Below are 144,179 nucleotides of genomic sequence, written 5' to 3' on the forward strand. Positions count from 1 at the left end.
ATCAAATTGAAAGCACAAGCAGCTTTTGCTGATGAAAAGAATATGAAGCTTGCCTATAATCTGTGAGCCAGTTCAGGTGTTTCTGCATGTTTTATGTTACGTTACACTATTAGCGACTATAACACTTTAACATAGTGGTTTTCTTGAAGATACACCTGTACTGGATCTAAGAACATAGGCATGCTGCATATCATTTTAATCAGCAGAAGCAAATTGTTCTAATAAGATACATTTTAGGGTGAAAAGATGCATTAAAAGATGCACAATACTACCATGTCATACAGCACTCCTTTGACCTTAGACTCAAAAACAATTCTCTCAACATCCTATCACTTGAAATTTTTGCTATACAGTAGACATTGTATTGTACTTATAACAGGGGGCAAGTTTCACATAATGAGAGATCATGTTAGATTCAATACTTTTAAAATACACTACTTTGTTCTTCCCTTCTCCCTTCCTCTCTGTGTATGGCCACCCAAGTTCCTAGACCACCTCCCCCCACTATCACACAATTACTATTCATCTGCATTGAGCTCATTATATGGCTCACCAACACCCCACCTTCTTTTGCTTCTATTCAATGCTGCCGCATGCTGAGCCTGCTATTGACATTGTACACATTGTCTGCTTTAATTGCACTCTTCACATCACATACACAACAGGTGATGTTCTCAACATGGATAGACTGTTTAGGCTAGTGGGTTCCTTCTGCGCTTTGCACTTTGAGGTCTGGGGTTCAAATCATGGAAAGGGAGTTTTTTTTTCTTTTTCTTTTGAATCTTTATTTTTAGATTAAAAATAAATCACTTGGTGGTTTCCCTGAATTCTGTTATGGCATGGTGTGACTCGGTAGCGCGAGCATCTTTAATGTAACTTTTTACCTTGCATCTGAATCATACAGCGAATCAAATTGAAAGCACAAGCAGCTTTTGCTGATGAAAAGAATATGAAGCATGCCTATAATCTGTGAGCCAGTTCAGGTGTTTCTGCATGTTTTATGTTACGATACACTAATAGCGACTATAACACTTTAACATAGTGGTTTTCTTGAAGATACACCTGTACTGGATCAAAGAACATAGGCATGCTGCATATCATTTTAATCAGCAGAAGCAGATTGTTCTAATAAGATACATTTTAGGGTGAAAAGATGCATTAAAAGATGCACAATACTACCATGTCAAGCAGCACTCCTGTGACCTTAGACTCAAAAACAATTCTCTCAACATGCTATCACTTGAAATTTCTGCTATACAGTAGACATTGTATTGTACTCATAACAGGGGGCAAGTTTCACATAATGAGAGATCATGTTAGATTCAATACTTTTAAAATACACTACTTTGTTCTTCCCTTCTCCCTTCCTCTCTGAGTATGGCCACCCAAGTTCCTAGACCACCTCCCCCCACTATCACACAATTACTATTCATCTGCATTGAGCTCATTATATGGCTCACCAACAACCCACCTTCTTTTGCTTCTATTCAATGCTGCCGCATGCTGAGCCTGCTATTGACAATATACACATTGTCTGCTTTAATTGCACACTTCACATCACATATATAACAGGTGATGTTCTCAACATGTATAGACTGTTTAGGCTAGTGGGTTCCTTCTGCGCTTTGCACTTTGAGGTCTGGGGTTCAAATCATGGAAGGGGAGTTTTTTTTTCTTTTTCTTTTGATTCTTTATTTTTAGATTAAAAATAATTCACTTGGTGGTGTCCGTGAATTCTGTTATGGCATTGTGTGACACGGTAGCGCGAGCATCTTTAATGCAACTTTTTACCTTCAATTGCATCTGAATCATACAGCTAATCAAATTGAAAGCACAAGCAGCTTTTGCTGATGAAAACAATATGAAGCATGCCTATAATCTGTGAGCCAGTTCAGGTGTTTCTGCATGTTTTATGTTTTGTTACACTAATAGCGACTATAACACTTTAACGTAATGGTTTTCTTGAAGATACACCTGTAGTGGATCTCAGAACATAAGCATGCTGCATATCATTTTAATCAGCAGAAGCAGATTGTTCTAATAAGATACATTTAGGGTGAAAAGATGCATTAAAAGATGCACGATACTACCATGTCATACAGCACTCCTATGACCTTAGACTCAAAACAATTCTCTCCACATCCTATCACTTGAAATTTCTGTTATACAGTAGACATTGTATTGTACTCATAACAGGGGGCAAGTTTCACATAATGGGAGATCATGTTAGATTCAATACTTTTAAAATACACTACTTTGTTCTTCCCTTCTCTCTTCCTCTCTGTGTATGGCCACCCAAGTTCCTAGATCACCTCCCCCCACTATCACACAATTACTATTCATCTGCATTGAGCTCATTATATGGCTCACCAACACCCCACCTTCTTTTGCTTCTATTCAATGCTGCTGCATGCTGAGCCTGCTATTGACATGGTACACATTCTCTGCTTTAATTGCACTCTTCACATCACATACACAACAGGTGATGTTCTAAACATGGATAGACTGTTTAGGCTAGTGGGTACCTTTGCGCTTTGCACTTTGAGGTCTGGGTTTCAAATCATGGAAAGGGAGTTTTTTTTTCTTTTTCTTTTGAATCTTTATTTTTAGATTAAAAATAAATCACTTGGTGGTGTCCCTGAATTCTGTTATGGCATGGTGTGACTCGGTAGCGCGAGCATCTTTAATGTAACTTTTTACCTTCAATTGCATCTGAATCATACAGCGAATCAAATTGAAAGCACAAGCAGCTTTTGCTGATGAAAAGAATATGAAGCATGCCTATAATCTTTGAGCCAGTTCAGGTGTTTCTGCATGTTTTATGTTATGTTACAATAATAGCGACTATAACACTTTAACGTAATGGTTTTCTTGAAGATACACCTGTAGTGGATCTCAGAACATAAGCATGCTGCATATCATTTTAATCAGCAGAAGCAGATTGTTCTAATAAGATACATTTAGGGTGAAAAGATGCATTAAAAGATGCACGATACTACCATGTCATACAGCACTCCTATGACCTTAGACTCAAAACAATTCTCTCCACATCCTATCACTTGAAATTTCTGTTATACAGTAGACATTGTATTGTACTCATAACAGGGAGCAAGTTTCACATAATGAGAGATCATGTTAGATTCAATACTTTTAAAATACACTACTTTGTTCTTCCCTTCTCCCTTCCTCTCTGAGTATGGCCACCCAAGTTCCTAGACCACCTCCCCCCACTATCACACAATTACTATTCATCTGCATTGAGCTCATTATATGGCTCACCAACAACCCACCTTCTTTTGCTTCTATTCAATGCTGCCGCATGCTGAGCCTGCTATTGACAATGTACACTTGGTCTGCTTTAATTGCACACTTCACATCACATATATAACAGGTGATGTTCTCAACATGGATAGACTGTTTAGGCTAGTGGGTTCCTTCTGCGCTTTGCACTTTGAGGTCTGGGGTTCAAATCATGGAAGGGGAGGTTTTTTTCCTTTTATTTTGAATCTTTATCTTTAGATTAAAATTAAATCACTTGTTGGTGTCTGTGAATTCTGTTATGGCATGGTGTGACTCGATAGCGCGAGCATCTTTAATGCATCTTTTAACCTTCAATTGCATCTGAATCATACAGCGAATCAAATTGAAAGCACAAGCAGCTTTTGCTGATGAAAAGAATATGAAGCATGCCTATAATCTGTGAGCCAGTTCAGGTGTTTCTGCATGTTTTATGTTACGTTACACTAATAGCGACTATAACACTTTAACGTAATGGTTTTCTTGAAGATACACCTGTAGTGGATCTCAGAACATAAGCATGCTGCATATCATTTTAATCAGCAGAAGCAGATTGTTCTAATAAGATACATTTAGGGTGAAAAGATGCATTAAAAGATGCACGATACTACCATGTCATACAGCACTCCTATGACCTTAGACTCAAAACAATTCTCTCCACATCCTATCACTTGAAATTTCTGTTATACAGTAGACATTGTATTGTACTCATAACAGGGGGCAAGTTTCACATAATGGGAGATCATGTTAGATTCAATACTTTTAAAATACACTACTTTGTTCTTCCCTTCTCTCTTCCTCTCTGTGTATGGCCACCCAAGTTCCTAGACCACCTCCCCCCACTATCACACAATTACTATTCATCTGCATTGAGCTCATTATATGGCTCACCAACACCCCACCTTCTTTTGCTTCTATTCAATGCTGCCGCATGCTGAGCCTGCTATTGACAATGTACACATTGTCTGCTTTAATTGCACTCTTCACATCACATACACAACAGGTGATGTTCTCAACATGGATAGGCTGTTTAGGCTAGTGGGTTCCTTTGCGCTTTGCACTTTGAGGTCTGGGGTTCAAATCATGGAAGGGGAGGTTTTTTTCCTTTTATTTTGAATCTTTATCTTTAGATTAAAATTAAATCACTTGTTGGTGTCTGTGAATTCTGTTATGGCATGGTGTGACTCGATAGCGCGAGCATCTTTAATGCATCTTTTTACCTTCAATTGCATCTGAATCATACAGCGAATCAAATTGAAAGCACAAGCAGCTTTTGCTGATGAAAAGAATATGAAGCATGCCTATAATCTGTGAGCCAGTTCAGGTGTTTCTGCATGTTTTATGTTACGTTACACTAATAGCGACTATAACACTTTAACATAATGGTTTTCTTGAAGATACACCTGTACTGGATCACAGAACATATGCATGCTGCATATCATTTTAATAAGCAGAAGGAGATTGTTCTAATAAGATACATTTTAGGGTGAAAAGATGCATTAAAAGATGCACGATACTAACATGTCATACAGCACTCCTATGACCTTAGACTCAAAAAAATTCTCTCCACATCCTTTCACTTGAAATTTCTGTTATACAGTAGACATTGTATTGTACTCATAACAGGGGGCAAGTTTCACATAATGAGAGATCATGTTAGATTCAATACTTTTAAAATACACTACTTTGTTCTTCCCTTCTCCCTTCCTCTATGTGTATATCCACCCAAGTTCCTAGACCACCTCCCCCCACTATCACACAATTACTATTCATCTGCATTGAGCTCATTATATGGCTCACCAACACCCCACCTTCTTTTGCTTCTATTCAATGCTGCTGCATGCTGAGCCTGCTATTGACAATGTACACATTCTCTGCTTTAATTGCACTCTTCACATCACATACACAACAGGTGATGTTCTCAACATGGATAGACTGTTTAGGCTAGTGGGTACCTTTGCGCTTTGCACTTTGAGGTCTGGGTTTCAAATCATGGAAAGGGAGTTTTTTTTTCTTTTTCTTTTGAATCTTTATTTTTAGATTAAAAATAAATCACTTGGTGGTGTCCCTGAATTCTGTTATGGCATGGTGTGACTCGGTAGCGCGAGCATCTTTAATGCAACTTTTTACCTTCAATTGCATCTGAATCATACAGCGAATCAAATTGAAAGCACAAGCAGCTTTTGCTGATGAAAAGAATATGAAGCATGCCTATAATCTTTGAGCCAGTTCAGGTGTTTCTGCATGTTTTATGTTATGTTACACTAATAGCGACTATAACACTTTAACGTAATGGTTTTCTTGAAGATACACCTGTAGTGGATCTCAGAACATAAGCATGCTGCATATCATTTTAATCAGCAGAAGCAGATTGTTCTAATAAGATACATTTAGGGTGAAAAGATGCATTAAAAGATGCACGATACTACCATGTCATACAGCACTCCTATGACCTTAGACTCAAAACAATTCTCTCCACATCCTATCACTTGAAATTTCTGTTATACAGTAGACATTGTATTGTACTCATAACAGGGAGCAAGTTTCACATAATGAGAGATCATGTTAGATTCAATACTTTTAAAATACACTACTTTGTTCTTCCCTTCTCCCTTCCTCTCTGAGTATGGCCACCCAAGTTCCTAGACCACCTCCCCCCACTATCACACAATTACTATTCATCTGCATTGAGCTCATTATATGGCTCACCAACAACCCACCTTCTTTTGCTTCTATTCAATGCTGCCGCATGCTGAGCCTGCTATTGACAATGTACACATTGTCTGCTTTAATTGCACACTTCACATCACATATATAACAGGTGATGTTCTCAACATGGATAGACTGTTTAGGCTAGTGGGTTCCTTCTGCGCTTTGCACTTTGAGGTCTGTGGTTCAAATCATGGAAGGGGAGTTTTTTTTTCTTTTTCTTTTGATTCTTTATTTTTAGATTAAAAATAATTCACTTGGTGGTGTCCGTGAATTCTGTTATGGCATGGTGTGACACGGTAGCGCGAGCATCTTTAATGCAACTTTTTACCTTCAATTGCATCTGAATCATACAGCTAATCAAATTGAAAGCACAAGCAGCTTTTGCTGATGAAAACAATATGAAGCATGCCAATAATCTGTGAGCCAGTTCAGGTGTTTCTGCATGTTTTATGTTATGTTACACTAATAGCGACTATAACACTTTAACGTAATGGTTTTCTTGAAGATACACCTATACTGGATCACAGAACATATGCATGCTGCATATCATTTTAATAAGCAGAAGGAGATTGTTCTAATAAGATACATTTTAGGGTGAAAAGATGCATTAAAAGATGCACGATACTAACATGTCATACAGCACTCCTATGACCTTAGACTCAATAAAATTCTCTCCACATCCTTTCACTTGAAATTTCTGTTATACAGTAGACATTGTATTGTACTCATAACAGGGGGCAAGTTTCACATAATGAGAGATCATGTTAGATTCAATACTTTTAAAATACACTACTTTGTTCTTCCCTTCTCCCTTCCTCTATGTGTATATCCACCCAAGTTCCTAGACCACCTCCCCCCACTATCACACAATTACTATTCATCTGCATTGAGCTCATTATATGGCTCACCAACACCCCACCTTCTTTTGCTTCTATTCAATGCTGCTGCATGCTGAGCCTGCTATTGACAATGTACACATTCTCTGCTTTAATTGCACTCTTCACATCACATACACAACAGGTGATGTTCTCAACATGGATAGACTGTTTAGGCTAGTGGGTACCTTTGCGCTTTGCACTTTGAGGTCTGGGGTTCAAATCATGGAAGGGGAGGTATTTTTCCTTTTCTTTTGAATCTTTATCTTTAGATTAAAATTAAATCACTTGTTGGTGTCCGTGAATTTTGTTATGGCATGGTGTGACTCGATAACGCGAGCATCTTTAATGCAACTTTTTACCTTCAATTGCATCTGAATCATACAGCGAATCAAATTGAAAGCACAAGCAGCTTTTGCTGATGAAAAGAATATGAAGCATGCCAATAATCTTTGAGCCAGTTCAGGTGTTTCTGCATGTTTTATGTTACGTTACACTAATAGCGACTATAACACTTTAACATAATGGTTTTCTTGAAGATACACCTGTACTGGATCACAGAACATATGCATGCTGCATATCATTTTAATAAGCAGAAGGAGATTGTTCTAATAAGATACATTTAGGGTGAAAAGATGCATTAAAAGATGCACGATACTAACATGTCATACAGCACTCCTATGACCTTAGACTCAAAACAATTCTCTCCACATCCTTTCACTTGAAATTTCTGTTATACAGTAGACATTGTATTGTACTCATAACAGGGGGCAAGTTTCACATAATGAGAGATCATGTTAGATTCAATACTTTTAAAATACACTACTTTGTTCTTCCCTTCTCCCTTCCTCTATGTGTATATCCACCCAAGTTCCTAGACCACCTCCCCCCACTATCACACAATTACTATTCATCTGCATTGAGCTCATTATATGGCTCACCAACACCCCACCTTCTTTTGCTTCTATTCAATGCTGCTGCATGCTGAGCCTGCTATTGACATGGTACACATTCTCTGCTTTAATTGCACTCTTCACATCACATACACAACAGGTGATGTTCTAAACATGGATAGACTGTTTAGGCTAGTGGGTACCTTTGCGCTTTGCACTTTGAGGTCTGGGTTTCAAATCATGGAAAGGGAGTTTTTTTTTCTTTTTCTTTTGAATCTTTATTTTTAGATTAAAAATAAATCACTTGGTGGTATCCCTGAATTCTGTTATGGCATGGTGTGACTCGGTAGCACGAGCATCTTTAATGTAACTTTTTACCTTCAATTGCATCTGAATCATACAGCGAATCAAATTGAAAGCACAAGCAGCTTTTGCTGATGAAAACAATATGAAGCATGCCAATAATCTTTGAGCCAGTTCAGGTGTTTCTGCATGTTTTATGTTATGTTACACTAATAGCGACTATAACACTTTAACGTAATGGTTTTCTTGAAGATACACCTGTAGTGGATCTCAGAACATAAGCATGCTGCATATCATTTTAATCAGCAGAAGCAGATTGTTCTAATAAGATACATTTAGGGTGAAAAGATGCATTAAAAGATGCACGATACTACCATGTCATACAGCACTCCTATGACCTTAGACTCAAAACAATTCTCTCCACATCCTATCACTTGAAATTTCTGTTATACAGTAGACATTGTATTGTACTCATAACAGGGGGCAAGTTTCACATAATGAGAGATCATGTTAGATTCAATACTTTTAAAATACACTACTTTGTTCTTCCCTTCTCCCTTCCTCTCTGAGTATGGCCACCCAAGTTCCTAGACCACCTCCCCCCACTATCACACAATTACTATTCATCTGCATTGAGCTCATTATATGGCTCACCAACAACCCACCTTCTTTTGCTTCTATTCAATGCTGCCGCATGCTGAGCCTGCTATTGACAATGTACACATTGTCTGCTTTAATTGCACACTTCACATCACATATATAACAGGTGATGTTCTCAACATGGATAGACTGTTTAGGCTAGTGGGTTCCTTCTGCGCTTTGCACTTTGAGGTCTGGGGTTCAAATCATGGAAGGGGAGTTTTTTTTTCTTTTTCTTTTGATTCTTTATTTTTAGATTAAAAATAATTCACTTGGTGGTGTCCGTGAATTCTGTTATGGCATGGTGTGACACGGTAGCACGAGCATCTTTAATGCAACTTTTTACCTTCAATTGCATCTGAATCATACAGCTAATCAAATTGAAAGCACAAGCAGCTTTTGCTGATGAAAACAATATGAAGCATGCCAATAATCTGTGAGCCAGTTCAGGTGTTTCTGCATGTTTTATGTTATGTTACACTAATAGCGACTATAACACTTTAACGTAATGGTTTTCTTGAAGATACACCTGTAGTGGATCTCAGAACATAAGCATGCTGCATATCATTTTAATCAGCAGAAGCAGATTGTTCTAATAAGATACATTTAGGGTGAAAAGATGCATTAAAAGATGCACGATACTACCATGTCATACAGCACTCCTATGACCTTAGACTCAAAACAATTCTCTCCACATCCTATCACTTGAAATTTCTGTTATACAGTAGACATTGTATTGTACTCATAACAGGGGGCAAGTTTCACATAATGGGAGATCATGTTAGATTCAATACTTTTAAAATACACTACTTTGTTCTTCCCTTCTCTCTTCCTCTCTGTGTATGGCCACCCAAGTTCCTAGATCACCTCCCCCCACTATCACACAATTACTATTCATCTGCATTGAGCTCATTATATGGCTCACCAACACCCCACCTTCTTTTGCTTCTATTCAATGCTGCTGCATGCTGAGCCTGCTATTGACATGGTACACATTCTCTGCTTTAATTGCACTCTTCACATCACATACACAACAGGTGATGTTCTCAACATGGATAGGCTGTTTAGGCTAGTGGGTACCTTTGAGCTTTGCACTTTGAGGTCTGGGGTTCAAATCATGGAAGGGGAGGTTTTTTTCCTTTTATTTTGAATCTTTATCTTTAGATTAAAATTAAATCACTTGTTGGTGTCTGTGAATTCTGTTATGGCATGGTGTGACTCGATAGCGTGAGCATCTTTAATGCAACTTTTTACCTTCAATTGCATCTGAATCATACAGCGAATCAAATTGAAAGCACAAGCAGCTTTTGCTGATGAAAAGAATATGAAGCATGCCTATAATCTGTGAGCCAGTTCAGGTGTTTCTGCATGTTTTATGTTACGTTACACTAATAGCGACTATAACACTTTAACATAATGGTTTTCTTGAAGATACACCTGTACTGGATCACAGAACATTTGCATGCTGCATATCATTTTAATAAGCAGAAGGAGATTGTTCTAATAAGATACATTTTAGGGTGAAAAGATGCATTAAAAGATGCACGATACTAACATGTCATACAGCACTCCTATGACCTTAGACTCAAAACAATTCTCTCCACATCCTTTCACTTGAAATTTCTGTTATACAGTAGACATTGTATTGTACTCATAACAGGGGGCAAGTTTCACATAATGAGAGATCATGTTAGATTCAATACTTTTAAAATACACTACTTTGTTCTTCCCTTCTCCCTTCCTCTATGTGTATATCCACCCAAGTTCCTAGACCACCTCCCCCCACTATCACACAATTACTATTCATCTGCATTGAGCTCATTATATGGCTCACCAACACCCCACCTTATTTTGCTTCTATTCAATGCTGCTGCATGCTGAGCCTGCTATTGACAATGTACACATTCTCTGCTTTAATTGCACTCTTCACATCACATACACAACAGGTGATGTTCTCAACATGGATAGACTGTTTAGGCTAGTGGGTACCTTTGCGCTTTGCACTTTGAGATCTGGGGTTCAAATCATGGAAGGGGAGGTTTTTTTCCTTTTCTTTTGAATCTTTATCTTTAGATTAAAATTAAATCACTTGTTGGTGTCCGTGAATTCTGTTATGGCATGGTGTGACTCGATAACGCGAGCATCTTTAATGCAACTTTTTACCTTCAATTGCATCTGAATCATACAGCGAATCAAATTGAAAGCACAAGCAGCTTTTGCTGATGAAAAGAATATGAAGCATGCCAATAATCTTTGAGCCAGTTCAGGTGTTTCTGCATGTTTTATGTTACGTTACACTAATAGCGACTATAACACTTTAACATAATGGTTTTCTTGAAGATACACCTGTACTGGATCACAGAACATATGCATGCTGCATATCATTTTAATAAGCAGAAGGAGATTGTTCTAATAAGATACATTTTAGGGTGAAAAGATGCATTAAAAGATGCACAATACTAACATGTCATACAGCACTCCTATGACCTTAGACTCAAAACAATTCTCTCCACATCCTTTCACTTGAAATTTCTGTTATACAGTAGACATTGTATTGTACTCAAAACAGGGGGCAAGTTTCACATAATGAGAGATCATGTTAGATTCAATACTTTTAAAATACACTACTTTGTTCTTCCCTTCTCCCTTCCTCTATGTGTATATCCACCGAAGTTCCTAGACCACCTCCCCAAACTATCACACAATTATTATTCATCTGCATTGAGCTCATTATATGGCTCACCAACACCCCACCTTCTTTTGCTTCTATTCAATGCTGCCGCATGCTGAGCCTGCTATTGACAATGTACACAATGTCTGCTTTTATTGCACACTTCACATCACATACACAACAGGTGATGTTCTCAACATGGATAGACTGTTTAGGCTTGTGGGTACCTTTGCGCTTTGCACTTTGAGGTCTGGGGTTCAAATCATGAAAGGGGAGTTTTTTTTCCTTTTCTTTTGAATCTTTATCTTTAGATTAAAATTAAATCACTTGTTGGTGTCCGTGAATTCTGTTATGGCATGGTGTGACCCGGTAGCGCGAGCATCTTTAATGCAACTTTTTACCTTCAATTGCATCTGAATCATACAGCGAATCAAATTGAAAGCACAAGCAGCTTTTGCTGATGAAAAGAATATGAAGCATGCCTATAATCTGTAAGCCAGTTCAGGTGTTTCTGCATGTTTTATGTTACGATACACTAATAGCGACTAAAACACTTTAACATAGTGGTTTTCTTGAAGATACACCTGTACTGGATCTCAGAACATAGGCATGCTGCATATCATTTTAATCAGCAGAAGCAGATTGTTCAAATAAGATACATTTTAGGGTGAAAAGATGCATTAAAAGATGCACGATACTACTATGTCAAGCAGCACTCCTGTGACCTTAGACTCAAAAACAATTCTCTCAACATGCTATCACTTGAAATTTCTGCTAAACAGTAGACATTGTATTGTACTCATAACAGGGGGCAAGTTTCACATAATGAGAGATCATGTTAGATTCAATACTTTTAAAATACACTACTTTATTCTTCCCTTCTCCCTTCCTCTCTGTGTATGGCCACCCAAGTTCCTAGACATCCTCCCCCCACTATCACACAATTACTATTCATCTGCATTGAGCTCATTATATGGCTCACCAACACCCCACCTTCTTTTGTTTCTATTCAATGCTGCCGCATGCTGAGCCTGCTATTGACATTGTATACAGTGTCTGCTTTAATTGCACTCTTCACATCACATACACAACAGGTGATGTTCTCAACATGGATAGACTGTTTAGGCTAGTGGGTTCCTTCTGCGCTTTGCACTTTGAGATTTGGGGTTCAAATCATGGAAAGGGAGTTTTTTTTTCTTTTTCTTTTGAATCTTTATTTTTAGATTAAAAATAAATCACTTGGTGGTGTCCCTGAATTCTGTTATGGCATGGTGTGACTCGGTAGCGCGAGCATCTTTAATGTAATTTTTTACCTTCAATTGCATCTGAATCATACAGCGAATCAAATTGAAAGCACAAGCAGCTTTTGCTGATGAAAAGAATATGAAGCATGCCTATAATCTGTGAGCCAGTTCAGGTGTTTCTCCATGTTTTATGTTACGATACACTAATAGCGACTATAACACTTTAGCATAGTGGTTTTCTTGAAGATACACCTGTACTGGATCACAGAACATAGGCATGCTGCATATCATTTTAATCAGCAGAAGCAGATTATTCTAATAAGATACATGTTAGGGTGAAAAGATGCATTAAAAGATGCACAATACTACCATGTCAAGCAGCACTCCTGTGACCTTAGACTCAAAAACAATTCTCTCAACATGCTATCACTTGAAATTTCTGCTATACAGTAGACATTGTATTGTACTCATAACAGGTGGCAAGTTTCACATAATGAGAGATCATGTTAGATTCAATACTTTTAAAATACACTACTTTGTTCTTCCCTTCTCCCTTCCTCTCTGAGTATGGCCACCCAAGTTCCTAGACCACCTCCCCCCACTATCACACAATTACTATTCATCTGCATTGAGCTCATTATATTGCTCACCAACACCCCACCTTCTTTTGCTTCTATTCAATGCTGCCGCATGCTGAGCCTGCTATTGACAATGTACACATTGTCTGCTTTAATTGCACACTTCACATCACATACACAACAGGTGATGTTCTCAACATGGATAGGCTGTTTAGGCTAGTGGGTTCCTTCTGCGCTTTGCACTTTGAGGTCTGGGGTTCAAATCATGGAAGGGGAGTTTTTTTTCCTTTTCTTTTGAATCTTTATTTTTAGATTAAAAATAAATCACTTGGTGGTGTCCGTGAATTTTGTTATGGCATGGTGTGACTCGGTAGCGCGAGCATCTTTAATGCAACTTTTTACCTTCAGTTGCATCTGAATCATACAGCGAATCAAATTGAAAGCACAAGCAGCTTTTGCTGATGAAAAAAATATGAAGCTTGCCTATAATCTGTGAGCCAGTTCAGGTGTCTCTGCATGTTTTATGTTACGTTACACTATTAGCGACTATAACACTTTAACATAGTGGTTTTCTTGAAGATACACCTGTACTGTATCACAGAACATAAGCATGCTGCATATCATTTTAATCAGCAGAAGCAGATTATTCTAATAAGATACATTTTAGGGTGAAAAGATGCATTAAAAGATGCACGATACTACCATGTCACACAGCACTCCTATGACCTTAGACTCAAAACAATTCTCTCCACATCCTTTCACTTGAAATTTCTGCTATACAGTAGACATTGTATTGTACTCATAACAGGGGGCAAGTTTCACATAATGAGAGATCATGTTAGATACAATACTTTTAAAATACACTATTTTGTTTTTCCCTTCTCCCTTCCTCTCTGTGTATGGCCACCCAAGTTCGTAGACCACCTCCCCCCACTACCACACAATTACTATTCATCTGCATTGAGCTCATTATATGGCTCACCAACACCCCACCTTCTTTTGCTTCTATTCAATGCTGCCGCATGCTGAGCCTGCTATTGACAATGTACACATTGTCTGCTTTAATTGCACACTTCACAACACATACACAACAGGTGATGTTCTCAATATGGATAGACTGTTTAGGCTAGTGGGTACCTTCACGCTTTGCACTTTTAGGTCTGGGGTTCAAATCATGGAATGGGAGTTTTTTTTCCTTTTCTTTTGAATCTTTATTTTTAGATTAAAAATAAATCACTTGGTGGTGTCCATGAATTTTGTTATGGCATGGTGTGACTCGGTAGCACGAGCATCTTTAATGCAACTTTTTACCTTCAGTTGCATCTGAATCATACAGCGAATCAAATTGAAAGCACAAGTAGCTTTTGCTGATGAAAAGAATATGAAGCATGCCTATAATCTGTGAGCCAGTTCAGGTGTTTCTGCATGTTTTATGTTACGATACACTAATAGCGACTATAACACTTTAACATAGTGGTTTTCTTGAAGATACACCTGTACTAGATCTCAGAACATAGGCATGCTGCATATCATTTTAATCAACAGAAGCAGATTGTTCTAATAAGATACATTTTAGGGTGAAAAGATGCATTAAAAGATGCACGATACTACCATGTCATACAGCACTCCTATGACCTTAGACTCAAAACAATTCTCTCCACATCCTATCACTTGAAATTTTTGTTATACAGTAGACATTGTATTGTACTCATAACAGGGGGCAAGTTTCACATAAGTAGAGATCATGTTAGATTCAATTCTTTTAAAATACACTACTTTGTTCTTCCCTTCTCCCTTCCTCTCTGAGTATGGCCACCCAAGTTCCTAGACCACCTCCCCCCACTATCACACAATTACTATTCATCTGCATTGAGCTCATTATATTGCTCACCAACACCCCACCTTCTTTTGCTTCTATTCAATGCTGCCGCATGCTGAGCCTGCTATTGACAATGTACACATTGTCTGCTTTAATTGCACACTTCACATCACATACACAACAGGTGATGTTCTCAACATGGATAGGCTGTTTAGGCTAGTGGGTTCCTTCTGCGCTTTGCACTTTGAGGTCTGGGGTTCAAATCATGGAAGGGGAGTTTTTTTTCCTTTTCTTTTGAATCTTTATTTTTAGATTAAAAATAAATCACTTGGTGGTGTCCGTGAATTTTGTTATGGCATGGTGTGACTCGGTAGCGCGAGCATATTTAATGCAACTTTTTACCTTCAGTTGCATCTGAATCATACAGCGAATCAAATTGAAAGCACAAGCAGCTTTTGCTGATGAAAAGAATATGAAGCTTGCCTATAATCTGTGAGCCAGTTCAGGTGTTTCTGCATGTTTTATGTTACGTTACACTATTAGCGACTATAACACTTTAACATAGTGGTTTTCTTGAAGATACACCTGTACTGGATCTCAGAACATAGGCATGCTGCATATCATTTTAATCAGCAGAAGCAGATTGTTCTAATAAGATACATTTTAGGGTGAAAAGATGCATTAAAAGATGCACGGTACTACCATGTCAAGCAGCACTCCTGTGACCTTAGACTCAAAAACAATTCTCTCAACATGCTATCACTTGAAATTTCTGCTATACAGTAGACATTGTATTGTACTCATAACAGGGGGCAAGTTTCACATAATGAGAGATCATGTTAGATTCAATACTTTTAAAATACACTACTTTGTTCTTCCCTTCTCTCTTCCTCTCTGTGTATGGCCACCCAAGTTCCTAGACCACCTCCCACCACTATCACACAATTACTATTCATCTGCATTGAGCTCATTATATGGCTCACCAACAACCCACCTTCTTTTGCTTCTATTCAATGCTGCCACATGCTGAGCCTGCTATTGACAATGTACACATTGTCTGCTTTAATTGCACACTTCACATCACATATACAACAGGTGATGTTCTCAACATGGATAGACTGTTTAGGCTAGTGGGTTCCTTCTGCGCTTTGCACTTTGAGGTCTGGGGTTCAAATCATGGAAGGGGAGTTTTTTTTTCTTTTTCTTTTAAATCTTTATTTTTAGATTAAAAATAATTCACTTGGTGGTGTCCGTGAATTCTGTTATGGCATGGTGTGACACGGTAGCGCGAGCATCTTTAATGCAACTTTTTACCTTCAATTGCATCTGAATCATACAGCTAATCAAATTGGAAGCACAAGCAGCTTTTGCTGATGAAAACAATATGAAGCATGCCTATAATCTGTGAGCCAGTTCAGGTGTTTCTGCATGTTTTATGTTACGTTACACTAATAGCGACTATAACACTTTAACGTAATGGTTTTCTTGAAGATACACCTGTAGTGGATCTCAGAACATAAGCATGCTGCATATCATTTTAATCAGCAGAAGCAGATTGTTCTAATAAGATACATTTAGGGTAAAAAGATGCATTAAAAGATGCACGATACTACCATGTCATACAGCACTCCTGTGACCTTAGACTCAAAAACAATTCTCTCAACATGCTATCACTTGAAATTTCTGCTAAACAGTAGACATTGTATTGTACTCATAACAGGGGCAAGTTTCACATAATGAGAGATCATGTTAGATTCAATACTTTTAAAATACACTACTTTGTTCTTCCCTTCTCCCTTCCTCTCTGAGTATGGCCACCCAAGTTCCTAGACCACTTCCCCCCACTATCACACAATTATTATTCATCTGCATTGAGCTCATTATATTGCTCACCAACACCCCACCTTCTTTTGCTTCTATTCAATGCTGCCGCATGCTGAGCCTGCTATTGACAATGTACACATTGTCTGCTTTAATTGCACACTTCACATCACATACACAACAGGTGATGTTCTCAACATGGATAGGCTGTTTAGGCTAGTGGGTTCCTTCTGCGCTTTGCACTTTGAGGTCTGGGGTTCAAATCATGGAAGGGGAGTTTTTTTTCCTTTTCTTTTGAATCTTAATTTTTAGATTAAAAATTAATCACTTGGTGGTGTCCGTGAATTTTGTTATGGCATGGTGTGACTCGGTAGCGCGAGCATCTTTAATGCAACTTTTTACCTTCAGTTGCATCTGAATCATACAGCGAATCAAATTGAAAGCACAAGCAGCTTTTGCTGATGAAAAAAATATGAAGCTTGCCTATAATCTGTGAGCCAGTTCAGGTGTTTATGCATGTTTTATGTTACGTTACACTATTAGCACCTATAACACTTTAACATAGTGGTTTTCTTGAAGATACACCTGTACTGGATCACAGAACATAAGCATGCTGCATATCATTTTAATCAGCAGAAGCAGATTGTTCTAATAAGATACATTTTAGGGTGAAAAGATGCATTAAAAGATGCACGATACTACCATGTCACACAGCACTCCTATGACCTTAGACTCAAAACAATTCTCTCCACATCCTTTCACTTGAAATTTCTGCTATACAGTAGACATTGTATTGAACTCATAACAGGGGGCAAGTTTCACATAATGAGAGATCATGTTAGATACAATACTTTTAAAATACACTATTTTGTTCTTCCCTTCTCCCTTCCTCTCTGTGTATGGCCACCCAAGTTCGTAGACCACCTCCCCCCACTACCACACAATTACTATTCATCTGCATTGAGCTCATTATATGGCTCACCAACACCCCATCTTCTTTTGCTTCTATTCAATGCTGCGGCATGCTGAGCCTGCTATTGACAATGTACACATTGTCTGCTTTAATTGCACTCTTCACATCACATACACAACAGGTGATGTTCTCAAGATGGATAGACTGTTTAGGCTAGTGGGTACCTTCACGCTTTGCACTTTTAGGTCTGGGGTTCAAATCATGGAAGGGGAGTTTTTTTTCTTTTCTTTTGAATCTTTATTTTTAGATTAAAAATAAATCACTTGGTGGTGTCCATGAATTTTGTTATGGCATGGTGTGACTCGGTAGCACGAGCATCTTTAATGCAACTTTTTACCTTCAGTTGCATCTGAATCATACAGCGAATCAAATTGAAAGCACAAGCAGCTTTTGCTGATGAAAAAAATATGAAGCTTGCCTATAATCTGTGAGCCAGTTCAGGTGTTTCTGCATGTTTTATGTTACGTTACACTATTAGCGACTATAACACTTTAACATAGTGGTTTTCTTGAAGATACACCTGTACTGTATCACAGAACATAAGCATGCTGCATATCATTTTAATCAGCAGAAGCAGATTATTCTAATAAGATACATTTTAGGGTGAAAAGATGCATTAAAAGATGCACGATACTACCATGTCACACAGCACTCCTATGACCTTAGACTCAAAACAATTCTCTCCACATCCTTTCACTTGAAATTTCTGCTATACAGTAGACATTGTATTGTACTCATAACAGGGGGCAAGTTTCACATAATGAGAGATCATGTTAGATACAATACTTTTAAAATACACTATTTTGTTCTTCCCTTCTCCCTTCCTCTCTGTGTATGGCCACCCAAGTTCGTAGACCACCTCCCCCCACTACCACACAATTACTATTCATCTGCATTGAGCTCATTATATGGCTCACCAACACCCCACCTTCTTTTGCTTCTATTCAATGCTGCCGCATGCTGAGCCTGCTATTGACAATGTACACATTGTCTGCTTTAATTGCACACTTCACAACACATACACAACAGGTGATGTTCTCAATATGGATAGACTGTTTAGGCTAGTGGGTACCTTCACGCTTTGCACTTTTAGGTCTGGGGTTCAAATCATGGAATGGGAGTTTTTTTTCCTTTTCTTTTGAATCTTTATTTTTAGATTAAAAATAAATCACTTGGTGGTGTCCATGAATTTTGTTATGGCATGGTGTGACTCGGTAGCACGAGCATCTTTAATGCAACTTTTTACCTTCAGTTGCATCTGAATCATACAGCGAATCAAATTGAAAGCACAAGTAGCTTTTGCTGATGAAAAGAATATGAAGCATGCCTATAATCTGTGAGCCAGTTCAGGTGTTTCTGCATGTTTTATGTTACGATACACTAATAGCGACTATAACACTTTAACATAGTGGTTTTCTTGAAGATACACCTGTACTAGATCTCAGAACATAGGCATGCTGCATATCATTTTAATCAACAGAAGCAGATTGTTCTAATAAGATACATTTTAGGGTGAAAAGATGCATTAAAAGATGCACGATACTACCATGTCATACAGCACTCCTATGACCTTAGACTCAAAACAATTCTCTCCACATCCTATCACTTGAAATTTTTGTTATACAGTAGACATTGTATTGTACTCAAAACAGGGGGCAAGTTTCACATAAGTAGAGATCATGTTAGATTCAATTCTTTTAAAATACACTACTTTGTTCTTCCCTTCTCCCTTCCTCTCTGAGTATGGCCACCCAAGTTCCTAGACCACCTCCCCCCACTATCACACAATTACTATTCATCTGCATTGAGCTCATTATATTGCTCACCAACACCCCACCTTCTTTTGCTTCTATTCAATGCTGCCGCATGCTGAGCCTGCTATTGACAATGTACACATTGTCTGCTTTAATTGCACACTTCACATCACATACACAACAGGTGATGTTCTCAACATGGATAGGCTGTTTAGGCTAGTGGGTTCCTTCTGCGCTTTGCAGTTTGAGGTCTGGGGTTCAAATCATGGAAGGGGAGTTTTTTTTCCTTTTCTTTTGAATCTTTATTTTTAGATTAAAAATAAATCACTTGGTGGTGTCCGTGAATTTTGTTATGGCATGGTGTGACTCGGTAGCGTGAGCATCTTTAATGCAACTTTTTACCTTCAGTTGCATCTGAATCATACAGCGAATCAAATTGAAAGCACAAGCAGCTTTTGCTGATGAAAAGAATATGAAGCTTGCCTATAATCTGTGTGCCAGTTCAGGTGTTTCTGCATGTTTTATGTTACGTTACACTATTAGCGACTATAACACTTTAACATAGTGGTTTTCTTGAAGATACACCTGTACTGGATCTCAGAACATAGGCATGCTGCATATCATTTTAATCAGCAGAAGCAGATTGTTCTAATAAGATACATTTTAGGGTGAAAAGATGCATTAAAAGATGCATGGTACTACCATGTCAAGCAGCACTCCTGTGACCTTAGACTCAAAAACAATTCTCTCAACATGCTATCACTTGAAAATTCTGCTATACAGTAGACATTGTATTGTACTCATAACAGGGGGCAAGTTTCACATAATGAGAGATCATGTTAGATTCAATACTTTTAAAATACACTACTTTGTTCTTCCCTTCTCTCTTCCTCTCTGTGTATGGCCACCCAAGTTCCTAGACCACCTCCCCCCACTTTCACACAATTACTATTCATCTGCATTGAGCTCATTATATGGCTCACCAACAACCCACCTTCTTTTGCTTCTATTCAATGCTGCCGCATGCTGAGCCTGCTATTGACAATGTACACATTGTCTGCTTTAATTGCACACTTCACATCACATATACAACAGGTGATGTTCTCAACATGGATAGACTGTTTAGGCTAGTGGGTTCCTTCTGCGCTTTGCACTTTGAGGTCTGGGGTTCAAATCATGGAAGGGGAGTTTTTTTTTCTTTTTCTTTTAAATCTTTATTTTTAGATTAAAAATAATTCACTTGGTGGTGTCCGTGAATTCTGTTATGGCATGGTGTGACACGGTAGCGCGAGCATCTTTAATGCAACTTTTTACCTTCAATTGCATCTGAATCATACAGCGAATCAAATTGGAAGCACAAGCAGCTTTTGCTGATGAAAACAATATGAAGCATGCCTATAATCTGTGAGCCAGTTCAGGTATTTCTGCATGTTTTATGTTACGTTACACTAATAGCGACTATAACACTTTAACGTAATGGTTTTCTTGAAGATACACCTGTAGTGGATCTCAGAACATAAGCATGCTGCATATCATTTTAATCAGCAGAAGCAGATTGTTCTAATAAGATACATTTAGGGTGAAAAGATGCATTAAAAGATGCACGATACTACCATGTCATACAGCACTCCTGTGACCTTAGACTCAAAAACAATTCTCTCAACATGCTATCACTTGAAATTTCTGCTAAACAGTAGACATTGTATTGTACTCATAACAGGGGCAAGTTTCACATAATGAGAGATCATGTTAGACTCAATACTTTTAAAATACACTACTTTGTTCTTCCCTTCTCCCTTCCTCTCTGAGTATGGCCACCCAAGTTCCTAGACCACTTCCCCCCACTATCACACAATTATTATTCATCTGCATTGAGCTCATTATATTGCTCACCAACACCCCACCTTCTTTTGCTTCTATTCAATGCTGCCGCATGCTGAGCCTGCTATTGACAATGTACACATTGTCTGCTTTAATTGCACACTTCACATCACATACACAACAGGTGATGTTCTCAACATGGATAGGCTGTTTAGGCTAGTGGGTTCCTTCTGCGCTTTGCACTTTGAGGTCTGGGGTTCAAATCATGGAAGGGGAGTTTTTTTTCCTTTTCTTTTGAATCTTAATTTTTAGATTAAAAATTAATCACTTGGTGGTGTCCGTGAATTTTGTTATGGCATGGTGTGACTCGGTAGCGCGAGCATCTTTAATGCAACTTTTTACCTTCAGTTGCATCTGAATCATACAGCGAATCAAATTGAAAGCACAAGCAGCTTTTGCTGATGAAAAAAATATGAAGCTTGCCTATAATCTGTGATCCAGTTCAGGTGTTTATGCATGTTTTATGTTACGTTACACTATTAGCACCTATAACACTTTAACATAGTGGTTTTCTTGAAGATACACCTGTACTGGATCACAGAACATAAGCATGCTGCATATCATTTTAATCAGCAGAAGCAGACTGTTCTAATAAGATACATTTTAGGGTGAAAAGATGCATTAAAAGATGCACGATACTACCATGTCACACAGCACTCCTATGACCTTAGACTCAAAACAATTCTCTCCACATCCTTTCACTTGAAATTTCTGCTATACAGTAGACATTGTATTGAACTCATAACAGGGGGCAAGTTTCACATAATGAGAGATCATGTTAGATACAATACTTTTAAAATACACTATTTTGTTCTTCCCTTCTCCCTTCCTCTCTGTGTATGGCCACCCAAGTTCGTAGACCACCTCCCCCCACTACCACACAATTACTATTCATCTGCATTGAGCTCATTATATGGCTCACCAACACCCCACCTTCTTTTGCTTCTATTCAATGCTGCGGCATGCTGAGCCTGCTATTGACAATGTACACATTGTCTGCTTTAATTGCACACTTCACATCACATACACAACAGGTGATGTTCTCAAGATGGATAGACTGTTTAGGCTAGTGGGTACCTTCACGCTTTGCACTTTTAGGTCTGGGGTTCAAATCATGGAAGGGGAGTTTTTTTTCTTTTCTTTTGAATCTTTATTTTTAGATTAAAAATAAATCACTTGGTGGTGTCCATGAATTTTGTTATGGCATGGTGTGACTCGGTAGCACGAGCATCTTTAATGCAACTTTTTACCTTCAGTTGCATCTGAATCATACAGCGAATCAAATTGAAAGCACAAGCAGCTTTTGCTGATGAAAAGAATATGAAGCTTGCCTATAATCTGTGAGCCAGTTCAGGTGTTTCTGCATGTTTTATGTTACGTTACACTATTAGCGACTATAACACTTTAACATAGTGGTTTTCTTGAAGATACACCTGTACTGGATCTCAGAACATAGGCATGCTGCATATCATTTTAATCAGCAGAAGCAGATTGTTCTAATAAGATACATTTTAGGGTGAAAAGATGCATTAAAAGATGCACGGTACTACCATGTCAAGCAGCACTCCTGTGACCTTAGACTCAAAAACAATTCTCTCAACATGCTATCACTTGAAATTTCTGCTATACAGTAGACATTGTATTGTACTCATAACAGGGGGCAAGTTTCACATAATGAGAGATCATGTTAGATTCAATACTTTTAAAATACACTACTTTGTTCTTCCCTTCTCTCTTCCTCTCTGTGTATGGCCACCCAAGTTCCTAGACCACCTCCCACCACTATCACACAATTACTATTCATCTGCATTGAGCTCATTATATGGCTCACCAACAACCCACCTTCTTTTGCTTCTATTCAATGCTGCCACATGCTGAGCCTGCTATTGACAATGTACACATTGTCTGCTTTAATTGCACACTTCACATCACATATACAACAGGTGATGTTCTCAACATGGATAGACTGTTTAGGCTAGTGGGTTCCTTCTGCGCTTTGCACTTTGAGGTCTGGGGTTCAAATCATGGAAGGGGAGTTTTTTTTTCTTTTTCTTTTAAATCTTTATTTTTAGATTAAAAATAATTCACTTGGTGGTGTCCGTGAATTCTGTTATGGCATGGTGTGACACGGTAGCGCGAGCATCTTTAATGCAACTTTTTACCTTCAATTGCATCTGAATCATACAGCTAATCAAATTGGAAGCACAAGCAGCTTTTGCTGATGAAAACAATATGAAGCATGCCTATAATCTGTGAGCCAGTTCAGGTGTTTCTGCATGTTTTATGTTACGTTACACTAATAGCGACTATAACACTTTAACGTAATGGTTTTCTTGAAGATACACCTGTAGTGGATCTCAGAACATAAGCATGCTGCATATCATTTTAATCAGCAGAAGCAGATTGTTCTAATAAGATACATTTAGGGTGAAAAGATGCATTAAAAGATGCACGATACTACCATGTCATACAGCACTCCTGTGACCTTAGACTCAAAAACAATTCTCTCAACATGCTATCACTTGAAATTTCTGCTAAACAGTAGACATTGTATTGTACTCATAACAGGGGCAAGTTTCACATAATGAGAGATCATGTTAGATTCAATACTTTTAAAATACACTACTTTGTTCTTCCCTTCTCCCTTCCTCTCTGAGTATGGCCACCCAAGTTCCTAGACCACTTCCCCCCACTATCACACAATTATTATTCATCTGCATTGAGCTCATTATATTGCTCACCAACACCCCACCTTCTTTTGCTTCTATTCAATGCTGCCGCATGCTGAGCCTGCTATTGACAATGTACACATTGTCTGCTTTAATTGCACACTTCACATCACATACACAACAGGTGATGTTCTCAACATGGATAGGCTGTTTAGGCTAGTGGGTTCCTTCTGCGCTTTGCACTTTGAGGTCTGGGGTTCAAATCATGGAAGGGGAGTTTTTTTTCCTTTTCTTTTGAATCTTAATTTTTAGATTAAAAATTAATCACTTGGTGGTGTCCGTGAATTTTGTTATGGCATGGTGTGACTCGGTAGCGCGAGCATCTTTAATGCAACTTTTTACCTTCAGTTGCATCTGAATCATACAGCGAATCAAATTGAAAGCACAAGCAGCTTTTGCTGATGAAAAAAATATGAAGCTTGCCTATAATCTGTGAGCCAGTTCAGGTGTTTATGCATGTTTTATGTTACGTTACACTATTAGCACCTATAACACTTTAACATAGTGGTTTTCTTGAAGATACACCTGTACTGGATCACAGAACATAAGCATGCTGCATATCATTTTAATCAGCAGAAGCAGATTGTTCTAATAAGATACATTTTAGGGTGAAAAGATGCATTAAAAGATGCACGATACTACCATGTCACACAGCACTCCTATGACCTTAGACTCAAAACAATTCTCTCCACATCCTTTCACTTGAAATTTCTGCTATACAGTAGACATTGTATTGAACTCATAACAGGGGGCAAGTTTCACATAATGAGAGATCATGTTAGATACAATACTTTTAAAATACACTATTTTGTTCTTCCCTTCTCCCTTCCTCTCTGTGTATGGCCACCCAAGTTCGTAGACCACCTCCCCCCACTACCACACAATTACTATTCATCTGCATTGAGCTCATTATATGGCTCACCAACACCCCATCTTCTTTTGCTTCTATTCAATGCTGCGGCATGCTGAGCCTGCTATTGACAATGTACACATTGTCTGCTTTAATTGCACACTTCACATCACATACACAACAGGTGATGTTCTCAAGATGGATAGACTGTTTAGGCTAGTGGGTACCTTCACGCTTTGCACTTTTAGGTCTGGGGTTCAAATCATGGAAGGGGAGTTTTTTTTCTTTTCTTTTGAATCTTTATTTTTAGATTAAAAATAAATCACTTGGTGGTGTCCATGAATTTTGTTATGGCATGGTGTGACTCGGTAGCACGAGCATCTTTAATGCAACTTTTTACCTTCAGTTGCATCTGAATCATACAGCGAATCAAATTGAAAGCACAAGCAGCTTTTGCTGATGAAAAAAATATGAAGCTTGCCTATAATCTGTGAGCCAGTTCAGGTGTTTCTGCATGTTTTATGTTACGTTACACTATTAGCGACTATAACACTTTAACATAGTGGTTTTCTTGAAGATACACCTGTACTGTATCACAGAACATAAGCATGCTGCATATCATTTTAATCAGCAGAAGCAGATTATTCTAATAAGATACATTTTAGGGTGAAAAGATGCATTAAAAGATGCACGATACTACCATGTCACACAGCACTCCTATGACCTTAGACTCAAAACAATTCTCTCCACATCCTTTCACTTGAAATTTCTGCTATACAGTAGACATTGTATTGTACTCATAACAGGGGGCAAGTTTCACATAATGAGAGATCATGTTAGATACAATACTTTTAAAATACACTATTTTGTTCTTCCCTTCTCCCTTCCTCTCTGTGTATGGCCACCCAAGTTCGTAGACCACCTCCCCCCACTACCACACAATTACTATTCATCTGCATTGAGCTCATTATATGGCTCACCAACACCCCACCTTCTTTTGCTTCTATTCAATGCTGCCGCATGCTGAGCCTGCTATTGACAATGTACACATTGTCTGCTTTAATTGCACACTTCACAACACATACACAACAGGTGATGTTCTCAATATGGATAGACTGTTTAGGCTAGTGGGTACCTTCACGCTTTGCACTTTTAGGTCTGGGGTTCAAATCATGGAATGGGAGTTTTTTTTCCTTTTCTTTTGAATCTTTATTTTTAGATTAAAAATAAATCACTTGGTGGTGTCCATGAATTTTGTTATGGCATGGTGTGACTCGGTAGCACGAGCATCTTTAATGCAACTTTTTACCTTCAGTTGCATCTGAATCATACAGCGAATCAAATTGAAAGCACAAGTAGCTTTTGCTGATGAAAAGAATATGAAGCATGCCTATAATCTGTGAGCCAGTTCAGGTGTTTCTGCATGTTTTATGTTACGATACACTAATAGCGACTATAACACTTTAACATAGTGGTTTTCTTGAAGATACACCTGTACTAGATCTCAGAACATAGGCATGCTGCATATCATTTTAATCAACAGAAGCAGATTGTTCTAATAAGATACATTTTAGGGTGAAAAGATGCATTAAAAGATGCACGATACTACCATGTCATACAGCACTCCTATGACCTTAGACTCAAAACAATTCTCTCCACATCCTATCACTTGAAATTTTTGTTATACAGTAGACATTGTATTGTACTCAAAACAGGGGGCAAGTTTCACATAAGTAGAGATCATGTTAGATTCAATTCTTTTAAAATACACTACTTTGTTCTTCCCTTCTCCCTTCCTCTCTGAGTATGGCCACCCAAGTTCCTAGACCACCTCCCCCCACTATCACACAATTACTATTCATCTGCATTGAGCTCATTATATTGCTCACCAACACCCCACCTTCTTTTGCTTCTATTCAATGCTGCCGCATGCTGAGCCTGCTATTGACAATGTACACATTGTCTGCTTTAATTGCACACTTCACATCACATACACAACAGGTGATGTTCTCAACATGGATAGGCTGTTTAGGCTAGTGGGTTCCTTCTGCGCTTTGCAGTTTGAGGTCAGGGGTTCAAATCATGGAAGGGGAGTTTTTTTTCTTTTCTTTTGAATCTTTATTTTTAGATTAAAAATAAATCACTTGGTGGTGTCCATGAATTTTGTTATGGCATGGTGTGACTCGGTAGCACGAGCATCTTTAATGCAACTTTTTACCTTCAGTTGCATCTGAATCATACAGCGAATCAAATTGAAAGCACAAGCAGCTTTTGCTGATGAAAAAAATATGAAGCTTGCCTATAATCTGTGAGCCAGTTCAGGTGTTTCTGCATGTTTTATGTTACGTTACACTATTAGCGACTATAACACTTTAACATAGTGGTTTTCTTGAAGATACACCTGTACTGTATCACAGAACATAAGCATGCTGCATATCATTTTAATCAACAGAAGCAGATTATTCTAATAAGATACATTTTAGGGTGAAAAGATGCATTAAAAGATGCACGATACTACCATGTCACACAGCACTCCTATGACTTTAGACTCAAAACAATTCTCTCCACATCCTTTCACTTGAAATTTCTGCTATACAGTAGACATTGTATTGTACTCATAACAGGGGGCAAGTTTCACATAATGAGAGATCATGTTAGATACAATACTTTTAAAATACACTATTTTGTTCTTCCCTTCTCCCTTCCTCTCTGTGTATGGCCACCCAAGTTCGTAGACCACCTCCCCCCACTACCACACAATTACTATTCATCTGCATTGAGCTCATTATATGGCTCACCAACACCCCACCTTCTTTTGCTTCTATTCAATGCTGCCGCATGCTGAGCCTGCTATTGACAATGTACACATTGTCTGCTTTAATTGCACACTTCACAACACATACACAACAGGTGATGTTCTCAATATGGATAGACTGTTTAGGCTAGTGGGTACCTTCACGCTTTGCACTTTTAGGTCTGGGGTTCAAATCATGGAATGGGAGTTTTTTTTCCTTTTCTTTTGAATCTTTATTTTTAGATTAAAAATAAATCACTTGGTGGTGTCCATGAATTTTGTTATGGCATGGTGTGACTCGGTAGCACGAGCATCTTTAATGCAACTTTTTACCTTCAGTTGCATCTGAATCATACAGCGAATCAAATTGAAAGCACAAGTAGCTTTTGCTGATGAAAAGAATATGAAGCATGCCTATAATCTGTGAGCCAGTTCAGGTGTTTCTGCATGTTTTATGTTACGATACACTAATAGCGACTATAACACTTTAACATAGTGGTTTTCTTGAAGATACACCTGTACTAGATCTCAGAACATAGGCATGCTGCATATCATTTTAATCAACAGAAGCAGATTGTTCTAATAAGATACATTTTAGGGTGAAAAGATGCATTAAAAGATGCACGATACTACCATGTCATACAGCACTCCTATGACCTTAGACTCAAAACAATTCTCTCCACATCCTATCACTTGAAATTTTTGTTATACAGTAGACATTGTATTGTACTCAAAACAGGGGGCAAGTTTCACATAAGTAGAGATCATGTTAGATTCAATTCTTTTAAAATACACTACTTTGTTCTTCCCTTCTCCCTTCCTCTCTGAGTATGGCCACCCAAGTTCCTAGACCACCTCCCCCCACTATCACACAATTACTATTCATCTGCATTGAGCTCATTATATTGCTCACCAACACCCCACCTTCTTTTGCTTCTATTCAATGCTGCCGCATGCTGAGCCTGCTATTGACAATGTACACATTGTCTGCTTTAATTGCACACTTCACATCACATACACAACAGGTGATGTTCTCAACATGGATAGGCTGTTTAGGCTAGTGGGTTCCTTCTGCGCTTTGCAGTTTGAGGTCAGGGGTTCAAATCATGGAAGGGGAGTTTTTTTTCCTTTTCTTTTGAATCTTTATTTTTAGATTAAAAATAAATCACTTGGTGGTGTCCGTGAATTTTGTTATGGCATGGTGTGACTCGGTAGCGCGAGCATCTTTAATGCAACTTTTTACCTTCAGTTGCATCTGAATCATACAGCGAATCAAATTGAAAGCACAAGCAGCTTTTGCTGATGAAAAGAATATGAAGCTTGCCTATAATCTGTGAGCCAGTTCAGGTGTTTATGCATGTTTTATGTTACGTTACACTATTAGCACCTATAACACTTTAACATAGTGGTTTTCTTGAAGATACACCTGTACTGGATCACAGAACATAAGCATGCTGCATATCATTTTAATCAGCAGAAGCAGACTGTTCTAATAAGATACATTTTAGGGTGAAAAGATGCATTAAAAGATGCACGATACTACCATGTCACACAGCACTCCTATGACCTTAGACTCAAAACAATTCTCTCCACATCCTTTCACTTGAAATTTCTGCTATACAGTAGACATTGTATTGAACTCATAACAGGGGGCAAGTTTCACATAATGAGAGATCATGTTAGATACAATACTTTTAAAATACACTATTTTGTTCTTCCCTTCTCCCTTCCTCTCTGTGTATGGCCACCCAAGTTCGTAGACCACCTCCCCCCACTACCACACAATTACTATTCATCTGCATTGAGCTCATTATATGGCTCACCAACACCCCACCTTCTTTTGCTTCTATTCAATGCTGCGGCATGCTGAGCCTGCTATTGACAATGTACACATTGTCTGCTTTAATTGCACACTTCACATCACATACACAACAGGTGATGTTCTCAAGATGGATAGGCTGTTTAGGCTAGTGGGTTCCTTCTGCGCTTTGCACTTTGAGGTCTGGGGTTCAAATCATGGAAGGGGAGTTTTTTTTTCTTTTTCTTTTAAATCTTTATTTTTAGATTAAAAATAATTCACTTGGTGGTGTCCGTGAATTCTGTTATGGCATGGTGTGACACGGTAGCGCGAGCATCTTTAATGCAACTTTTTACCTTCAATTGCATCTGAATCATACAGCTAATCAAATTGGAAGCACAAGCAGCTTTTGCTGATGAAAACAATATGAAGCATGCCTATAATCTGTGAGCCAGTTCAGGTGTTTCTGCATGTTTTATGTTACGTTACACTAATAGCGACTATAACACTTTAACGTAATGGTTTTCTTGAAGATACACCTGTAGTGGATCTCAGAACATAAGCATGCTGCATATCATTTTAATCAGCAGAAGCAGATTGTTCTAATAAGATACATTTAGGGTGAAAAGATGCATTAAAAGATGCACGATACTACCATGTCATACAGCACTCCTGTGACCTTAGACTCAAAAACAATTCTCTCAACATGCTATCACTTGAAATTTCTGCTAAACAGTAGACATTGTATTGTACTCATAACAGGGGCAAGTTTCACATAATGAGAGATCATGTTAGATTCAATACTTTTAAAATACACTACTTTGTTCTTCCCTTCTCCCTTCCTCTCTGAGTATGGCCACCCAAGTTCCTAGACCACTTCCCCCCACTATCACACAATTATTATTCATCTGCATTGAGCTCATTATATTGCTCACCAACACCCCACCTTCTTTTGCTTCTATTCAATGCTGCCACATGCTGAGCCTGCTATTGACAATGTACACATTGTCTGCTTTAATTGCACACTTCACATCACATACACAACAGGTGATGTTCTCAACATGGATAGGCTGTTTAGGCTAGTGGGTTCCTTCTGCGCTTTGCACTTTGAGGTCTGGGGTTCAAATCATGGAAGGGGAGTTTTTTTTCCTTTTCTTTTGAATCTTAATTTTTAGATTAAAAATTAATCACTTGGTGGTGTCCGTGAATTTTGTTATGGCATGGTGTGACTCGGTAGCGCGAGCATCTTTAATGCAACTTTTTACCTTCAGTTGCATCTGAATCATACAGCGAATCAAATTGAAAGCACAAGCAGCTTTTGCTGATGAAAAAAATATGAAGCTTGCCTATAATCTGTGAGCCAGTTCAGGTGTTTATGCATGTTTTATGTTACGTTACACTATTAGCACCTATAACACTTTAACATAGTGGTTTTCTTGAAGATACACCTGTACTGGATCACAGAACATAAGCATGCTGCATATCATTTTAATCAGCAGAAGCAGATTGTTCTAATAAGATACATTTTAGGGTGAAAAAATGCATTAAAAGATGCACGATACTACCATGTCACACAGCACTCCTATGACCTTAGACTCAAAACAATTCTCTCCACATCCTTTCACTTGAAATTTCTGCTATACAGTAGACATTGTATTGAACTCATAACAGGGGGCAAGTTTCACATAATGAGAGATCATGTTAGATACAATACTTTTAAAATACACTATTTTGTTCTTCCCTTCTCCCTTCCTCTCTGTGTATGGCCACCCAAGTTCGTAGACCACCTCCCCCCACTACCACACAATTACTATTCATCTGCATTGAGCTCATTATATGGCTCACCAACACCCCATCTTCTTTTGCTTCTATTCAATGCTGCGGCATGCTGAGCCTGCTATTGACAATGTACACATTGTCTGCTTTAATTGCACACTTCACATCACATACACAACAGGTGATGTTCTCAAGATGGATAGACTGTTTAGGCTAGTGGGTACCTTCACGCTTTGCACTTTTAGGTCTGGGGTTCAAATCATGGAAGGGGAGTTTTTTTTCTTTTCTTTTGAATCTTTATTTTTAGATTAAAAATAAATCACTTGGTGGTGTCCATGAATTTTGTTATGGCATGGTGTGACTCGGTAGCACGAGCATCTTTAATGCAACTTTTTACCTTCAGTTGCATCTGAATCATACAGCGAATCAAATTGAAAGCACAAGCAGCTTTTGCTGATGAAAAAAATATGAAGCTTGCCTATAATCTGTGAGCCAGTTCAGGTGTTTCTGCATGTTTTATGTTACGTTACACTATTAGCGACTATAACACTTTAACATAGTGGTTTTCTTGAAGATACACCTGTACTGTATCACAGAACATAAGCATGCTGCATATCATTTTAATCAGCAGAAGCAGATTATTCTAATAAGATACATTTTAGGGTGAAAAGATGCATTAAAAGATGCACGATACTACCATGTCACACAGCACTCCTATGACCTTAGACTCAAAACAATTCTCTCCACATCCTTTCACTTGAAATTTCTGCTATACAGTAGACATTGTATTGTACTCATAACAGGGGGCAAGTTTCACATAATGAGAGATCATGTTAGATACAATACTTTTAAAATACACTATTTTGTTCTTCCCTTCTCCCTTCCTCTCTGTGTATGGCCACCCAAGTTCGTAGACCACCTCCCCCCACTACCACACAATTACTATTCATCTGCATTGAGCTCATTATATGGCTCACCAACACCCCACCTTCTTTTGCTTCTATTCAATGCTGCCGCATGCTGAGCCTGCTATTGACAATGTACACATTGTCTGCTTTAATTGCACACTTCACAACACATACACAACAGGTGATGTTCTCAATATGGATAGACTGTTTAGGCTAGTGGGTACCTTCACGCTTTGCACTTTTAGGTCTGGGGTTCAAATCATGGAATGGGAGTTTTTTTTCCTTTTCTTTTGAATCTTTATTTTTAGATTAAAAATAAATCACTTGGTGGTGTCCATGAATTTTGTTATGGCATGGTGTGACTCGGTAGCACGAGCATCTTTAATGCAACTTTTTACCTTCAGTTGCATCTGAATCATACAGTGAATCAAATTGAAAGCACAAGTAGCTTTTGCTGATGAAAAGAATATGAAGCATGCCTATAATCTGTGAGCCAGTTCAGGTGTTTCTGCATGTTTTATGTTACGATACACTAATAGCGACTATAACACTTTAACATAGTGGTTTTCTTGAAGATACACCTGTACTAGATCTCAGAACATAGGCATGCTGCATATCATTTTAATCAACAGAAGCAGATTGTTCTAATAAGATACATTTTAGGGTGAAAAGATGCATTAAAAGATGCACGATACTACCATGTCATACAGCACTCCTATGACCTTAGACTCAAAACAATTCTCTCCACATCCTATCACTTGAAATTTTTGTTATACAGTAGACATTGTATTGTACTCAAAACAGGGGGCAAGTTTCACATAAGTAGAGATCATGTTAGATTCAATTCTTTTAAAATACACTACTTTGTTCTTCCCTTCTCCCTTCCTCTCTGAGTATGGCCACCCAAGTTCCTAGACCACCTCCCCCCACTATCACACAATTACTATTCATCTGCATTGAGCTCATTATATTGCTCACCAACACCCCACCTTCTTTTGCTTCTATTCAATGCTGCCGCATGCTGAGCCTGCTATTGACAATGTACACATTGTCTGCTTTAATTGCACACTTCACATCACATACACAACAGGTGATGTTCTCAACATGGATAGGCTGTTTAGGCTAGTGGGTTCCTTCTGCGCTTTGCAGTTTGAGGTCAGGGGTTCAAATCATGGAAGGGGAGTTTTTTTTCCTTTTCTTTTGAATCTTTATTTTTAGATTAAAAATAAATCACTTGGTGGTGTCCGTGAATTTTGTTATGGCATGGTGTGACTCGGTAGCGCGAGCATCTTTAATGCAACTTTTTACCTTCAGTTGCATCTGAATCATACAGCGAATCAAATTGAAAGCACAAGCAGCTTTTGCTGATGAAAAGAATATGAAGCTTGCCTATAATCTGTGAGCCAGTTCAGGTGTTTATGCATGTTTTATGTTACGTTACACTATTAGCACCTATAACACTTTAACATAGTGGTTTTCTTGAAGATACACCTGTACTGGATCACAGAACATAAGCATGCTGCATATCATTTTAATCAGCAGAAGCAGACTGTTCTAATAAGATACATTTTAGGGTGAAAAGATGCATTAAAAGATGCACGATACTACCATGTCACACAGCACTCCTATGACCTTAGACTCAAAACAATTCTCTCCACATCCTTTCACTTGAAATTTCTGCTATACAGTAGACATTGTATTGAACTCATAACAGGGGGCAAGTTTCACATAATGAGAGATCATGTTAGATACAATACTTTTAAAATACACTATTTTGTTCTTCCCTTCTCCCTTCCTCTCTGTGTATGGCCACCCAAGTTCGTAGACCACCTCCCCCCACTACCACACAATTACTATTCATCTGCATTGAGCTCATTATATGGCTCACCAACACCCCACCTTCTTTTGCTTCTATTCAATGCTGCGGCATGCTGAGCCTGCTATTGACAATGTACACATTGTCTGCTTTAATTGCACACTTCACATCACATACACAACAGGTGATGTTCTCAAGATGGATAGACTGTTTAGGCTAGTGGGTACCTTCACGCTTTGCACTTTTAGGTCTGGGGTTCAAATCATGGAAGGGGAGTTTTTTTTCTTTTCTTTTGAATCTTTATTTTTAGATTAAAAATAAATCACTTGGTGGTGTCCATGAATTTTGTTATGGCATGGTGTGACTCGGTAGCACGAGCATCTTTAATGCAACTTTTTACCTTCAGTTGCATCTGAATCATACAGCGAATCAAATTGAAAGCACAAGCAGCTTTTGCTGATGAAAAGAATATGAAGCTTGCCTATAATCTGTGAGCCAGTTCAGGTGTTTCTGCATGTTTTATGTTACGTTACACTATTAGCGACTATAACACTTTAACATAGTGGTTTTCTTGAAGATACACCTGTACTGGATCTCAGAACATAGGCATGCTGCATATCATTTTAATCAGCAGAAGCAGATTGTTCTAATAAGATACATTTTAGGGTGAAAAGATGCATTAAAAGATGCACGGTACTACCATGTCAAGCAGCACTCCTGTGACCTTAGACTCAAAAACAATTCTCTCAACATGCTATCACTTGAAATTTCTGCTATACAGTAGACATTGTATTGTACTCATAACAGGGGGCAAGTTTCACATAATGAGAGATCATGTTAGATTCAATACTTTTAAAATACACTACTTTGTTCTTCCCTTCTCTCTTCCTCTCTGTGTATGGCCACCCAAGTTCCTAGACCACCTCCCACCACTATCACACAATTACTATTCATCTGCATTGAGCTCATTATATGGCTCACCAACAACCCACCTTCTTTTGCTTCTATTCAATGCTGCCACATGCTGAGCCTGCTATTGACAATGTACACATTGTCTGCTTTAATTGCACACTTCACATCACATATACAACAGGTGATGTTCTCAACATGGATAGACTGTTTAGGCTAGTGGGTTCCTTCTGCGCTTTGCACTTTGAGGTCTGGGGTTCAAATCATGGAAGGGGAGTTTTTTTTTCTTTTTCTTTTAAATCTTTATTTTTAGATTAAAAATAATTCACTTGGTGGTGTCCGTGAATTCTGTTATGGCATGGTGTGACACGGTAGCGCGAGCATCTTTAATGCAACTTTTTACCTTCAATTGCATCTGAATCATACAGCTAATCAAATTGGAAGCACAAGCAGCTTTTGCTGATGAAAACAATATGAAGCATGCCTATAATCTGTGAGCCAGTTCAGGTGTTTCTGCATGTTTTATGTTACGTTACACTAATAGCGACTATAACACTTTAACGTAATGGTTTTCTTGAAGATACACCTGTAGTGGATCTCAGAACATAAGCATGCTGCATATCATTTTAATCAGCAGAAGCAGATTGTTCTAATAAGATACATTTAGGGTGAAAAGATGCATTAAAAGATGCACGATACTACCATGTCATACAGCACTCCTGTGACCTTAGACTCAAAAACAATTCTCTCAACATGCTATCACTTGAAATTTCTGCTAAACAGTAGACATTGTATTGTACTCATAACAGGGGCAAGTTTCACATAATGAGAGATCATGTTAGATTCAATACTTTTAAAATACACTACTTTGTTCTTCCCTTCTCCCTTCCTCTCTGAGTATGGCCACCCAAGTTCCTAGACCACTTCCCCCCACTATCACACAATTATTATTCATCTGCATTGAGCTCATTATATTGCTCACCAACACCCCACCTTCTTTTGCTTCTATTCAATGCTGCCGCATGCTGAGCCTGCTATTGACAATGTACACATTGTCTGCTTTAATTGCACACTTCACATCACATACACAACAGGTGATGTTCTCAACATGGATAGGCTGTTTAGGCTAGTGGGTTCCTTCTGCGCTTTGCACTTTGAGGTCTGGGGTTCAAATCATGGAAGGGGAGTTTTTTTTCCTTTTCTTTTGAATCTTAATTTTTAGATTAAAAATTAATCACTTGGTGGTGTCCGTGAATTTTGTTATGGCATGGTGTGACTCGGTAGCGCGAGCATCTTTAATGCAACTTTTTACCTTCAGTTGCATCTGAATCATACAGCGAATCAAATTGAAAGCACAAGCAGCTTTTGCTGATGAAAAAAATATGAAGCTTGCCTATAATCTGTGAGCCAGTTCAGGTGTTTATGCATGTTTTATGTTACGTTACACTATTAGCACCTATAACACTTTAACATAGTGGTTTTCTTGAAGATACACCTGTACTGGATCACAGAACATAAGCATGCTGCATATCATTTTAATCAGCAGAAGCAGATTGTTCTAATAAGATACATTTTAGGGTGAAAAGATGCATTAAAAGATGCACGATACTACCATGTCACACAGCACTCCTATGACCTTAGACTCAAAACAATTCTCTCCACATCCTTTCACTTGAAATTTCTGCTATACAGTAGACATTGTATTGAACTCATAACAGGGGGCAAGTTTCACATAATGAGAGATCATGTTAGATACAATACTTTTAAAATACACTATTTTGTTCTTCCCTTCTCCCTTCCTCTCTGTGTATGGCCACCCAAGTTCGTAGACCACCTCCCCCCACTACCACACAATTACTATTCATCTGCATTGAGCTCATTATATGGCTCACCAACACCCCATCTTCTTTTGCTTCTATTCAATGCTGCGGCATGCTGAGCCTGCTATTGACAATGTACACATTGTCTGCTTTAATTGCACACTTCACATCACATACACAACAGGTGATGTTCTCAAGATGGATAGACTGTTTAGGCTAGTGGGTACCTTCACGCTTTGCACTTTTAGGTCTGGGGTTCAAATCATGGAAGGGGAGTTTTTTTTCTTTTCTTTTGAATCTTTATTTTTAGATTAAAAATAAATCACTTGGTGGTGTCCATGAATTTTGTTATGGCATGGTGTGACTCGGTAGCACGAGCATCTTTAATGCAACTTTTTACCTTCAGTTGCATCTGAATCATACAGCGAATCAAATTGAAAGCACAAGCAGCTTTTGCTGATGAAAAAAATATGAAGCTTGCCTATAATCTGTGAGCCAGTTCAGGTGTTTCTGCATGTTTTATGTTACGTTACACTATTAGCGACTATAACACTTTAACATAGTGGTTTTCTTGAAGATACACCTGTACTGTATCACAGAACATAAGCATGCTGCATATCATTTTAATCAGCAGAAGCAGATTATTCTAATAAGATACATTTTAGGGTGAAAAGATGCATTAAAAGATGCACGATACTACCATGTCACACAGCACTCCTATGACCTTAGACTCAAAACAATTCTCTCCACATCCTTTCACTTGAAATTTCTGCTATACAGTAGACATTGTATTGTACTCATAACAGGGGGCAAGTTTCACATAATGAGAGATCATGTTAGATACAATACTTTTAAAATACACTATTTTGTTCTTCCCTTCTCCCTTCCTCTCTGTGTATGGCCACCCAAGTTCGTAGACCACCTCCCCCCACTACCACACAATTACTATTCATCTGCATTGAGCTCATTATATGGCTCACCAACACCCCACCTTCTTTTGCTTCTATTCAATGCTGCCGCATGCTGAGCCTGCTATTGACAATGTACACATTGTCTGCTTTAATTGCACACTTCACAACACATACACAACAGGTGATGTTCTCAATATGGATAGACTGTTTAGGCTAGTGGGTACCTTCACGCTTTGCACTTTTAGGTCTGGGGTTCAAATCATGGAATGGGAGTTTTTTTTCCTTTTCTTTTGAATCTTTATTTTTAGATTAAAAATAAATCACTTGGTGGTGTCCATGAATTTTGTTATGGCATGGTGTGACTCGGTAGCACGAGCATCTTTAATGCAACTTTTTACCTTCAGTTGCATCTGAATCATACAGCGAATCAAATTGAAAGCACAAGTAGCTTTTGCTGATGAAAAGAATATGAAGCATGCCTATAATCTGTGAGCCAGTTCAGGTGTTTCTGCATGTTTTATGTTACGATACACTAATAGCGACTATAACACTTTAACATAGTGGTTTTCTTGAAGATACACCTGTACTAGATCTCAGAACATAGGCATGCTGCATATCATTTTAATCAACAGAAGCAGATTGTTCTAATAAGATACATTTTAGGGTGAAAAGATGCATTAAAAGATGCACGATACTACCATGTCATACAGCACTCCTATGACCTTAGACTCAAAACAATTCTCTCCACATCCTATCACTTGAAATTTTTGTTATACAGTAGACATTGTATTGTACTCAAAACAGGGGGCAAGTTTCACATAAGTAGAGATCATGTTAGATTCAATTCTTTTAAAATACACTACTTTGTTCTTCCCTTCTCCCTTCCTCTCTGAGTATGGCCACCCAAGTTCCTAGACCACCTCCCCCCACTATCACACAATTACTATTCATCTGCATTGAGCTCATTATATTGCTCACCAACACCCCACCTTCTTTTGCTTCTATTCAATGCTGCCGCATGCTGAGCCTGCTATTGACAATGTACACATTGTCTGCTTTAATTGCACACTTCACATCACATACACAACAGGTGATGTTCTCAACATGGATAGGCTGTTTAGGCTAGTGGGTTCCTTCTGCGCTTTGCAGTTTGAGGTCAGGGGTTCAAATCATGGAAGGGGAGTTTTTTTTCCTTTTCTTTTGAATCTTTATTTTTAGATTAAAAATAAATCACTTGGTGGTGTCCGTGAATTTTGTTATGGCATGGTGTGACTCGGTAGCGCGAGCATCTTTAATGCAACTTTTTACCTTCAGTTGCATCTGAATCATACAGCGAATCAAATTGAAAGCACAAGCAGCTTTTGCTGATGAAAAGAATATGAAGCTTGCCTATAATCTGTGAGCCAGTTCAGGTGTTTCTGCATGTTTTATGTTACGTTACACTATTAGCGACTATAACACTTTAACATAGTGGTTTTCTTGAAGATACACCTGTACTGGATCTCAGAACATAGGCATGCTGCATATCATTTTAATCAGCAGAAGCAGATTGTTCTAATAAGATACATTTTAGGGTGAAAAGATGCATTAAAAGATGCACGGTACTACCATGTCAAGCAGCACTCCTGTGACCTTAGACTCAAAAACAATTCTCTCAACATGCTATCACTTGAAAATTCTGCTATACAGTAGACATTGTATTGTACTCATAACATCGGGCAAGTTTCACATAATGAGAGATCATGTTAGATTCAATACTTTTAAAATACACTACTTTGTTCTTCCCTTCTCTCTTCCTCTCTGTGTATGGCCACCCAAGTTCCTAGACCACCTCCCCCCACTATCACACAATTACTATTCATCTGCATTGAGCTCATTATATGGCTCACCAACAACCCACCTTCTTTTGCTTCCATTCAATGCTGCCGCATGCTGAGCCTGCTATTGACAATGTACACATTGTCTGCTTTAATTGCACACTTCACATCACATATACAACAGGTGATGTTCTCAACATGGATAGGCTGTTTAGGCTAGTGGGTTCCTTCTGCGCTTTGCACTTTGAGGTCTGGGGTTCAAATCATGGAAGGGGAGTTTTTTTTCCTTTTCTTTTGAATCTTAATTTTTAGATTAAAAATTAATCACTTGGTGGTGTCCGTGAATTTTGTTATGGCATGGTGTGACTCGGTAGCGCGAGCATCTTTAATGCAACTTTTTACCTTCAGTTGCATCTGAATCATACAGCGAATCAAATTGAAAGCACAAGCAGCTTTTGCTGATGAAAAAAATATGAAGCTTGCCTATAATCTGTGATCCAGTTCAGGTGTTTATGCATGTTTTATGTTACGTTACACTATTAGCACCTATAACACTTTAACATAGTGGTTTTCTTGAAGATACACCTGTACTGGATCACAGAACATAAGCATGCTGCATATCATTTTAATCAGCAGAAGCAGACTGTTCTAATAAGATACATTTTAGGGTGAAAAGATGCATTAAAAGATGCACGATACTACCATGTCACACAGCACTCCTATGACCTTAGACTCAAAACAATTCTCTCCACATCCTTTCACTTGAAATTTCTGCTATACAGTAGACATTGTATTGAACTCATAACAGGGGGCAAGTTTCACATAATGAGAGATCATGTTAGATACAATACTTTTAAAATACACTATTTTGTTCTTCCCTTCTCCCTTCCTCTCTGTGTATGGCCACCCAAGTTCGTAGACCACCTCCCCCCACTACCACACAATTACTATTCATCTGCATTGAGCTCATTATATGGCTCACCAACACCCCACCTTCTTTTGCTTCTATTCAATGCTGCCGCATGCTGAGCATGCTATTGACAATGTACACATTGTCTGCTTTTATTGCACACTTCACATCACATACACAACAGGTGATGTTCTCAACATGGATAGACTGTTTAGGCTAGTGGGTACCTTTGCGCTTTGCACTTTGAGATCTGGGGTTCAAATCATGGAAGGTGAGTTTTTTTCCTTTTCTTTTGAATCTTTATCTTTAGATTAAAATTAAATCACTTGTTGGTGTCCGTGAATTCTGTTATGGCATGGTGTGACTCGGTAGCGCGAGCATCTTTAATGCAACTTTTTACCTTCAATTGCATCTGAATCATACAGCGAATCAAATTGAAAGCACAAGCAGCTTTTGCTGATGAAAAGAATATGAAGCATGCCTATAATCTGTGAGCCAGTTCAGGTGTTTCTGCATGTTTTATGTTACGATACACTAATAGCGACTATAACACTTTAACATAGTGGTTTTCTTGAAAATACACCTGTACTGGATCACAGAACATAGGCATGCTGCATATCATTTTAATCAGCAAAAGCAGATTGTTCTAAAAAGATACATTTTAGAGTGAAAAGATGCATTAAAAGATGCACGATACTACCATGTCAAGCAGCACTCCTATGACCTTAGACTCAAAAACAATTCTCTCAACATGCTATCACTTGAAATTTCTGCTATACAGTAGACAATGTATTGTACTCATAACAGGGGGCAAGTTTCACATAATGAGGTGTTTCTGCATGTTTTATGTTACGATACACTAATAGCGACTATAACACTTTAACATAGTGGTTTTCTTGAAGATACATCTGTACTGGATCACAGAACATAAGCATGCTGCATATCATTTTAATCAGCATAAGCAGATTGTTCTAATAAGATACATTTTAGGGAGAAAAGATGCATTAAAAGATGCACGATACTACCATGTCACACAGCACTCCTATGACCTTAGACTCAAAACAATTCTCTCCACATTCTTTCACTTCAAATTTCTGCTATACAGTAGACATTGTATTGTACTCATAACAGGGGGCAAGTTTCACATAATGAGAGATCATGTTAGATTCAATACTTTTAAAATACACTATTTTGTTCTTCCCTTCTCCCGTCCTCTCTGTGTATGGCCACCCAAGTTCATAGACCACCTCCCCCCACTATCACACAATTACTATTCATCTGCATTGAGCTCATTATATGGCTCACCAACACCCCACCTTCTTTTGCTTCTATTCAATGCTGCCGCATGCTGAGCCTGATATTGACAATGTACACATTGTCTGCTTTAATTGCACTCTTCACATCACATACACAACAGGTGATGTTCTCAACATGGATAGACTGTTTAGGTTAGTGGGTTCCTTCTGTGCTTTGCACTTTGAGGTCTGGGGTTCAAATCATGGAAGGGGAGTTTTTTTTTCTTTTTCTTTTGAATCTTTATTTTTAGATTAAAAATAAATCACTTGGTGGTGTCCGTGAATTCAGTTATGGCATGGTGTGACTCGGTAGCGCGAGCATCTTTAATGCAACTTTTTACCTTCAATTGCATCTGAATCATACAGCGAATTAAATTGAAAGTACAAGCAGCTTTTGCTGATGAAAAGAATATGAAGCATGCCAATAATCTGTGAGCCAGTTCAGGTGTTTCTGCATGTTTTATGTTACGTTACACTAATAGCGACTATAACACTTTAACATAATGGTTTTCTTGAAGATACACCTGTACTGGATCACAGAACATAAGCATGCTGCATATCATTTTAATCAGCAGAAGCAGATTGTTCTAATAAGATACATTTAGGGTGAAAATATGCATTAAAAGATGCACGATACTACCATGTCATACAGCACTCCTATGACCTTAGACTCAAAACAATTCTCTCCACATCCTTTCACTTGAAATTTCTGTTATACAGTAGACATTGTATTGTACTCATAACAGGGGGCAAGTTTCACATAATGAGAGAACATGTTAGTTTCAATACTTTAAAAATACACTACTTTGTTCTTCCCATCTCCCTTACTCTATGTGTATGGCCACCCAAGTTCCTAGACCACCTCCCCCCACTATCACACAATTACTATTCATCTGCATTGAGCTCATTATATGGCTCACCAACACCCCACCTTCTTTTGCTTCTATTCAATGCTGCCGCATGCTGAGCCTGCTATTGACAACGTACACATTGTCTGCTTTTATTGCACACTTCACATCACATACACAACAGGTGATGTTCTCAACATGGATAGACTGTTTAGGCTAGTGGGTACCTTTGCGCTTTGCACTTTGAGATCTGGGGTTCAAATCATAGAAGGGGAGTTTTTTTTCCTTTTCTTTTGATTCTATATCTTTAGATTAAAATTAAATTACTTGTTGGTGTCCGTGAATTCTGTTATGGCATGGTGTGACTCGGTAGCGCGAGCATCTTTAATGCAACTTTTTACCTTCAATTGCATCTGAATCATACAGCGAATCAAATTGAAAGCACAAGCAGCTTTTGCTGATGAAAAGAATATGAAGCATGCCTATAATCTGTGAGCCAGTTCAGGTGTTTCTGCATGTTTTATGTTACGATACACTAATAGCGACTATAACACTTTAACATAGTGGTTTTCTTGAAGATACACCTGTACTGGATCACAGAACATAGGCATGCTGCATATCATTTTAATCAGCAAAAGCAGATTGTTCTAAAAAGATACATTTTAGAGTGAAAAGATGCATTAAAAGATGCACGATACTACCATGTCAAGCAGCACTCCTATGACCTTAGACTCAAAAACAATTCTCTCAACATGCTATCACTTGAAATTTCTGCTATACAGTAGACAATGTATTGTACTCATAACAGGGGGCAAGTTTCACATAATGAGGTGTTTCTGCATGTTTTATGTTACGATACACTAATAGCGACTATAACACTTTAACATAGTGGTTTTCTTGAAGATACATCTGTACTGGATCACAGAACATAAGCATGCTGCATATCATTTTAATCAGCAGAAGCAGATTGTTCTAATAAGATACATTTTAGGGAGAAAAGATGCATTAAAAGATGCACGATACTACCATGTCACACAGCACTCCTATGACCTTAGACTCAAAACAATTCTCTCCACATTCTTTCACTTCAAATTTCTGCTATACAGTAGACATTGTATTGTACTCATAACAGGGGGCAAGTTTCACATAATGAGAGATCATGTTAGATTCAAAACTTTTAAAATACACTATTTTGTTCTTCCCTTCTCCCGTCCTCTCTGTGTATGGCCACCCAAGTTCCTAGACCACCTCCCCCCACTATCACACAATTACTATTCATCTGCATTGAGCTCATTATATGGCTCACCAACACCCCACCTTCTTTTGCTTCTATTCAATGCTGCCGCATGCTGAGCCTGCTATTGACAATGTACACATTGTCTGCTTTAATTGCACACTTCACATCACATACACAACAGGTGAAGTTCTCAACATGGATAGACTGTTTAGGCTAGTGGGTACCTTCACGCTTTGCACTTTGAGGTCTGGGGTTCAAATCATGGAAGGGGAGGTTTTTTTCCTTTTCTTTTGAATCTTTATTTTTAGATTAAAAATAAATAACTTGGTGGTGTCCATGAATTTTGTTATGGCATGGTGTGACTCGGTAGCGCGAGCATCTTTAATGCAACTTTTTACCTTCAGTTACATCTGAGTCATACAGCGAATCAAATTGAAAGCACAAGCAGCTTTTGCTGATGAAAAGAATATGAAGCATGCCTATAATCTGTGAGCCAGTTCAGGTGTTTCTGCATGTTTTATGTTACGATACACTAATAGCGACTATAACACTTTAACATAATGGTTTTCTTGAAGATACATCTGTACTGGATCACAGAACATAGGCATGCTGCATATCATTTTAATCAGCAGAAGCAGATTGTTCTAATAAGATACATTTTAGGGTGAAAAGATGCATTAAAAGATGCACGATACTATCATGTCACACAGCACTCCTATGACCTTAGACTCAAAACAATTCTCTCCACATTCTTTCACTTCAAATTTCTGCTATACAGTAGACATTGTATTGTACTCATAACAGGGGGCAAGTTTCACATAATGAGAGATCATGTTAGATTCAATACTTTTAAAATACACTATTTTGTTCTTCCCTTCTCCCGTCCTCTCTGTGTATGGCCACCCAAGTTCCTAGACCACCTCCCCCCACTATCACACAATTACTATTCATCTGCATTGAGCTCATTATATGGCTCACCAACACCCCACCTTCTTTTGCTTCTATTCAATGCTGCCGCATGCTGAGCCTGCTATTGACAATGTACACATTGTCTGCTTTAATTGCACTCTTCACATCACATACACAACAGGTGATGTTCTCAACATGGATAGACTGTTTAGGCTAGTGGGTTCCTTCTGTGCTTTGCACTTTGAGGTCTGGTGTTCAAATCATGGAAGGGGAGTTTTTTTTTCTTTTTCTTTTGAATCTTTATTTTTAGATTAAAAATAAATCACTTGGTGGTGTCCTTGAATTCAGTTATGGCATGGTGTGACTCGATAGCGCGAGCATCTTTAATGCAACTTTTTACCTTCAATTGCATCTGAATCATACAGCGAATCAAATTGAAAGCACAAGCAGCTTTTGCTGATGAAAAGAATATGAAGCATGCCAATAATCTGTGAGCCAGTTCAGGTGTTTCTGCATGTTTTATGTTATGTTACACTAATAGCGACTATAACACTTTAACATAATGGTTTTCTTGAAGATACACCTGTACTGGATCACAGAACATAAGCATGCTGCATATCATTTTAATCAGCAGAAGCAGATTGTTCTAATAAGATACATTTAGGGTGAAAAGATGCATTAAAAGATGCACGATACTACCATGTCATACAGCACTCCTATGAACTTAGACTCAAAACAATTCTCTCCACATCCTTTCACTTGAAATTTCTGTTATACAGTAGACATTGTATTGTACTCATAACAGGGGGCAAGTTTCACATAATGAGAGATCATGTTAGTTTCAATACTTTAAAAATACACTACTTTGTTCTTCCCATCTCCCTTACTCTATGTGTATGGCCACCCAAGTTCCTAGACCACCTCCTCCCACTATCACACAATTACTATTCATCTGCATTGAGCTCATTATATGGCTCACCAACACCCCACCTTCTTTTGCTTCTATTCAATGCTGCCGCATGCTGAGCCTGCTATTGACAATGTACACATTGTCTGCTTTTATTGCACACTTCACATCACATACACAACAGGTTATGTTCTCAACATGGATAGACTGTTTAGGCTAGTGGGTACCTTTGCACTTTGCACTTTGAGATCTGGGGTTCAAATCATGGAAGGGGAGTTTTTTTCCTTTTCTTTTGAATCTTTATCTTTAGATTAAAATTAAATCACTTGTTGGTGTCCGTGAATTCTGTTGTGGCATGGTGTGACTCTGTAGCGCGAGCATCTTTAATGCAACTTTTTACCTTCAATTGCATCTGAATCATACAGCGAATCAAATTGAAAGCACAAGCAGCTTTTGCTGATGAAAAGAATATGAAGCATGCCTATAATCTGTGAGCCAGTTCAGGTGTTTCTGCATGTTTTATGTTACGATACACTAATAGCGACTATAACACTTTAACATAGTGGTTTTCTTGAAGATACACCTGTACTGGATCACAGAACATAGGCATGCTGCATATCATTTTAATCAGCAAAAGCAGATTGTTCTAAAAAGATACATTTTAGAGTGAAAAGATGCATTAAAAGATGCACGATACTACCATGTCAAGCAGCACTCCTATGACCTTAGAATCAAAAACAATTCTCTCAACATGCTATCACTTGAAATTTCTGCTATACAGTAGACAATGTATTGTACTCATAACAGGGGGCAAGTTTCACATAATGAGGTGTTTCTGCATGTTTTATGTTACGATACACTAATAGCGACTATAACACTTTAACATGGTGGTTTTCTTGAAGATACATCTGTACTGGATCACAGAACATAAGCATGCTGCATATCATTTTAATCAGCAGAAGCAGATTGTTCTAATAAGATACATTTTAGGGTGAAAAGATGCATTAAAAGATGCACGATACTACCATGTCACACAGCACTCCTATGACCTTAGACTCAAAACAATTCTCTCCACATTCTTTCACTTCAAATTTCTGCTATACAGTAGACATTGTATTGTACTCATAACAGGGGGCAAGTTTCACATAATGAGAGATCATGTTAGATTCAATACTTTTAAAATACACTATTTTGTTCTTCCCTTCTCCCGTCCTCTCTGTGTATGGCCACCCAAGTTCCTAGACCACCTCCCCCCACTACCACACAATTACTATTCATCTGCATTGAGCTCATTATATGGCTCACCAACACCCCACCTTCTTTTGCTTCTATTCAATGCTGCCGCATGCTGAGCCTGCTATTGACAATGTACACATTGTCTGCTTTAATTGCACACTTCACATCACATACACAACAGGTGAAGTTCTCTACATGGATAGACTGTTTAGGCTAGTGGGTACCTTCACGCTTTGCACTTTGAGGTCTGGGGTTCAAATCATGGAAGGGGAGGTTTTTTTCCTTTTCTTTTGAATCTTTATTTTTAGATTAAAAATAAATAACTTGGTGGTGTCCATGAATTTTGTTATGGCATGGTGTGACTCGGTAGCGCGAGCATCTTTAATGCAACTTTTTACCTTCAGTTGCATCTGAGTCATACAGCGAATCAAATTGAAAGCACAAGCAGCTTTTGCTGATGAAAAGAATATGAAGCATGCCTATAATCTGTGAGCCAGGTCAGGTGTTTCTGCATGGTTTATGTTACGATACACTAATAGCGACTATAACACTTTAACATAGTGGTTTTCTTGAAGATACACCTGTACTGGATCTCAGAACATAGGCATGCTGCATATCATTTTAATCAGCAGAAGCAGATTGTTCTAATAAGATACATTTTAGGGTGAAAAGATGCATTAAAAGATGCACGGTACTACCATGTCAAGCAGCACTCCTGTGACCTTAGACTCAAAAACAATTCTCTCAACATGCTATCACTTGAAATTTCTGCTATACAGTAGACATTGTATTGTACTCATAACAGGGGGCAAGTTTCACATAATGAGAGATCATGTTAGATTCAATACTTTTAAAATACACTACTTTGTTCTTCCCTTCTCTCTTCCTCTCTGTGTATGGCCACCCAAGTTCCTAGACCACCTCCCCCCACTATCACACAATTACTATTCATCTGCATTGAGCTCATTATATGGCTCACCAACACCCCACCTTCTTTTGCTTCTATTCAATGCTGCCGCATGCTGAGCCTGCTATTGACAATGTACACATTGTCTGCTTTAATTGCACTCTTCACATCACATACACAACAGGTGATGTTCTCAACATGGATAGACTGTTTAGGCTAGTGGGTTCCTTCTGTGCTTTGCACTTTGAGGTCTGGGGTTCAAATCATGGAAGGGGAGTTTTTTTTTCTTTTTCTTTTGAATCTTTATCTTTAGATTAAAAATAAATCACTTGGTGGTGTCCGTGAATTCAGTTATGGTATGGTGTGAATCGATAGCGCGAGCATCTTTAATGCAACTTTTTACCTTCAATTGCATCTGAATCATACAGCGAATCAAATTGAAAGCACAAGCAGCTTTTGCTGATGAAAAGAATATGAAGCATGCCAATAATCTGTGAGCCAGTTCAGGTGTTTCTGCATGTTTTATGTTACGTTACACTAATAGCGACTATAACACTTTAACATAATGGTTTCCTTGAAGATACACCTGTACTGGATCACAGAACATAAGCATGCTGCATATCATTTTAATCAGCAGAAGCAGATTGTTCTAATAAGATACATTTAGGATGAAAAGATGCATTAAAAGATGCACGATACTACCATGTCATACAGCACTCCTATGACCTTAGACTCAAAACAATTCTCTCCACATCCTTTCACTTGAAATTTCTGTTATACAGTAGACATTGTATTGTACTCATAACAGGGGGCAAGTTTCACATAATGAGAGATCATGTTAGTTTCAATACTTTAAAAATACACTACTTTGTTCTTCCCATCTCCCTTACTCTATGTGTATGGCCACCCAAGTTCCTAGACCACCTCCTCCCACTATCACACAATTACTATTCATCTGCATTGAGCTCATTATATGGCTCACCAACACCCCACCTTCTTTTGCTTCTATTCAATGCTGCCGCATGCTGAGCCTGCTATTGACAATGTACACATTGTCTGCTTTTATTGCACACTTCACATCACATACACAACAGGTTATGTTCTCAACATGGATAGACTGTTTAGGCTAGTGGGTACCTTTGCGCTTTGCACTTTGAGATCTGGGGTTCAAATCATGGAAGGGGAGTTTTTTTCCTTTTCTTTTGAATCTTTATCTTTAGATTAAAATTAAATCACTTGTTGGTGTCCGTGAATTCTGTTATGGCATGGTGTGACTCTGTAGCGCGAGCATCTTTAATGCAACTTTTTACCTTCAATTGCATCTGAATCATACAGCGAATCAAATTGAAAGCACAAGCAGCTTTTGCTGATGAAAAGAATATGAAGCATGCCTATAATCTGTGAGCCAGTTCAGGTGTTTCTGCATGTTTTATGTTACGATACACTAATAGCGACTATAACACTTTAACATAGTGGTTTTCTTGAAGATACACCTGTACTGGGTCACAGAACATAGGCATGCTGCATATCATTTTAATCAGCAAAAGCAGATTGTTCTAAAAAGATACATTTTAGAGTGAAAAGATGCATTAAAAGATGCACGATACTACCATGTCAAGCAGCACTCCTATGACCTTAGACTCAAAAACAATTCTCTCAACATGCTATCACTTGAAATTTCTGCTATACAGTAGACAATGTATTGTACTCATAACAGGGGGCAAGTTTCACATAATGAGGTGTTTCTGCATGTTTTATGTTACGATACACTAATAGCGACTATAACACTTTAACATAGTGGTTTTCTTGAAGATACATCTGTACTGGATCACAGAACATAAGCATGCTGCATATCATTTTAATCAGCAGAAGCAGATTGTTCTAATAAGATACATTTTAGGGTGAAAAGATGCATTAAAAGATGCACGATACTACCATGTCACACAGCACTCCTATGACCTTAGACTCAAAACAATTCTCTCCACATTCTTTCACTTCAAATTTCTGCTATACAGTATACATTGTATTGTACTCATAACAGGGGGCAAGTTTCACATAATGAGAGATCATGTTAGATTCAATACTTTTAAAATACACTATTTTGTTCTTCCCTTCTCCCGTCCTCTCTGTGTATGGCCACCCAAGTTCCTAGACCACCTCCCCCCACTACCACACAATTACTATTCATCTGCATTGAGCTCATTATATGGCTCACCAACACCCCACCTTCTTTTGCTTCTATTCAATGCTGCCGCATGCTGAGCCTGCTATTGACAATGTACACATTGTCTGCTTTAATTGCACACTTCACATCACATACACAACAGGTGAAGTTCTCTACATGGATAGACTGTTTAGGCTAGTGGGTACCTTCACGCTTTGCACTTTGAGGTCTGGGGTTCAAATCATGGAAGGGGAGGTTTTTTTCCTTTTCTTTTGAATCTTTATTTTTAGATTAAAAATAAATAACTTGGTGGTGTCCATGAATTTTGTTATGGCATGGTGTGACTCGGTAGCGCGAGCATCTTTAATGCAACTTTTTACCTTCAGTTGCATCTGAGTCATACAGCGAATCAAATTGAAAGCACAAGCAGCTTTTGCTGATGAAAAGAATATGAAGCATGCCTATAATCTGTGAGCCAGGTCAGGTGTTTCTGCATGGTTTATGTTACGATACACTAATAGCGACTATAACACTTTAACATAGTGGTTTTCTTGAAGATACACCTGTACTGGATCTCAGAACATAGGCATGCTGCATATCATTTTAATCAGCAGAAGCAGATTGTTCTAATAAGATACATTTTAGGGTGAAAAGATGCATTAAAAGATGCACGGTACTACCATGTCAAGCAGCACTCCTGTGACCTTAGACTCAAAAACAATTCTCTCAACATGCTATCACTTGAAATTTCTGCTATACAGTAGACATTGTATTGTACTCATAACAGGGGGCAAGTTTCACATAATGAGAGATCATGTTAGATTCAATACTTTTAAAATACACTACTTTGTTCTTCCCTTCTCTCTTCCTCTCTGTGTATGGCCACCCAAGTTCCTAGACCACCTCCCCCCACTATCACACAATTACTATTCATCTGCATTGAGCTCATTATATGGCTCACCAACACCCCACCTTCTTTTGCTTCTATTCAATGCTGCCGCATGCTGAGCCTGCTATTGACAATGTACACATTGTCTGCTTTAATTGCACTCTTCACATCACATACACAACAGGTGATGTTCTCAACATGGATAGACTGTTTAGGCTAGTGGGTTCCTTCTGTGCTTTGCACTTTGAGGTCTGGGGTTCAAATCATGGAAGGGGAGTTTTTTTTTCTTTTTCTTTTGAATCTTTATCTTTAGATTAAAAATAAATCACTTGGTGGTGTCCGTGAATTCAGTTATGGCATGGTGTGAATCGATAGCGCGAGCATCTTTAATGCAACTTTTTACCTTCAATTGCATCTGAATCATACAGCGAATCAAATTGAAAGCACAAGCAGCTTTTGCTGATGAAAAGAATATGAAGCATGCCAATAATCTGTGAGCCAGTTCAGGTGTTTCTGCATGTTTTATGTTACGTTACACTAATAGCGACTATAACACTTTAACATAATGGTTTCCTTGAAGATACACCTGTACTGGATCACAGAACATAAGCATGCTGCATATCATTTTAATCAGCAGAAGCAGATTGTTCTAATAAGATACATTTAGGGTGAAAAGATGCATTAAAAGATGCACGATACTACCATGTCATACAGCACTCCTATGACCTTAGACTCAAAACAATTCTCTCCACATCCTTTCACTTGAAATTTCTGTTATACAGTAGACATTGTATTGTACTCATAACAGGGGGCAAGTTTCACATAATGAGAGATCATGTTAGATTCAATACTTTAAAAATACACTACTTTGTTCTTCCCATCTCCCTTACTCTATGTGTATGGCCACCCAAGATCCTAGACCACCTCCCCCCACTATCACACAATTACTATTCATCTGCATTGAGCTCATTATATGGCTCACCAACACCCCACCTTCTTTTGCTTCTATTCAATGCTGCCGCATGCTGAGCATGCTATTGACAATGTACACATTGTCTGCTTTTATTGCACACTTCACATCACATACACAACAGGTGATGTTCTCAACATGGATAGACTGTTTAGGCTAGTGGGTACCTTTGCGCTTTGCACTTTGAGATCTGGGGTTCAAATCATGGAAGGGGAATTTTTTTTTCCTTTTCTTTTGAATCTTTATCTTTAGATTAAAATTAAATCACTTGTTGGTGTCCGTGAATTCTGTTATGGCATGGTGTGACTCGGTAGCGCGAGCATCTTTAATGCAACTTTTTAACTTCAATTGCATCTGAATCATACAGCGAATCAAATTGAAAGCACGAGCAGCTTTTGCTGATGAAAAGAATATGAAGCATGCCTATAATCTGTGAGCCAGTTCAGGTGTTTCAGCATATTTTATGTTACGATACACTAATAGCGACTATAACACTTTAACATAGTGGTTTTCTTGAAGATACACCTGTACTGGATCACAGAACATAGGCATGCTGCATATCATTTTAATCAGCAAAAGCAGATTGTTCTAAAAAGATACATTTTAGAGTGAAAAGATGCATTAAAAGATGCACGATACTACCATGTCAAGCAGCACTCCTATGACCTTAGACTCAAAAACAATTCTCTCAACATGCTATCACTTGAAATTTCTGCTATACAGTAGACAATGTATTGTACTCATAACAGGGGGCAAGTTTCACATAATGAGGTGTTTCTGCATGTTTTATGTTACGATACACTAATAGCGACTATAACACTTTAACATAGTGGTTTTCTTGAAGATACATCTGTACTGGATCACAGAACATAAGCATGCTGCATATCATTTTAATCAGCAGAAGCAGATTGTTCTAATAAGATACATTTTAGGTTGAATAGATGCATTAAAAGATGCACGATACTACCATGTCACACAGCACTCCTATGACCTTAGACTCAAAACAATTCTCTCCACATTCTTTCACTTCAAATTTCTGCTATACAGTAGACATTGTATTGTACTCATAACAGGGGGCAAGTTTCACATAATGAGAGATCATGTTAGATTCAATACTTTTAAAATACACTATTTTGTTCTTCCCTTCTCCCTTCCTCTCTGTGTATGGCCACCCAAGTTCCTAGACCACCTCCCCCCACTACCACACAATTACTATTCATCTGCATTGAGCTCATTATATGGCTCACCAACACCCCACCTTCTTTTGCTTCTATTCAATGCTGCCGCATGCTGAGCCTGCTATTGACAATGTACACATTGTCTGCTTTAATTGCACACTTCACATCACATACACAACAGGTGAAGTTCTCAACATGGATAGACTGTTTAGGCTAGTGGGTACCTTCACGCTTTGCACTTTGAGGTCTGGGGTTCAAATCATGGAAGGGGAGGTTTTTTTCCTTTTCTTTTGAATCTTTATTTTTAGATTAAAAATAAATAACTTGGTGGTGTCCATGAATTTTGTTATGGCATGGTGTGACTCGGTAGCGCGAGCATCTTTAATGCAACTTTTTACCTTCAGTTGCATCTGAGTCATACAGCGAATCAAATTGAAAGCACAAGCAGCTTTTGCTGATGAAAAGAATATGAAGCATGCCTATAATCTGTGAGCCAGTTCAGGTGTTTCTGCATGTTTTATGTTACGATACACTAATAGCGACTATAACACTTTAACATAATGGTTTTCTTGAAGATACATCTGTACTGGATCACAGAACATAAGCATGCTGCATATCATTTTAATCAGCAGAAGCAGATTGTTCTAATAAGATACATTTTAGGGTGAAAAGATGCATTAAAAGATGCACGATACTACCATGTCACACAGCACTCCTATGACCTTAGACTCAAAACAATTCTCTCCACATTCTTTCACTTCAAATTTCTGCTATACAGTAGACATTGTATTGTACTCATAACAGGGGGCAAGTTTCACATAATGAGAGATCATGTTAGATTCAATACTTTTAAAATACACTATTTTGTTCTTCCCTTCTTCCGTCCTCTCTGTGTATGGCCACCCAAGTTCCTAGACCACCTCCCCCCACTATCACACAATTACTATTCATCTGCATTGAGCTCATTATATGGCTCACCAACACCCCACCTTCTTTTGCTTCTATTCAATGCTGCCGCATGCTGAGCCTGCTATTGACAATGTACACATTGTCTGCTTTAATTGCACTCTTCACATCACATACACAACAGGTGATGTTCTCAACATGGATAGACTGTTTAGGCTAGTGGGTTCCTTCTGTGCTTTGCACTTTGAGGTCTGGTGTTCAAATCATGGAAGGGGAGTTTTTTTTTCTTTTTCTTTTGAATCTTTATTTTTAGATTAAAAATAAATCACTTGGTGGTGTCCTTGAATTCAGTTATGGCATGGTGTGACTCGATAGCGCGAGCATCTTTAATGCAACTTTTTACCTTCAATTGCATCTGAATCATACAGCGAATCAAATTGAAAGCACAAGCAGCTTTTGCTGATGAAAAGAATATGAAGCATGCCAATAATCTGTGAGCCAGTTCAGGTGTTTCTGCATGTTTTATGTTACGTTACACTAATAGCGACTATAACACTTTAACATAATGGTTTTCTTGAAGATACACCTGTACTGGATCACAGAACATAAGCATGCTGCATATCATTTTAATCAGCAGAAGCAGATTGTTCTAATAAGATACATTTAGGGTGAAAAGATGCATTAAAAGATGCACGATACTACCATGTCATACAGCACTCCTATGAACTTAGACTCAAAACAATTCTCTCCACATCCTTTCACTTGAAATTTCTGTTATACAGTAGACATTGTATTGTACTCATAACAGGGGGCAAGTTTCACATAATGAGAGATCATGTTAGTTTCAATACTTTAAAAATACACTACTTTGTTCTTCCCATCTCCCTTACTCTATGTGTATGGCCACCCAAGTTCCTAGACCACCTCCTCCCACTATCACACAATTACTATTCATCTGCATTGAGCTCATTATATGGCTCACCAACACCCCACCTTCTTTTGCTTCTATTCAATGCTGCCGCATGCTGAGCCTGCTATTGACAATGTACACATTGTCTGCTTTTATTGCACACTTCACATCACATACACAACAGGTTATGTTCTCAACATGGATAGACTGTTTAGGCTAGTGGGTACCTTTGCGCTTTGCACTTTGAGATCTGGGGTTCAAATCATGGAAGGGGAGTTTTTTTCCTTTTCTTTTGAATCTTTATCTTTAGATTAAAATTAAATCACTTGTTGGTGTCCGTGAATTCTGTTGTGGCATGGTGTGACTCTGTAGCGCGAGCATCTTTAATGCAACTTTTTACCTTCAATTGCATCTGAATCATACAGCGAATCAAATTGAAAGCACAAGCAGCTTTTGCTGATGAAAAGAATATGAAGCATGCCTATAATCTGTGAGCCAGTTCAGGTGTTTCTGCATGTTTTATGTTACGATACACTAATAGCGACTATAACACTTTAACATAGTGGTTTTCTTGAAGATACACCTGTACTGGATCACAGAACATAGGCATGCTGCATATCATTTTAATCAGCAAAAGCAGATTGTTCTAAAAAGATACATTTTAGAGTGAAAAGATGCATTAAAAGATGCACGATACTACCATGTCAAGCAGCACTCCTATGACCTTAGAATCAAAAACAATTCTCTCAACATGCTATCACTTGAAATTTCTGCTATACAGTAGACAATGTATTGTACTCATAACAGGGGGCAAGTTTCACATAATGAGGTGTTTCTGCATGTTTTATGTTACGATACACTAATAGCGACTATAACACTTTAACATGGTGGTTTTCTTGAAGATACATCTGTACTGGATCACAGAACATAAGCATGCTGCATATCATTTTAATCAGCAGAAGCAGATTGTTCTAATAAGATACATTTTAGGGTGAAAAGATGCATTAAAAGATGCACGATACTACCATGTCACACAGCACTCCTATGACCTTAGACTCAAAACAATTCTCTCCACATTCTTTCACTTCAAATTTCTGCTATACAGTAGACATTGTATTGTACTCATAACAGGGGGCAAGTTTCACATAATGAGAGATCATGTTAGATTCAATACTTTTAAAATACACTATTTTGTTCTTCCCTTCTCCCGTCCTCTCTGTGTATGGCCACCCAAGTTCCTAGACCACCTCCCCCCACTACCACACAATTACTATTCATCTGCATTGAGCTCATTATATGGCTCACCAACACCCCACCTTCTTTTGCTTCTATTCAATGCTGCCGCATGCTGAGCCTGCTATTGACAATGTACACATTGTCTGCTTTAATTGCACACTTCACATCACATACACAACAGGTGAAGTTCTCTACATGGATAGACTGTTTAGGCTAGTGGGTACCTTCACGCTTTGCACTTTGAGGTCTGGGGTTCAAATCATGGAAGGGGAGGTTTTTTTCCTTTTCTTTTGAATCTTTATTTTTAGATTAAAAATAAATAACTTGGTGGTGTCCATGAATTTTGTTATGGCATGGTGTGACTCGGTAGCGCGAGCATCTTTAATGCAACTTTTTACCTTCAGTTGCATCTGAGTCATACAGCGAATCAAATTGAAAGCACAAGCAGCTTTTGCTGATGAAAAGAATATGAAGCATGCCTATAATCTGTGAGCCAGGTCAGGTGTTTCTGCATGGTTTATGTTACGATACACTAATAGCGACTATAACACTTTAACATAGTGGTTTTCTTGAAGATACACCTGTACTGGATCTCAGAACATAGGCATGCTGCATATCATTTTAATCAGCAGAAGCAGATTGTTCTAATAAGATACATTTTAGGGTGAAAAGATGCATTAAAAGATGCACGGTACTACCATGTCAAGCAGCACTCCTGTGACCTTAGACTCAAAAACAATTCTCTCAACATGCTATCACTTGAAATTTCTGCTATACAGTAGACATTGTATTGTACTCATAACAGGGGGCAAGTTTCACATAATGAGAGATCATGTTAGATTCAATACTTTTAAAATACACTACTTTGTTCTTCCCTTCTCTCTTCCTCTCTGTGTATGGCCACCCAAGTTCCTAGACCACCTCCCCCCACTATCACACAATTACTATTCATCTGCATTGAGCTCATTATATGGCTCACCAACACCCCACCTTCTTTTGCTTCTATTCAATGCTGCCGCATGCTGAGCCTGCTATTGACAATGTACACATTGTCTGCTTTAATTGCACTCTTCACATCACATACACAACAGGTGATGTTCTCAACATGGATAGACTGTTTAGGCTAGTGGGTTCCTTCTGTGCTTTGCACTTTGAGGTCTGGGGTTCAAATCATGGAAGGGGAGTTTTTTTTTCTTTTTCTTTTGAATCTTTATCTTTAGATTAAAAATAAATCACTTGGTGGTGTCCGTGAATTCAGTTATGGTATGGTGTGAATCGATAGCGCGAGCATCTTTAATGCAACTTTTTACCTTCAATTGCATCTGAATCATACAGCGAATCAAATTGAAAGCACAAGCAGCTTTTGCTGATGAAAAGAATATGAAGCATGCCAATAATCTGTGAGCCAGTTCAGGTGTTTCTGCATGTTTTATGTTACGTTACACTAATAGCGACTATAACACTTTAACATAATGGTTTCCTTGAAGATACACCTGTACTGGATCACAGAACATAAGCATGCTGCATATCATTTTAATCAGCAGAAGCAGATTGTTCTAATAAGATACATTTAGGATGAAAAGATGCATTAAAAGATGCACGATACTACCATGTCATACAGCACTCCTATGACCTTAGACTCAAAACAATTCTCTCCACATCCTTTCACTTGAAATTTCTGTTATACAGTAGACATTGTATTGTACTCATAACAGGGGGCAAGTTTCACATAATGAGAGATCATGTTAGTTTCAATACTTTAAAAATACACTACTTTGTTCTTCCCATCTCCCTTACTCTATGTGTATGGCCACCCAAGTTCCTAGACCACCTCCTCCCACTATCACACAATTACTATTCATCTGCATTGAGCTCATTATATGGCTCACCAACACCCCACCTTCTTTTGCTTCTATTCAATGCTGCCGCATGCTGAGCCTGCTATTGACAATGTACACATTGTCTGCTTTTATTGCACACTTCACATCACATACACAACAGGTTATGTTCTCAACATGGATAGACTGTTTAGGCTAGTGGGTACCTTTGCGCTTTGCACTTTGAGATCTGGGGTTCAAATCATGGAAGGGGAGTTTTTTTCCTTTTCTTTTGAATCTTTATCTTTAGATTAAAATTAAATCACTTGTTGGTGTCCGTGAATTCTGTTATGGCATGGTGTGACTCTGTAGCGCGAGCATCTTTAATGCAACTTTTTACCTTCAATTGCATCTGAATCATACAGCGAATCAAATTGAAAGCACAAGCAGCTTTTGCTGATGAAAAGAATATGAAGCATGCCTATAATCTGTGAGCCAGTTCAGGTGTTTCTGCATGTTTTATGTTACGATACACTAATAGCGACTATAACACTTTAACATAGTGGTTTTCTTGAAGATACACCTGTACTGGGTCACAGAACATAGGCATGCTGCATATCATTTTAATCAGCAAAAGCAGATTGTTCTAAAAAGATACATTTTAGAGTGAAAAGATGCATTAAAAGATGCACGATACTACCATGTCAAGCAGCACTCCTATGACCTTAGACTCAAAAACAATTCTCTCAACATGCTATCACTTGAAATTTCTGCTATACAGTAGACAATGTATTGTACTCATAACAGGGGGCAAGTTTCACATAATGAGGTGTTTCTGCATGTTTTATGTTACGATACACTAATAGCGACTATAACACTTTAACATAGTGGTTTTCTTGAAGATACATCTGTACTGGATCACAGAACATAAGCATGCTGCATATCATTTTAATCAGCAGAAGCAGATTGTTCTAATAAGATACATTTTAGGGTGAAAAGATGCATTAAAAGATGCACGATACTACCATGTCACACAGCACTCCTATGACCTTAGACTCAAAACAATTCTCTCCACATTCTTTCACTTCAAATTTCTGCTATACAGTATACATTGTATTGTACTCATAACAGGGGGCAAGTTTCACATAATGAGAGATCATGTTAGATTCAATACTTTTAAAATACACTATTTTGTTCTTCCCTTCTCCCGTCCTCTCTGTGTATGGCCACCCAAGTTCCTAGACCACCTCCCCCCACTACCACACAATTACTATTCATCTGCATTGAGCTCATTATATGGCTCACCAACACCCCACCTTCTTTTGCTTCTATTCAATGCTGCCGCATGCTGAGCCTGCTATTGACAATGTACACATTGTCTGCTTTAATTGCACACTTCACATCACATACACAACAGGTGAAGTTCTCTACATGGATAGACTGTTTAGGCTAGTGGGTACCTTCACGCTTTGCACTTTGAGGTCTGGGGTTCAAATCATGGAAGGGGAGGTTTTTTTCCTTTTCTTTTGAATCTTTATTTTTAGATTAAAAATAAATAACTTGGTGGTGTCCATGAATTTTGTTATGGCATGGTGTGACTCGGTAGCGCGAGCATCTTTAATGCAACTTTTTACCTTCAGTTGCATCTGAGTCATACAGCGAATCAAATTGAAAGCACAAGCAGCTTTTGCTGATGAAAAGAATATGAAGCATGCCTATAATCTGTGAGCCAGGTCAGGTGTTTCTGCATGGTTTATGTTACGATACACTAATAGCGACTATAACACTTTAACATAGTGGTTTTCTTGAAGATACACCTGTACTGGATCTCAGAACATAGGCATGCTGCATATCATTTTAATCAGCAGAAGCAGATTGTTCTAATAAGATACATTTTAGGGTGAAAAGATGCATTAAAAGATGCACGGTACTACCATGTCAAGCAGCACTCCTGTGACCTTAGACTCAAAAACAATTCTCTCAACATGCTATCACTTGAAATTTCTGCTATACAGTAGACATTGTATTGTACTCATAACAGGGGGCAAGTTTCACATAATGAGAGATCATGTTAGATTCAATACTTTTAAAATACACTACTTTGTTCTTCCCTTCTCTCTTCCTCTCTGTGTATGGCCACCCAAGTTCCTAGACCACCTCCCCCCACTATCACACAATTACTATTCATCTGCATTGAGCTCATTATATGGCTCACCAACACCCCACCTTCTTTTGCTTCTATTCAATGCTGCCGCATGCTGAGCCTGCTATTGACAATGTACACATTGTCTGCTTTAATTGCACTCTTCACATCACATACACAACAGGTGATGTTCTCAACATGGATAGACTGTTTAGGCTAGTGGGTTCCTTCTGTGCTTTGCACTTTGAGGTCTGGGGTTCAAATCATGGAAGGGGAGTTTTTTTTTCTTTTTCTTTTGAATCTTTATCTTTAGATTAAAAATAAATCACTTGGTGGTGTCCGTGAATTCAGTTATGGCATGGTGTGAATCGATAGCGCGAGCATCTTTAATGCAACTTTTTACCTTCAATTGCATCTGAATCATACAGCGAATCAAATTGAAAGCACAAGCAGCTTTTGCTGATGAAAAGAATATGAAGCATGCCAATAATCTGTGAGCCAGTTCAGGTGTTTCTGCATGTTTTATGTTACGTTACACTAATAGCGACTATAACACTTTAACATAATGGTTTCCTTGAAGATACACCTGTACTGGATCACAGAACATAAGCATGCTGCATATCATTTTAATCAGCAGAAGCAGATTGTTCTAATAAGATACATTTAGGGTGAAAAGATGCATTAAAAGATGCACGATACTACCATGTCATACAGCACTCCTATGACCTTAGACTCAAAACAATTCTCTCCACATCCTTTCACTTGAAATTTCTGTTATACAGTAGACATTGTATTGTACTCATAACAGGGGGCAAGTTTCACATAATGAGAGATCATGTTAGATTCAATACTTTAAAAATACACTACTTTGTTCTTCCCATCTCCCTTACTCTATGTGTATGGCCACCCAAGATCCTAGACCACCTCCCCCCACTATCACACAATTACTATTCATCTGCATTGAGCTCATTATATGGCTCACCAACACCCCACCTTCTTTTGCTTCTATTCAATGCTGCCGCATGCTGAGCATGCTATTGACAATGTACACATTGTCTGCTTTTATTGCACACTTCACATCACATACACAACAGGTGATGTTCTCAACATGGATAGACTGTTTAGGCTAGTGGGTACCTTTGCGCTTTGCACTTTGAGATCTGGGGTTCAAATCATGGAAGGGGAATTTTTTTTTCCTTTTCTTTTGAATCTTTATCTTTAGATTAAAATTAAATCACTTGTTGGTGTCCGTGAATTCTGTTATGGCATGGTGTGACTCGGTAGCGCGAGCATCTTTAATGCAACTTTTTAACTTCAATTGCATCTGAATCATACAGCGAATCAAATTGAAAGCACGAGCAGCTTTTGCTGATGAAAAGAATATGAAGCATGCCTATAATCTGTGAGCCAGTTCAGGTGTTTCAGCATATTTTATGTTACGATACACTAATAGCGACTATAACACTTTAACATAGTGGTTTTCTTGAAGATACACCTGTACTGGATCACAGAACATAGGCATGCTGCATATCATTTTAATCAGCAAAAGCAGATTGTTCTAAAAAGATACATTTTAGAGTGAAAAGATGCATTAAAAGATGCACGATACTACCATGTCAAGCAGCACTCCTATGACCTTAGACTCAAAAACAATTCTCTCAACATGCTATCACTTGAAATTTCTGCTATACAGTAGACAATGTATTGTACTCATAACAGGGGGCAAGTTTCACATAATGAGGTGTTTCTGCATGTTTTATGTTACGATACACTAATAGCGACTATAACACTTTAACATAGTGGTTTTCTTGAAGATACATCTGTACTGGATCACAGAACATAAGCATGCTGCATATCATTTTAATCAGCAGAAGCAGATTGTTCTAATAAGATACATTTTAGGTTGAATAGATGCATTAAAAGATGCACGATACTACCATGTCACACAGCACTCCTATGACCTTAGACTCAAAACAATTCTCTCCACATTCTTTCACTTCAAATTTCTGCTATACAGTAGACATTGTATTGTACTCATAACAGGGGGCAAGTTTCACATAATGAGAGATCATGTTAGATTCAATACTTTTAAAATACACTATTTTGTTCTTCCCTTCTCCCTTCCTCTCTGTGTATGGCCACCCAAGTTCCTAGACCACCTCCCCCCACTACCACACAATTACTATTCATCTGCATTGAGCTCATTATATGGCTCACCAACACCCCACCTTCTTTTGCTTCTATTCAATGCTGCCGCATGCTGAGCCTGCTATTGACAATGTACACATTGTCTGCTTTAATTGCACACTTCACATCACATACACAACAGGTGAAGTTCTCAACATGGATAGACTGTTTAGGCTAGTGGGTACCTTCACGCTTTGCACTTTGAGGTCTGGGGTTCAAATCATGGAAGGGGAGGTTTTTTTCCTTTTCTTTTGAATCTTTATTTTTAGATTAAAAATAAATAACTTGGTGGTGTCCATGAATTTTGTTATGGCATGGTGTGACTCGGTAGCGCGAGCATCTTTAATGCAACTTTTTACCTTCAGTTGCATCTGAGTCATACAGCGAATCAAATTGAAAGCACAAGCAGCTTTTGCTGATGAAAAGAATATGAAGCATGCCTATAATCTGTGAGCCAGTTCAGGTGTTTCTGCATGTTTTATGTTACGATACACTAATAGCGACTATAACACTTTAACATAATGGTTTTCTTGAAGATACATCTGTACTGGATCACAGAACATAAGCATGCTGCATATCATTTTAATCAGCAGAAGCAGATTGTTCTAATAAGATACATTTTAGGGTGAAAAGATGCATTAAAAGATGCACGATACTACCATGTCACACAGCACTCCTATGACCTTAGACTCAAAACAATTCTCTCCACATTCTTTCACTTCAAATTTCTGCTATACAGTAGACATTGTATTGTACTCATAACAGGGGGCAAGTTTCACATAATGAGAGATCATGTTAGATTCAATACTTTTAAAATACACTATTTTGTTCTTCCCTTCTTCCGTCCTCTCTGTGTATGGCCACCCAAGTTCCTAGACCACCTCCCCCCACTATCACACAATTACTATTCATCTGCATTGAGCTCATTATATGGCTCACCAACACCCCACCTTCTTTTGCTTCTATTCAATGCTGCCGCATGCTGAGCCTGCTATTGACAATGTACACATTGTCTGCTTTAATTGCACTCTTCACATCACATACACAACAGGTGATGTTCTCAACATGGATAGACTGTTTAGGCTAGTGGGTTCCTTCTGTGCTTTGCACTTTGAGGTCTGGTGTTCAAATCATGGAAGGGGAGTTTTTTTTTCTTTTTCTTTTGAATCTTTATTTTTAGATTAAAAATAAATCACTTGGTGGTGTCCTTGAATTCAGTTATGGCATGGTGTGACTCGATAGCGCGAGCATCTTTAATGCAACTTTTTACCTTCAATTGCATCTGAATCATACAGCGAATCAAATTGAAAGCACAAGCAGCTTTTGCTGATGAAAAGAATATGAAGCATGCCAATAATCTGTGAGCCAGTTCAGGTGTTTCTGCATGTTTTATGTTACGTTACACTAATAGCGACTATAACACTTTAACATAATGGTTTTCTTGAAGATACACCTGTACTGGATCACAGAACATAAGCATGCTGCATATCATTTTAATCAGCAGAAGCAGATTGTTCTAATAAGATACATTTAGGGTGAAAAGATGCATTAAAAGATGCACGATACTACCATGTCATACAGCACTCCTATGACCTTAGACTCAAAACAATTCTCTCCACATCCTTTCACTTGAAATTTCTGTTTTACAGTAGACATTGTATTGTACTCATAACAGGGGGCAAGTTTCACATAATGAGAGATCATGTTAGTTTCAATACTTTAAAAATACACTAATTTGTTCTTCCCATCTCCCTTACTCTATGTGTATGGCCACCCAAGTTCCTAGACCACCTCCTCCCACTATCACACAATTACTATTCATCTGCATTGAGCTCATTATATGGCTCACCAACACCCCACCTTCTTTTGCTTCTATTCAATGCTGCCGCATGCTGAGCCTGCTATTGACAATGTACACATTGTCTGCTTTTATTGCACACTTCACATCACATACACAACAGGTTATGTTCTCAACATGGATAGACTGTTTAGGCTAGTGGGTACCTTTGCGCTTTGCACTTTGAGATCTGGGGTTCAAATCATGGAAGGGGAGTTTTTTTCCTTTTCTTTTGAATCTTTATCTTTAGATTAAAATTAAATCACTTGTTGGTGTCCGTGAATTCTGTTATGGCATGGTGTGACTCTGTAGCGCGAGCATCTTTAATGCAACTTTTTACCTTCAATTGCATCTGAATCATACAGCGAATCAAATTGAAAGCACAAGCAGCTTTTGCTGATGAAAAGAATATGAAGCATGCCTATAATCTGTGAGCCAGTTCAGGTGTTTCTGCATGTTTTATGTTACGATACACTAATAGCGACTATAACACTTTAACATAGTGGTTTTCTTGAAGATACACCTGTACTGGATCACAGAACATATGCATGCTGCATATCATTTTAATCAGCAAAAGCAGATTGTTCTAAAAAGATACATTTTAGAGTGAAAAGATGCATTAAAAGATGCACGATACTACCATGTCAAGCAGCACTCCTATGACCTTAGACTCAAAAACAATTCTCTCAACATGCTATCACTTGAAATTTCTGCTATACAGTAGACAATGTATTGTACTCATAACAGGGGGCAAGTTTCACATAATGAGGTGTTTCTGCATGTTTTATGTTACGATACACTAATAGCGACTATAACACTTTAACATAGTGGTTTTCTTGAAGATACATCTGTACTGGATCACAGAACATAAGCATGCTGCATATCATTTTAATCAGCAGAAGCAGATTGTTCTAATAAGATACATTTTAGGGTGAAAAGATGCATTAAAAGATGCACGATACTACCATGTCACACAGCACTCCTATGACCTTAGACTCAAAACAATTCTCTCCACATTCTTTCACTTCAAATTTCTGCTATACAGTAGACATTGTATTGTACTCATAACAGGGGGCAAGTTTCACATAATGAGAGATCATGTTAGATTCAATACTTTTAAAATACACTATTTTGTTCTTCCCTTCTCAAGTCCTCTCTGTGTATGGCCACCCAAGTTCCTAGACCACCTCCCCCCACTACCACACAATTACTATTCATCTGCATTGAGCTCATTATATGGCTCACCAACACCCCACCTTCTTTTGCTTCTATTCAATGCTGCCGCATGCTGAGCCTGCTATTGACAATGTACACATTGTCTGCTTTAATTGCACACTTCACATCACATACACAACAGGTGAAGTTCTCTACATGGATAGACTGTTTAGGCTAGTGGGTACCTTCACGCTTTGCACTTTGAGGTCTGGGGTTCAAATCATGGAAAGGGAGGTTTTTTTCCTTTTCTTTTGAATCTTTATTTTTAGATTAAAAATAAATAACTTGGTGGTGTCCATGAATTTTGTTATGGCATGGTGTGACTCGGTAGCGCGAGCATCTTTAATGCAACTTTTTACCTTCAGTTGCATCTGAGTCATACAGCGAATCAAATTGAAAGCACAAGCAGCTTTTGCTGATGAAAAGAATATGAAGCATGCCTATAATCTGTGAGCCAGGTCAGGTGTTTCTGCATGGTTTATGTTACGATACACTAATAGCGACTATAACACTTTAACATAGTGGTTTTCTTGAAGATACACCTGTACTGGATCTCAGAACATAGGCATGCTGCATATCATTTTAATCAGCAGAAGCAGATTGTTCTAATAAGATACATTTTAGGGTGAAAAGATGCATTAAAAGATGCACGGTAATACCATGTCAAGCAGCACTCCTGTGACCTTAGACTCAAAAACAATTCTCTCAACATGCTATCACTTGAAATTTCTGCTATACAGTAGACATTGTATTGTACTCATAACAGGGGGCAAGTTTCACATAATGAGAGATCATGTTAGATTCAATACTTTTAAAATACACTACTTTGTTCTTCCCTTCTCTCTTCCTCTCTGTGTATGGCCACCCAAGTTCCTAGACCACCTCCCCCCACTATCACACAATTACTATTCATCTGCATTGAGCTCATTATATGGCTCACCAACACCCCACCTTCTTTTGCTTCTATTCAATGCTGCTGCATGCTGAGCCTGCTATTGACAATGTACACATTGTCTGCTTTAATTGCACTCTTCACATCACATACACAACAGGTGATGTTCTCAACATGGATAGACTGTTTAGGCTAGTGGGTTCCTTCTGTGCTTTGCACTTTGAGGTCTGGGGTTCAAATCATGGAAGGGGAATTTTTTTTTCCTTTTCTTTTGAATCTTTATCTTTAGATTAAAATTAAATCACTTGTTGGTGTCCTTGAATTCTGTTATGGCATGGTGTGACTCGGTAGCGCGAGCATCTTTAATGCAACTTTTTAACTTCAATTGCATCTGAATCATACAGCGAATCAAATTGAAAGCACGAGCAGCTTTTGCTGATGAAAAGAATATGAAGCATGCCTATAATCTGTGAGCCAGTTCAGGTGTTTCAGCATATTTTATGTTACGATACACTAATAGCGACTATAACACTTTAACATAGTGGTTTTCTTGAAGATACACCTGTACTGGATCACAGAACATGGGCATGCTGCATATCATTTTAATCAGCAAAAGCAGATTGTTCTAAAAAGATACATTTTAGAGTGAAAAGATGCATTAAAAGATGCACGATACTACCATGTCAAGCAGCACTCCTATGACCTTAGACTCAAAAACAATTCTCTCAACATGCTATCACTTGAAATTTCTGCTATACAGTAGACAATGTATTGTACTCATAACAGGGGGCAAGTTTCACATAATGAGGTGTTTCTGCATGTTTTATGTTACGATACACTAATAGCGACTATAACACTTTAACATAGTGGTTTTCTTGAAGATACATCTGTACTGGATCACAGAACATAAGCATGCTGCATATCATTTTAATCAGCAGAAGCAGATTGTTCTAATAAGATACATTTTAGGTTGAATAGATGCATTAAAAGATGCACGATACTACCATGTCACACAGCACTCCTATGACCTTAGACTCAAAACAATTCTCTCCACATTCTTTCACTTCAAATTTCTGCTATACAGTAGACATTGTGTTGTACTCATAACAGGGGGCAAGTTTCACATAATGAGAGATCATGTTAGATTCAATACTTTTAAAATACACTATTTTGTTCTTCCCTTCTCCCTTCCTCTCTGTGTATGGCCACCCAAGTTCCTAGACCACCTCCCCCCACTACCACACAATTACTATTCATCTGCATTGAGCTCATTATATGGCTCACCAACACCCCACCTTCTTTTGCTTCTATTCAATGCTGCCGCATGCTGAGCATGCTATTGACAATGTACACATTGTCTGCTTTTATTGCACACTTCACATCACATACACAACAGGTGATGTTCTCAACATGGATAGACTGTTTAGGCTAGTGGGTACCTTTGCGCTTTGCACTTTGAGATCTGGGGTTCAAATCATGGAAGGGGAATTTTTTTTTCCTTTTCTTTTGAATCTTTATCTTTAGATTAAAATTAAATCACTTGTTGGTGTCCGTGAATTCTGTTATGGCATGGTGTGACTCGGTAGCGCGAGCATCTTTAATGCAACTTTTTAACTTCAATTGCATCTGAATCATACAGCGAATCAAATTGAAAGCACGAGCAGCTTTTGCTGATGAAAAGAATATGAAGCATGCCTATAATCTGTGAGCCAGTTCAGGTGTTTCAGCATATTTTATGTTACGATACACTAATAGCGACTATAACACTTTAACATAGTGGTTTTCTTGAAGATACACCTGTACTGGATCACAGAACATAGGCATGCTGCATATCATTTTAATCAGCAAAAGCAGATTGTTCTAAAAAGATACATTTTAGAGTGAAAAGATGCATTAAAAGATGCACGATACTACCATGTCAAGCAGCACTCCTATGACCTTAGACTCAAAAACAATTCTCTCAACATGCTATCACTTGAAATTTCTGCTATACAGTAGACAATGTATTGTACTCATAACAGGGGGCAAGTTTCACATAATGAGGTGTTTCTGCATGTTTTATGTTACGATACACTAATAGCGACTATAACACTTTAACATAGTGGTTTTCTTGAAGATACATCTGTACTGGATCACAGAACATAAGCATGCTGCATATCATTTTAATCAGCAGAAGCAGATTGTTCTAATAAGATACATTTTAGGTTGAATAGATGCATTAAAAGATGCACGATACTACCATGTCACACAGCACTCCTATGACCTTAGACTCAAAACAATTCTCTCCACATTCTTTCACTTCAAATTTCTGCTATACAGTAGACATTGTATTGTACTCATAACAGGGGGCAAGTTTCACATAATGAGAGATCATGTTAGATTCAATACTTTTAAAATACACTATTTTGTTCTTCCCTTCTCCCTTCCTCTCTGTGTATGGCCACCCAAGTTCCTAGACCACCTCCCCCCACTACCACACAATTACTATTCATCTGCATTGAGCTCATTATATGGCTCACCAACACCCCACCTTCTTTTGCTTCTATTCAATGCTGCCGCATGCTGAGCCTGCTATTGACAATGTACACATTGTCTGCTTTAATTGCACACTTCACATCACATACACAACAGGTGAAGTTCTCAACATGGATAGACTGTTTAGGCTAGTGGGTACCTTCACGCTTTGCACTTTGAGGTCTGGGGTTCAAATCATGGAAGGGGAGGTTTTTTTCCTTTTCTTTTGAATCTTTATTTTTAGATTAAAAATAAATAACTTGGTGGTGTCCATGAATTTTGTTATGGCATGGTGTGACTCGGTAGCGCGAGCATCTTTAATGCAACTTTTTACCTTCAGTTGCATCTGAGTCATACAGCGAATCAAATTGAAAGCACAAGCAGCTTTTGCTGATGAAAAGAATATGAAGCATGCCTATAATCTGTGAGCCAGTTCAGGTGTTTCTGCATGTTTTATGTTACGATACACTAATAGCGACTATAACACTTTAACATAATGGTTTTCTTGAAGATACATCTGTACTGGATCACAGAACATAAGCATGCTGCATATCATTTTAATCAGCAGAAGCAGATTGTTCTAATAAGATACATTTTAGGGTGAAAAGATGCATTAAAAGATGCACGATACTACCATGTCACACAGCACTCCTATGACCTTAGACTCAAAACAATTCTCTCCACATTCTTTCACTTCAAATTTCTGCTATACAGTAGACATTGTATTGTACTCATAACAGGGGGCAAGTTTCACATAATGAGAGATCATGTTAGATTCAATACTTTTAAAATACACTATTTTGTTCTTCCCTTCTTCCGTCCTCTCTGTGTATGGCCACCCAAGTTCCTAGACCACCTCCCCCCACTATCACACAATTACTATTCATCTGCATTGAGCTCATTATATGGCTCACCAACACCCCACCTTCTTTTGCTTCTATTCAATGCTGCCGCATGCTGAGCCTGCTATTGACAATGTACACATTGTCTGCTTTAATTGCACTCTTCACATCACATACACAACAGGTGATGTTCTCAACATGGATAGACTGTTTAGGCTAGTGGGTTCCTTCTGTGCTTTGCACTTTGAGGTCTGGTGTTCAAATCATGGAAGGGGAGTTTTTTTTTCTTTTTCTTTTGAATCTTTATTTTTAGATTAAAAATAAATCACTTGGTGGTGTCCTTGAATTCAGTTATGGCATGGTGTGACTCGATAGCGCGAGCATCTTTAATGCAACTTTTTACCTTCAATTGCATCTGAATCATACAGCGAATCAAATTGAAAGCACAAGCAGCTTTTGCTGATGAAAAGAATATGAAGCATGCCAATAATCTGTGAGCCAGTTCAGGTGTTTCTGCATGTTTTATGTTACGTTACACTAATAGCGACTATAACACTTTAACATAATGGTTTTCTTGAAGATACACCTGTACTGGATCACAGAACATAAGCATGCTGCATATCATTTTAATCAGCAGAAGCAGATTGTTCTAATAAGATACATTTAGGGTGAAAAGATGCATTAAAAGATGCACGATACTACCATGTCATACAGCACTCCTATGACCTTAGACTCAAAACAATTCTCTCCACATCCTTTCACTTGAAATTTCTGTTTTACAGTAGACATTGTATTGTACTCATAACAGGGGGCAAGTTTCACATAATGAGAGATCATGTTAGTTTCAATACTTTAAAAATACACTAATTTGTTCTTCCCATCTCCCTTACTCTATGTGTATGGCCACCCAAGTTCCTAGACCACCTCCTCCCACTATCACACAATTACTATTCATCTGCATTGAGCTCATTATATGGCTCACCAACACCCCACCTTCTTTTGCTTCTATTCAATGCTGCCGCATGCTGAGCCTGCTATTGACAATGTACACATTGTCTGCTTTTATTGCACACTTCACATCACATACACAACAGGTTATGTTCTCAACATGGATAGACTGTTTAGGCTAGTGGGTACCTTTGCGCTTTGCACTTTGAGATCTGGGGTTCAAATCATGGAAGGGGAGTTTTTTTCCTTTTCTTTTGAATCTTTATCTTTAGATTAAAATTAAATCACTTGTTGGTGTCCGTGAATTCTGTTATGGCATGGTGTGACTCTGTAGCGCGAGCATCTTTAATGCAACTTTTTACCTTCAATTGCATCTGAATCATACAGCGAATCAAATTGAAAGCACAAGCAGCTTTTGCTGATGAAAAGAATATGAAGCATGCCTATAATCTGTGAGCCAGTTCAGGTGTTTCTGCATGTTTTATGTTACGATACACTAATAGCGACTATAACACTTTAACATAGTGGTTTTCTTGAAGATACACCTGTACTGGATCACAGAACATATGCATGCTGCATATCATTTTAATCAGCAAAAGCAGATTGTTCTAAAAAGATACATTTTAGAGTGAAAAGATGCATTAAAAGATGCACGATACTACCATGTCAAGCAGCACTCCTATGACCTTAGACTCAAAAACAATTCTCTCAACATGCTATCACTTGAAATTTCTGCTATACAGTAGACAATGTATTGTACTCATAACAGGGGGCAAGTTTCACATAATGAGGTGTTTCTGCATGTTTTATGTTACGATACACTAATAGCGACTATAACACTTTAACATAGTGGTTTTCTTGAAGATACATCTGTACTGGATCACAGAACATAAGCATGCTGCATATCATTTTAATCAGCAGAAGCAGATTGTTCTAATAAGATACATTTTAGGGTGAAAAGATGCATTAAAAGATGCACGATACTACCATGTCACACAGCACTCCTATGACCTTAGACTCAAAACAATTCTCTCCACATTCTTTCACTTCAAATTTCTGCTATACAGTAGACATTGTATTGTACTCATAACAGGGGGCAAGTTTCACATAATGAGAGATCATGTTAGATTCAATACTTTTAAAATACACTATTTTGTTCTTCCCTTCTCAAGTCCTCTCTGTGTATGGCCACCCAAGTTCCTAGACCACCTCCCCCCACTACCACACAATTACTATTCATCTGCATTGAGCTCATTATATGGCTCACCAACACCCCACCTTCTTTTGCTTCTATTCAATGCTGCCGCATGCTGAGCCTGCTATTGACAATGTACACATTGTCTGCTTTAATTGCACACTTCACATCACATACACAACAGGTGAAGTTCTCTACATGGATAGACTGTTTAGGCTAGTGGGTACCTTCACGCTTTGCACTTTGAGGTCTGGGGTTCAAATCATGGAAAGGGAGGTTTTTTTCCTTTTCTTTTGAATCTTTATTTTTAGATTAAAAATAAATAACTTGGTGGTGTCCATGAATTTTGTTATGGCATGGTGTGACTCGGTAGCGCGAGCATCTTTAATGCAACTTTTTACCTTCAGTTGCATCTGAGTCATACAGCGAATCAAATTGAAAGCACAAGCAGCTTTTGCTGATGAAAAGAATATGAAGCATGCCTATAATCTGTGAGCCAGGTCAGGTGTTTCTGCATGGTTTATGTTACGATACACTAATAGCGACTATAACACTTTAACATAGTGGTTTTCTTGAAGATACACCTGTACTGGATCTCAGAACATAGGCATGCTGCATATCATTTTAATCAGCAGAAGCAGATTGTTCTAATAAGATACATTTTAGGGTGAAAAGATGCATTAAAAGATGCACAATACTACCATGTCAAGCAGCACTCCTGTGACCTTAGACTCAAAAACAATTCTCTCAACATGCTATCACTTGAAATTTCTGCTATACAGTAGACATTGTATTGTACTCATAACAGGGGGCAAGTTTCACATAATGAGAGATCATGTTAGATTCAATAATTTTAAAATACACTTATTTGTTCTTCCCTTCTCCCTTCCTCTCTGAGTATGGCCACCCAAGTTCCTAGACCACCTCCCCCCACTATCACACAATTACTATTCATCTGCATTGAGCTCATTATATGGCTCACCAACAACCCACCTTCTTTTGCTTCTATTCAATGCTGCCACATGCTGAGCCTGCTATTTACAATGTACACATTGTCTGCTTTAATTGCACACTTCACATCACATATACAATAGGTGATGTTCTCAATATGGATAGACTGTTTAGGCTAGTGGGTTCCTTCTGCGCTTTGCACTTTGAGGTCTGGGGTTCAAATCATGGAAGGGGAGTTTTTTTTTCTTTTTCTTTTGAATCTTTATTTTTAGATTAAAAATAATTCACTTGGTGGTGTCCGTGAATTCTGTTATGGCATGGTTTGACACGGTAGCGCGAGCATCTTTAATGCAACTTTTTACCTTCAATTGCATCTGAATCATACAGCTAATCAAATTGGAAGCACAAGCAGCTTTTGCTGATGAAAACAATATGAAGCATGCCTCTAATCTGTGAGCCAGTTCAGGTGTTTCTGCATGTTTTATGTTACGTTACATTAATAGCGACTATAACACTTTAACGTAATGGTTTTCTTGAAGATACACCTGTAGTGGATCTCAGAACATAAGCATGCTGCATATCATTTTAATCAGCAGGAGCAGATTGTTCTAATAAGATACATTTAGGGTGAAAAGATGCATTAAAAGATGCACGATACTACCATGTCATACAGCACTCCTATGACCTTAGACTCAAAACAATTCTCTCCACATCCTATCACTTGAAATTTCTGTTATACAGTAGACAATGTATTGTACTCATAACAGGGGGGAAGTTTCACATAATGGGAGATCATGTTAGATTCAATACTTTTAAAATACACTACTTTGTTCTTCCCTTCTCTCTTCCTCTCTGTGTATGGCCACGCAAGTTCCTAGATCACCTCCCCCCACTATCACACAATTACTATTCATCTGCATTGAGCTCATTATATGGCTCACCAACACCCCACCTTCTTTTGCTTCTATTCAATGCTGCTGCATGCTGAGCCTGCTATTGACATGGTACACATTCTCTGATTTAATTGCACTCTTCACATCACATACACAACAGGTGATGTTCTCAACATGGATAGACTGTTTAGGCTAGTGGGTACCTTTGCGCTTTGCACTTTGAGGTCTGGGGTTCAAATCATGGAAGGGGAGGTTTTTTTCCTTTTCTTTTGAATCTTTATCTTTACATTAAAATTAAATCACTTGTTGGTGTCCGTGAATTCTGTTATGGCATGGTGTGACTCGATAGCGCGAGCATCTTTAATGCAACTTTTTACCTTCAATTGCATCTGAATCATACAGCGAATCAAATTGAAAGCACAAGCAGCTTTTGCTGATGAAAAGAATATGAAGCATGCCTATAAGTTTTGAGCCAGTTCAGGTGTTTCTGCATGTTTTATGTTACGTTACACTAATAGCGACTATAACACTTTAACATAATGGTTTTCTTGAAGATACACCTGTACTGGATCACAGAACATATGCATGCTGCATATCATTTTAATAAGCAGAAGCAGATTGTTCTAATAAGAAACATTTTAGGGTGAAAAGATGCATTAAAAGATGCACGATACTACCATGTCAAGCAGCACTCCTATGACCTTAGACTCAAAAACAATTCTCTCAACATGCTATCACTTGAAATTTCTGTTATACAGTAGACATTGTATTGTTCTCATAACAGGGGGCAAGTTTCACATAATGAGAGATCATGTTAGATTCAATACTTTTAAAATAAACTATTTTGTTCTTCCCTTCTCCCTTCCTCTCTGTGTATGGCCACCCAAGTTCCTAGACCACCTCCCCCCACTACCACACAATTACTATTCATCTGCATTGAGCTCATTATATGGCTCACCAACACCCCACCTTCTTTTGCTTCTATTCAATGCTGCCGCATGCTGAGCCTGCTATTGACAATGTACACATTGTCTGCTTTAATTGCACACTTCACATCACATATACAACAGGTGATGTTCTCAACATGGAAAGACTGTTTAGGCTAGTGGGTACCTTCACGCTTTGCACTTTGAGGTCTGGGGTTCAAATCATGGAAGGGGAGTTTTTTTTCTTTTCTTTTGAATCTTTATTTTTAGATTAAAAATAAATAACTTGGTGGTGTCCATGAATTTTGTTATGGCATGGTGTGACTCAGTAGCGCGAGCATCTTTAATGCAACTTTTTACCTTCAGTTGCATCTGAATCATACAGCGAATCAAATTGAAAGCACAAGCAGCTTTTGCTGATGAAAAGAATATGAAGCATGCCTATAATCTGTGAGCCAGTTCAGGTGTTTCTGCATGTTTTATGTTACGATACACTAATAGCGACTATAACACTTTCACATAGTGGTTTTCTTGAAGATACACCTGTACTGGATCACAGAACATAGGCATGCTGCATATCATTTTAATCAGCAGAAGCAGATTGTTCTAATAAGATACATTTTAGGGTGAAAAGATGCATTAAAAGATGCACAATACTACCATGTCAAGCAGCACTCCTGTGACCTTAGACTCAAAAACAATTCTCTCAACATGCTATCACTTGAAATTTCTGCTATACAGTAGACATTGTATTGTACTCATAACAGGGGGCAAGTTTCACATAATGAGAGATCATGTTAGATTCAATACTTTTAAAATACACTTATTTGTTCTTCCCTTCTCCCTTCCTCTCTGAGTATGGCCACCCAAGTTCCTAGACCACCTCCCCCCACTATCACACAATTACTATTCATCTGCATTGAGCTCATTATATGGCTCACCAACAACCCACCTTCTTTTGCTGCTATTCAATGCTGCCACATGCTGAGCCTGCTATTTACAATGTACACATTGTCTGCTTTAATTGCACACTTCACATCACATATACAACAGGTGATGTTCTCAACATGGATAGACTGTTTAGGCTAGTGGGTTCCTTCTGCGCTTTGCACTTTGAGGTCTGGGGTTCAAATCATGGAAGGGGAATTTTTTTTTTCTTTTTCTTTTGAATCTTTATTTTTAGATTAAAAATAATTCACTTGGTGGTGTCCGTGAATTCTGTTATGGCATGGTTTGACACGGTAGCGCGAGCATCTTTAATGCAACTTTTTACCTTCAATTGCATCTGAATCATACAGCTAATCAAATTGGAAGCACAAGCAGCTTTTGCTGATGAAAACAATATGAAGCATGCCTCTAATCTGTGAGCCAGTTCAGGTGTTTCTGCATGTTTTATGTTACGTTACATTAATAGCGACTATAACACTTTAACGTAATGGTTTTCTTGAAGATACACCTGTAGTGGATCTCAGAACATAAGCATGCTGCATATCATTTTAATCAGCAGGAGCAGATTGTTCTAATAAGATACATTTAGGGTGAAAAGATGCATTAAAAGATGCACGATACTACCATGTCATACAGCACTCCTATGACCTTAGACTCAAAACAATTCTCTCCACATCCTATCACTTGAAATTTCTGTTATACAGTAGACAATGTATTGTACTCATAACAGGGGGGAAGTTTCACATAATGGGAGATCATGTTAGATTCAATACTTTTAAAATACACTACTTTGTTCTTCCCTTCTCTCTTCCTCTCTGTGTATGGCCACGCAAGTTCCTAGATCACCTCCCCCCACTATCACACAATTACTATTCATCTGCATTGAGCTCATTATATGGCTCACCAACACCCCACCTTCTTTTGCTTCTATTCAATGCTGCTGCATGCTGAGCCTGCTATTGACATGGTACACATTCTCTGATTTAATTGCACTCTTCACATCACATACACAACAGGTGATGTTCTCAACATGGATAGACTGTTTAGGCTAGTGGGTACCTTTGCGCTTTGCACTTTGAGGTCTGGGGTTCAAATCATGGAAGGGGAGGTTTTTTTCCTTTTCTTTTGAATCTTTATCTTTAGATTAAAATTAAATCACTTGTTGGTGTCCGTGAATTCTGTTATGGCATGGTGTGACTCGATAGTGCGAGCATCTTTAATGCAACTTTTTACCTTCAATTGCATCTGAATCATACAGCGAATCAAATTGAAAGCACAAGCAGCTTTCGCTGATGAAAAGAATATGAAGCATGCCTATAATCTTTGAGCCAGTTCAGGTGTTTCTGCATGTTTTATGTTACGTTACATTAATAGCGACTATAACACTTTAACGTAATGGTTTTCTTGAAGATACACCTGTAGTGGATCTCAGAACATAAGCATGCTGCATATCATTTTAATCAGCAGGAGCAGATTGTTCTAATAAGATACATTTAGGGTGAAAAGATGCATTAAAAGATGCACGATACTACCATGTCATACAGCACTCCTATGACCTTAGACTCAAAACAATTCTCTCCACATCCTATCACTTGAAATTTCTGTTATACAGTAGACAATGTATTGTACTCATAACAGGGGGGAAGTTTCACATAATGGGAGATCATGTTAGATTCAATACTTTTAAAATACACTACTTTGTTCTTCCCTTCTCTCTTCCTCTCTGTGTATGGCCACGCAAGTTCCTAGATCACCTCCCCCCACTATCACACAATTACTATTCATCTGCATTGAGCTCATTATATGGCTCACCAACACCCCACCTTCTTTTGCTTCTATTCAATGCTGCTGCATGCTGAGCCTGCTATTGACAATGTACACATTGTCTGCTTTAATTGCACACTTCACATCACATACACAACAGGTGAAGTTCTCTACATGGATAGACTGTTTAGGCTAGTGGGTACCTTCACGCTTTGCACTTTGAGGTCTGGGGTTCAAATCATGGAAAGGGAGGTTTTTTTCCTTTTCTTTTGAATCTTTATTTTTAGATTAAAAATAAATAACTTGGTGGTGTCCATGAATTTTGTTATGGCATGGTGTGACTCGGTAGCGCGAGCATCTTTAATGCAACTTTTTACCTTCAGTTGCATCTGAGTCATACAGCGAATCAAATTGAAAGCACAAGCAGCTTTTGCTGATGAAAAGAATATGAAGCATGCCTATAATCTGTGAGCCAGGTCAGGTGTTTCTGCATGGTTTATGTTACGATACACTAATAGCGACTATAACACTTTAACATAGTGGTTTTCTTGAAGATACACCTGTACTGGATCTCAGAACATAGGCATGCTGCATATCATTTTAATCAGCAGAAGCAGATTGTTCTAATAAGATACATTTTAGGGTGAAAAGATGCATTAAAAGATGCACAATACTACCATGTCAAGCAGCACTCCTGTGACCTTAGACTCAAAAACAATTCTCTCAACATGCTATCACTTGAAATTTCTGCTATACAGTAGACATTGTATTGTACTCATAACAGGGGGCAAGTTTCACATAATGAGAGATCATGTTAGATTCAATAATTTTAAAATACACTTATTTGTTCTTCCCTTCTCCCTTCCTCTCTGAGTATGGCCACCCAAGTTCCTAGACCACCTCCCCCCACTATCACACAATTACTATTCATCTGCATTGAGCTCATTATATGGCTCACCAACAACCCACCTTCTTTTGCTTCTATTCAATGCTGCCACATGCTGAGCCTGCTATTTACAATGTACACATTGTCTGCTTTAATTGCACACTTCACATCACATATACAATAGGTGATGTTCTCAATATGGATAGACTGTTTAGGCTAGTGGGTTCCTTCTGCGCTTTGCACTTTGAGGTCTGGGGTTCAAATCATGGAAGGGGAGTTTTTTTTTCTTTTTCTTTTGAATCTTTATTTTTAGATTAAAAATAATTCACTTGGTGGTGTCCGTGAATTCTGTTATGGCATGGTTTGACACGGTAGCGCGAGCATCTTTAATGCAACTTTTTACCTTCAATTGCATCTGAATCATACAGCTAATCAAATTGGAAGCACAAGCAGCTTTTGCTGATGAAAACAATATGAAGCATGCCTCTAATCTGTGAGCCAGTTCAGGTGTTTCTGCATGTTTTATGTTACGTTACATTAATAGCGACTATAACACTTTAACGTAATGGTTTTCTTGAAGATACACCTGTAGTGGATCTCAGAACATAAGCATGCTGCATATCATTTTAATCAGCAGGAGCAGATTGTTCTAATAAGATACATTTAGGGTGAAAAGATGCATTAAAAGATGCACGATACTACCATGTCATACAGCACTCCTATGACCTTAGACTCAAAACAATTCTCTCCACATCCTATCACTTGAAATTTCTGTTATACAGTAGACAATGTATTGTACTCATAACAGGGGGGAAGTTTCACATAATGGGAGATCATGTTAGATTCAATACTTTTAAAATACACTACTTTGTTCTTCCCTTCTCTCTTCCTCTCTGTGTATGGCCACGCAAGTTCCTAGATCACCTCCCCCCACTATCACACAATTACTATTCATCTGCATTGAGCTCATTATATGGCTCACCAACACCCCACCTTCTTTTGCTTCTATTCAATGCTGCTGCATGCTGAGCCTGCTATTGACATGGTACACATTCTCTGATTTAATTGCACTCTTCACATCACATACACAACAGGTGATGTTCTCAACATGGATAGACTGTTTAGGCTAGTGGGTACCTTTGCGCTTTGCACTTTGAGGTCTGGGGTTCAAATCATGGAAGGGGAGGTTTTTTTCCTTTTCTTTTGAATCTTTATCTTTACATTAAAATTAAATCACTTGTTGGTGTCCGTGAATTCTGTTATGGCATGGTGTGACTCGATAGCGCGAGCATCTTTAATGCAACTTTTTACCTTCAATTGCATCTGAATCATACAGCGAATCAAATTGAAAGCACAAGCAGCTTTTGCTGATGAAAAGAATATGAAGCATGCCTATAAGTTTTGAGCCAGTTCAGGTGTTTCTGCATGTTTTATGTTACGTTACACTAATAGCGACTATAACACTTTAACATAATGGTTTTCTTGAAGATACACCTGTACTGGATCACAGAACATATGCATGCTGCATATCATTTTAATAAGCAGAAGCAGATTGTTCTAATAAGAAACATTTTAGGGTGAAAAGATGCATTAAAAGATGCACGATACTACCATGTCAAGCAGCACTCCTATGACCTTAGACTCAAAAACAATTCTCTCAACATGCTATCACTTGAAATTTCTGTTATACAGTAGACATTGTATTGTTCTCATAACAGGGGGCAAGTTTCACATAATGAGAGATCATGTTAGATTCAATACTTTTAAAATAAACTATTTTGTTCTTCCCTTCTCCCTTCCTCTCTGTGTATGGCCACCCAAGTTCCTAGACCACCTCCCCCCACTACCACACAATTACTATTCATCTGCATTGAGCTCATTATATGGCTCACCAACACCCCACCTTCTTTTGCTTCTATTCAATGCTGCCGCATGCTGAGCCTGCTATTGACAATGTACACATTGTCTGCTTTAATTGCACACTTCACATCACATATACAACAGGTGATGTTCTCAACATGGAAAGACTGTTTAGGCTAGTGGGTACCTTCACGCTTTGCACTTTGAGGTCTGGGGTTCAAATCATGGAAGGGGAGTTTTTTTTCTTTTCTTTTGAATCTTTATTTTTAGATTAAAAATAAATAACTTGGTGGTGTCCATGAATTTTGTTATGGCATGGTGTGACTCAGTAGCGCGAGCATCTTTAATGCAACTTTTTACCTTCAGTTGCATCTGAATCATACAGCGAATCAAATTGAAAGCACAAGCAGCTTTTGCTGATGAAAAGAATATGAAGCATGCCTATAATCTGTGAGCCAGTTCAGGTGTTTCTGCATGTTTTATGTTACGATACACTAATAGCGACTATAACACTTTCACATAGTGGTTTTCTTGAAGATACACCTGTACTGGATCACAGAACATAGGCATGCTGCATATCATTTTAATCAGCAGAAGCAGATTGTTCTAATAAGATACATTTTAGGGTGAAAAGATGCATTAAAAGATGCACAATACTACCATGTCAAGCAGCACTCCTGTGACCTTAGACTCAAAAACAATTCTCTCAACATGCTATCACTTGAAATTTCTGCTATACAGTAGACATTGTATTGTACTCATAACAGGGGGCAAGTTTCACATAATGAGAGATCATGTTAGATTCAATACTTTTAAAATACACTTATTTGTTCTTCCCTTCTCCCTTCCTCTCTGAGTATGGCCACCCAAGTTCCTAGACCACCTCCCCCCACTATCACACAATTACTATTCATCTGCATTGAGCTCATTATATGGCTCACCAACAACCCACCTTCTTTTGCTGCTATTCAATGCTGCCACATGCTGAGCCTGCTATTTACAATGTACACATTGTCTGCTTTAATTGCACACTTCACATCACATATACAACAGGTGATGTTCTCAACATGGATAGACTGTTTAGGCTAGTGGGTTCCTTCTGCGCTTTGCACTTTGAGGTCTGGGGTTCAAATCATGGAAGGGGAATTTTTTTTTTCTTTTTCTTTTGAATCTTTATTTTTAGATTAAAAATAATTCACTTGGTGGTGTCCGTGAATTCTGTTATGGCATGGTTTGACACGGTAGCGCGAGCATCTTTAATGCAACTTTTTACCTTCAATTGCATCTGAATCATACAGCTAATCAAATTGGAAGCACAAGCAGCTTTTGCTGATGAAAACAATATGAAGCATGCCTCTAATCTGTGAGCCAGTTCAGGTGTTTCTGCATGTTTTATGTTACGTTACATTAATAGCGACTATAACACTTTAACGTAATGGTTTTCTTGAAGATACACCTGTAGTGGATCTCAGAACATAAGCATGCTGCATATCATTTTAATCAGCAGGAGCAGATTGTTCTAATAAGATACATTTAGGGTGAAAAGATGCATTAAAAGATGCACGATACTACCATGTCATACAGCACTCCTATGACCTTAGACTCAAAACAATTCTCTCCACATCCTATCACTTGAAATTTCTGTTATACAGTAGACAATGTATTGTACTCATAACAGGGGGGAAGTTTCACATAATGGGAGATCATGTTAGATTCAATACTTTTAAAATACACTACTTTGTTCTTCCCTTCTCTCTTCCTCTCTGTGTATGGCCACGCAAGTTCCTAGATCACCTCCCCCCACTATCACACAATTACTATTCATCTGCATTGAGCTCATTATATGGCTCACCAACACCCCACCTTCTTTTGCTTCTATTCAATGCTGCTGCATGCTGAGCCTGCTATTGACATGGTACACATTCTCTGATTTAATTGCACTCTTCACATCACATACACAACAGGTGATGTTCTCAACATGGATAGACTGTTTAGGCTAGTGGGTACCTTTGCGCTTTGCACTTTGAGGTCTGGGGTTCAAATCATGGAAGGGGAGGTTTTTTTCCTTTTCTTTTGAATCTTTATCTTTAGATTAAAATTAAATCACTTGTTGGTGTCCGTGAATTCTGTTATGGCATGGTGTGACTCGATAGTGCGAGCATCTTTAATGCAACTTTTTACCTTCAATTGCATCTGAATCATACAGCGAATCAAATTGAAAGCACAAGCAGCTTTCGCTGATGAAAAGAATATGAAGCATGCCTATAATCTTTGAGCCAGTTCAGGTGTTTCTGCATGTTTTATGTTACGTTACATTAATAGCGACTATAACACTTTAACGTAATGGTTTTCTTGAAGATACACCTGTAGTGGATCTCAGAACATAAGCATGCTGCATATCATTTTAATCAGCAGGAGCAGATTGTTCTAATAAGATACATTTAGGGTGAAAAGATGCATTAAAAGATGCACGATACTACCATGTCATACAGCACTCCTATGACCTTAGACTCAAAACAATTCTCTCCACATCCTATCACTTGAAATTTCTGTTATACAGTAGACAATGTATTGTACTCATAACAGGGGGGAAGTTTCACATAATGGGAGATCATGTTAGATTCAATACTTTTAAAATACACTACTTTGTTCTTCCCTTCTCTCTTCCTCTCTGTGTATGGCCACGCAAGTTCCTAGATCACCTCCCCCCACTATCACACAATTACTATTCATCTGCATTGAGCTCATTATATGGCTCACCAACACCCCACCTTCTTTTGCTTCTATTCAATGCTGCTGCATGCTGAGCCTGCTATTGACATGGTACACATTCTCTGATTTAATTGCACTCTTCACATCACATACACAACAGGTGATGTTCTCAACATGGATAGACTGTTTAGGCTAGTGGGTACCTTTGCGCTTTGCACTTTGAGGTCTGGGGTTCAAATCATGGAAGGGGAGGTTTTTTTCCTTTTCTTTTGAATCTTTATCTTTAGATTAAAATTAAATCACTTGTTGGTGTCCGTGAATTCTGTTATGGCATGGTGTGACTCGATAGTGCGAGCATCTTTAATGCAACTTTTTACCTTCAATTGCATCTGAATCATACAGCGAATCAAATTGAAAGCACAAGCAGCTTTTGCTGATGAAAAGAATATGAAGCATGCCTATAATCTTTGAGCCAGTTCAGGTGTTTCTGCATGTTTTATGTTACGTTACACTAATAGCGACTATAACACTTTAACATAATGGTTTTCTTGAAGATACACCTGTACTGGATCACAGAACATATGCATGCTGCATATCATTTTAATAAGCAGAAGCAGATTGTTCTAATAAGATACATTTTAGGGTGAAAAGATGCATTAAAAGATGCACGATACTACCATGTCAAGCAGCACTCCTATGACCTTAGACTCAAAAACAATTCTCTCAACATGCTATCACTTGAAATTTCTGTTATACAGTAGACATTGTATTGTTCTCATAACAGGGGGCAAGTTTCACATAATGAGAGATAATGTTAAATTCAATACTTTTAAAATACACTACTTTGTTCTACCCATCTCCCTTACTCTATGTGTATGGCCACCCAAGTTCCTAGACCACCTCCCCCCACTATCACACAATTACTATTCATCTGCATTGAGCTCATTATATGGCTCACCAACACCCCACCTTCTTTTGCTTCTATTCAATGCTGCCGCATGCTGAGCCTGCTATTGACAATGTACACATTGTCTGCTTTTATTGCACACTTCACATCACATACACAACAGGTGATGTTCTCAACATGGATAGACTGTTTAGGCTAGTGGGTACCTTTGCGCTTTGCACTTTGAGATCTGGGGTTCAAATCATGGAAGGGGAGTTTTTTTTCCTTTTCTTTTGAATCTTTATCTTTAGATTAAAATTAAATCACTTGTTGGTGTCCGTGAATTCTGTTATGGCATGGTGTGACTCGGTAGCGCGAGCATCTTTAATGCAACTTTTTACCTTCAATTGCATCTGAATCATACAGCGAATCAAATTGAAAACACAAGCAGCTTTTGCTGATGAAAAGAATATGAAGCATGCCTATAATCTGTGAGCCAGTTCAGGTGTTTCAGCATATTTTATGTTACGATACACTAATAGCGACTATAACACTTTAACATAGTGGTTTTCTTGAAGATACACCTGTACTGGATCACAGAACATAGGCATGCTGCATATCATTTTAATCAGCAAAAGCAGATTGTTCTAAAAAGATACATTTTAGAGTGAAAAGATGCATTAAAAGATGCACGATACTACCATGTCAAGCAGCACTCCTATGACCTTAGACTCAAAAACAATTCTCTCAACATGCTATCACTTGAAATTTCTGCTATACAGTAGACAATGTATTGTACTCATAACAGGGGGCAAGTTTCACATAATGAGGTGTTTCTGCATGTTTTATGTTACGATACACTAATAGCGACTATAACACTTTAACATAGTGGTTTTCTTGAAGATACATCTGTACTGGATCACAGAACATAAGCATGCTGCATATCATTTTAATCAGCAGAAGCAGATTGTTCTAATAAGATACATTTTAGGGTGAAAAGATGCATTAAAAGATGCACGATACTACCATGTCACACAGCACTCCTATGACCTTAGACTCAAAACAATTCTCTCCACATTCTTTTACTTCAAATTTCTGCTATACAGTAGACATTGTATTGTACTCATAACAGGGGGCAAGTTTCACATAATGAGAGATCATGTTAGATTCAATACTTTTAAAATACACTATTTTGTTCTTCCCTTCTCCCTTCCTCTCTGTGTATGGCCACCCAAGTTCCTAGACCACCTCCCCCCACTACCACACAATTACTATTCATCTGCATTGAGCTCATTATATGGCTCACCAACACCCCACCTTCTTTTGCTTCTATTCAATGCTGCCGCATGCTGAGCCTGCTATTGACAATGTACACATTGTCTGCTTTAATTGCACACTTCACATCACATACACAACAGGTGAAGTTCTCAACATGGATAGACTGTTTAGGCTAGTGGGTACCTTCACGCTTTGCACTTTGAGGTCTGGGGTTCAAATCATGGAAGGGGAGTTTTTTTTACTTTTCTTTTGAATCTTTATTTTTAGATTAAAAATAAATAACTTGGTGGTGTCCATGAATTTTGTTATGGCATGGTGTGACTCGGTAGCGCGAGCATCTTTAATGCAACTTTTTACCTTCAGTTGCATCTGAGTCATACAGCGAATCAAATTGAAAGCACAAGCAGCTTTTGCTGATGAAAAGAATATGAAGCATGCCTATAATCTGTGAGCCAGTTCAGGTGTTTCTGCATGTTTTATGTTACGATACACTAATAGCGACTATAACACTTTAACATAGTGGTTTTCTTGAAGATACACCTGTACTGGATCTCAGAACATAGGCATGCTGCATATCATTTTAATCAGCAGAAGCAGATTGTTCTAATAAGATACATTTTAGGGTGAAAAGATGCATTAAAAGATGCACGATACTACCATGTCATACAGCACTCCTATGACCTTAGACTCAAAACAATTCACTCCACATCCTATCACTTGAAATTTCTGTTATACAGTAGACATTGTATTGTACTCATAACAGGGGGCAAGTTTCACATAATGAGAGATAATGTTAAATTCAATACTTTTAAAATACACTACTTTGTTCTACCCATCTCCCTTACTCTATGTGTATGGCCACCCAAGTTCCTAGACCACCTCCCCCCACTATCACACAATTACTATTCATCTGCATTGAGCTCATTATATGGCTCACCAACACCCCACCTTCTTTTGCTTCTATTCAATGCTGCCGCATGCTGAGCCTGCTATTGACAATGTACACATTGTCTGCATTTATTGCACACTTCACATCACATACACAACAGGTGATGTTCTCAACATGGATAGACTGTTTAGGCTAGTGGGTACCTTTGCGCTTTGCACTTTGAGATCTGGGGTTCAAATCATGGAAGAGGAGTTTTTTTTCCTTTTCTTTTGAATCTTTATCTTTAGATTAAAATTAAATCACTTGTTGGTGTCCGTGAATTCTGTTATGGCATGGTGTGACTCGATAGCGCGAGCATCTTTAATGCAACTTTTTGTCTTCAATTGCATCTGAATCATACAGCGAATCAAATTGAAAGCACAAGCAGCTTTTGCTGATGAAAAGAATATGAAGCATGCCTATAATCTGTGAGCCAGTTCAGGTGTTTCTGCATGTTTTATGTTACGATACACTAATAGCGACTATAACACTTTAACATAGTGGTTTTCTTGAAGATACACCTGTACTGGATCACAGAACATAGGCATGCTGCATATCATTTTAATCAGCAGAAGCAGATTGTTCTAAAAAGATACATTTTAGAGTGAAAAGATGCATTAAAAGATGCACGATACTACCATGTCAAGCAGCACTCCTATAACCTTAGACTCAAAAACAATTCTCTCAACATGCTATCACTTGAAATTTCTGCTATACAGTAGACAATGTATTGTACTCATAACAGGGGGCAAGTTTCACATAATGAGGTGTTTCTGCATGTTTTATGTTACGATACACTAATAGCGACTATAACACTTTAACATAGTGGTTTTCTTGAAGATACACCTGTACTGGATCACAGAACATAAGCATGCTGCATATCATTTTAATCAGCAGAAGCAGATTTTTCTAATAAGATACATTTTAGGGTGAAAAGATGCATTAAAAGATGCACGATACTACCATGTCACACAGCACTCCTATGACCTTAGACTCAAAACAATTCTCTCCACATCCTTTCACTTCAAATTTCTGCTATACAGTAGACATTGTATTGTACTCATAACAGGGGGCAAGTTTCACATAATGAGAGATCATGTTAGATTCAATACTTTTAAAATACACTATTTTGTTCTTCCCTTCTCCCTTCCTCTCTGTGTATGGCCACCCAAGTTCCTAGACCACCTCCCCCCACTACCACACAATTACTATTCATCTGCATTGAGCTCATTATATGGCTCACCAACACCCCACCTTCTTTTGCTTCTATTCAATGCTGCCGCATGCTGAGCCTGCTATTGACAATGTACACATTGTCTGCTTTAATTGCACACTTCACATCACATATACAACAGGTGATGTTCTCAACATGGAAAGACTGTTTAGGCTAGTGGGTACCTTTGCGCTTTGCACTTTGAGGTCTGGGGTTCAAATCATGGAAGGGGAGTTTTTTTCCTTTTCTTTTGAATCTTTATTTTTAGATTAAAAATAAATAACTTGGTGGTGTCCATGAATTTTGTTATGGCATGGTGTGACTCGGTAGCGCGAGCATCTTTAATGCAACTTTTTACCTTCAGTTGCATCTGAGTCATACAGCGAATCAAATTGAAAGCACAAGCAGCTTTTGCTGATGAAAAGAATATGAAGCATGCCTATAATCTGTGAGCCAGTTCAGGTGTTTCTGCATGTTTTATGTTACGATACACTAATAGCGACTATAACACTTTAACATAGTGGTTTTCTTGAAGATACACCTGTACTGGATCACAGAACATAGGCATGCTGCATATCATTTTAATCAGCAGAAGCAGATTGTTCTAATAAGATACATTTTAGGGTGAAAAGATGCATTAAAAGATGCACAATACTACCATGTCAAGCAGCACTCCTGTGACCTTAGACTCAAAAACAATTCTCTCAACATGCTATCACTTGAAATTTCTGCTATACAGTAGACATTGTATTGTACTCATAACAGGGGGCAAGTTTCACATAATGAGAGATCATGTTAGATTCAATACTTTTAAAATACACTACTTTGTTCTTCCCTTCTCCCTTCCTCTCTGAGTATGGCCACCCAAGTTCCTAGACCACCTCCCCCCACTATCACACAATTACTATTCATCTGCATTGAGCTCATTATATGGCTCACCAACAACCCACCTTCTTTTGCTTCTATTCAATGCTGCCGCATGCTGAGCCTGCTATTGACAATGTACACATTGTCTGCTTTAATTGCACACTTCACATCACATATACAACAGGTGATGTTCTCAACATGGATAGACTGTTTAGGCTAGTGGGTTCCTTCTGCGCTTTGCACTTTGAGGTCTGGGGTTCAAATAATGGAAGGGGAGTTTTTTTTTCTTTTTCTTTTGAATCTTTATTTTTGGATTAAAAATAATTCACTTGGAGGTGTCCGTGAATTCTGTTTTGGCATGGTTTGACACGGTAGCGCAAGCATCTTTAATGCAACTTTTTACCTTCAATTGCATCTGAATCATACAGCTAATCAAATTGGAAGCACAAGCAGCTTTTGCTGATGAAAACAAAATGAAGCATGCCTATAATCTGTGAGCCAGTTCAGGTGTTTCTGCATGTTTTATGTTACGTTACATTAATAGCGACTATAACACTTTAACGTAATGGTTTTCTTGAAGATACACCTGTAGTGGATCTCAGAACATAAGCATGCTGCATATCATTTTAATCAGCAGGAGCAGATTGTTCTAATAAGATACATTTAGGGTGAAAAGATGCATTAAAAGATGCACGATACTACCATGTCATACAGCACTCCTATGACCTTAGACTCAAAACAATTCTCTCCACATCCTATCACTTGAAATTTCTGTTATACAGTAGACATTGTATTGTACTCATAACAGGGGGCAAGTTTCACATAATGGGAGATCATGTTAGATTCAATACTTTTAAAATACACTACTTTGTTCTTCCCTTCTCTCTTCCTCTCTGTGTATGGCCACGCAAGTTCCTAGATCACCTCCCCCCACTATTAAACAATTACTATTCATCTGCATTGAGCTCATTATATGGCTCACCAACACCCCACCTTCTTTTGCTTCTATTCAATGCTGCTGCATGCTGAGCCTGCTATTGACATGGTACACATTCTCTGCTTTAATTGCACTCTTCACATCACATACACAACAGGTGATGTTCTCAACATGGATAGACTGTTTAGGCTAGTGGGTACCTTTGCGCATTGCACTTTGAGGTCTGGGGTTCAAATCATGGAAGGGGAATTTTTTTTCCTTTTCTTTTGAATCTTTATCTTTAGATTAAAATTAAATCACTTGTTGGTGTCCGTGAATTCTGTTATGGCATGGTGTGACCCGGTAGCGCGAGCATCTTTAATGCAACTTTTTACCTTCAATTGCATCTGAATCATACAGCGAATCAAATTGAAAGCACAATCAGCTTTTGCTGATGAAAAGAATATGAAGCATGCCTATAATCTGTGAGCCAGTTCAGGTGTTTTTGCATGTTTTATGTTACGATACACTAATAGCGACTATAACACTTTAACATAGTGGTTTTCTTGAAGATACACCTGTACTGGATCTCAGAACATAGGCATGCTGCATATCATTTTAATCAGCAGAAGCAGATTGTTCTAATAAGATACATTTAGGGTGAAAAGATGCATTAAAAGATGCACGATACTACCATGTCATACAGCACTCCTATGACCTTAGACTCAAAACAATTCACTCCACATCCTATCACTTGAAATTTCTGTTATACAGTAGACATTGTATTGTACTCATAACAGGGGGCAAGTTGCACATAATGAGAGATAATGTTAAATTCAATACTTTTAAAATACACTACTTTGTTCTACCCATCTCCCTTACTCTATGTGTATGGCCACCCAAGTTCCTAGACCACCTCCCCCCACTATCACACAATTACTATTCATCTGCATTGAGCTCATTATATGGCTCACCAACACCCCACCTTCTTTTGCTTCTATTCAATGCTGCCGCATGCTGAGCCTGCTATTGACAATGTACACATTGTCTGCTTTAATTGCACACTTCACATCACATATACAACAGGTGATGTTCTCAACATGGAAAGACTGTTTAGGCTAGTGGGTACCTTTGCGCTTTGCACTTTGAGGTCTGGGGTTCAAATCATGGAAGGGGAGTTTTTTTCCTTTTCTTTTGAATCTTTATTTTTAGATTAAAAATAAATAACTTGGTGGTGTCCATGAATTTTGTTATGGCATGGTGTGACTCGGTAGCGCGAGCATCTTTAATGCAACTTTTTACCTTCAGTTGCATCTGAGTCATACAGCGAATCAAATTGAAAGCACAAGCAGCTTTTGCTGATGAAAAGAATATGAAGCATGCCTATAATCTGTGAGCCAGTTCAGGTGTTTCTGCATGTTTTATGTTACGATACACTAATAGCGACTAAAACACTTTAACATAGTGGTTTTCTTGAAGATACACCTGTACTGGATCACAGAACATAGGCATGCTGCATATCATTTTAATCAGCAGAAGCAGATTGTTCTAATAAGATACATTTTAGGGTGAAAAGATGCATTAAAAGATGCACAATACTACCATGTCAAGCAGCACTCCTGTGACCTTAGACTCAAAAACAATTCTCTCAACATGCTATCACTTGAAATTTCTGCTATACAGTAGACATTGTATTGTACTCATAACAGGGGGCAAGTTTCACATAATGAGAGATCATGTTAGATTCAATACTTTTAAAATACACTACTTTGTTCTTCCCTTCTCCCTTCCTCTCTGAGTATGGCCACCCAAGTTCCTAGACCACCTCCCCCCACTATCACACAATTACTATTCATCTGCATTGAGCTCATTATATGGCTCACCAACAACCCACCTTCTTTTGCTTCTATTCAATGCTGCCGCATGCTGAGCCTGCTATTGACAATGTACACATTGTCTGCTTTAATTGCACACTTCACATCACATATACAACAGGTGATGTTCTCAACATGGATAGACTGTTTAGGCTAGTGGGTTCCTTCTGCGCTTTGCACTTTGAGGTCTGGGATTCAAATAATGGAAGGGGAGTTTTTTTTTCTTTTTCTTTTGAATCTTTATTTTTGGATTAAAAATAATTCACTTGGAGGTGTCCGTGAATTCTGTTTTGGCATGGTTTGACACGGTAGCGCAAGCATCTTTAATGCAACTTTTTACCTTCAATTGCATCTGAATCATACAGCTAATCAAATTGGAAGCACAAGCAGCTTTTGCTGATGAAAACAAAATGAAGCATGCCTATAATCTGTGAGCCAGTTCAGGTGTTTCTGCATGTTTTATGTTACGTTACATTAATAGCGACTATAACACTTTAACGTAATGGTTTTCTTGAAGATACACCTGTAGTGGATCTCAGAACATAAGCATGCTGCATATCATTTTAATCAGCAGGAGCAGATTGTTCTAATAAGATACATTTAGGGTGAAAAGATGCATTAAAAGATGCACGATACTACCATGTCATACAGCACTCCTATGACCTTAGACTCAAAACAATTCTCTCCACATCCTATCACTTGAAATTTCTGTTATACAGTAGACATTGTATTGTACTCATAACAGGGGGCAAGTTTCACATAATGGGAGATCATGTTAGATTCAATACTTTTAAAATACACTACTTTGTTCTTCCCTTCTCTCTTCCTCTCTGTGTATGGCCACGCAAGTTCCTAGATCACCTCCCCCCACTATTACACAATTACTATTCATCTGCATTGAGCTCATTATATGGCTCACCAACACCCCACCTTCTTTTGCTTCTATTCAATGCTGCTGCATGCTGAGCCTGCTATTGACATGGTACACATTCTCTGCTTTAATTGCACACTTCACATCACATACACAACAGGTGATGTTCTCAACATGGATAGACTGTTTAGGCTAGTGGGTACCTTTGCGCATTGCACTTTGAGGTCTGGGGTTCAAATCATGGAAGGGGAGTTTTTTTTCCTTTTCTTTTGAATCTTTATCTTTAGATTAAAATTAAATCACTTGTTGGTGTCCGTGAATTCTGTTATGGCATGGTGTGACCCGGTAGCGCGAGCATCTTTAATGCAACTTTTTACCTTCAATTGCATCTGAAACATACAGCGAATCAAATTGAAAGCACAATCAGCTTTTGCTGATGAAAAGAATATGAAGCATGCCTATAATCTGTGAGCCAGTTCAGGTGTTTTTGCATGTTTTATGTTACGATACACTAATAGCGACTATAACACTTTAACATAGTGGATTTCTTGAAGATACACCTGTACTGGATCACAGAACATAAGCATGCTGCATATCATTTTAATCAGCAGAAGCAGATTGTTCTAATAAGATACATTTTAGGGTGAAAAGATGCATTAAAAGATGCACGATACTACCATGTCACACAGCACTCCTATGACCTTAGACTCAAAACAATTCTCTCCACATCCTTTCACTTCAAATTTCTGCTATACAGTAGACATTGTATTGTACTCATAACAGGGGGCAAGTTTCACATAATGAGAGATCATGTTAGATACAATACTTTTAAAATACACTATTTTGTTCTTCCCTTCTCCCTTCCTCTCTGTGTATGGCCACCCAAGTTCCTAGACCACCTCCCCCCACTACCACACAATTACTATTCATCTGCATTGAGCTCATTATATGGCTCAACAACACCCCACCTTCTTTTGCTTCTATTCAATGCTGCTGCATGCTGAGCCTGCTATTGACATGGTACACATTCTCTGCTTTAATTGCACTCTTCACATCACATACACAACAGGTGATGTTCTCAACATGGATAGACTGTTTAGGCTAGTGGGTACCTTTGCGCTTTGCACTTTGAGGTCTGGGGTTCAAATCATGGAAGGGGAGGTTTTTTTCCTTTTCTTTTGAATCTTTATCTTTAGATTAAAATTAAATCACTTGTTGGTGTCCGTGAATTCTGTTATGGCATGGTGTGACTCGATAGCGTGAGCATCTTTAATGCAACTTTTTACCTTCAATTGCATCTGAATCATACAGCGAATCAAATTAAAAGCACAAGCAGCTTTTGCTGATGAAAAGAATATGAAGCTTGCCTATAATCTGTGAGCCAGTTCAGGTGTTTCTGCATGTTTTATGTTACGTTACACTAATAGCGACTATAACACTTTAACATAGTGGTTTTCTTGAAGATACACCTGTACTGGATCACAGAACATAAGCATGCTGCATATCATTTTAATCAGCAGAAGCAGATTGTTCTAATAAGATACATTTTAGGGTGAAAAGATGCATTAAAAGATGCACGATACTACCATGTCACACAGCACTCCTATGACATTAGACTCAAAACAATTCTCTCCACATCCTTTCACTTGAAATTTCTGCTATACAGTAGACATTGTATTGTACTCATAACAGGGGGCAAGTTTCACATAATGAGAGATCATGTTAGATACAATACTTTTAAAATACACTATTTTGTTCTTCATTTCTCCCTTCCTCTCTGTGTATGGCCACCCAAGTTCCTAGACCACCTCCCACCACTACCACACAATTACTATTCATCTGCATTGAGCTCATTATATGGCTCACCAACACCCCACCTTCTTTTGCTTCTATTCAATGCTGCCGCATGCTGAGCCTGCTATTGACAATGTACACATTGTCTGCTTTAATTGCACACTTCACATCACATACACAACAGGTGATGTTCTCAAGATGGATAGACTGTTTAGGATAGTGGGTACCTTCACGCTTTGCACTTTTAGGTCTGGGGTTCAAATCATGGAAGGGGAGTTTTTTTTCCTTTTCTTTTGAATCTTTATTTTTAGATTAAAAATAAATCACTTGGTGGTGTCCATGAATTTTGTTATGGCATGGTGTGACTCGGTAGCACGAGCATCTTTAATGCAACTTTTTACCTTCAGTTGCATCTGAATCATACAGCGAATCAAATTGAAAGCACAAGCAGCTTTTGCTGATGAAAAGAATATGAAGCATGCCTATAATCTGTGAGCCAGTTCAGGTGTTTCTGCATGTTTTATGTTACGTTACACTAATAGCGACTATAACACTTTAACATAGTGGTTTTCTTGAAGATACACCTGTACTGGATCTCAGAACATAGGCATGCTGCATATCATTTTAATCAGCAGAAGCAGATTGTTCTAATAAGATACATTTTAGGGTGAAAAGATGCATTAAAAGATGCACAATACTACCATGTCAAGCAGCACTCCTGTGACCTTAGACTCAAAAACAATTCTCTCAACATGCTATCACTTGAAATTTCTGCTATACAGTAGACATTGTATTGTACTCATAACAGGGGGCAAGTTTCACATAATGAGAGATCATGTTAGATTCAATACTTTTAAAATACACTACTTTGTTCTTCCCTTCTCCCTTCCTCTCTGAGTATGGCCACCCAAGTTCCTAGACCACCTCCCCCCACTATCACACAATTACTATTCATCTGCATTGAGCTCATTATATGGCTCACCAACAACCCACCTTCTTTTGCTTCTATTCAATGCTGCCGCATGCTGAGCCTGCTATTGACAATGTACACATTGTCTGCTTTAATTGCACACTTCACATCACATATACAACAGGTGATGTTCTCAACATGGATAGACTGTTTAGGCTAGTGGGTTCCTTCTGCGCTTTGCACTTTGAGGTCTGGGGTTCAAATAATGGAAGGGGAGTTTTTTTTTCTTTTTCTTTTGAATCTTTATTTTTGGATTAAAAATAATTCACTTGGAGGTGTCCGTGAATTCTGTTTTGGCATGGTTTGACACGGTAGCGCAAGCATCTTTAATGCAACTTTTTACCTTCAATTGCATCTGAATCATACAGCTAATCAAATTGGAAGCACAAGCAGCTTTTGCTGATGAAAACAAAATGAAGCATGCCTATAATCTGTGAGCCAGTTCAGGTGTTTCTGCATGTTTTATGTTACGTTACATTAATAGCGACTATAACACTTTAACGTAATGGTTTTCTTGAAGATACACCTGTAGTGGATCTCAGAACATAAGCATGCTGCATATCATTTTAATCAGCAGGAGCAGATTGTTCTAATAAGATACATTTAGGGTGAAAAGATGCATTAAAAGATGCACGATACTACCATGTCATACAGCACTCCTATGACCTTAGACTCAAAACAATTCTCTCCACATCCTATCACTTGAAATTTCTGTTATACAGTAGACATTGTATTGTACTCATAACAGGGGGCAAGTTTCACATAATGGGAGATCATGTTAGATTCAATACTTTTAAAATACACTACTTTGTTCTTCCCTTCTCTCTTCCTCTCTGTGTATGGCCACGCAAGTTCCTAGATCACCTCCCCCCACTATTACACAATTACTATTCATCTGCATTGAGCTCATTATATGGCTCACCAACACCCCACCTTCTTTTGCTTCTATTCAATGCTGCTGCATGCTGAGCCTGCTATTGACATGGTACACATTCTCTGCTTTAATTGCACTCTTCACATCACATACACAACAGGTGATGTTCTCAACATGGATAGACTGTTTAGGCTAGTGGGTACCTTTGCGCATTGCACTTTGAGGTCTGGGGTTCAAATCATGGAAGGGGAGTTTTTTTTCCTTTTCTTTTGAATCTTTATCTTTAGATTAAAATTAAATCACTTGTTGGTGTCCGTGAATTCTGTTATGGCATGGTGTGACCCGGTAGCGCGAGCATCTTTAATGCAACTTTTTACCTTCAATTGCATCTGAAACATACAGCGAATCAAATTGAAAGCACAATCAGCTTTTGCTGATGAAAAGAATATGAAGCATGCCTATAATCTGTGAGCCAGTTCAGGTGTTTTTGCATGTTTTATGTTACGATACACTAATAGCGACTATAACACTTTAACATAGTGGATTTCTTGAAGATACACCTGTACTGGATCACAGAACATAAGCATGCTGCATATCATTTTAATCAGCAGAAGCAGATTGTTCTAATAAGATACATTTTAGGGTGAAAAGATGCATTAAAAGATGCACGATACTACCATGTCACACAGCACTCCTATGACCTTAGACTCAAAACAATTCTCTCCACATCCTTTCACTTCAAATTTCTGCTATACAGTAGACATTGTATTGTACTCATAACAGGGGGCAAGTTTCACATAATGAGAGATCATGTTAGATACAATACTTTTAAAATACACTATTTTGTTCTTCCCTTCTCCCTTCCTCTCTGTGTATGGCCACCCAAGTTCCTAGACCACCTCCCCCCACTACCACACAATTACTATTCATCTGCATTGAGCTCATTATATGGCTCAACAACACCCCACCTTCTTTTGCTTCTATTCAATGCTGCTGCATGCTGAGCCTGCTATTGACATGGTACACATTCTCTGCTTTAATTGCACTCTTCACATCACATACACAACAGGTGATGTTCTCAACATGGATAGACTGTTTAGGCTAGTGGGTACCTTTGCGCTTTGCACTTTGAGGTCTGGGGTTCAAATCATGGAAGGGGAGGTTTTTTTCCTTTTCTTTTGAATCTTTATCTTTAGATTAAAATTAAATCACTTGTTGGTGTCCGTGAATTCTGTTATGGCATGGTGTGACTCGATAGCGTGAGCATCTTTAATGCAACTTTTTACCTTCAATTGCATCTGAATCATACAGCGAATCAAATTAAAAGCACAAGCAGCTTTTGCTGATGAAAAGAATATGAAGCTTGCCTATAATCTGTGAGCCAGTTCAGGTGTTTCTGCATGTTTTATGTTACGTTACACTAATAGCGAATATAACACTTTAACATAGTGGTTTTCTTGAAGATACACCTGTACTGGATCACAGAACATAAGCATGCTGCATATCATTTTAATCAGCAGAAGCAGATTGTTCTAATAAGATACATTTTAGGGTGAAAAGATGCATTAAAAGATGCACGATACTACCATGTCACACAGCACTCCTATGACATTAGACTCAAAACAATTCTCTCCACATCCTTTCACTTGAAATTTCTGCTATACAGTAGACATTGTATTGTACTCATAACAGGGGGCAAGTTTCACATAATGAGAGATCATGTTAGATACAATACTTTTAAAATACACTATTTTGTTCTTCATTTCTCCCTTCCTCTCTGTGTATGGCCACCCAAGTTCCTAGACCACCTCCCACCACTACCACACAATTACTATTCATCTGCATTGAGCTCATTATATGGCTCACCAACACCCCACCTTCTTTTGCTTCTATTCAATGCTGCCGCATGCTGAGCCTGCTATTGACAATGTACACATTGTCTGCTTTAATTGCACACTTCACATCACATACACAACAGGTGATGTTCTCAAGATGGATAGACTGTTTAGGATAGTGGGTACCTTCACGCTTTGCACTTTTAGGTCTGGGGTTCAAATCATGGAAGGGGAGTTTTTTTTCCTTTTCTTTTGAATCTTTATTTTTAGATTAAAAATAAATCACTTGGTGGTGTCCATGAATTTTGTTATGGCATGGTGTGACTCGGTAGCACGAGCATCTTTAATGCAACTTTTTACCTTCAGTTGCATCTGAATCATACAGCGAATCAAATTGAAAGCACAAGCAGCTTTTGCTGATGAAAAGAATATGAAGCATGCCTATAATCTGTGAGCCAGTTCAGGTGTTTCTGCATGTTTTATGTTACGTTACACTAATAGCGACTATAACACTTTAACATAGTGGTTTTCTTGAAGATACACCTGTACTGGATCTCAGAACATAGGCATGCTGCATATCATTTTAATCAGCAGAAGCAGATTGTTCTAATAAGATACATTTTAGGGTGAAAAGATGCATTAAAAGATGCACAATACTACCATGTCACCCAGCACTCCTTTGACCTTAGACTCAAAACAATTCTCTCCACATCCTTTCACTTGAAATTTCTGCTATACAGTAGACATTGTATTGTACTCATAACAGGGGGCAAGTTTCACATAATGAGAGATCATGTTAGATACAATACTTTTAAAATACACTATTTTGTTCTTCCCTTCTCCATTCCTCTCTGTGTATGGCCACCCAAGTTCCTAGACCACCTCCCCCCACTACCACACAATTACTATTCATCTGCATTGAGCTCATTATATGGCTCACCAACACCCCACCTTCTTTTGCTTCTATTCATTGCTGCCGCATGCTGAGCCTGCTATTGACAATGTACACATTGTCTGCTTTAATTACACACTTCACATCACATACACAACAGGTGATGTTCTCAACATGGATAGACTGTTTAGGCTAGTGGGTACCTTCACGCTTTGCACTTTGAGGTCTGGGGTTCAAATCATGGAAGGGGAGTTATTTTTCCTTTTCTTTTGAATCTTTATTTTTAGATTAAAAATAAATAACTTGGTGGTGTCCATGAATTTTGTTATGGCATGGTGTGACTCGGTAGGGCAAGCATCTTTAATGCAACTTTTTACCTTCAGTTGCATCTGAATCATACAGAGAATCAAATTGAAAGCACAAGCAGTTTTTGCTGATGAAAAGAATATGAAGCATGCCTATAATCTGTGAGCCAGTTCAGGTGTTTCTGCATGTTTTATGTTACGATACACTAATAGCGACTATAACACTTTAACATAGTGGTTTTCTTGAAGATACACCAGTACTGGATCACAGAACATAAGCATGCTGCATATCATTTTAATCAGCAGAAGCAGATTGTTCTAATAAGATAAATTTTAGGGTGAAAAGATGCATTAAAAGATGCACGATACTACCATGTCACACAGCACTCCTATGACCTTAGACTCAAAACAATTCTCTCCACATCCTTTCTCTTGAAATTTCTGCTATACAGTAGACATTGTATTGTACTCATAACAGGGGGCAAGTTTCACATAATGAGAGATCATGTTAGATTCAATACTTTTAAAATACACTATTTTGTTCTTCCCTTCTCCCTTCCTCTCTGTGTATGGCCACCCAAACTCCTAGACCACCTCCCCCCACTACCACACAATTACTATTCATCTGCATTGAGCTCATTATATGGCTCACCAACACCCCACCTTCTATTGCTTCTATTCAATGCTGCCGCATGGTGCGCCTGCTATTGACAATGTACACATTGTCTGCTTTAATTGCACACTTCACATCACATACACAACAGGTGATGTTCTCAACATGGATAGACTGTTTAGGCTAGTGGGTACCTTCACGCTTTGCACTTTGAGGTCTGGGGTTCAAATCATGGAAGGGGAGTTTTTTTTCCTTTTCTTTTGAATCTTTATTTTTAGATTAAAAATAAATAACTTGGTGGTGTCCATGAATTTTGTTATGGCATGGTGTGACTCGGTAGCGCGAGCATCTTTAATGCAACTTTTTACCTTCAGTTGCATCTGAGTCATACAGCGAATCAAATTAAAAGCACAAGCAGCTTTTGCTGATGAAAAGAATATGAAGCATGCCTATAATCTGTGAGCCAGTTCAGGTGTTTCTGCATGTTTTATGTTACAATTCACTAATAGCGACTATAAAACTTTAACATAGTGGTTTTCTTGAAGATACACCTGTACTGGATCTCAGAACATAGGCATGCTGCATATCATTTTAATCAGCAGAAGCAGATTGTTCTAATAAGATACATTTTAGGGTGAAAAGATGCATTAAAAGATGCACGATACTACCATGTCATACAGCACTCCTATGACCTTAGACTCAAAACAATTCTCTCCACATCCTATCACTTGAAATTTCTGTTATACAGTAGACATTGTATTGTACTCATAACAGGGGGCAAGTTTCAAATAATGAGAGATCATGTTAGATTCAATACTTTTAAAATACACTACTTTGTTCTTCCCATCTCCCTTACTCTATGTGTATGGCCACCCAAGTTCCTAGACCACCTCCCCCCACTATCACACAATTACTATTCATCTGCATTGAGCTCATTATATGGCTCACCAACACCCCACCTTCTTTTGCTTCTATTCAATGCTGCCGCATGCTGAGCCTGCTATTGACAATGTACACATTGTCTGCTTTTATTGCACACTTCACATCACATACACAACAGGTGATGTTCTCAACATGGATAGACTGTTTAGGCTAGTGGGTACCTTTGCGCTTTGCACTTTGAGATCTGGGGTTCAAATCATGGAAGGGAAGTTATTTTTCCTTTTCTTTTGAATCTTTATCTTTAGATTAAAATTAAATCACTTGTTGGTGTCCGTGAATTCTGTTATGGCATGGTGTGACTCGGTAGCGCGAGCATCTTTAATGCAACTTTTTATCTTCAATTGCATCTGAATCATACAGCGAATCAAATTGAAAGCACAAGCAGCTTTTGCTGATGAAAAGAATATGAAGCATGCCTATAATCTGTGAGCCAGTTCAGGTGTTTCTGCATATTTTATGTTACGATACACTAATAGCGACTATAACACTTTAACATAGTGGTTTTCTTGAAGATACACCTGTACTGGATCACAGAACATAGGCATGCTGCATATCATTTTAATCAGCAGAAGCAGATTGTTCTAAAAAGATACATTTTAGAGTGAAAAGATGCATTAAAAGATGCACGATACTACCATGTCAAGCAGCACTCCTATGACCTTAGACTCAAAAACAATTCTCTCAACATGCTATCACTTGAAATTTCTGCTATACAGTAGACAATGTATTGTACTCATAACAGGGGGCAAGTTTCACATAATGAGGTGTTTCTGCATGTTTTATGTTACGATACACTAATAGCGACTATAACACTTTAACGTAGCGGTTTTCTTGAAGATACACCTGTACTGGATCACAGAACATAAGCATGCTGCATATCAATTTAATCAGCAGAAGCAGATTGCTCTAATAAGATACATTTTAGGGTGAAAAGATGCAATAAAAGATGCACGATACTACCATGTCACACAGCACTCCTATGACCTTAGACTCAAAACAATTCTCTCCACATGCTTTCACTTCAAATTTCTGCTATACAGTAGACATTGTATTGTACTCATAACAGTGGGCAAGTTTCACATAATGAGAGATCATGTTAGATTCAATACTTTTAAAATACACTATTTTGTTCTTCCCTTCTCCCTTCCTCTCTGTGTATGGCCACCCAAGTTCCTAGACCACCTCCCCCCACTACCACACAATTACTATTCATCTTCATTGAGGTCATTATATGGCTCACCAACACCCCACCTTCTTTTGCTTCTATTCAATGCTGCCGCATGCTGAGCCTGCTATTGACAATGTACACATTGTCTGCTTTAATTGCACACTTCACATCACATACACAACAGGTGATGTTCTCAACATGGATAGACTGTTTAGGCTAGTGGGTACCTTCACGCTTTGCACTTTGAGGTCTGGGGTTCAAATCATGGAAGGGGAGTTTTTTTTCCTTTTCTTTTGAATCTTTATTTTTAGATTAAAAATAAATAACTTGGTGGTGTCCATGAATTTTGTTATGGCATGGTGTGACTCGGTAGCGCGAGCATCTTTAATGCAACTTTTTACCTTCAGTTGCATCTGAATCATACAGCGAATCAAATTGAAAGCACAAGCAGTTTTTGCTGATGAAAAGAATATGAAGCATGCCTATAATCTGTGAGCCAGTTCAGGTGTTTCTGCATGTTTTATGTTACGATACACTAATAGCGACTATAACACTTTAACATAGTGGTTTTCTTGAAGATACACCAGTACTGGATCACAGAACATAAGCATGCTGCATATCATTTTAATCAGCAGAAGCAGATTGTTCTAATAAGATAAATTTTAGGGTGAAAAGAAGCATTAAAAGATGCACGATACTACCATGTCACACTGCACTCCTATGACCTTAGACTCAAAACAATTCTCTCCACATCCTTTCTCTTGAAATTTCTGCTATACAGTAGACATTGTATTGTACTCATAACAGGGGGCAAGTTTCACATAATGAGAGATCATGTTAGATTCAATACTTTTAAAATACACTATTTTGTTCTTCCCTTCTCCCTTCCTCTCTGTGTATGGCCACCCAAACTCCTAGACCACCTCCCCCCACTACCACACAATTACTATTCATCTGCATTGAGCTCATTATATGGCTCACCAACACCCCACCTTCTATTGCTTCTATTCAATGCTGCCGCATGCTGAGCCTGCTATTGACAATGTACACATTGTCTACTTTAATTGCACACTTCACATCACATACACAACAGGTGATGTTCTCAAGATGGATAGACTGTTTAGGATAGTGGGTACCTTCACGCTTTGCACTTTTAGGTCTGGGGTTCAAATCATGGAAGGGGAGTTTTTTTTCCTTTTCTTTTGAATCTTTATTTTTAGATTAAAAATAAATCACTTGGTGGTGTCCATGAATTTTGTTATGGCATGGTGTGACTCGGTAGCACGAGCATCTTTAATGCAACTTTTTACCTTCAGTTGCATCTGAATCATACAGCGAATCAAATTGAAAGCACAAGCAGCTTTTGCTGATGAAAAGAATATGAAGCATGCCTATAATCTGTGAGCCAGTTCAGGTGTTTCTGCATGTTTTATGTTACGATACACTAATAGCGACTATAACACTTTAACATAGTGGTTTTCTTGAAGATACACCAGTACTGGATCTCAGAACATAGGCATGCTGCATATCATTTTAATCAACAGAAGCTGATTGTTCTAATAATATACATTTTAGGGTTAAAAGATGCATTAAAAGATGCACGATACTACCATGTCATACAGCACTCCTATGACCTTAGACTCAAAACAATTCCCTCCACATCCTATCACTTGAAATTTTTGTTATACAGTAGACATTGTATTGTACTCATAACAGGGGGCAAGTTTCACATAATGAGAGATCATGTTAGATTCAATACTTTTAAAATACACTACTTTCTTCTTCCCTTCTCCCTTCCTCTCTGAGTATTGCCACCCAAGTTCCTAGACCACCTACCCCCACTATCACACAATTACTATTCATCTGCATTGAGCTCATTATATGGCTCACCAACACCCCACCTTCTTTTGCTTCTATTCAATGCTGCCGCATGCTGAGCCTGCTATTGACAATGTACACATTGTCTGCTTTATTTGCACTCTTCACATCACATACACAACAGGTGATGTTCTCAACATGGATAGACTGTTTAGGCTAGTGGGTTCCTTCGGTGCTTTGCACTTTGAGGTCTGGGGTTCAAATCAAGGAAGGGGAGTTTTTTTTTCTTTTTCTTTTGAATCTTTATTTTTAGATTAAAAATAAATCACTTGGTGGTGTCCGTGAATTCAGTTATGGCATGGTGTGACTCGATAGCGCGAGCAGCTTTAATGCAACTTTTTACCTTCAATTGCATCTGAATCATACAGCGAATCAAATTGAAAGCACAAGCAGCTTTTGCTGATGAAAAGAATATGAAGCATGCCAATAATCTGTGAGCCAGTTCAGGTGTTTCTGCATGATTTATGTTATGTTACACTAATAGCGACTATAACACTTTAACATAATGGTTTTCTTGAAGATACACCTGTACTGGATCACAGAACATAAGCATGCTGCATATCATTTTAATCAGCAGAAGCAGATTGTTCTAATAAGATACATTTAGGGTGAAAAGATGCATTAAAAGATGCACGATACTACCATGTCATACAGCACTCCTATGACCTTAGACTCAAAACAATTCTCTCCACATCTTTTCACTTGAAATTTCTGTTATACAGTAGACATTGTATTGTACTCATAACAGGGGGCAAGTTTCACATAATGAGAGATCATGTTAGATTCAATACTTTAAAAATACTCTACTTTGTTCTTCCCATCTCCCTTACTCTATGTGTATGGCCACCCAAGTTCCTAGACCACCTCCCCCCACTACCACACAGTTACTATTCATTTGCATTGAGCTCATTATATGGCTCACCAACACCCCACCTTCTTTTGCTTCTATTCAATGCTGCCGCATGCTGAGCCTGCTATTTACAATGTACACATTGTCTGCTTTAATTGCACACTTCACATCACATACACAACAGGTGAAGTTCTCAACATGGATAGACTGTTTAGGCTAGTGGGTACCTTCACGCTTTGCACTTTGAGGTCTGGGGTTCAAATCATGGAAGGGGAGTTTTTTTTCCTTTTCTTTTGAATCTTTATTTTTAGATTAAAAATAAATAACTTGGTGGTGTCCATGAATTTTGTTATGGCATGGTGTGACTCGGTAGCGCGAGCATCTTTAAAGCAACTTTTTACCTTCAGTTGCATCTGAGTCATACAGCGAATCAAATTGAAAGCACAAGCAGCTTTTGCTGATGAAAAGAATATGAAGCATGCCTATAATCTGTGAGCCAGTTCAGGTGTTTCTGCATGTTTTATGTTACGATACACTAATAGCGACTATAACACTTTAACATAGTGGTTTTCTTGAAGATACACCTGTACTGGATCTCAGAACATAGGCATGCTGCATATCATTTTAATCAGCAGAAGCAGATTGTTCTAATAAGATACATTTTAGGGTGAAAAGATGCATTAAAAGATGCACGATACTACCATGTCATACAGCACTCCTATGACCTTAGACTCAAAACAATTCTCTCCACATCATATCACTTGAAATTTCTGTTATACAGTAGACATTGTATTGTACTCATAACAGGGGGCAAGTTTCAAATAATGAGAGATCATGTTAGATTCAATACTTTTAAAATACACTACTTTGTTCTTCCCATCTCCCTTACTCTATGTGTATGGCCACCCAAGTTCCTAGACCACCTCCCCCCACTATCACACAATTACTATTCATCTGCATTGAGCTCATTATATGGCTCACCAACACCCCACCTTCTTTTGCTTCTATTCAATGCTGCCGCATGCTGAGCCTGCTATTGACAATGTACACATTGTCTGCTTTTATTGCACACTTCACATCACATACACAACAGGTGATGTTCTCAACATGGATAGACTGTTTAGGCTAGTGGGTACCTTTGCGCTTTGCACTTTGAGATCTGGGGTTCAAATCATGGAAGGGAAGTTATTTTTCCTTTTCTTTTGAATCTTTATCTTTAGATTAAAATTAAATCACTTGTTGGTGTCCGTGAATTCTGTTATGGCATGGTGTGACTCAGTAGCGCGAGCATCTTTAATGCAACTTTTTATCTTCAATTGCATCTGAATCATACAGCGAATCAAATTGAAAGCACAAGCAGCTTTTGCTGATGAAAAGAATATGAAGCATGCCTATAATCTGTGAGCCAGTTCAGGTGTTTCTGCATATTTTATGTTACGATACACTAATAGCGACTATAACACTTTAACATAGTGGTTTTCTTGAAGATACACCTGTACTGGATCACAGAACATAGGCATGCTGCATATCATTTTAATCAGCAGAAGCAGATTGTTCTAAAAAGATACATTTTAGAGTGAAAAGATGCATTAAAAGATGCAAGATACTACCATGTCAAGCAGCACTCCTATGACCTTAGACTCAAAAACAATTCTCTCAACATGCTATCACTTGAAATTTCTGCTATACAGTAGACAATGTATTGTACTCATAACAGGGGGCAAGTTTCACATAATGAGGTGTTTCTGCATGTTTTATGTTACGATACACTAATAGCGACTATAACACTTTAACGTAGCGGTTTTCTTGAAGATACACCTGTACTGGATCACAGAACATAAGCATGCTGCATATCAATTTAATCAGCAGAAGCAGATTGCTCTAATAAGATACATTTTAGGGTGAAAAGATGCAATAAAAGATGCACGATACTACCATGTCACACAGCACTCCTATGACCTTAGACTCAAAACAATTCTCTCCACATGCTTTCACTTCAAATTTCTGCTATACAGTAGACATTGTATTGTACTCATAACAGTGGGCAAGTTTCACATAATGAGAGATCATGTTAGATTCAATACTTTTAAAATACACTACTTTGTTCTTCCCATCTCCCTTACTCTATGTGTATGGCCACCCAAGTTCCTAGACCACCTCCCCCCACTATCACACAATTACTATTCATCTGCATTGAGCTCATTATATGGCTCACCAACACCCCACCTTCTTTTGCTTCTATTCAATGCTGCCGCATGCTGAGCCTGCTATTGACAATGTACACATTGTCTGCTTTTATTGCACACTTCACATCACATACACAACAGGTGATGTTCTCAACATGGATAGACTGTTTAGGCTAGTGGGTACCTTTGCGCTTTGCACTTTGAGATCTGGGGTTCAAATCATGGAAGGGAAGTTATTTTTCCTTTTCTTTTGAATCTTTATCTTTAGATTAAAATTAAATCACTTGTTGGTGTCCGTGAATTCTGTTATGGCATGGTGTGACTCAGTAGCGCGAGCATCTTTAATGCAACTTTTTATCTTCAATTGCATCTGAATCATACAGCGAATCAAATTGAAAGCACAAGCAGCTTTTGCTGATGAAAAGAATATGAAGCATGCCTATAATCTGTGAGCCAGTTCAGGTGTTTCTGCATATTTTATGTTACGATACACTAATAGCGACTATAACACTTTAACATAGTGGTTTTCTTGAAGATACACCTGTACTGGATCACAGAACATAGGCATGCTGCATATCATTTTAATCAGCAGAAGCAGATTGTTCTAAAAAGATACATTTTAGAGTGAAAAGATGCATTAAAAGATGCAAGATACTACCATGTCAAGCAGCACTCCTATGACCTTAGACTCAAAAACAATTCTCTCAACATGCTATCACTTGAAATTTCTGCTATACAGTAGACAATGTATTGTACTCATAACAGGGGGCAAGTTTCACATAATGAGGTGTTTCTGCATGTTTTATGTTACGATACACTAATAGCGACTATAACACTTTAACGTAGCGGTTTTCTTGAAGATACACCTGTACTGGATCACAGAACATAAGCATGCTGCATATCAATTTAATCAGCAGAAGCAGATTGCTCTAATAAGATACATTTTAGGGTGAAAAGATGCAATAAAAGATGCACGATACTACCATGTCACACAGCACTCCTATGACCTTAGACTCAAAACAATTCTCTCCACATGCTTTCACTTCAAATTTCTGCTATACAGTAGACATTGTATTGTACTCATAACAGTGGGCAAGTTTCACATAATGAGAGATCATGTTAGATTCAATACTTTTAAAATACACTATTTTGTTCTTCCCTTCTCCCTTCCTCTCTGTGTATGGCCACCCAAACTCCTAGACCACCTCCCCCCACTACCACACAATTACTATTCATCTGCATTGAGCTCATTATATGGCTCACCAACACCCCACCTTCTATTGCTTCTATTCAATGCTGCCGCATGCTGAGCCTGCTATTGACAATGTACACATTGTCTGCTTTAATTGCACACTTCACATCACATACACAACAGGTGATGTTCTCAACATGGATAGACTGTTTAGGCTAGTGGGTACCTTCACGCTTTGCACTTTGAGGTCTGGGGTTCAAATCATGGAAGGGGAGTTTTTTTTCCTTTTCTTTTGAATCTTTATTTTTAGATTAAAAATAAATAACTTGGTGGTGTCCATGAATTTTGTTATGGCATGGTGTGACTCGGTAGCGCGAGCATCTTTAATGCAACTTTTTACCTTCAGTTGCATCTGAGTCATACAGCGAATCAAATTAAAAGCACAAGCAGCTTTTGCTGATGAAAAGAATATGAAGCATGCCTATAATCTGTGAGCCAGTTCAGGTGTTTCTGCATGTTTTATGTTACAATTCACTAATAGCGACTATAACACTTTAACATAGTGGTTTTCTTGAAGATACACCTGTACTGGATCTCAGAACATAGGCATGCTGCATATCATTTTAATCAGCAGAAGCAGATTGTTCTAATAAGATACATTTTAGGGTGAAAAGATGCATTAAAAGATGCACGATACTACCATGTCATACAGCACTCCTATGACCTTAGACTCAAAACAATTCTCTCCACATCCTATCACTTGAAATTTCTGTTATACAGTAGACATTGTATTGTACTCATAACAGGGGGCAAGTTTCAAAAAATGAGAGATCATGTTAGATTCAATACTTTTAAAATACACTACTTTGTTCTTCCCATCTCCCTTACTCTATGTGTATGGCCACCCAAGTTCCTAGACCACCTCCCCCCACTATCACACAATTACTATTCATCTGCATTGAGCTCATTATATGGCTCACCAACACCCCACCTTCTTTTGCTTCTATTCAATGCTGCCGCATGCTGAGCCTGCTATTGACAATGTACACATTGTCTGCTTTTATTGCACACTTCACATCACATACACAACAGGTGATGTTCTCAACATGGATAGACTGTTTAGGCTAGTGGGTACCTTTGCGCTTTGCACTTTGAGATCTGGGGTTCAAATCATGGAAGGGAAGTTATTTTTCCTTTTCTTTTGAATCTTTATCTTTAGATTAAAATTAAATCACTTGTTGGTGTCCGTGAATTCTGTTATGGCATGGTGTGACTCGGTAGCGCGAGCATCTTTAATGCAACTTTTTATCTTCAATTGCATCTGAATCATACAGTGAATCAAATTGAAAGCACAAGCAGCTTTTGCTGATGAAAAGAATATGAAGCATGCCTATAATCTGTGAGCCAGTTCAGGTGTTTCTGCATATTTTATGTTACGATACACTAATAGCGACTATAACACTTTAACATAGTGGTTTTCATGAAGATACACCTGTACTGGATCACAGAACATAGGCATGCTGCATATCATTTTAATCAGCAGAAGCAGATTGTTCTAAAAAGATACATTTTAGAGTGAAAAGATGCATTAAAAGATGCACGATACTACCATGTCAAGCAGCACTCCTATGACCTTAGACTCAAAAACAATTCTCTCAACATGCTATCACTTGAAATTTCTGCTATACAGTAGACAATGTATTGTACTCATAACAGGGGGCAAGTTTCACATAATGAGGTGTTTCTGCATGTTTTATGTTACGATACACTAATAGCGACTATAACACTTTAACGTAGCGGTTTTCTTGAAGATACACCTGTACTGGATCACAGAACATAAGCATGCTGCATATCAATTTAATCAGCAGAAGCAGATTGCTCTAATAAGATACATTTTAGGGTGAAAAGATGCAATAAAAGATGCACGATACTACCATGTCACACAGCACTCCTATGACCTTAGACTCAAAACAATTCTCTCCACATGCTTTCACTTCAAATTTCTGCTATACAGTAGACATTGTATTGTACTCATAACAGTGGGCAAGTTTCACATAATGAGAGATCATGTTAGATTCAATACTTTTAAAATACACTATTTTGTTCTTCCCTTCTCCCTTCCTCTCTGTGTATGGCCACCCAAGTTCCTAGACCACCTCCCCCCACTACCACACAATTACTATTCATCTTCATTGAGGTCATTATATGGCTCACCAACACCCCACCTTCTTTTGCTTCTATTCAATGCTGCCGCATGCTGAGCCTGCTATTGACAATGTACACATTGTCTGCTTTAATTGCACACTTCACATCACATACACAACAGGTGATGTTCTCAACATGGATAGACTGTTTAGGCTAGTGGGTACCTTCACGCTTTGCACTTTGAGGTCTGGGGTTCAAATCATGGAAGGGGAGTTTTTTTTCCTTTTCTTTTGAATCTTTATTTTTAGATTAAAAATAAATAACTTGGTGGTGTCCATGAATTTTGTTATGGCATGGTGTGACTCGGTAGCGCGAGCATCTTTAATGCAACTTTTTACCTTCAGTTGCATCTGAATCATACAGCGAATCAAATTGAAAGCACAAGCAGTTTTTGCTGATGAAAAGAATATGAAGCATGCCTATAATCTGTGAGCCAGTTCAGGTGTTTCTGCATGTTTTATGTTACGATACACTAATAGCGACTATAACACTTTAACATAGTGGTTTTCTTGAAGATACACCAGTACTGGATCACAGAACATAAGCATGCTGCATATCATTTTAATCAGCAGAAGCAGATTCTTCTAATAAGATAAATTTTAGGGTGAAAAGATGCATTAAAAGATGCACGATACTACCATGTCACACAGCACTCCTATGACCTTATACTCAAAACAATTCTCTCCACATCCTTTCTCTTGAAATTTCTGCTAAACAGTAGACATTGTATTGTACTCATAACAGGGGGCAAGTTTCACATAATGAGAGATCATGTTAGATTCAATACTTTTAAAATACACTATTTTGTTCTTCCCTTCTCCCTTCCTCTCTGTGTATGGCCACCCAAACTCCTAGACCACCTCCCCCCACTACCACACAATTACTATTCATCTGCATTGAGCTCATTATATGGCTCACCAACACCCCACCTTCTATTGCTTCTATTCAATGCTGCCGCATGCTGAGCCTGCTATTGACAATGTACACATTGTCTGCTTTAATTGCACACTTCACATCACATACACAACAGGTGATGTTCTCAACATGGATAGACTGTTTAGGCTAGTGGGTACCTTCACGCTTTGCACTTTGAGGTCTGGGGTTCAAATCATGGAAGGGGAGTTTTTTTTCCTTTTCTTTTGAATCTTTATTTTTAGATTAAAAATAAATAACTTGGTGGTGTCCATGAATTTTGTTATGGCATGGTGTGACTCGGTAGCGCGAGCATCTTTAATGCAACTTTTTACCTTCAGTTGCATCTGAGTCATACAGCGAATCAAATTAAAAGCACAAGCAGCTTTTGCTGATGAAAAGAATATGAAGCATGCCTATAATCTGTGAGCCAGTTCAGGTGTTTCTGCATGTTTTATGTTACAATTCACTAATAGCGACTATAACACTTTAACATAGTGGTTTTCTTGAAGATACACCTGTACTGGATCTCAGAACATAGGCATGCTGCATATCATTTTAATCAGCAGAAGCAGATTGTTCTAATAAGATACATTTTAGGGTGAAAAGATGCATTAAAAGATGCACGATACTACCATGTCATACAGCACTCCTATGACCTTAGACTCAAAACAATTCTCTCCACATCCTATCACTTGAAATTTCTGTTATACAGTAGACATTGTATTGTACTCATAACAGGGGGCAAGTTTCAAATAATGAGAGATCATGTTAGATTCAATACTTTTAAAATACACTACTTTGTTCTTCCCATCTCCCTTACTCTATGTGTATGGCCACCCAAGTTCCTAGACCACCTCCCCCCACTATCACACAATTACTATTCATCTGCATTGAGCTCATTATATGGCTCACCAACACCCCACCTTCTTTTGCTTCTATTCAATGCTGCCGCATGCTGAGCCTGCTATTGACAATGTACACATTGTCTGCTTTTCTTGCACTCTTCACATCACATACACAACTGGTGATGTTCTCAACATGGATAGACTGTTTAGGCTAGTGGGTACCTTTGCGCTTTGCATTTTGAGATCTGGGGTTCAAATCATGGAAGGGGAGTTTTTTTTCCTTTTCTTTTGAATCTTTATCTTTAGATTAAAATTAAATCACTTGTTGGTGTCCGTGAATTCTGTTATGGCATGGTGTGACTCGGTAGCGTGAGCATCTTTAATGCAACTTTTTATCTTCAATTGCATCTGAATCATACAGCGAATTAAATTGAAAACACAAGCAGCTTTTGCTGATGAAAAGAATATGAAGCATGCCTATAATCTGTGAGCCAGTTCAGGTGTTTCTGCATGTTTTATGTTACGATACACTAATAGCCACTATAACAATTTAACATAGTGGTTTTCTTGAAGATACACCTGTACTGGATCACAGAACATAGGCATGCTGCATATCATTTTAATCAGCAGAAGCAGATTGTTCTAATAAGATACATTTTAGGGTGAAAAGATGCATTAAAAGATGCACGATACTACCATGTCACACAGCACTCCTATGACCTTAGACTCAAAACAATTCTCTCCACATTCTTTCACTTCAAATTTCTGCTATACAGTAGACATTGTATTGTACTCATAACAGGGGGCAAGTTTCACATAATGAGAGATCATGTTAGATTCAATACTTTTAAAATTCACTATTTTGTTCTTCCCTTCTCCCTTCGTCTCTGTGTATGGCCACCCAAGTTCCTAGACCACCTCCCCCCACTACCACACAATTACTATTCATATGCATTGAGCTCATTATATGGCTCACCAACACCCCACCTTCTTTTGCTTCTATTCAATGCTGCCGCATGCTGAGCCTGCTATTGACAATGTACACATTGTCTGCTTTAATTGCACACTTCACATCACATACACAACAGGTGATGTTCTCAACATGGATAGACTGTTTAGGCTAGTGGGTACCTTTGCGCTTTGCACTTTGAGATCTGGGGTTCAAATCATGGAAGGGGAGTTTTTTTTCCTTTTCTTTTGAATCTTTATCTTTAGATTAAAATTAAATCACTTGTTGGTGTCCGTGAATTCTGTTATGGCATGGTGTGACTCGGTAGCGCGAGCATCTTTAATGCAACTTTTTATCTTCAATTGCATCTGAATCATACAGCGAATCAAATTGAAAGCACAAGCAGCTTTTGCTGATGAAAAGAATATGAAGCATGCCTATAATCTGTGAGCCAGTTCAGGTGTTTCTGCATGTTTTATGTTACGATACACTAATAGCGACTATAACACTTTAACATAGTGGTTTTCTTGAAGATACACCTGAACTGGATCACAGAACATAGGCATGCTGCATATCATTTTAATCAGCAGAAACAGATTGTTCTAAAAAGATACATTTTAGAGTGAAAAGATGCATTAAAAGATGCACGAAACTACCATGTCAAGCAGCACTCCTATGACCTTAGACTCAAAAACAATTCTCTCAACATGCTATCACTTGAAATTTCTGCTATACAGTAGACAATGTATTGTACTGATAACAGGGGGCAAGTTTCACATAATGAGGTGTTTCTGAATGTTTTATGTTACGAGACACTAATAGCGACTATAACACTTTAACATAGTGGTTTTCTTGAAGATACAAATGTACTGGATCACAGAACATAGGCATGCTGCATATCATTTTAATCAGCAGAAGCAGATTGTTCTAATAAGATACATTTTAGGGTGAAAAGATGCATTAAAAGATGCACGATACTACCATGTCACACAGCACTCCTATGACCTTAGACTCAAAACAATTCTCTCCACATTCTTTCACTTCAAATTTCTGCTATACAGTAGACATTGTATTGTACTCATAACAGGGGGCAAGTTTCACATAATGAGAGATCATGTTAGATTCAATACTTTTAAAATACACTATTTTGTTCTTCCCTTCTCCCTTCCTCTCTGTGTATGGCCACCCAAATTCCTTGACCACCTCCCCCCACTACCACACAATTACTATTCATCTGCATTGAGCTCATTATATGGCTCACCAACACCCCACCTTCTTTTGCTTCTATTCAATGCTGCCGCATGCTGAGCCTGCTATTGACAATGTACACATTGTCTGCTTTAATTGCACACTTCACATCACATACACAACAGGTGATGTTCTCAACATGGATAGACTGTTTAGGCTAGTGGGTACCTTCACGCTTTGCACTTTGAGGTCTGGGGTTCAAATCATGGAAGGGGAGTTTTTTTTCCTTTTCTTTTGAATCTTTATTTTTAGATTAAAAATAAATAACTTGGTGGTGTCCATGAATTTTGTTATGGCATGGTGTGACTCGGTAGCGCGAGCATCTTTAATGCAACTTTTTACCTTCAGTTGCATCTGAATCATACAGCGAATCAAATTGAAAGCACAAGCAGCTTTTGCTGATGAAAAGAATATGAAGCATGCCTATAATCTGTGAGCCAGTTAAGGTGTTTCTGCATGTTTTATGTTACGATACACTAATAGCGACTATAACACTTTAACATAGTGGTTTTCTTGAAGATACACCTGTACTGGATCTCAGAACATAGGCATGCTGCATATCATTTTAATCAGCAGAAGCAGATTGTTCTAATAAGATACATTTTAGGGTGAAAAGATGCATTAAAAGATGCACGATACTACCATGTCATACAGCACTCCTATGACCTTAGACTCAAAACAATTCTCTCCACATCCTATCACTTGAAATTTCTGTTATACAGTAGACATTGTATTGTACTCATAACAGGGGGCAAGTTTCACATATTGAGAGATCATGTTAGATTCAATACTTTTAAAATACACTACTTTGTTCTTCCCTTCTCAATTCCTCTCTGTGTATGGCCACCCAAGTTCCTAGACCACCTCCCCCCACTATCACACAATTACTATTCATCTGCATTGAGCTCATTATATGGCTCACCAACACCCCACCTTCTTTTGCTTCTATTCAATGCTGCCGCATGCTGAGTGTGCTATTGACAATGTACACATTGTCTGCTTTAATTGCACTCTTCACATCACATACACAACAGGTGATGTTCTCAACATGGATAGACTGTTTAGGCTAGTGGGTTCCTTCTGCGCTTTGCACTTTGTGGTCTGGGGTTCAAATCATGGAAGGGGAGTTTTTTTTTCTTTTCTTTTGAATCTTTATTTTTAGATTAAAAATAAATCACTTGGTGGTGTCCGTGAATTCTGTTATGGCATGGTGTGACGCGGTAACGCGAGCATCTTTAATGCAACTTTTTACCTTCAATTGCATCTGAATCATACAGCTAATCAAATTGAAAGCACAAGCAGCTTTTGCTGATGAAAACAATATGAAGCATGCCTATAATCTGTGTGCCAGTTCAGGTGTTTCTGCATGTTTTATGTTACGTTACACTAATAGCGACTATAACACTTTAACATAATGGTTTTCTTGAAGATACACCTGTAGTGGATCTCAGAACATATGCATGCTGCATATCATTTTAATCAGCAGAAGCAGATTGTTCTAATAAGATACATTTTAGGGTGAAATGATGCATTAAAAGATGCACGATACTACCATGTCATACAGCACTCCTATGACCTTAGACTCAAAACAATTCTCTCCACATCCTTTCACTTGAAATTTCTGTTATACAGTAGACATTGTATTGTACTCATAACAGGGGGCAAGTTTTACATAATGAGAGATCATGTTAGATTCAATACTTTTAAAATACACTACTTTGTTCTTCCCTTCTCCCTTCCTCTATGTGTATGGCCACCCAAGTTCCTAGACCACCTCCCCCCACTATCACACAATTACTATTCATCTGCATTGAGCTCATTATATGGCTCACCAACACCCCACCTTCTTTTGCTTCTATTCAATGCTGCCGCATGATGAGCCTGCTATTGACAGTGTACACATTGTCTGCTTTAATTGCACACTTCACATCACATACACAACAGGTGATGTTCTCAACATGGATAGACTGTTTAGGCTAGTGGGTACCTTTGCGCTTTGCACTTTGAGGTCTGGGTTTCAAATCATGGAAGGGGAGTTTTTTTTCCTTTTCTTTTGAATCTTTATTTTTAGATTAAAATTTTATCACTTGTTGGTGTCCGTGAATTTTGTTATGGCATGGTGTGACTCGGTAGCGCGAGCATCTTTAATGCAACTTTTTACCTTCAATTGCATCTGACTCATACAGCGAATCAAATTGAAAGCACAAGCAGCTTTTGCTGATGAAAAGAATATGAAGCATGCCTATAATCTGTGAGCCAGTTCAGGTGTTTCTGCATGTTTTATGTTACGATACACTAATATCGACTATAACACTTTAACATAGTAGTTTTCTTGAAGATACACCTGTAATGGATCACAGAACATAGGCATGCTGCATATCATTTTAATCAGCAGAAGCAGATTGTTCTAATAAGATACATTTTAGGGTGAAATGATGCATTAAAAGATGCACGATACTACCATGTCAAGCAGCACTCCTATGACCTTAGACTCAAAAACAATTATCTCCACATCCTATCACTTTAAATTTCTGTTATACAGTAGACATTGTATTGTACTCATAACAGGGGGCAAGTTTCACATAATGAGAGATCATGTTAGATTCAATACTTATAAAATACTCTACTTTGTTCTTCCCTTCTCTCTTCCTCTCTGTGTATGGCCACCCAAGTTCCTAGACCACCTCCCCCCACTATCACACAATTACTATTCATCTGCATTGAGCTCATTATATGGGTCACCAACACCCCACCTTCTTTTGCTTCTATTCAATGCTGCCACATGCTGAGCCTGCTATTGACAATGTACACATTGTCTGCTTTAATTGCACTCTTCACATCACATACACAACAGGTGATGTTCTCAACATGGATAGACTGTTTAGGCTTGTGGGTTCCTTCTGCGCTTTGCACTTTGAGGTCTGGGGTTCAAATCATGGAAGGGGAGTTTTTTTTTATTTTTCTTTTGAATCTTTATTTTTAGATTAAAAATAAATCACTTGGTGGTGTCCATGAATTCTGTTATGACACGGTGTGACTCGGTAGAGCGAGCATCTTTAATGCAACTTTTTACCTTCAATTGCATCTGAATCATACAGCGAATCAAATTGAAAGCACATGCAGCTTTTGCTGATGAAAAGAATATGAAGCATGCCTATAATCTGTGAGCCAGTTCAGGTGTTTCTGCATGTTTTATGTTACGATACACTAATAGCGACTATAACACTTTAACATAGTGGTTTTCTTGAAGATACACCTGTACTGGATCACAGAACATAGGCATGCTGCATATCATTTTAATCAGCAGAAGCAGATTGTTCTAATAAGATACATTTTAGGGTGAAAAGATGCATTAAAAGATGCACGATACTACCATGTCAAGCAGCACTCCTGTGACCTTAGCCTCAAAAACAATTCTCTCAACATGCTATCACTTGAAATTTCTGCTAAACAGTAGACATTGTATTGTACTCTTATCAGGGGGCAAGGTTCACATAATGAGAGATCATGTTAGATTCAATACTTTTAAAATACACTACTTTGTTCTTCCCTTCTCCCTTCCTCTCTGTGTATGGCCACCCAAGTTCCTAGACCACCTCCCCCCACTATCACACAATTACTATTCATCTGCATTGAGCTCTTTATATGGCTCACCAACACCCCACCGTCTTTTGCTTCTATTCAATGCTGCCGCATGCTGAGCCTGCTATTGACATTGTACACATTGTCTGCTTTAATTGCACTCTTCACATCACATACACAACAGGTGATGTTCTCAACATGGATAGACTGTTTAGGCTAGTGGGTTCCTTCTGCGCTTTGCACTTTGAGGTCTGGGGTTCAAATCATGGAAAGGGAGTTTTTTTTTCTTTTTCTTTTGAATCTTTATTTTTAGATTAAAAATAAATCACTTGGTGGTGTCCCTGAATTTTGTTATGGCATGGTGTGACTCGGTAGCGCGAGCATCTTTAATGTAACTTTTTACCTTCAATTGCATCTGAATCATACAGCGAATCAAATTGAAAGCACAAGCAGCTTTTGCTGATGAAAAGAATATGAAGCATGCCTATAATCTGTGAGCCAGTTCAGGTGTTTCTGCATGTTTTATGTTATGTTACACTAATAGCGACTATAACACTTTAACGTAATGGTTTTCTTGAAGATACACCTGTAGTGGATCTCAGAACATAAGCATGCTGCATATCATTTTAATCAGCAGAAGCAGATTGTTCTAATAAGATACATTTAGGGTGAAAAGATGCATTAAAAGATGCACGACACTACCATGTCATACAGCACTCCTATGACCTTAGACTCAAAACAATTCTCTCCACATCCTATCACTTGAAATTTCTGTTATACAGTAGACATTGTATTGTACTCATAACAGGGGGCAAGTTTCACATAATGGGAGATCATGTTAGATTCAATACTTTTAAAATACACTACTTTGTTCTTCCCTTCTCTCTTCCTCTCTGTGTAAGGCCACCCAAGTTCCTAGATCACCTCCCCCCACTATCACACAATTACTATTCATCTGCATTGAGCTCATTATATGGCTCACCAACACCCCACCTTCTTTTGCTTCTATTCAATGCTGCTGCATGCTGAGCCTGCTATTGACATGGTACACATTCTCTGCTTTAATTGCACTCTTCACATCACATACACAACAGGTGATGTTCTCAACATGGATAGACTGTTTAGGCTAGTGGGTACCTTTGCGCTTTGCACTTTGAGGTCTGGGGTTCAAATCATGGAAGGGGAGGTTTTTTTCCTTTTCTTTTGAATCTTTATCTTTAGATTAAAATTAAATCACTTGTTGGTTTCCGTGAATTCTGTTATGGCATGGTGTGACTCGATAGCGCGAGCATCTTTAATGCAACTTTTTACCTTCAATTGCATCTGAATCATACAGCGAATCAAATTGAAAGCACAAGCAGCTTTTGCTGATGAAAAGAATATGAAGCATGCCTATAATCTGTGAGCCAGTTCAGGTGTTTCTGCATGTTTTATGTTACGTTACACTAATAGCGACTATAACACTTTAACATAATGGTTTTCTTGAAGATACACCTGTACTGGATCACAGAACATATGCATGCTGCATATCATTTTAATAAGCAGAAGCAGATTGTTCTAATAAGATACATTTTAGGGTGAAAAGATGCATTAAAAGATGCACGATACTACCATGTCACACAGCACTCCTATGACCTTAGACTCAAAACAATTCTCTCCACATCCTTTCTCTTGAAATTTCTGCTATACAGTAGACATTGAATTGTACTCATAACAGGGGGCAAGTTTCACATAATGAGATATCATGTTAGATTCAATACTTTTAAAATACACTATTTTGTTCTTCCCTTCTCCCTTCCTCTCTGTGTATGGCCACCCAAACTCCTAGACCACCTCCCCCCACTACCACACAATTACTATTCATCTGCATTGAGCTCATTATATGGCTCACCAACACCCCACCTTCTATTGCTTCTATTCAATGCTGCCGCATGCTGAGCCTGCTATTGACAATGTACACATTGTCTGCTTTTATTGCACTCTTCACATCACATACACAACTGGTGATGTTCTCAACATGGATAGACTGTTTAGGCTAGTGGGTACCTTTGCGCTTTGCACTTTGAGATCTGGGGTTCAAATCATGGAAGAGGAGTTTTTTTTCCTTTTCTTTTGAATCTTTATCTTTAGATTTAAATTAAATCACTTGTTGGTGTCCGTGAATTCTGTTATGGCATGGTGTGACTCGGTAGCTTGAGCATCTTTAATGCAACTTTTTATCTTCAATTGCATCTGAATCATACAGCGAATCAAATTGAAAGCACAAGCAGCTTTTGCTGATGAAAAGAATATGAAGCATGCTTATAATCTGTGAGCCAGTTCAGGTGTTTCTGCATGTTTTATGTTACGATACACTAATAGCGACTATAACACTTTAACATAGTGGTTTTCTTGAAGATACACCTGTCCTTGATCACAGAACAAAGGCATGATGCATATCATTTTAATCAGCAGAAGCAGATTGTTCTAATAAGATACATTTTAGGGTGAAAAGATGCATTAAAAGATGCACGATACTACCATGTCAAGCAGCAGTCCTATGACCTTAGACTCAAAATCAATTCTCTCAACATGCTAACACTTGAAATTTCTGCTATACAGTAGACATTGTATTGTACTCATAACAGGGGGCAAGTTTCACATAATGAGGTGTTTCTGCATGTTTTATGTTACGATACACTAATAGCGACTATAACACTTTAACATAGTGGTTTTCTTGAAGATACACCTGTACTGGATCACAGAACATAAGCATGCTGCATATCATTTTAATCAGCAGAAGCAGATTGTTCTAATAAGATACATTTTCGGGGGAAAAGATGCATTAAAAGATGCACAATACTACCATGTCACACAGCACTCCTATGACCTTAGACTCAAAACAATTCTCTCCACATCCTTTCACTTGAAATTTCTGCTATACAGTAGACATTGTATTGTACTAATAACAGGGGGCAAGTTTCACATAATGAGAGATCATGTTAGATTCAATACTTTTAAAATACACTACTTTGTTCTTCCCTTCTCTCTTCCTCTCTGTGTATGGCCACCCAAGTTCCTAGACCACCTCCCCCCACTATCACACAATTACTATTCATCTGCATTGAGCTCATTATATGGGTCACCAACACCCCACCTTCTTTTGCTTCTATTCAATGCTGCCGCATGCTGAGCCTGCTATTGACAATGTACACATTGTCTGCTTTAATTGCACTCTTCACATCACATACACAACAGGTGATGTTCTCAACATGGATAGACTGTTTAGGCTAGTGGGTTCCTTCTGCGCTTTGCACTTTGAGGTCTGGGGTTCAAATCATGGAAGGGGAGGTTTTTTTTATTTTTCTTTTGAATCTTTATTTTTAGATTAAAAATAAATCACTTGGTGGTGTCCATGAATTCTGTTATGACACGGTGTGACTCGGTAGAGCGAGCATCTTTAATGCAACTTTTTACCTTCAATTGCATCTGAATCATACAGCGAATCAAATTGAAAGCACATGCAGCTTTTGCTGATGAAAAGAATATGAAGCATGCCTATAATCTGTGACCCAGTTCAGGTGTTTCTGCATGTTTTATGTTATGATACACTAATAGCGACTATAACACTTTAACATAGTGGTTTTCTTGAAGATACACCTGTACTGGATCACAGAACATAGGCATGCTGCATATCATTTTAATCAGCAGAAGCAGATTGTTCTAATAAGATACATTTTAGGGTGAAAAGATGCATTAAAAGATGCACGATACTACCATGTCAAGCAGCACTCCTGTGACCTTAGCCTCAAAAACAATTCACTCAACATGCTATCACTTGAAATTTCTGCTAAACAGTAGACATTGTATTGTACTCTTATCAGGGGGCAAGGTTCACATAATGAGAGATCATGTTAGATTCAATACTTTTAAAATACACTACTTTGTTCTTCCCTTCTCCCTTCCTCTCTGTGTATGGCCACCCAAGTTCCTAGACCACCTCCCCCCACTATCACACAATTACTATTCATCTGCATTGAGCTCTTTATATGGCTCACCAACACCCCACCTTCTTTTGCTTCTATTCAATGCTGCCGCATGCTGAGCCTGCTATTGACATTGTACACATTGTCTGCTTTAATTGCACTCTTCACATCACATACACAACAGGTGATGTTCTCAACATGGATAGACTGTTTAGGCTAGTGGGTTCCTTCTGCGCTTTGCACTTTGAGGTCTGGGGTTCAAATCATGGAAAGGGAGTTTTTTTTTCTTTTTCTTTTGAATCTTTATTTTTAGATTAAAAATAAATCACTTGGTGGTGTCCCTGAATTTTGTTATGGCATGGTGTGACTCGGTAGCGCGAGCATCTTTAATGTAACTTTTTACCTTCTATTGCATCTGAATCATACATCGAATCAAATTGAAAGCACAAGCAGCTTTTGCTGATGAAAAGAATATGAAGCATGCCTATAATCTGTGAGCCAGTTCAGGTGTTTCTGCATGTTTTATGTTATGTTACACTAATAGCGACTATAACACTTTAACGTAATGGTTTTCTTGAAGATACACCTGTAGTGGATCTCAGAACATAAGCATGCTGCATATCATTTTAATCAGCAGAAGCAGATTGTTCTAATAAGATACATTTTAGGGTGAAAAGATGCATTAAAAGATGCACGATACTACCATGTCAAGCAGCAGTCCTATGACCTTAGACTCAAAATCAATTCTCTCAACATGCTAACACTTGAAATTTCTGCTATACAGTAGACATTGTATTGTACTCATAACAGGGGGCAAGTTTCACATAATGAGGTGTTTCTGCATGTTTTATGTTACGATACACTAATAGCGACTATAACACTTTAACATAGTGGTTTTCTTGAAGATACACCTGTACTGGATCACAGAACATAAGCATGCTGCATATCATTTTAATCAGCAGAAGCAGATTGTTCTAATAAGATACATTTTAGGGTGAAAAGATGCATTAAAAGATGCACAATACTACCATGTCACACAGCACTCCTATGACCTTAGACTCAAAACAATTCTCTCCACATCCTTTCACTTGAAATTTCTGCTATACAGTAGACATTGTATTGTACTCATAACAGGGGGCAAGTTTCACATAATGAGAGATCATGTTAGATTCAATACTTTTAAAATACACTACTTTGTTCTTCCCTTCTCTCTTCCTCTCTGTGTATGGCCACCCAAGTTCCTAGACCACCTCCCCCCACTATCACACAATTACTATTCATCTGCATTGAGCTCATTATATGGGTCACCAACACCCCACCTTCTTTTGCTTCTATTCAATGCTGCCGCATGCTGAGCCTGCTATTGACAATGTACACATTGTCTGCTTTAATTGCACTCTTCACATCACATACACAACAGGTGATGTTCTCAACATGGATAGACTGTTTAGGCTAGTGGGTTCCTTCTGCACTTTGCACTTTGAGGTCTGGGGTTCAAATCATGGAAGGGGAGTTTTTTTTTATTTTTCTTTTGAATCTTTATTTTTAGATTAAAAATAAATCACTTGGTGGTGTCCATGAATTCTGTTATGACACGGTGTGACTCGGTAGAGCGAGCATCTTTAATGCAACTTTTTACCTTCAATTGCATCTGAATCATACAGCGAATCAAATTGAAAGCACATGCAGCTTTTGCTGATGAAAAGAATATGAAGCATGCCTATAATCTGTGACCCAGTTCAGGTGTTTCTGCATGTTTTATGTTACGATACACTAATAGCGACTATAACACTTTAACATAGTGGTTTTCTTGAAGATACACCTGTACTGGATCACAGAACATAGTCATGCTGCATATCATTTTAATCAGCAGAAGCAGATTGTTCTAATAAGATACATTTTAGGGTGAAAAGATGCATTAAAAGATGCACGATACTACCATGTCAAGCAGCACTCCTGTGACCTTAGCCTCAAAAACAATTCTCTCAACATGCTATCACTTGAAATTTCTGCTAAACAGTAGACATTGTATTGTACTCTTATCAGGGGGCAAGGTTCACATAATGAGAGATCATGTTAGATTCAATACTTTTAAAATACACTACTTTGTTCTTCCCTTCTCCCTTCCTCTCTGTGTATGGCCACCCAAGTTCCTAGACCACCTCCCCCCACTATCACACAATTACTATTCATCTGCATTGAGCTCTTTATATGGCTCACCAACACCCCACCTTCTTTTGCTTCTATTCAATGCTGCCGCATGCTGAGCCTGCTATTGACATTGTACACATTGTCTGCTTTAATTGCACTCTTCACATCACATACACAACAGGTGATGTTGTCAACATGGATAGACTGTTTAGGCTAGTGGGTTCCTTCTGCGCTTTGCACTTTGAGGTCTGGGGTTCAAAACATGGAAAGGGAGTTTTTTTTTCTTTTTCTTTTGAGTCTTTATTTTTAGATTAAAAATAAATCACTTGGTGGTGTCCATGAATTCTGTTATGACACGGTGTGACTCGGTAGAGCGAGCATCTTTAATGCAACTTTTTACCTTCAATTGCATCTGAATCATACAGCGAATCAAATTGAAAGCACAAGCAGCTTTTGCTGATGAAAAGAATATGAAGCATGCCTATAATCTGTGAGCCAGTTCAGGTGTTTCTGCATGTTTTATGTTATGTTACACTAATAGCGACTATAACACTTTAACGTAATGGTTTTCTTGAAGATACACCTGTAGAGGATCTCAGAACATAAGCATGCTGCATATCATTTTAATCAGCAGAAGCAGATTGTTCTAATAAGATACATTTAGGGTGAAAAGATGCATTAAAAGATGCACGACACTACCATGTCATACAGCACTCCTATGACCTTAGACTCAAAACAATTCTCTCCACATCCTATCACTTGAAATTTCTGTTATACAGTAGACATTGTATTGTACTCATAACAGGGGGCAAGTTTCACATAATGAGAGATCATGTTAGATTCAATACTTTTAAAATACACTATTTTGTTCTTCCCTTCTCCCTTCCTCTCTGTGTATGGCCACCCAAACTCCTAGACCACCTCCCCCCACTACCACACAATTACTATTCATCTGCATTGAGCTCATTATATGGCTCACCAACACCCCACCTTCTATTGCTTCTAATCAATGCTGCCGCATGCTGAGCCTGCTATTGAAAATGTACACATTGTCTGCTTTAATTGCACACTTCACATCACATACACAACAGGTGATGTTCTCAACATGGATAGACTGTTTAGGCTAGTGGGTACCTTTGCGCTTTGCACTTTGAGATCTGGGGTTCAAATCATGGAAGGGGAGTTTTTTTTCCTTTTCTTTTGAATCTTTATCTTTAGATTAAAATTAAATCACTTGTTGGTGTCCGTGAATTCTGTTATGGCATGGTGTGACTCGGTAGCGCGAGCATCTTTAATGCAACTTTTTATCTTCAATTGCATCTGAATCATACAGCGAATCAAATTGAAAGCACAAGCAGCTTTTGCTGATGAAAAGAATATGAAGCATGCCTATAATCTGTGAGCCAGTTCAGGTGTTTCTGCATGTTTTATGTTACGATACACTAATAGCGACTATAACACTTTAACATAGTGGTTTTCTTGAAGATACACCTGTACTGGATCACAGAACATAGGCATGCTGCATATCATTTTAATCAGCTGAAGCAGATTGTTCTAAAAAGATACATTTTAGAGTGAAAAGATGCATTAAAAGATGCACGATACTACCATGTCACACAGCACTCCTATGACCTTAGACTCAAAACAATTCTCTCCACATTCTTTCACTTCAAATTTCTGCTATACAGTAGACATTGTATTGTACTCATAACAGGGGGCAAGTTTCACATAATGAGAGATCATGTTAGATTCAATACTTTTAAAATACACTATTTTGTTCTTCCCTTCTCCCTTCCTCTCTGTGTATGGCCACCCAAATTCCTTGACCACCTCCCCCCACTACCACACAATTACTATTCATCTGCATTGAGCTCATTATATGGCTCACCAACACCCCACCTTCTTTTGCTTCTATTCAATGCTGCCGCATGCTGAGCCTGCTATTGACAATGTACACATTGTCTGCTTTTATTGCACTCTTCACATCACATACACAACTGGTGATGTTCTCAACATGGATAGACTGTTTAGGCTAGTGGGTACCTTTGCGCTTTGCACTTTGAGATCTGGGGTTCAAATCATGGAAGGGGAGTTTTTTTTCCTTTTCTTTTGAATCTTTATCTTTAGATTAAAATTAAATCACTTGTTGGTGTCCGTGAATTCTGTTATGGCATGGTGTGACTCGGTAGCGTGAGCATCTTTAATGCAACTTTTTTCTTCAATTGCATCTGAATCATACAGCGAATCAAATTGAAAGCACAAGCAGCTTTTGCTGATGAAAAGAATATGAAGCATGCCTATAATCTGTGAGCCAGTTCAGGTGTTTCTGCATATTTTATGTTACGATACACTAATAGCCACTATAACACTTTAACATAGTGGTTTTCTTGAAGATACACCTGTACTGGATCACAGAACATAGGCATGCTGCATATCATTTTAATCAGCAGAAGCAGATTGTTCTAAAAAGATACATTTTAGAGTGAAAAGATGCATTAAAAGATGCACGATACTACCATTCAAGCAGCACTCCTATGACCTTAGACTCAAAAACAATTCTCTCAACATGCTATCACTTGAAATTTCTGCTATACAGTAGACAATGTATTGTACTCATAACAGGGGGCAAGTTTCACATAATGAGGTGTTTCTGCATGTTTTATGTTACGATACACTAATAGCGACTATAACACTTTAACATAGCGGTTTTCTTGAAGATACACCTGTACTGGATCACAGAACATAAGCATGCTGCATATCATTTTAATCAGCAGAAGCAGATTGTTCTAATAAGATACATTTTAGGGTGAAAAGATGCATTAAAAGATGCACGATACTACCATGTCACACAGCACTCCTATGACCTTAGACTCAAAACAATTCTCTCCACATTCTTTCACTTCAAATTTCTGCTATACAGTAGACATTGTATTGTACTCATAACAGGGGGCATGTTTCACATAATGAGAGATCATGTTAGATTCAATACTTTTAAAATTCACTATTTTGTTCTTCCCTTCTCCCTTCCTCTCTGTGTATGGCCACCCAAGTTCCTAGAACACCTCCCCCCACTACCACACAATTACTATTCATCTGCATTGAGCTCATTATATGGCTCACCAACACCCCACCTTCTTTTGCTTCTATTCAATGCTGCCGCATGCTGAGCCTGCTATTGACAATGTACACATTGTCTGCTTTAATTGCACACTTCACATCACATACACAACAGGTGATGTTCTCAACATGGATAGACTGTTTAGGCTAGTGGGTACCTTTGCGCTTTGCACTTTGAGATCTGGGGTTCAAATCATGGAAGGGGAGTTTTTTTTCCTTTTCTTTTGAATCTTTATCTTTAGATTAAAATTAAATCACTTGTTGGTGTCCGTGAATTCTGTTATGGCATGGTGTGACTCGGTAGCGCGAGCATCTTTAATGCAACTTTTTATCTTCAATTGCATCTGAATCATACAGCGAATCAAATTGAAAGCACAAGCAGCTTTTGCTGATGAAAAGAATATGAAGCATGCCTATAATCTGTGAGCCAGTTCAGGTGTTTCTGCATGTTTTATGTTACGATACACTAATAGCGACTATAACACTTTAACATAGTGGTTTTCTTGAAGATACACCTGTACTGGATCACAGAACATAGGCATGCTGCATATCATTTTAATCAGCAGAAACAGATTGTTCTAAAAAGATACATTTTAGAGTGAAAAGATGCATTAAAAGATGCACGATACTACCACGTCACACAGCACTCCTATGACCTTAGACTCAAAACAATTCTCTCCACATTCTTTCACTTCAAATTTCTGCTATACAGTAGACATTGTATTGTACTCATAACAGGGGGCAAGTTTCACATAATGAGAGATCATGTTAGATTCAATACTTTTAAAATTCACTATTTTGTTCTTCCCTTCTCCCTTCCTCTCTGTGTATGGCCACCCAAGTTCCTAGACCACCTCCCCCCACTACCACACAATTACTATTCATCTGCATTGAGCTCATTATATGGCTCACCAACACCCCACCTTCTTTTGCTTCTATTCAATGCTGCCGCATGCTGAGCCTGCTATTGACAATGTACACATTGTCTGCTTTAATTGCACACTTCACATCACATACACAACAGGTGATGTTCTCAACATGGATAGACTGTTTAGGCTAGTGGGTACCTTTGCGCTTTGCACTTTTAGATCTGGGGTTCAAATCATGGAAGGGGAGTTTTTTTTCCTTTTCTTTTGAATCTTTATCTTTAGATTAAAATTAAATCACTTGTTGGTGTCCGTGAATTCTGTTATGGCATGGTGTGACTCGGTAGCGCGAGCATCTTTAATGCAACTTTTTATCTTCAATTGCATCTGAATCATACAGCGAATCAAATTGAAAGCACAAGCAGCTTTTGCTGATGAAAAGAATATGAAGCATGCCTATAATCTGTGAGCCAGTTCAGGTGTTTCTGCATGTTTTATGTTACGATACACTAATAGCGACTATAACACTTTAACATAGTGGTTTTCTTGAAGATACACCTGTACTGGATCACAGAACATAGGCATGCTGCATATCATTTTAATCAGCTGAAGCAGATTGTTCTAAAAAGATACATTTTAGAGTGAAAAGATGCATTAAAAGATGCACGATACTACCATGTCACACAGCACTCCTATGACCTTAGACTCAAAACAATTCTCTCCACATTCTTTCACTTCAAATTTCTGCTATACAGTAGACATTGTATTGTACTCATAACAGGGGGCAAGTTTCACATAATGAGAGATCATGTTAGATTCAATACTTTTAAAATACACTATTTTGTTCTTCCCTTCTCCCTTCCTCTCTGTGTATGGCCACCCAAATTCCTTGACCACCTCCCCCCACTACCACACAATTACTATTCATCTGCATTGAGCTCATTATATGGCTCACCAACACCCCACCTTCTTTTGCTTCTATTCAATGCTGCCGCATGCTGAGCCTGCTATTGACAATGTACACATTGTCTGCTTTAATTGCACACTTCACATCACATACACAACAGGTGATGTTCTCAACATGGATAGACTGTTTAGGCTAGTGGGTACCTTCACGCTTTGCACTTTGAGGTCTGGGTTTCAAATCATGGAAGGGGAGTTTTTTTTCCTTTTCTTTTGAATCTTTATTTTTAGATTAAAAATAAATAACTTGGTGGTGTCCATGAATTTTGTTATGGCATGGTGTGACTCGGTAGCGCGAGCATCTTTAATGCAACTTTTTACCTTCAGTTGCATCTGAATCATACAGCGAATCAAATTGAAAGCACAAGCAGCTTTTGCTGATGAAAAGAATATGAAGCATGCCTATAATCTGTGAGCCAGTTAAGGTGTTTCTGCATGTTTTATGTTACGATACACTAATAGCGACTATAACACTTTAACATAGTGGTTTTTTTAAAGATACACCTGTACTGGATCTCAGAACATAGGCATGCTGCATATCATTTTAATCAGCAGAAGCAGATTGTTCTAATAAGATACATTTTTGGGTGAAAAGATGCATTAAAAGATGCACGATACTACCATGTCATACAGCACTCCTATGACCTTAGACTCAAAACAATTCTCTCCACATCCTATCACTTGAAATTTCTGTTATACAGTAGACATTGTATTGTACTCATAACAGGGGGCAAGTTTCAAATAATGAGAGATCATGTTAGATTCAATACTTTTAAAATACTCTACTTTGTTCTTCCCATCTCCCTTACTCTATGTGTATGGCCACCCAAGTTCCTAGACCACCTCCCCCCACTATCACACAATTACTATTCATCTGCATTGAGCTCATTATATGGCTCACCAACACCCCACCTTCTTTTGCTTCTATTCAATGCTGCCGCATGCTGAGCCTGCTATTGACAATGTACACATTGTCTGCTTTTATTGCACTCTTCACATCACATACACAACTGGTGATGTTCTCAACATGGATAGACTGTTTAGGCTAGTGGGTACCTTTGCGCTTTGCACTTTGAGATCTGGGGTTCAAATCATGGAAGGGGAGTTTTTTTTCCTTTTCTTTTGAATCTTTATCTTTAGATTAAAATTAAATCACTTGTTGGTGTCCGTGAATTCTGTTATGGCATGGTGTGACTCGGTAGCGTGAGCATCTTTAATGCAACTTTTTTCTTCAATTGCATCTGAATCATACAGCGAATCAAATTGAAAGCACAAGCAGCTTTTGCTGATGAAAAGAATATGAAGCATGCCTATAATCTGTGAGCCAGTTCAGGTGTTTCTGCATATTTTATGTTACGATACACTAATAGCCACTATAACACTTTAACATAGTGGTTTTCTTGAAGATACACCTGTACTGGATCACAGAACATAGGCATGCTGCATATCATTTTAATCAGCAGAAGCAGATTGTTCTAAAAAGATACATTTTAGAGTGAAAAGATGCATTAAAAGATGCATGATACTACCATGTCAAGCAGCACTCCTATGACCTTAGACTCAAAAACAATTCTCTCAACATGCTATCACTTGAAATTTCTGCTATACAGTAGACAATGTATTGTACTCATAACAGGGGGCAAGTTTGACATAATGAGGTGTTTCTGCATGTTTTATGTTACGATACACTAATAGCGACTATAACACTTTAACATAGCGGTTTTCTTGAAGATACACCTGTACTGGATCACAGAACATAAGCATGCTGCATATCATTTTAATCAGCAGAAGCAGATTGTTCTAATAAGATACATTTTAGGGTGAAAAGATGCATTAAAAGATGCACGATACTACCATGTCACACAGCACTCCTATGACCTTAGACTCAAAACAATTCTCTCCACATTCTTTCACTTCAAATTTCTGCTATACAGTAGACATTGTATTGTACTCATAACAGGGGGCATGTTTCACATAATGAGAGATCATGTTAGATTCAATACTTTTAAAATTCACTATTTTGTTCTTCCCTTCTCCCTTCCTCTCTGTGTATGGCCACCCAAGTTCCTAGAACACCTCCCCCCACTACCACACAATTACTATTCATCTGCATTGAGCTCATTATATGGCTCACCAACACCCCACCTTCTTTTGCTTCTATTCAATGCTGCCGCATGCTGAGCCTGCTATTGACAATGTACACATTGTCTGCTTTAATTGCACACTTCACATCACATACACAACAGGTGATGTTCTCAACATGGATAGACTGTTTAGGCTAGTGGGTACCTTTGCGCTTTGCACTTTGAGATCTGGGGTTCAAATCATGTAAGGGGAGTTTTTTTTCCTTTTCTTTTGAATCTTTATCTTTAGATTAAAATTAAATCACTTGTTGGTGTCCGTGAATTCTGTTATGGCATGGTGTGACTCGGTAGCGCGAGCATCTTTAATGCAACTTTTTATCTTCAATTGCATCTGAATCATACAGCGAATCAAATTGAAAGCACAAGCAGCTTTTGCTGATGAAAAGAATATGAAGCATGCCTATAATCTGTGAGCCAGTTCAGGTGTTTCTGCATGTTTTATGTTACGATACACTAATAGCGACTATAACACTTTAACATAGTGGTTTTCTTGAAGATACACCTGTACTGGATCACAGAACATAGGCATGCTGCATATCATTTTAATCAGCAGAAACAGACTGTTCTAAAAAGATACATTTTAGAGTGAAATGATGCATTAAAAGATGCACGATACTACCACGTCACACAGCACTCCTATGACCTTAGACTCAAAACAATTCTCTCCACATTCTTTCACTTCAAATTTCTGCTATACAGTAGACATTGTATTGTACTCATAACAGGGGGCAAGTTTCACATAATGAGAGATCATGTTAGATTCAATACTTTTAAAATTCACTATTTTGTTCTTCCCTTCTCCCTTCCTCTCTGTGTATGGCCACCCAAGTTCCTAGACCACCTCCCCCCACTACCACACAATTACTATTCATCTGCATTGAGCTCATTATATGGCTCACCAACACCCCACCTTCTTTTGCTTCTATTCAATGCTGCCGCATGCTGAGCCTGCTATTGACAATGTACACATTGTCTGCTTTAATTGCACACTTCACATCACATACACAACAGGTGATGTTCTCAACATGGATAGACTGTTTAGTCTAGTGGGTACCTTTGCGCTTTGCACTTTTAGATCTGGGGTTCAAATCATGGAAGGGGAGTTTTTTTTCCTTTTCTTTTGAATCTTTATCTTTAGATTAAAATTAAATCACTTGTTGGTGTCCGTGAATTCTGTTATGGCATGGTGTGACTCGGTAGCGCGAGCATCTTTAATGCAACTTTTTATCTTCAATTGCATCTGAATCATACAGCGAATCAAATTGAAAGCACAAGCAGCTTTTGCTGATGAAAAGAATATGAAGCATGCCTATAATCTGTGAGCCAATTCAGGTGTTTCTGCATGTTTTATGTTACGATACACTAATAGCGACTATAACACTTTAACATAGTGGTTTTCTTGAAGATACACCTGTACTGGATCACAGAACATAGGCATGCTGCATATCATTTTAATCAGCTGAAGCAGATTGTTCTAAAAAGATACATTTTAGAGTGAAAAGATGCATTAAAAGATGCACGATACTACCATGTCACACAGCACTCCTATGACCTTAGACTCAAAACAATTCTCTCCACATTCTTTCACTTCAAATTTCTGCTATACAGTAGACATTGTATTGTACTCATAACAGGGGGCAAGTTTCACATAATGAGAGATCATGTTAGATTCAATACTTTTAAAATACACTATTTTGTTCTTCCCTTCTCCCTTCCTCTCTGTGTATGGCCACCCAAATTCCTTGACCACCTCCCCCCACTACCACACAATTACTATTCATCTGCATTGAGCTCATTATATGGCTCACCAACACCCCACCTTCTTTTGCTTCTATTCAATGCTGCCGCATGCTGAGCCTGCTATTGACAATGTACACATTGTCTGCTTTAATTGCACACTTCACATCACATACACAACAGGTGATGTTCTCAACATGGATAGACTGTTTAGGCTAGTGGGTACCTTCACGCTTTGCACTTTGAGGTCTGGGTTTCAAATCATGGAAGGGGAGTTTTTTTTCCTTTTCTTTTGAATCTTTATTTTTAGATTAAAAATAAATAACTTGGTGGTGTCCATGAATTTTGTTATGGCATGGTGTGACTCGGTAGCGCGAGCATCTTTATTGCAACTTTTTACCTTCAGTTGCATCTGAATCATACAGCGAATCAAATTGAAAGCACAAGCAGCTTTTGCTGATGAAAAGAATATGAAGCATGCCTATAATCTGTGAGCCAGTTAAGGTGTTTCTGCATGTTTTATGTTACGATACACTAATAGCGACTATAACACTTTAACATAGTGGTTTTCTTGAAGATACACCTGTACTGGATCTCAGAACATAGGCATGCTGCATATCATTTTAATCAGCAGAAGCAGATTGTTCTAATAAGATACATTTTTGGGTGAAAAGATGCATTAAAAGATGCACGATACTAACATGTCATACAGCACTCCTATGACCTTAGACTCAAAACAATTCTCTCCACATCCTTTCACTTGAAATTTCTGTTATACAGTAGACATTGTATTGTACTCATAACAGGGGGCAAGTTTCACATAATGAGAGATCATGTTAGATTCAATACTTTTAAAATACACTACTTTGTTCTTCCCTTCTCCCTTCCTCTCTGAGTATGGCCACCCAAGTTCCTAGACCACTTCCCCCCACTATCACACAATTACTATTCATCTGCATTGAGCTCATTATATTGCTCACCAACACCCCACCTTCTTTTGCTTCTATTCAATGCTGCCGCATGCTGAGCCTGCTATTGACAATGTACACATTGTCTGCTTTAATTGCACACTTCACATCACATACACAACAGGTGATGTTCTCAACATGGATAGGCTGTTTAGGCTAGTGGTTTCCTTCTGCGCTTTGCACTTTGAGGTCTGGGGTTCAAATCATGGAAGGGGAGTTTTTTTTTCTTTTTCTTTTGAATCTTTATTTTTAGATTAAAAATAATTCACTTGGTGGTGTCCGTGAATTCTGTTATGGCATGGTGTGACACGGTAGCGCGAGCATCTTTAATGCAACTTTTTACCTTCAATTGCATCTGAATCATACAGCTAATCAAATTGGAAGCACAAGCAGCTTTTGCTGATGAAAACAATATGAAGCATGCCTATAATCTGTGAGCCAGTTCAGGTGTTTCTGCATGTTTTATGTTACGTTACACTAATAGCGACTATAACACTTTAACGTAATGGTTTTCTTGAAGATACACCTGTAGTGGATCTCAGAACATAAGCATGCTGCATATCATTTTAATCAGCAGAAGCAGATTGTTCTATAAAGATACATTTTAGGGTAAAAAGATGCATTAAAAGATGCACGAAACTACCATGTCACAAAGCACTCCTATGACCTTAGACTCAAAACAATTCTCTCCACATCCTTTCACTTGAAATTTCTGCTATACAGTAGACATTGTATTGTACTCATAACAGGGGGCAAGTTTCACATAATGAGAGATCATGTTAGATACAATACTTTTAAAATACACTATTTTGTTCTTCCCTTCTCCCTTCCTCTCTATGTATGGCCACCCAAGTTCGTAGACCACCTCCCCCCACTACCACACAATTACTATTCATCTGCATTGAGCTCATTATATGGCTCACCAACACCCCACCTTCTTTTGCTTCTATTCAATGCTGCCGCATGCTGAGCCTGCTATTGACAATGTACACATTGTCTGCTTTAATTGCACACTTCACATCACATACACAACAGGTGATGTTCTCAACATGGATAGGCTGTTTAGGCTAGTGGGTTCCTTCTGTGCTTTGCACTTTGAGGTCTGGGGTTCAAATCATGGAAGGGTAGTTTTTTTTCCTTTTCTTTTGAATCTTTATTTTTAGATTAAAAATAAATCACTTGGTGGTGTCCGTGAATTTTGTTATGGCATGGTGTGACTCGGTAGCGCGAGCATCTTTAATGCAACTTTTTACCTTCAGTTGCATCTGAATCATACAGTGAATCAAATTGAAAGCACAAGCAGCTTTTGCTGATGAAAAGAATATGAAGCATGCCTATAATCTGTGAGCCAGTTCAGGTGTTTCTGCATGTTTTATGTTACGATACACTAATAGCGACTATAACACTTTAACATAGTGGTTTTCTTGAAGATACACCTGTACTAGATCTCAGAACATAGGCATGCTGCATATCATTTTAATCAACAGAAGCAGATTGTTCTAATAAGATACATTTTAGGGTGAAAAGATGCATTAAAAGATGCACGATACTACCATGTCATACAGCACTCCTATGACCTTAGACTCAAAACAATTCTCTCCACATCCTATCACTTGAAATTTTTGTTATACAGTAGACATTGTATTGTACTCATAACAGGGGGCAAGTTTCACATAATGGGAGATCATGTTAGAATCAATACTTTTAAAATACACTACTTTGTTCTTCCCTTCTCTCTTCCTCTCTGTGTATGGCCACCCAAGTTCCTAGATCACCTCCCCCCACTATCACACAATTACTATTCATCTGCATTGAGCTCATTATATGGCTCACCAACACCCCACCTTCTTTTGCTTCTATTCAATGCTGCTGCATGCTGAGCCTGCTATTGACATGGTACACATTCTCTGCTTTAATTGCACTCTTCACATCACATACACAACAGGTGATGTTCTCAACATGGATAGACTGTTTAGGCTAGTGGGTACCTTTGCGCTTTGCACTTTGAGGTCTGGGGTTCAAATCATGGAAGGGGAGGTTTTTTTCCTTTTCTTTTGAATCTTTATCTTTAGATTAAAATTAAATCACTTGTTGGTGTCCGTGAATTCTGTTATGGCATGGTGTGACTCGATAGCGCGAGCATCTTTAATGCAACTTTTTACCTTCAATTGCATCTGAATCATACAGCGAATCAAATTGAAAGCACAAGCAGCTTTTGCTGATGAAAAGAATATGAAGCATGCCTATAATCTGTGAGCCAGTTCAGGTGTTTCTGCATGTTTTATGTTACGTTACACTAATAGCGACTATAACACTTTAACGTAATGGTTTTCTTGAAGATACACCTGTACTGGATCACAGAACATATGCATGCTGCATATCATTTTAATAAGCAGAAGCAGATTGTTCTAATAAGATACATTTTAGGGTGAAAAGATGCATTAAAAGATGCACGATACTACCATGTCATACAGCACTCCTATGACCTTAGACTCAAAACAATTCTCTCCACATCCTATCACTTGAAATTTTTGTTATACAGTAGACATTGTATTGTACTCATAACAGGGGGCAAGTTTCACATAATGGGAGATCATGTTAGAATCAATACTTTTAAAATACACTACTTTGTTCTTCCCTTCTCTCTTCCTCTCTGTGTATGGCCACCCAAGTTCCTAGATCACCTCCCCCCACTATCACACAATTACTATTCATCTGCATTGAGCTCATTATATGGCTCACCAACACCCCACCTTCTTTTGCTTCTATTCAATGCTGCTGCATGCTGAGCCTGCTATTGACATGGTACACATTCTCTGCTTTAATTGCACTCTTCACATCACATACACAACTGGTGATGTTCTCAACATGGATAGACTGTTTAGGCTAGTGGGTACCTTTGCGCTTTGCACTTTGAGGTCTGGGGTTCAAATCATGGAAGGGGAGGTTTTTTTCCTTTTCTTTTGAATCTTTATCTTTAGATTAAAATTAAATCACTTGTTGGTGTCCGTGAATTCTGTTATGGCATGGTGTGACTCGATAGCGCGAGCATCTTTAATGCAACTTTTTACCTTCAATTGCATCTGAATCATACAGCGAATCAAATTGAAAGCACAAGCAGCTTTTGCTGATGAAAAGAATATGAAGCATGCCTATAATCTGTGAGCCAGTTCAGGTGTTTCTGCATGTTTTATGTTACGTTACACTAATAGCGACTATAACACTTTAACGTAATGGTTTTCTTGAAGATACACCTGTACTGGATCACAGAACATATGCATGCTGCATATCATTTTAATAAGCAGAAGCAGATTGTTCTAATAAGATACATTTTAGGGTGAAAAGATGCATTAAAAGATGCACGATACTAACATGTCATACAGCACTCCTATGACCTTAGACTCAAAACAATTCTCTCCACATCCTTTCACTTGAAATTTCTGTTATACAGTAGACATTGTATTGTACTCATAACAGGGGGCAAGTTTCACATAATGAGAGATCATGTTAGATTCAATACTTTTAAAATACACTACTTTGTTCTTCCCTTCTCCCTTCCTCTCTGAGTATGGCCACCCAAGTTCCTAGACCACTTCCCCCCACTATCACACAATTACTATTCATCTGCATTGAGCTCATTATATTGCTCACCAACACCCCACCTTCTTTTGCTTCTATTCAATGCTGCCGCATGCTGAGCCTGCTATTGACAATGTACACATTGTCTGCTTTAATTGCACACTTCACATCACATACACAACAGGTGATGTTCTCAACATGGATAGGCTGTTTAGGCTAGTGGGTTCCTTCTGTGCTTTGCACTTTGAGGTCTGGGGTTCAAATCATGGAAGGGTAGTTTTTTTTCCTTTTCTTTTGAATCTTTATTTTTAGATTAAAAATAAATCACTTGGTGGTGTCCGTGAATTTTGTTATGGCATGGTGTGACTCGGTAGCGCGAGCATCTTTAATGCAACTTTTTACCTTCAGTTGCATCTGAATCATACAGTGAATCAAATTGAAAGCACAAGCAGCTTTTGCTGATGAAAAGAATATGAAGCATGCCTATAATCTGTGAGCCAGTTCAGGTGTTTCTGCATGTTTTATGTTACGATACACTAATAGCGACTATAACACTTTAACATAGTGGTTTTCTTGAAGATACACCTGTACTAGATCTCAGAACATAGGCATGCTGCATATCATTTTAATCAACAGAAGCAGATTGTTCTAATAAGATACATTTTAGGGTGAAAAGATGCATTAAAAGATGCACGATACTACCATGTCATACAGCACTCCTATGACCTTAGACTCAAAACAATTCTCTCCACATCCTATCACTTGAAATTTTTGTTATACAGTAGACATTGTATTGTACTCATAACAGGGGGCAAGTTTCACATAATGAGAGATCATGATAGATTCAATACTTTTAAAATACACTACTTTGTTCTTCCCTTCTCCCTTCCTCTCTGAGTATGGCCACCCAAGTTCCTAGACCACCTCCCCCCACTATCACACAATTACTATTCATCTGCATTGAGCTCATTATATTGCTCACCAACACCCCACCTTCTTTTGCTTCTATTCAATGCTGCCGCATGCTGAGCCTGCTATTGACAATGTACACATTGTCTGCTTTAATTGCACACTTCACATCACATACACAACAGGTGATGTTCTCAACATGGATAGACTGTTTAGGCTAGTGGGTTCCTCTTGCGCTTTGCACTTTGAGGTCTGGGGTTCAAATCATGGAAGGGGAGTTTATTTTCCTTTTCTTTTGAATCTTTATTTTTAGATTAAAAATAAATCACTTGGTGGTGTCCGTGAATTTTGTTATGGCATGGTGTGACTCGGTAGCGCGAGCATCTTTAATGCAACTTTTTACCTTCAGTTGCATCTGAATCATACAGCGAATCAAATTGAAAGCACAAGCAGCTTTTGCTGATGAAAAGAATATGAAGCTTGCCTATAATCTGTGAGCCAGTTCAGGTGTTTCTGCATGTTTTATGTTACGTTACACTATTAGCGACTATAACACTTTAATATAGTGGTTTTCTTGAAGATACACCTGTACTGGATCTCAGAACATAGGCATTCTGCATATCATTTTAATCAGCAGAAGCAGATTGTTCTAATAAGATACATTTTAGTGTGAAAAGATGCATTAAAAGATGCACGGCACTACCATGTCAAGCAGCACTCCTGTGACCTTAGACTCAAAAACAATTCTCTCAACATGCTATCACTTGAAATATCTGCTATACAGTAGACATTGTATTGTACTCATAACAGGGGGCAAGTTTCACATAATGAGAGATCATGTTAGATTCAATACTTTTAAATACACTACTTTGTTCTTCCCTTCTCTCTTCCTCTCTGTGTATGGCCACCCAAGTTCCTAGACCACCTCCCCCCACTATCACACAATTACTATTCATCTGCATTGAGCTCATTATATGGCTCACCAACACCCCACCTTCTTTTGCTTCTATTCAATGCTGCCGCATGCTGAGCCTGCTATTGACAATGTACACATTGTCTGCTTTTATTGCACACTTCACATCACATACACAACAGGTGATGTTCTCAGCATGGATAGACTGTTTAGGCTAGTGGGTACCTTTGCGCTTTGCACTTTGAGATCTGGGGTTCAAATCATGGAAGGGGAGTTTTTTTTCCTTTTCTTTTGAATCTTTATCTTTACATTAAAATAAAATCACTTGTTGGTGTCCGTGTATTCTGTTATGGCATGGTGTGACTCGGTAGCGCGAGCATCTTTAATGCAACTTTTTACCTTCAATTGCATCTGAATCATACAGCGAATCAAATTGAAAGCACGAGCAGCTTTTGCTGATGAAAAGAATATGAAGCATGCCTATAATCTGTGAGCCAGTTCAGGTGTTTCAGCATATTTTATGTTACGATACACTAATAGCGACTATAACACTTTAACATAGTGGTTTTCTTGAAGATACACCTGTACTGGATCACAGAACATAGGCATGCTGCATATCATTTTAATCAGCAAAAGCAGATTGTTCTAAAAAGATACATTTTAGAGTGAAAAGATGCATTAAAAGATGCACGATACTACCATGTCAAGCAGCACTCCTATGACCTTAGACTCAAAAACAATTCTCTCAACATGCTATCACTTGAAATTTCTGCTATACAGTAGACAATGTATTGTACTCATAACAGGGGGCAAGTTTCACATAATGAGGTGTTTCTGCATGTTTTATGTTACGATACACTAATAGCGACTATAACACTTTAACATAGTGGTTTTCTTTAAGATACATCTGTACTGGATCACAGAACATAAGCATGCTGCATATCATTTTAATCAGCAGAAGCAGATTGTTCTAATAAGATACATTTTAGGGTGAAAAGATGCATTAAAAGATGCACGATACTACCATGTCACACAGCACTCCTATGACCTTAGACTCAAAACAATTCTCTCCACATTCTTTCAATTCAAATTTCTGCTATACAGTAGACATTGTATTGTACTCATAACAGGGGGCAAGTTTCACATAATGAGAGATCATGTTAGATTCAATACTTTTAAAATACACTATTTTGTTCTTCCCTTCTCCCGTCCTCTCTGTGTATGGCCACCCAAGTTCCTAGACCACCTCCCCCCACTACCACACAATTACTATTCATCTGCATTGAGCTCATTATATGGCTCACCAACACCCCACCTTCTTTTGCTTCTATTCAATGCTGCCGCATGCTGAGCCTGCTATTGACAATGTACACATTGTCTGCTTTAATTGCACACTTCACATCACATACACAACAGGTGAAGTTCTCTACATGGATAAACTATTTAGGCTAGTGGGTACCTTCACGCTTTGCACTTTGAGGTCTGGGGTTCAAATCATGGAAGGGGAGTTTTTTTTCCTTTTCTTTTGAATCTTTATTTTTAGATTAAAAATAAATAACTTGGTGGTGTCCATGAATTTTGTTATGGCATGGTGTGACTCGGTAGCGCGAGCATCTTTAATGCAACTTTTTACCTTCAGTTGCATCTGAGTCATACAGCGAATCAAATTGAAAGCACAAGCAGCTTTTGCTGATGAAAAGAATATGAAGCTTGCCTATAATCTGTGAGCCAGTTCAGGTGTTTCTGCATGTTTTATGTTACGTTACACTATTAGCGACTATAACACTTTAACATAGTGGTTTTCTTGAAGATACACCTGTACTGGATCTCAGAACATAGGCATGCTGCATATCATTTTAATCAGCCGAAGCAGATTGTTCTAATAAGATACATTTTAGGGTGAAAAGATGCATTAAAAGATGCACAATACTACCATGTCAAACAGCACTCCTATGACCTTAGACTCAAAAAAAATTCTCTCAACATGCTATCACTTGAAATTTCTGCTATACAGTAGACAATGTATTGTACTCATAACAGGGGGCAAGTTTCACATAATGAGGTGTTTCTGCATGTTTTATGTTACGATACACTAATAGCGACTATAACACTTTAACATAGTGGTTTTCTTGAAGATACACCAGTACTGGATCACAGAACATAGGCATGCTGCATATCATTTTAATCAGCAGAAGCAGATTGTTCGAATAAGATACATTTTAGGGTGAAAAGATGCATTAAAAGATGCACGATACTACCATGTCATACAGCACTCTTATGACCTTAGACTCAAAACAATTATCTCCACATCCTATCACTTGAAATTTCTGTTATACAGTAGACATTGTATTGTACTCATAACAGGGGGCATGTTTCACGTAATGAGAGATCATGTTAGATTCAATACTTTTAAAATACACTACTTTGTTCTTCCCATCTCCCTTACTCTATGTGTATGGCCACCCAAGTTCCTAGACCACTTACCCCCACTATCACACAATTACTATTCATCTGCATTGAGCTCATTTTATTGCTCACCAACACCCCACCTTCTTTTGCTTCTATTCAATGCTGCCGCATGCTGAGCCTGCTATTGACAATGTACACATTGTCTGCTTTAATTGCACACTTCACATCACATACACAACAGGTGATGTTCTCAACATGGATAGGCTGTTTAGGCTAGTGGGTTCCTTCTGCGCTTTGCACTTTGAGGTCTGGGGTTCAAATCATGGAAGGGGATTTTTTTTTCCTTTTCTTTTGAATCTTTATTTTTAGATTAAAAATAAATCACTTGGTGGTGTCCGTGAATTTTGTTATGGCATGGTGTGACTCGGTAGCGCGAGCATCTTTAATGCAACTTTTTAACTTCAGTTGCATCTGAATCATACAGCGAATCAAATTGAAAGCACAAGCAGCTTTTGCTGATGAAAAAAATATGAAGCTTGCCTATAATCTGTGAGCCAGTTCAGGTGTTTCTGCATGTTTTATGTTACTTTACACTATTAGCGACTATAACACTTTAACATAGTGGTTTTCATGAAGATACACCTGTACTGGATCACAGAACATAAGCATGCTGCATATCATTTTAATCAGCAGAAGCAGATTGTTCTAATAAGATATATTTTAGGGTGAAAAGATGCATTAAAAGATGCACGATACTACCATGTCACACAGCACTCCTATGACCTTAGACTCAAAACAATTCTCTCCACATCCTTTCACTTGAAATTTCTGCTATACAGTAGACATTGTATTGTACTCATAACAGGGGGCAAGTTTCACATAATGAGAGATCATGTTAGATACAATACTTTTAAAATACACTATTTTGTTCTTCCCTTCTCCCTTCCTCTCTGTGTATGGCCACCCAAGTTCGTAGACCACCACCCCCACTACCACACAATTACTATTCATCTGCATTGAGCTCATTATATGGCTCACCAACACCCCACCTTCTTTTGCTTCTATTCAATGCTGCCACATGCTGAGCCTGCTATTGACAATGTACACATTGTCTGCTTTAATTGCACACTTCACATCACATACACAACAGGTGATGTTCTCAAGATGGATAGACTGTTTAGGATAGTGGGTACCTTCACGCTTTGCACTTTTAGGTCTGGGGTTCAAATCATGGAAGGGGAGTTTTTTTTCCTTTTCTTTTGAATCTTTATTTTTAGATTAAAAATAAATCACTTGGTGGTGTCCATGAATTTTGTTATGGCATGGTGTGACTCGGTAGCACGAGCATCTTTAATGCAACTTTTTACCTTCAATTGCATCTGAATCATACAGCGAATCAAATTGAAAGCACAAGCAGCTTTTGCTGATGAAAAGAATATGAAGCATGCCTATAATCTGTGAGCCAGTTCAGGTGTTTCTGCATGTTTTATGTTACGATACACTAATAGCGACTATAACACTTTAACATAGTGGTTTTCTTGAAGATACACCTGTACTGGATCTCAGAACATAGGCATGCTGCATATCATTTTAATCAACAGAAGCAGATTGTTCTAACAAGATACATTTTAGGGTGAAAAGATGCATTAAAAGATGCACGATACTACCATGTCATACAGCACTCCTATGACCTTAGACTCAAAACAATTCTCTCCACATCCTATCACTTGAAATTTTTGTTATACAGTAGACATTGTATTGTACTCATAACAGGGGGCAAGTTTCACATAATGAGAGATCATGTTAGATTCAATACTTTTAAAATACACTACTTTCTTCTTCCCTTCTCCCTTCCTCTCTGAGTATGGCCACCCAAGTTCCTAGACATCCTCCCCCCACTATCACACAATTACTATTCATCTGCATTGAGCTCATTATATGGCTCACCAACACCCCACCTTCTTTTGCTTCTATTCAATGCTGCCGCATGCTGAGCCTGCTATTGACATTGTACACAGTGTCTGCTTTAATTGCACTCTTCACATCACATACACAACAGGTGATGTTCTCAACATGGATAGACTGTTTAGGCTAGTGGCTTCCTTCTGCGCTTTGCACTTTGAGATTTGGGGTTCAATTCATGGAAAGGGAGTTTTTTTTTCTTTTTCTTTTGAATCTTTATTTTTAGATTAAAAATAAATCACTTGGTGGTGTCCCTGAATTCTGTTATGGCATGGTGTGACTCGGTAGCGCGAGCATCTTTAATGCAACTTTTTACCTTCAATTGCATCTGAATCATACAGCGAATCAAATTGAAAGCACAAGCAGCTTTTGCTGATGAAAAGAATATGAAGCATGCCTATAATCTGTGAGCCAGTTCAGGTGTTTCTGCATGTTTTATGTTACGATACACTAATAGCGACTATAACACTTTAACATAGTGGTTTTCTTGAAGATACACCTGTACTGGATCACAGAACATAGGCATGCTGCATATCATTTTAATCAGCAAAAGCAGATTGTTCTAAAAAGATACATTTTAGAGTGGAAAGATGCATTAAAAGATGCACGATACTACCATGTCAAGCAGCACTCCTATGACCTTAGACTCAAAAACAATTCTCTCAACATGCTATCACTTGAAATTTCTGCTATACAGTAGACAATGTATTGTACTCATAACAGGGGGCAAGTTTCACATAATGAGGTGTTTCTGAATGTTTTATGTTACGATACACTAATAGCGACTATAACACTTTAACATAGTGGTTTTCTTGAAGATACACCTGTACTGGATCACAGAACATAGGCATGCTGCATATCATTTTAATCAGCAGAAGCAGATTGTTCTAATAAGATACATTTTAGGGTGAAAAGATGCATTAAAAGATGCACAATACTACCATGTCATACAGCACTCCAATGACCTTAGACTCAAAACAATTCTCTCCACATCCTATCACTTGAAATTTCTGTTATACAGTAGACATTGTATTGTACTCATAACAGGGGGCAAGTTTCACATAATGAGAGATCATGTTAGATTCAATACTTTTAAAATACACTACTTTGTTATTCCCTTCTCTCTTCCTCTCTGTGTATGGCCACCCAAGTTCCTAGACCACCTCCCCCCACTATCACACAATTACTATTCATCTGCATTGAGCTCATTATATGGCTCACCAACACCCCACCTTCTTTTGCTTCTATTCAATGCTGCCACATGCTGAGAGTGCTATTGACAATGTACACATTGTCTGCTTTAATTGCACTCTTCACATCACATACACAACAGGTGATGTTCTCAACATGGATAGACTGTTTAGGCTAGTGGGTTCCTTCTGCGCTTTGCACTTTGTGGTCTGGGGTTCAAATCATGGAAGGGGAGTTTTTTTTTCTTTTTCTTTTGAATCTTTATTTTTAGATTAAAAATAAATCACTTGGTGGTGTCCGTGAATTCTGTTATGGCATGGTGTGACGCGGTAACGCGAGCATCTTTAATGCAACTTTTTACCTTCAATTGCATCTGAATCATACAGCTAATCAAATTGAAAGCACAAGCAGCTTTTGCTGATGAAAACAATATGAAGCATGCCTATAATCTGTGTGCCAGTTCAGGTGTTTCTGCATGTTTTATGTTACGTTACACTAATAGCGACTATAACACTTTAACGTAATGGTTTTCTTGAAGATACACCTGTAGTGGATCTCAGAACATAAGCATGCTGCATATCATTTTAATCAGCAGAAGCAGATTGTTCT

Source organism: Taudactylus pleione, unplaced genomic scaffold (assembly GCF_031769625.1).
Source record: "Taudactylus pleione unplaced genomic scaffold, aTauple2 ptg000760l, whole genome shotgun sequence".
NCBI classification, from domain to species: domain Eukaryota; kingdom Metazoa; phylum Chordata; class Amphibia; order Anura; family Myobatrachidae; genus Taudactylus; species Taudactylus pleione.